Genomic DNA, 130,230 nt, shown 5'->3' with positions numbered 1-130,230 from the left:
GTGATCATCACATGGAGGACGTAGTATAAGAGATAGAAGAAAACTTATGACATGTTATGAAAGCAGAAAAACAGAAGACAGATTCCCTGTATATTTTCCTGAGTACCACCCCCCACATTAATGAAGGTGATACCCAGATGTAGGTGTTACCACACAGCAACAAACAATGGCTTAAAACCAAACTAGCATAATAGGCTGTATAACATAAGATAGATAAGGTAATACAACTTGAAGATTAAACAAACTAACCCTAACATGATACTGAAAATTGAAAAGAAACGTAAATTGTCTACATTTATACAAGAAGAAAACAAAAATTCTAGACATAAAAAAATGGTAAGGTGCAACATCCAGTTCCAGACCACTATCACAATCATAATACATAGCATAAGAAACAAACATAAAAGTTAAGATTATAAAACAAGATACCAGGAATCAAGGAGGACAAAAGCATATACATAAGTATACGGAACAATCAGTTCCAGATATCTTCATCAGTTCATTTGAAGAATGTCACATCAACTCAAAATCCAGTCTACCTAAATACAGAACAGGATTGGTGAACAAACCTCAAGGTTCATCAATCGCACACAATGTGTTTGAAATTTCAAGAGCTTCCCGCACCAAAGCCAGAAACAGAGAGAAATTCAAGCAAGACAAAAATACCACCAAATAAAAGAAAACAAGAAAGAGCCAAGTATATATAAGTGTTCAGTTCAATAGTGTTAAACATCATATATAATGGAGCAAGTTCATAGAGTCATGGGTGATTACTAATAAAGAAAGTCAGCAAAGAATGAAACGTAATACAATTAGGTAAATTATCAAATTATCTGTTGTCACACAAGGACAAAACAGAAGGCAATTAGGTAAATTATCTGTTGTCACACTAGGTCAAAACAGAAAGTTGCAAAGCATAAAGGTCAAGTTAGAGAATATTTAGGTAAATTTCTGTTGCCACACTAGGAGCCTACAGAAAGCAGTTAAGTAAATTTTTCTGTTGTCGCCCTAGGACAATACAGAAGGCTGAAAAGCATAAAGGCCAAATGAAAGAACACACTACCAAACACTCAGCAGAGTGATGGAGTCGATCATAGAAACAGAACCGTTAACTTCATATCCTCATCATAAGACTTCAATAGAATTACAGAATCCCATTAATTACTTCATAGAGTCAGACCACAATTGCGTCAGAATCTACAGAATAATACACACATCAACAAAAGTTTTGCATCACCTTGGTTCTGAGAGTTCCAGAACCTGTGCAGACAATTGGAAGAGAGATCAACATACAGCGAGACCTTCAGAGTTGGTAGTTCAGACTGCTGTTCACACCGGTACATCCTCTTGCATTGATGCATGCCTGGATTCATCATAGCATACTATCCACAAAATCATCAAGGCATTGTTCTGGAAACCAGGATGATGCAAAACTTTTTTTGATGTGTACATTACCTCCTTATCAAAGCATCATCCCATAAGTATAAGGTGTAAGACATTCTGTATGAAAGTGTGTAAGTGTGTAATGACTGTCACCATAAGCATCATAATAGTCATTCAAAACATCATAAACATCATATTTTGGTGTGTGTAAAGCATAAAGCCATATTAGCAAAAAAAACATAATAAGCATGTGTCAATCATAAGCAGTATCAAAGCACAAGTCTCATATATAGTTATAGTTTATTTTTTGTGCATTGATCATTTTTACAACACTGGGGACCATGTGTTTGCTGCACAAATGATGTACAAAGAGTGTGCATCCCCCTGAGGGTGCAAGTTAATGATTATTGAAATTTTTTTTTATTTTTTTTGAGCTTTTCCTCATTACAGAGGGTTATCTCAAACATAATAATTTACTTGGAAAATACAATACAAACAATAAATGTTCTTAAACTATACTCTCAGAATATTTCTCCAGGTGTTTCGATCTTGCGTGTCCTCTTCCTCTGTGCCCATTCTCCTCATTGTGTGCTGTACATTTTGGAGCCAGGTGGTCACAGGTCGTCCTCTTCTTCTTCTCCCCTCCGGTTCCCACTCCAGTATCAGTTTTGATATTCTGGCTTCCTCCATTTGTCGTACATGCCCGTACCACTGTAATTTCTTCCTATCCATTACGTCATATATTCTTTCTTTTATTTCCATTCTCCTTATTACTTCGGTGTTCCGTATCTTTTCTTTCCTGGAGATTCTTGCCGATCTTTTCCAAAAGTCCATCTCTAGAGCTTGTAATTTTTTAATGTGCTTCATGTTAATTGTCCAGGTCTCCGTTCCATACAGAACCACACTCTCTAATATGGATTTGTATATTAATTTTTTAGTTCTGCTCATTACATTCCTGCTCCATAAGACTGAGTTAAGCATCCCAATGACCCTCCGTCCGCTACTAATTCTTTTATTGATTTCTGACTCTGATTTTCCCTCGATTTCTAAAATGGATCCCAAATAACAGAAAGTGTTTACCTTTTTGATTTTCTTTCCTTCAATGTATAGCTCATCTGAATCATTAGTCAAGTATTCTGTTTTTTGGTAATTAATCTTCAAACCCCAAGTTTTGTATGCTACTGCTAGTTGATTGCACATATAGTTAGCATCCTCCCCATCTTGTGCTATGACTACTTGATCATCAGCAAATAATAAATGATGTAGGTAAACTCCATCTCTTATTTCTAATCCCATACTATTACATTTATGACACCATGTTCTAAGGCTAATATCTATATAGATTTTAAATAATGATGGTGACATGGGACAGCCCTGTAAAAGGCCTTTGCTTGTTCTAAATTTCTGTGAAAGTTTATTACCAACTTTCACTTGGCAAATGTTATCTTTATACATCTGTTGTATTATTTTAATCAAGGAAGGGTTTATGTTTGCCATATGTAGTGCTCTCCAAAGTAATTTTCTTGGAACAGTATCATACGCTTTTTCTAGATCTATGAAAATTAATCCTATACTTTTTGATTTTTCCCTCTGTTTTTCCAAAATCTGTCGTAATGTGAAAATATGGTCTACACATGATCTCCCAGCTGTGAATCCACATTGTTCTTCTTGGGTTCTAAAATTTTTTTCCAGTTTGTTTTTAATTACTTTCGCAAAAATTCTCATTAACGTGTTTGTAACATAAATTCCTCAATAGTTTGAACAAATTTTGCGATCCCCTTTCTTAAATATTGTATTAATGTAACCTAGCTTCATCTCGTTGGGTATTGAATCTCCATGTATCATTTTGTTGAAGAGCTGTGTTATCAGTTTCACAATTTTGTCACCACCATATTTCAGACACTCCAGATTGATATTGCCTGGTCCTGGTGATTTACCATTCTTTCCTGTTCTCAACGCCTGAAGTACTTCACTTTCTAAAATATGGATCTCATCATCTTCATGTCCTTTATCTTCCCCTGTTCCTTCTTCTAGATATTCTTCTCTGTCTTCATTTAATAATTTTTGGAAATACTCTTCTCATTCTTTTTGTGTTATCAGTTGGAGATTAGTTTTGCTTTTTGTATCCTGTCGAAGCCCTTTCAATACTGACCATGCTTCTTTTGCTCTCCCAAATCCTAATTTGCTATTCACCTTGGCACATGTTCTTTCCCATGCTTCATTTTTTGCCATCCTTATTTTTTTCATCACTTCATTCTTCTTTTCCTTGTATATTGACCTTGTTTCTTCTGATTTATCATTCAACCACTGAAGGAACGCATTTCGTTTTTCTCTAACGAGGACCGTGCAGCAGAGTGGTGGTCATGATTATTGAAATGCCACCATTAAATGTGAGAGAGGAAAGAAGCATTTTAATTAACACTGACGCTGAGTGAGAAAAAATATACAGTTCCTCCAGTTCTGTCTGTAGTGCATTCTCAACCATAGCAACAGAGCAACTTAATAGTTTGGGCCTCCACCATTCACAAGTATGAAAATGGTGAAAACTAGAAAATTTCAGTAACAGTTAATGAAAGGTCACATAATAACTTAGCTGCTCCATATGATGAGATACTCAACTTTGTTATCCTCGGGTGCTGTTGCTTCAGAAAGTCCCAGAATTTGGCATTGCTGATGTACCAATTTAAAAAAAAAACAGTTTTCTTGTCTTATATTGTGACTGATTAACATGTACATTGGTGAAATAAGATTGGGCGTCTGATAGCCTCTGAAAGATTCTCACACAAACAGCTTTTGAAAGACAATAATGCAGACTTCCTTTTATATAAAACTAAACAGTCGAATACGTTTTTAAATGTAAGATTTACAAAACAACAATTAAAAGTCACGAGATGATTTTAGCTACTTACGCCGCCACCGGCAGTGGCGGCAGCGTGGAAGGGGGGTGCTAAGGTGTGTGACGTGCACCTGAACCCATTCAACCAGAGCAGAAAGATCCACAGTATTGGCTGATTGTGAACCCTCCACAAATTCTGCGGAAAGAGGAGGGCTTCGCCGTATAGAATCTCGGCAAGTGATGCACTCAAGTCGTCTTTATGGGCCGAGCGAATGCCCAACAGGACCCAAGGGAGGTCCTCAGACCATAAGCCACCGTGACACATAAGGGAAGCCTTGAGAGTGCGGTGCCACTGTTTGACCAGGCCGTTTGTCTGTGGGTGGTAAGCCGTGGTACTGGAATTTGGCAACACCGCAGAGTTTACACAGTCGTGCAAAGAGGATGGATTTGAACTGTCATCCCTGATCGGTCATGAGAGACTGGGGACAGCCGAAATAAGCAGTCCACACTGAGACAAAAGAATGAGCAATGGTCTCGGCCACAATTTCAATAAGAAGGACAGCCTCGACCCAGCGGATCATGCGATCGATGATCGATATGATGCATCTATAACCCTTGGAAGGGGGAGAGGGCCAATGATGTCGATGTGGACATGCTGAAGGCATTCCTTTTGGAATGTCAGACTTGCCGAATGGAGGTTGAGTGTGCCTGCCAACCTTGCTGCACTGGCACGGGACGCACATGCGGGTCCAAGTGCAGCAGTCGTGCTTCACACCATTCCAGACAAAGTGCTTCAGCAACCAGCCATGTCGTTGCTCACTTTCTAGGATGGACCAAGCCAGTAAAGACCCCGTAGCGAAGGGCGGTAGGAACCAGGGGGTGGAGAGTGCCCATTGAGGTGCCGCAAAGGACAGGGATCGTTGACCCGTGTAGGATATGGTGTTGGACAGAAAGCGATGACTCGTTGTCCGATATTATTCACTGTATATCATCTTCTTTGGCCTGAAGTTGTGTGAGTTCTTCCAGATTTAGCAATGCAGTTACCATGCAGATGTGGAAAAGATAGTCTGCCACAACATTCTTAACGCTGCAAATATAGCACGCATCAGAAGAGTGCTGACAGATGAAGTCCATAAGGCGGAAACGCCTCAGCAGAAGGTCCTTAGCGAGGGCCAAATGGACTGCATTGAGGTGAACTTGGTGTTCCTCAGCGGAGGAGGAAAAGATCAGTATATCATCTAAGTAAGCATAATTAAATGGCAGAGGGAGCAAACTGGAATCAATGAACCGCTGCCATGTCCGCGCAGAATTTTTCAATCCATAAGGCATGTAACAGTATTCAAATAAGCCAAAGGGTGTGATGATGGCCATCTTTGGAACATCCAGTGGATGCATAGGGATTTAATGGTACACCTTGGAAAAATCTAAAATAGAGAAAAGCTTAGAACCATATAGTAATTGCGTGATGTCCTGGATATGAGGAATGGGGTAGTTATCGATAATGGTGTGAGCATTAAGGGACCTGTAGTCCCTGTACATGTGTAAGGTGCCATCCTTTTTAGGAACAAGGTGAACAGGGTAAGACCAGTTGCTATTGGAAGGGCAGATGACACCTGAACCCAACAGATCCTGAACGAACTCCTTCGCGCACAGAATGTGCAATGTGGAAGATCCAAGGGTAGGTGTGAACTGGTGATAGGTGAAGCGACATCTTGATGGAGCCATGGACTGCGATAGGAGAAAGATTGGTGGCAGTCAAGATGAGGGTAGAAAGTGATAGTGCATCGGCAGCGTGCTTGGCCAGGATTATGCTAATGTCAGTGCCGGTGTTGACAAGAAAGCGGGTACCCACTGATATGTCTGTGGCATAGAGGTATCATGGTGCTGAAGTGAGTGGTGCCGTGTCAGAAGATAGGCCTGCGAAGGAACATGATGGGAAGTGGTGCCTAAACGTGGCCCGTCGGCCTCGTTTGGGCAGATGGAACACACATGGCAGTTGTGGGCAGCATCCCTGTAGGTATCATGGAACCATCACAGTGGGTAGGCTCGTTGGTGAGTCAATGTGGTGTGGAAGGGGGCCACAGCTGACTGTGTCGGGGCTGGTAGCTGATCGGGTTGCCACTAGGGCTATGTCAGCGGCTATAGGGAACCTGCTGGCAGTACCTCCTGCAGGACGGTAGGTGGCAGCTCCTGATTAGTAGCTGAGGCACCAAAGCAAGCATGCTGGCCTCTGCCAGCAGGACATGTAACTGGAGGCACAGGTGTGGCAGCTGAGGGTGATGTAGATTTTGTTTGTGATAGCGGTGTCGGTGACAAATGATAGCGTAAGACTGATCCGCCATATGTAAAAGAACCTCTAGTGGGTCAGCAATGTGAGACAGTAGATAATGTTGTAGATCTGAAGGCATTTTGACCATCCAAAACGTCCAGAGTGCGGTGTCAGGTGATGCTTGATGATCGATTAATGCACACAGGTGCTGCCAAAGTTGCTAAGGGGTGCAGTCATCAAGATGCTCCTCATGAATAATTTGACAGATAGCCTCTGCCAGAGAGCAGGAAAGGTGCTTGGTAAGCAGTGATTTGGCCGTCAAATATTTGTGCAAGGCAGGCGGTGAGAGGAACAAGTCACTGATGAGGTCTGTATATGCATGGAGATGACTCGTCAGACAGACAAAACAAATGCCATCATCAGAAATGCCGTGGATGTCCAGGAGATGATCCACTAAGGCAAACTAAGTCCTTGTGTTATGTTTTTGCAAAGCAGGTAGCTTAGGAAACCTGCCGGGTAACACATATTGAGGCAGTACCAGCAGATGGAGATCAGTGTGAGCAGAGCAGAACACCTCTGGCACAGGAATGCGGTAGTTTCTATTTTAAGCCTTATGTACTGACCAAAGTACATGGCAGTTTAAGACTGAGTATCAATACAAGTTTCAGCAACATGCATACAGTATATTATTTTTCACTTCATAGGTCTGTCACTTGCATTTCTGCGAAGACAACATATTGTGAGGAACACAAGCAATAGACTGGAAAACTGGAGCTACATTAATTGTACTGCTAAGCAAGCCACAACTCAGGGAAAATGCAATTTTGAGCCAATTTCCTAACTGCTCTTTGTATATTTCTAAAGTGATGCCAAGGATCAGAGAATCTTCTCCTGAAGAACAGGAGACGAGGGAAGCTGCTGCACTGAAAGCATCATTAGGAGTAGCATTAAATCATTAGAAGAATACAATAAGAAGCTTTCCTTCAGTTCTTTTCATGACTAACACGAAAGCTTGACTGTATTACTGGTAGTGAAAAGTGATATATTCATATACACTCTTTTTTTTATTATTTAGATACAGATTGAACACCACATGTTCTTTTGTGCATATTGCACGTAATTAGTAATTAGGAACTCAGTGTAAGCATTTATGTCAAAGGTTGCTGAAATCACTTCTAGGAAAGTTCAAAAACTGTTGATAATATCCACAATCTGGATAATATTATAGAATTTTCTGGTAGTTTAGTGTGTAAACAGGAAGAAAAGCATCTTCAAGGCATCACTGTTGATTTTTTGTACAACTGAGAATGTGAAGGTAAAACTAATTCTGATGCTACATTCATAAGAAGCCAGCTTCAGCTAAGCTTTTCATCGCCTGAAAGACATAGGTTTTCTCCCAATCTTTTAGTATTTATTTTAAGCCATGCTTACAGAGTCATATGTAGTACTTTAAATATTATTCTGCATCGTCCTAATACTATTAGAAGTACCTGTGCAAATGTTGTTGTTTGTCCTGACAGTCCAAACTTTCTGGCTTATGTTAGGGGGAAAGTATAAAATCTGAATCATCATGATTGTTTTTTACACTCATGTTAGATGATATACACATTAAATCAGTCATAGACAACAAAGGAGGAAACTTAGTTCATGTGGCACATGACACCATTACTCTTGGAACACCACTACACGTATTTATGGTGCAAGGTGCAATGTCATCATTTAAAGATGTTTATTTATTTATTTTTTCTGTTTATATCATCTATGGGCATTTTTCATGCTATTGATGTAAATAGTTTGTGCAAATTGAATAATACATAATAATACATACAATAATAAATAAAACATTAAGCCATGTAGATTTGCATACAGACATATGATGAGTATAAATTAAAATTTTAAATCTTCCCTTCCACAACCAAAAAATTCCTCTATGCCACGGAAATCCTTCTTTTTAAATCAATTTTATAAAAATTTCTGAAGGTTTTTAATGAGGTAGTGTGTGGTTTTGGCAGCAGTGCATTGAACAGTTTTACTCCAAGGTACATATAGCTATCGTGAGTTTTGTAAAGAACTGGTAAATCTTTCCTTTGTGACATGTATTATGACAATAAAATGATTGCCTTACATGTAGCTCTCTAGATTTTCTTTGGTTAGACTATGCAACTAAGTATAAATAACGGTGGGACTGTCATGAGACAAAGTTTCTTGAAAAGTGGCCTACAAGATACATCGCCTTTGAAAATATCTGCTACATTTATGATAGCATTTTTCTGCCACATAAACTCTCTTTTTGCCCCAGTGGATCTGTACTAAAGCTGTATGTTATGTGGCTATGAAAACATGTTCTAACTAGTTCACGTAATAGTTAAATGACTCTTGATAAGTTAGTGCATATTGAATCTGTGAGGAGGTTCCAGGTTAATTTGGAATTAAAATGTACACCAAGAAGTTCAACTGACATACAATGATTGTTGGTACAGCATACATTAAAAGTTACATTTTCAGTTTTATTTCAGTTTACAGTTAATTCATTGTTCATTGTCTTTAGATAAGTTACTGCAAATTCTTAGGTTGGCTTTGTTTTGTTCCTTTAGATCCTCTATGTCATTTCGAGTTGCAATGAAAGTGGTATCATCAGCACATAGAACAGATTTACATCGCATAATACTAGGTGGGTCATTAATATAGGTTATAAACAATAAGGATCCCAGTACAGAACCTTGAGTCATTCCTCTTAAAACATCTAGGAATCCTAAGCTCATACCATTAAAGTGTACCTCCTGCTTCCTATTGTCAAGATATGATTCTGTAAGGGCAAGTTCTGCACCTCAAATGCCACAGCATCTCAGTTTATCTATTAGAATCTGATGACTTACAGTCAAATGCCTTGCTTGAGTCAATCACTAGAGCATCAACAGATGATTTTACCTCAAAGATACTGACTATTGTCAAAGCAGCATTTGTAACAGATTTCAGTGTAAATGAATTTTTGCTGAAGTCATGCTGAGTGTTTGTCAGTGTTCCTTTGCAGGTGAGATGTTTGTAAATTTGTTGGTACATGCAATGTTCTACTATTTTCAGAAGTATTGGTACAAGGGAAATAGGGGGGTGCCATCAACACATGCCTTGTCTGCTTTTATATGTAGAGTGATAACTACTGTTATTTTTAAGCAGGCTGGTAAAGAACAACTCATAAAAATCCAATTTATTAGTACACAGAGTGCTATCTTTTTAATAACAAAATTTGACATATCTTACAATTCTCCTGATTTTGAACTGCTGAATTTTGCTATAGATACTGCAAAATCAGCCACAGTAATTTGTGCCCACTTGAATGAGAATGTTGCAGGTTTGTTGTGTGTTGTGAAGATCTTTGTGTTTTTTTCTGAATTTTTATTAATGCCTAATTTATAGTTGTCACTTTGTTGAGCTGGATGTCCATTGTTACCAGAATTAGTAAAGAAGTTGTTTGTCTCATTGGGTGTGATATTGGCAGTATCACACGTGGCTTTATTAGTATTACCCAGTTCTGCTTTGATATTTCTCCAAGTAGACTTGCATTTGTTTTGTGATTACTGGATACAGTTATCATTTGCCATTCATTTGTGTTTTATAATTTCTGACCTGTATCTTTTCTTTAGTTGAAGGTACTGAAGTTTATCTTCTTCATTGTTCTTTGGTATGTCATAGAGACTGATGATCTATGTTCTTAATTTTTTGAGGTCAGATGTGAATCATTGATGTAAACTTCTGATTACTTTTACTTAGTTTCCCCTTGCATCTTTTTAATAGCTTAGTGCAGTGCTTACTAAATAAATTGGAAACAACATTGACAACACTGTCAAAAGCTTCATCAACATTTGTAAACTGGACCGCTCTATCATACACACCCCTGTGATCTAAAAGCATTCATAAGAGCCTCATTAACAATTGTAACATACTTGGATTGTTAACATTGCTCTGTGGGATTTTTTCTCAGCGATTTTAACCATATCCCTTAATGACCTAATAGATACATGGTATTAAAAAGTGCTGTTTCACAGATATTTCTTTCTACATTTGTTATAACATTGTCCAGACATGACAGCTGTCTTGTTGGCTTCTTACTTGTGCAAAACATTTTGTATGATATGAGGACATTAAGTAAGTGCCTGTCAATACAATAACAGCTGACCAGCTGTTCAGTGTAATAAAAAAGTGTGGATTGGACTGAAGACTTTGGTTTAAAAGTTATTTGTATTTCTTCTGACAATAACTCAATCAATAGGAAAGCTGTAATTTTGCAATTCCATCACAACTTAATATTGCTTACTCACATCCTTCAGATCGTTCCAGACCCTTGTTTTGTGCTACAGACACTATGCATATTTAAAGTGCATCAGAAATAACTGTCTGAATTTGAAAGATGGATCTCTGATATTTTACTTTGCCAGCTTTGACAAGACATCTGTAAGGAAACAAGCTTCATTTTCTGCAGTCAGGTCCATATTTGATGTTGAAAGCAACAAATTATTAAATTTTTCTGCAGTCAGGTCCATATTTGACGTTGAAAGCAACAAATTATTAAATTTCGTATGGTTTAAGTATGAAATCTGTATGGCCCTAATCTGAAGGAAAACAAAATGTAAAGCTTATTTGTCAAATTTTGAATGACAACATCAGGTGTATTTTACTGGAATCAGGACCTGTAAGTAAACTGAAAATTATGAAGCAACCGTTGAGTTTATTAAAATAATAAGCACATGGTGGAACACTTTGAATGTGAAGTCCCATTTGGAAGGCCTTGGACTTAGGATGGAGATGCAAAGGCTTCTAACAAGGTTGATGAAAAGTGTAAATTTCTAGAAAAGTTTCTATTGGCTTGACAATTGGAGCTCCAGGACTTTTTAAACTGGTAAGCTCAGTAAAGAAACAAATCCTGCACTTGAGAATATAACAAGCACATTATTAGAACTGAGAACTTATTGTCTGTCAAAAATTAAAATGTCATACATGCTACATGGAAATTTTCAGACTGGTGCCTTGAAAGCCAGATTTGGACTGGATCAATGGCTGTCTGGATCCCAGTACCATGTGTCAATAAGGCAAAGAAAAAGCTGAGATTATCAGCTTTGTTAGCACTCTCTTTACGCTGTGATTCAGTTAAAAAAATTGTAATTAGATCTCTACAAAGTTGTAATCTGTTTCTAGATGTAGTCTTGGACATCTCAGCATCAAATATTTTTAAGTTAAGTGTCAGTGAATGTGATTTGGAACTTATCAATCCAGTGTTACCAGTGCTTGCATTCATTGCTGGATAGTGCTTCTATTGTAGAATGAAGAAGTTAAAGTGTGGCAACTGCACTCAATTTCTAACAGTACATAAGCAGTTGGTATGTGATGCTGAGCACAAGCTCATTAAGACCTTACAGAAGTGGCCTATGATATCCAGAGAAAATGCTATTGCTGATCATAATGTATTCTTTCTGTTGGGTGCAACAACTATTACCTGATGAGCACTGTGAGTCCTTCATATGGCATAAGTTTTTGGGGAAAAACCAGGTCAAGACTAAATGACATTTTTATTATGCAAAAAAGAGCTATTCGTATCATGACACACAGCCCACCACAAACTCATTGTAGACCCTTATTCAGACAACTAAAGATACTGATAATACCATCTATGTATGTTTTCAAATGCCTGGATATGATCAGTAAAAATAACTGTGATATCCAAACCAACTCAAGCTACCATGATCACAATTCAAGGCATTGTAAAGACTTCCACATTCCCTATGTAGCAAAAACTAGAAGTCAGAAACATGTTAGCCACTTAGGAATAAAGCTTTTAAATTCACTTCCATCTCAAATTAAAGAATTGAAAGGCAAAAATAATTTCAAGAGTGAAGTAAAAAAATACTTGATGGAAAAATGCTACTACAGTATAAATGAATACCTGTCTCAGATTGTGGATTGAAACCTGTACTTATTTTTTAAAAATTTAAACTAATTTAATTATCTTTTCAACTTCATAATTATGGTACTTATGAAAAATCTGTTAAATATCCGTAATACATTTTGTGTATAAGTTCATTATCTACAACTGTTTATCATGAGCACGTACTTTTGTTTTTGTGTAATAAGTTCTTATACACTACTTATGTACTATGTGTATGTAATTTGTTTTGCTGTTTGTATATGTTTTTCCATTTATTATGTGTATGTGTTGTTATGTGTTACGTGTAATCAAATGACACATCCTATATCACATGTGTGATCTATTGGATGCTAAATAAATAAATAAACTAGCGGTAACCAGCAGGTAAATTAATTCTTGACTGCATCATGGCCAATGATGATTTTGCAGTAGATATCTGTGACAAACATTCAGCACTGGAACTGTGGAAATCTGTTGTACAGACAAATGTTAATATTTTGCTTAATAGTTATTGTAGAATGGAAAATGGCAAGATGCATAGGTTATTAAACAAAAGAAAACTGGAAACTCTTGCAGAAGGACGTATTTAAAACAAAGAAACTAAAAAGAAGTCTACCCAATTTTCATAACTAGTTATCTGTTTTTGCTAACTGTATTAAGCAAGCTTTTGCTGCTAACTACAGAAAGTGTAAGCTTTTGCTGATAACTACAAGAGGTTTATACATTTATTTCCTCAGAGCTGATGTCACAAAGATTTTAATATTTCCAGTATAGATAACACACATATACTTCTTGTCTGTTCTATTACTATCACACATCTGACTTAATATGGATGTGGGAGGGTGTGAGAGACCTGTTAGGTGGTAAGAGGAAGGGCAAGTAAGTCTGTCTAGTCATAACTGTTTGCCTTGTTCCTCCTATTATTCTCACGGTGTTTCAAATATATTTGGTTTCTAATATACACAGGTCATTGAAGAGATGTATATTTTGTATTATCACTCTTTGGATGTTGCTTTCCAGCAGGATGAAGTGTATACTAATGCTGACACCTGTTATTCCCTTACCTGTGACTATTTTCTCTGATGTGAGATATTACGGTTGTAGATACTATGCAAATGTCAAATGAGTTGTTTCACACTTCTGTGTCCTGACTTGTTATTTAGATTTTTGTTAAATATTCTTCTGGTCATATGCACCACTTTTGGCACTGATATCTAAACTAGTAAAGTCTTCGATTCCTAATGTTTAATAGGCACTTTTTCTCAATTGTGGAGCCTTTCTGCTATATAAAATCATTCATTAAATTCAAAATGGCTGAAATGTGGTACATTTATATTGACAGCATAGACTGTGTCAATAGGGATCTGAACAATGAGTATTATATTTTTACTGAACAACAGTTAGTTAATTCCATGCAGTGAATGGGTTCACTTTGTAAAAACAGGTGTGTTTATATGTACCTTTTCCTAAATAAATATTCTTAATATGGTAGCAGTCTGCAGTCGTAAACTAAAAAAGAAAAGTGTTATTCGGAGAAGTACTGATCAGTTATTAAATAAAAAGAAGGTTGTTATTCAAAAAGTGTACTTTGTGAAATTGGAAACAGCTAACATTAAGATACCAGTTTTTGATGGAGAAGACCATTGTAACTGGAAATGGAGAATGGAATTGTATCTGAAAATGAAGAAGTGTTATACAGATGTAGTAACACTGTTCACGTTACGTCGCACTTCACTTAGCGTAGACCGGGACTCTGTCCTAGGCATGCCCGATGTTGACTGACTGCGCTCTGCCTGTCCTGCCGGAGTTGTTGTTGTTGTTGTTACGCCGGCAGAGGGCGCGTCCGAATTCTCGTGTGCCCTCTGGTGGACGGGACTCTACTTGCGGCAACTACTGTCCATGACGCGCCGTGCCAATGTGCGCCTCCCGCGATCTTTCTGGTGGCTACTACACTCCTCCTCCTTCGGGGGGTGAAGCCACTGTGATCCACTGCGTTGAAAGGTGGAGCGTCGGGCAGGAGCTATGACCTCCACATCCATGGGATGGCCGGAGTCGAGGGAATCTGCCAACCCTCGAGCCGGAACCTTCGAATACGGCTGGAAGTGACCCACACGAAGAGGCCCCCGTCGTCCCTCAACCGGAGCCCGGGACAGAACGGGCGACAAGCTGTCGAACTCTGGATCCTGTTCCACCTCAGGAGGGGCAAGACCCAGTGGCGGGGACGAAGGGGAAGGGACGACCACAGGGGAACTAGCCCCCTGCGAAACCGGGCCAGCTAGGGGGGCCGGCTCTCGCTGGGGCAGCTCGAATGACGGCGATGCCGGTGCTGGAGCCACTGGAGGCTGCCAAGGCTGAGAACCATCACAGTGTGGCAGAGTCACAGCGGGGAGAGGAGGTAACGTCCCCTGTGAAACCAATACAGGTGCCGGCAATGGGGAAGCCGGTGTCCGAGAGGTCGGAGGGTGGGTGCCCGAACGTGGACGTAGCTGATTTTGGTGACGACGTACCACCCAGTCCCCCACCTGCAAGGTATAGAGCCGGCGGCCATGTCGGTGCAGGACCGGTATCCAACGTGGATTGCGACCAAACCCACGGGCCCAGACTGACATACCCAGTGGAAAGCCAGGTACTCCGTTTTGGGAAGACTGGCGAGGACCAGGCTGGAGGAGGTGCAGCAGAGTCCTAGGTTGACGCCCATGGAGGAGCTCTGCGGGGCTGCGGTCTCCCATTGGTGTGGTCCGGTATGCCGTCAAGAAAAACGTCAATGCTTCCTCTGCAGGAAATTCGTGCACATACTTTTTCATCTGCGTCTTAAAGGTGCGCACCATGCGCTCAGCTTCCCCATTCGATTGTGGATGGAAGGGGGGAGAGCAAACGTGCCGAATACCGAAGCGCCTACAAAAATCCTGGAAGGTCTGCGAAAGAAACTGCGGTCCATTGTCCGAGACCAGGGTGATTGGCAGACCTTCCACAGAAAAGATTTTTGCTAGTGCCTGGATTGCAACGTCTGAAGTGGTTGAGGAGCAGCGAACCACATATGGGAATCGGGAATAAGCATCAATGACAATGAGCCAAAAGCCATTGAGAAACAGCCCCGCAAAATCGATGTGAACACGTTCCCACGCCTGGGTTGCCGGCGGCCATGAAGAGAACGCTGCCCTGGGAGATGCTTGTTGGCTCGCACACTGGGAACAGGCGGCCACCAAGTGCTCAATTTCTCTGTCAATACCGGGCCAGTACACATGTCTGCGAGCCAAGGTTTTAGTACGGGAAACACCCCAGTGCCCCGCATGTAATAACTTGAGGACCTCCCGTCGTAAACTTGCAGGAACAACCACGCGAGGAGCGGTATCATCGGTAGCCAGAAGGAGAACTCCTTCCAAGACCGAGAGATGGTCTCGTAGAAGAAAATAATTACGAAGAGGGTCCGAGGCCCGGCCCGGAGGGCGGGACGACCACCCCTGCTGAATGAGGCGAACTACTTGCCGGAGAACCGGGTCAGCCGCTGTTTCCCTGGCGACTCGAGAACTAGTGATTGGGAAGCCATCAACCGTCTGTCGGGACGCCACATCCAAGTGAAAACACATAATCTCCTCTCGATCAAATGTAGGGTCCGGGCCCACCGGAAGACGGGAAAGAGCGTCGGCGTTGGCATGCTGGCCTGTAGGGCGAAAACGAATGTCATAATGGTACTTAGAGAGGAACAAGGCCCAGCGCTGTAGTCTGTGGGCCGCCCTATCCGGAATCTGAGAGGCGGGGCCAAATAACGATATTAACGGCTTATGGTCAGTGATTAACTGAAACTTCGTGCCATACAAGAAAGGGTGAAACTTGGTAACAGTGTAGACAATGGCCAAAGCCTCTTTTTCCACCTGGGAGTAATGGGCCTGCGAGGGACTAAGCGTTTTCGACGCAAACGCCAGTGGTTGCTCGGAACCATCTGCGTTGCGATGGGCCAGGACCGCCCCCACCCCATACTGTGAAGCATCCATAGCCAGGACTAACGGCTTATGGGGATCAAAAGTAGCCAAACAAGGGGCTGACGTGAGGAGGCCCTTCAACGAGGTGAACGCTCGCTCGCATGCCGGCGACCAATCAAAAGGAACACCCTTGTGCAGAAGGCAGTACAGGGGGTGGGCTATAGTGGAAGCCCTGGGAATGAACCGGTGGTAATAGGCTATCTTGCCTAAAAAAGCTTGTAACTCCTTCAGCGATGTGGGCCGAGGAAGGTTGCCGATACCTTGGACCAAACTTCCTAGTGGCTGGATGCCATGCCGAGAGATGGTGTAGCCCACATACTCAATGGACGGTTGGAAGAATGTTGACTTCTGCAGGTTGCAACGCAAGCCCACAGACCTGAATTTGAGAAAGAGGGTGCGAAGGTTGTGCAAGTGGTCCGTCGTGCTGCGGCCCGTGACAATTATGTCATCCAGGTAATTAATACAATGAGGGATTGTCGACGTGACATGCTCAAGATAACGCTGGAATATCGCCGGGGCACTGGATATTCCAAAAGCCAACCGCTGGTATTGGTAAAGGCCAAACGGGGTGTTGACGACTGCCAGCCGTTTGGAGTCCTCATCAAGTGGTATCTGATGATAAGCCTCTGACAGATCGATTTTCGAAAAATAGTGGCCTCCCGCCACGGCGGAGAACAATTCATCAGCACGAGGCAAAGGATAGGTGTCCACCACCAATTGGGAATTAATGGTGGCCTTAAAATCGCCACAAAGACGTAATTTTCCAGAGGGCTTCTTGACAATAACGAGGGGCGAAGCCCACTCACTGGAAGAAATGGGAAGCACGACCCCTAGGGCTGTCAGCCGGTCTAGCTCTTCCTTTACCTGAGGGCGGAGAGCCAAGGGGATCTGCCGCGCGCGTAGAAAACGCGGGCGAGCCGACGCCTTCAACGTTAAGTGAGCTTCAAAATCTGAAACACGCCCCAGGCCCTCCTCAAAAATGTCAGGAAAGTCTGAGATCAAAGATTCTAATGAGTGATAGGGAACGTCTTCAGAGACCAACTGTATGGTGTCAGCGATAGAAAAACCGAAAGCTTGAAAGGCATCCAGGCCAAAAAGGTTAGCGGAGCTCGCATCACTGACAACAATAAAAGTAATAGGCCGAGTGACGGATTTGTAAGTCACGTCGGTAGTGAATTGACCCAGTAGGGGAATGAACTGTTTACCATAACCGCGTAGACGCCGGTAAACTGGCGCCAACGGGGGCGATCCAAGGTCGGAATACGTTTGTGCATTCAACAACGAAACTGCCGCGCCTGTATCGACTTGCAGTTGTAACCGGCGCGACCGAACTGACACCTCGATAAAGAGTTTGCGTGCCGATGCGTCGGGAGCCTGGCCCGATGAAACTTCCTGAATGTCAACGTCCATGTCCTCTGTACTTGCTTCCTTCGATTCCTTTGAGGCTGAGCGGCAAACTTTAGCAATGTGACCGTTTTTATGACATTTGCGACAAACGGCCCAACGCTGGGGGCACTTTGACCGATCGTGATGTATATAGCACGACGCACAGGACGGCAACAGGGGCCGGTGGCCGGAAATCTGTTTACGCGCCGCGCGGGAGCGGCCGTAACGGCCGGAGTGTACTGCTCGCACGTCGTCCACCCCGGACACAGTGGACGCAGCCGCGCCGCCCTGAACCTCCGCGACGTCGCACCACGCTTCCAGCTGTTGACCTGCTGCGTGAGAGACTTCATACGATTGAGCAATGGACAGGACTTCTTCGAGGGAAGGGTCTTCTAACTGCAGGGCCCGTTGCCGGACCTCTCTATCAGGGGCCGAACGAACATTGACGTCGCGTACCATAACATGGGCATACGACTCCCGCGACTGCTCCGTGACAAAATGACACTTGCGACTAAGACCGTGCAGGGTTGCGGCCCACGCCCGGTAAGACTGATGGGGCTGTTTCTTGCATTGATAGAACTCGACCCTAGCCGCCACAACATGCGTGCGGCGGCGATAATATGAAGACAGCAATGAACACAATGCGTCAAAAGACAAGGACGAGGGTTCCTGCAACGGCGCCAGCTGCCGCAAAACTTGATACAGCGAGGGAGATATCCAAGACAAGAAGAGAGCACGACATACCTCCGCATCGGCAACATGAAACGCCTGGAAATGCTGCCGAAGGCGATGTTCATATGCGTCCCAATCCTCCGCCGTCTCGTCATACGGGGGAAAGGGAGGAGGGAACGGCGCCGGAGCAGACGGCGGTGAGAGCAACGCCGGAAGCACTTGTTTCATGGTGGCCATGAGCTCCGTCTGCTGCGCAACCAAAACCCGCACCAAATCCTCCATGCCGTGGAGAAACTGCGAAACCGGAACAACGACGCAACACGCGAAAGAACGACCCTACTCGTCGCCAATTGTGTAGTAACACTGTTCACGTTACGTCGCACTTCACTTAGCGTAGACCGGGGCTCTGTCCTAGGCATGCCCGATGTTGACTGACTGCGCTCTGCCTGTCCTGCCGGAGTTGTTGTTGTTGTTACGCCGGCAGAGGGCGCGTCCGAATTCTCGCGTGCCCTTTGGTGGACGGGACTCTACTTGCGGCAACTACTGTCCATGACGCGCCGTGCCAATGTGCGCCTCCCGCGATCTTTCTGGTGGCTACTACAACAGAGGCTTCAAGAGTGAAAACAAGCATGGTCATGGTGGATACATGGGATGAAGAAAATCTGACTTCAATGAACTACAATGAATCTCAAACAAGCGCTTAGAATACATGAGTGATAAGGAAACTGCATTTGAGATAGTGAAAAATTTCGATAAATGAACCAAAGTTTAATAAATTGTGTGCAGAAACAAGTGACGTTGAAATACTATAGTTATATGGCATTGTTCTTCAATATTTTTGAAAAAAAAAACAGTGAATGAATTAAAATTAGCAGGTGTGAAAGTGATGGAAAAGGAGAAGCTAAACTATATGTTGAGAATCTTGCCAGAATCCTTGAGCTTTATCAGGGACTTGATATAAAATGACTGGCAAAATTTACAAGAAAGAGATTGATGTAAATAGTGTCAGTCAGTGTCAATAAAGGAGAAATGGCACTGTACATTTGGACATGTAAATTTTAACAATTTGAATACATTGTGCAAACTTATGTTAGCAGATGGAATGCCGACAAATTTAGAATCAGAATTTATAAAGTGTAAAGCTTGTACTGAAAACAAAATGCACAGTTTACCTTTTGAAAACAATAGAAGCAAAGGGGAAGAAACATTAGTGATTATTGATATTGATATGAATGGGCTCACTGAATTTATGGTTGCCATGGAGAAAGATATTTTGTCACTTTTTTTGATGATTATAGTAAAGCAGCTGGCGTCTACAATATCAAATATAAAAATCAAGTTTATGATTGTTTAGTGAAACATGTTAATAAAATTGAAAGTATCTAGTAAAACTGTTAACAAATTGAAATGTGATACTGGGAAATAATATTTAAATTCAAATGTATATCAATTTATAATACAGGCAGGAATCATTTTAAATGCATGTCCTCCCCATGTACATGAATTAAGTGGTACATCCGAAAGATGCAACAGGTCAGTTACAGATATGTCAACTCCTGTTTGCTGAAGAAAGAGTAGATACGAGTTTGCAGTTTGTGCAGCTGCATACCTTAAAAACAGAACTTTAGCTAATACTATTGAAAGGAAAACTCCTTGTGAGATATTGTTTGGGAATAAATCTAATGCTAAATATTTAAGGTTGTATGGAAGTAGGGTTTCTGTGTGTGTGCCATAACAACTGAGAAAGTCTGAGTGGGACTGTAAAGAAGACTTGTGTCCAATTTTAATAGGATACAGTGAAGTTGGATAAAGACTATTGATTAACAACAAAGTTATCATTGCCAGACAGGTTGGTATTGTGGAAGATGATATCAGATGTAATGATATTAAGGATGCTGATTCAGGGAGTGAATGTTTTAGTGATTTTGAGAGCAAAAGCATAGATAATGAATTGGTAAATGAGCAAATGGAAGGAAGGGGTATTGAAGGGTGGCCAAGCAATCATACACAAAAATGAGAACAAGAGCTGAGAAAGGTCAACTAGAGAATGTAGAATGCCTGATAGATTTAATGGTCATGTCACGAGTAACTTCATTTATGTAAACTTCTGTGGTGTTGATACTCTAGAAAATTTTGAGGAGGAAATGAAAAGTAATGAGTCAGATTTAGAATGAGCTGTGGATAAGGAGGTCTAGGGTTTAAATGAAAAGAAAACCTGGAAACTAGTAACTGTAACAGTGAACATAAATGTTCTTGATGTAAAGTGGGCTTTTACAAGAAAATCAGATAATACTTGTCAAGCAAGATCTGTTGTAACGAGCTTTCAACAAAAAGAAATTGTAGATGATTTCTATTTGCCATTTGCTGTGATGCAAACATTGAAAATTTTGTTGTCATTCTGTTGTCAAAAGGTTTTAATTGTAGAACAAATGGATCTACAGACTGCATTTCTTAATGATAAAGTTTTCTCAGAAATTCATGTGATGCAACCTCCTAGATGGAACATACAGAGCTTGTAAGTTAGTTAAGACATTATATGGCTTGAGGGACAGCCCTAAAGTGTGGTATGGTTGTTTGGATAAGTTTTTAAAGGCCAAGATTTTAAAAGAAGTAAATATGATTACTGCTTTTCTGTACTGATGACTAGAAATTAAGTGATCTATATAATTGTTTTTTGATGATTTGTTAATTTGTTGTAAAAGTAGAGGGGAAATACAAGAAAATCAGTTATCCAAGGCCATTTCAGATGAATAACTTAGGCGAAGTGAAGAATTATCTTGGGATAAGTGTCAATTATAATTATGCAAAGACTGTAATGACTCTGAGTCAGGAAAGTTATTTTGAACATCCAGCTAAGAAATATTAGATTGCAAATTCAAAGTTGTACAGTACTCCAATGGGAGTAAATTTGAAGTTAGAAGTGGCACAAGAGGGGGGGGGTGGGGGGGGGGGGGGGGTTATGGGCGCTCAACATCGAGGTCATCAGCGAGTGGCACAAGATGAAGATGTTTGGTTTGTGGGGCACTCAACTGCGCAGTCATCAGTGCCCGATGACACAAGATGAAAGTCCTGATGTTAAGTACAGGAACTTGATAGGTGTTCTCCTGTACATTAGCTCAGGAACACAGCCAGATGTAAGTTACAGTGTAAACTATTTGAGCAGATTTCAAAATGGCTACAATGATACTCACTTTAAGTGTGCTTTGAAAGTACTGAAATATTTGTATCAAACGAAAGATTCAAAGTTAACATATGAAAGGGGTGAATATACTGATTTCTTAGATTGTTTTATAGATGCAGATTGGGCAGGTGATTCTGTAGATCAAAAGTTCACATCAGGCTATGTAATTAGATTATATGGAAATGTAATTTTTTGGAAATCTAAGACACAAGGAAGTGTTACAAAATCATCTACTTTTGCTGCGTATGTAGCATTGTCAGAAGCTGTTGTCACTGACATTAAGTTAATTCTAGATATTTGGAATATTTTTGATGCAAAATCTGACAAGCCTGTTAAAGTATATGAAGACAGCTCAGGGCAGTCAATATTGCCAGATACTGCAACTTGATTAAAAGTGATAGGTATATTGAAGTTCAATACCATTTTGTGAATAAATGCTTTATGAATGGAATCATAGACACCTGTAAAACAGATTCAGAAAGCAATATAGCAGACAATTTAACAGATCTTTGACTAAGGATAAATTTGTAAAATTTTGAGAAATGCCGAATATGAGTTGATTGCAATATAAATGTAAGAAAGTGTGTTGGAATGTGGTACATTTATATCAATAGCACTGGCTACATCAACAGGGATCTCAACAATGACTATTATATTTTTACTGCACAATAGTTAGACAGTTACTTCTATGCCATGACTGTATTCCTGTGTAAAGACAGATAAGTATACTGAACAAAAATAAATGTGTTTTGTCCTTCCCATAATCTGCTGATAGTTTGTCCATGTGAGCTGGTTAAAGTTTTGTTTCCATGGAGATAAGTGCACACATTTAGCATGAAATAACATCAATTTTATTGTGTCTAAGATGATTCTCATTCATGTGACTTATCTGTGTGGCATTCTTTCCCACATTGTCATCTTGTAGTGTTGGGTGAGCAACTCCAAGGCATTCTTTTCAAGAGAAAGTTGAAAAATTGGTAAATAGAAAGGTGTTTATACTCATTAAAAGAATTCTGAGCTGCAGTACTGTTAGTTTATTCTTTTACATACTGCGGTATATTAGTGGTGGTATTGTTATAATTGGCTAATTGACGTATATAATCATTATATGTATGGAGTGATATATAATGTGCTAATGTGTTTATAACATTATTGCATGGAATGATATACAATGTGCTACTTAATGTATATATTCATTCTTGGAATGAAATGATATTGATATAATTGTACAAAAAATGATGATGTCCAAGGCTGTAAAGTTAATATGGACAAATAAACATTATTATTATTATTATTATTACTATTATTATTATTATTATTATTATTAAGTATTTGCATGTCTTTGGCCAGGTACCATGAAGATGCTTCTTTGAAAGTAACTTGCGGTCTGACAAAGATGTCATGTTTATGATTTTGTTGTCATATCATGCATTTGTCTGAAAAAATTATTTTTATGTATTTCATTGAGTATTTGAAATCTAGTAGTCGGATGTGATTTCACCTTTGACAAATGAAATCTATCATTTTCTCTACATATTGTGGTTTGTCCATTAGCACAATTTAGTACCACACTGTTAATGTTTAAGACAATTTATAGAAGAAACTTTGCTACCTTTCCCACATGTGAGATACAGTCTCAGTAATTAGTATTTTCTATTTATACAGTAATTATTAAGATGCTTTGGGATCAGTCATTATGTCTGTGAAATAAACATAGGAAACAAAAATGAGATTTCTTAATTTTAGATCTATACATTTTTTATGAGTTTTGTTACTGTGTGACTCTGTGCAATGTTTCCGCAAACATAATACAGAATGAATGCTTTCATTGTTAGAGTAATGCTGGGCTGTTTCATGCACTGACCCTTGTGTATATTTTGATTGTGCTCATAGGTTTAGTAAGAGAGTTATTGGTAATCTTTTTTCACTTTTATTGTTTATAATTTACTTCACATCATATGTTTGAAATACGTAATGGTTGTCTATTATTATGCCACAGGTTTTCAGTTCGGACATATATGTATGCAGCTTTTTTAACTGTGTAATTATGAAGCCTCATACTACCACAATGTAATACTTTTCCAAGTTTTTGTTGAATTTTCGCCATTATTTAGAAGTACAAACTGTATGTTCCACCATTTTATTTGTGTCAACATTATGACAATACAGTTGTATCAACATAAACAAAAACTTTGGTATAATTGACAAGGTTGGCAGAAGAAAATGCTAGCCCTCAGTTTAGTAAGAATTAGACTGAAAATGTTATTTGTTGTTTATGAATAGACCATATACTGAGATCCTACTATATAAAGTCTTCTATCTTTCTCAATTTATGTTCTAGTCTTTAAATTTAAGGAAAAATATAGCAAACAATAACTCAAAATATGATCTTGTTAGTTAGCACTTGCTTCCGATATCTCCTTCAGTACCATATCTGTTATTCTCCACTTGATATAACAACTCATTCCATCTGAACAGGTCTTGGAAGGCCCAATGGGACCGACCAGCCACCATGTCATCCTCAGCCCACAGGCAGTCACTGGATGCGAAAATGGAGGGACATGTGGTCGGCACACCGCTCTCCCAGCCGTATGTCAGTTTACAGGACCGGAGCTGCTGCTTCTCAATCAAGGAGCTACTCAGTTTGCCTCACAAGGGTACCTTGCCTGGAATGCATGATGTCACAGTTGAGCTGTGAGGCAATGCTGTTTAGGTGACACTGCACGTATTCTGTATAGGGCTGCTTCATTTAAAAAAATCAAATCTTGAGGCTTTTTCACTAATTTGCAGTCACCTTATAAAGACTGCCTGAGTTTGCAACTGGATTGTGGGTACCTAGTTTAAATGAAACTTGCACTAGTACAAACCAAAACCCTCCAAAAGTAGTTGCAGAAAAATGTGTAAAACAAGATAGTAAGTGCTCGGGCACAGAAGAACGAACATCTCTGACAACATGTAGCATTGTTTCTGCTAGTGGCAACACAATTCCACCTGTGGTGACTTTCCCTAGGGTTTACTTCAAACCCCACATAACTGATCGTGCTCCTTCCTGAACTCTAGGGCCAGCTAACAGTTCTGGCTGGATTACAGCTGAGCTTTTCGTACAGGTGATGAAGCACTTTATTAAACATTCTAGATGTCTGAAACAGAAACCAACTTCAATTCTCTGTGATAACAACAATAGTGTTTTATCACATGAAGTGTTAGAAATAGCGAAGAATGTGTCTCACAGAAGTAGACTTCATAGGTCGTTATATCACTGACCACCCTTTTGAAGCTTCAGTGAAAAAGGAGTCATTGTTGATGGAAAATGATCTCCAACAAGAGGCTTCATGCACAAATGAATTCCACACATCAAAGGAAAATTCACAAGTCTTCAAATATTCTCTTGGAAACATCTGTGGTTACCCCAAAGCTAGTAACAGGAAAAATGAAAGACATGGTCGCAGGAAGGGCAAAAGAGTCATTGCTTCCAGCACACCAGAAATGAAAGCATGGTAAGAAAATTTAATGCACAAAAAGGTAACATCATAAATGAAGAGGTCACTTTTTGCAAAGAGAAAATGGGATGACTCAGAATCTAACAATGACACCACTGATGGTATTATCTTAGACAATTCTGACAAAAATAAAGAAATGCTTGAAGAACTAATGTCATCATTAAAGCCAGATGAGTTTGGGATCTGGGGAGGGATGCATACGCAGATTGTTTATGGTGCAATTTGAAACTTCCAGCAGGAAGAAATTTTGTATTGGTGTTGCAACCAAAGAAAAAAATCTATGAAGTAAGCTTTTTTATGTCCTGCACAAAAAAGGAAAATTCATTTCTAAAACCAAAGTTGCACCATAGCCAAATAAAAATGGTTCTCTTGAAACCTATTCAGTATGGGCAAACAAAAAGACTCAAGTGTTACTTGTCAATTGGAGCTGACTTTTCTTCTATAAATATGGGATAAATCTCACTGAGTAGTTTCTCAAAGTTATTAAAATTTTGTGTTTATTTGGTAGGTGCAGACATTTTTATTCTACTACCATGAATCATTCAAGTTCTCATATTTAAGCCTAAGTAGCCTGTAGCATTTCAGGGTTAAGAGTGCAGTTTTTTGAGTGATAATTCCCAATAATTTTCATGCTAATGTGTTTTTGGGTAAAACCAAATAAATGATACAAGTTGAAATGTTAGAAATGTTTGTATCACTGTACCCCATCAACCATTTGAGTGTTTCCTATACATGTGCCCCATCAACCATTTGAGTGTTCCCTATACATGGGGCACAGTGAAGCAAATGTAAGGTTGATTTAAAATTATAATTACAGACAGCAGAAAAATTTATTGACTCTAACAGTTGTGTTCTACAATATTCCAACAAGTACCTATTTCTCCTGTGTCTTACAATGTTATTGTCATAAATATAAGTAGATTTACAACTCAATTTATATTATTTGTTTAACTCTGCTCCATGTTCCCCTACTTATTTTCTTCAATGAGAAGGTTACAAGACTGAACACAAAAAGCTTTGCTCATGTGTGGGCATACCTCTTTGGAGCAAGGTTATTAAACACTTCTGAGTCACCAGAAGAAAAACTCCTGGTCAGTTGAAACTAGTTGCAACCATCCACTGAAAGCTGCTCGAATAGCTTTTGCCCAGTCATAAATCATGAGACCTGGGAAAAGCTCACATCAAAACATTTGCATGATTCCTATAATTTGATCAGTACATGCAAATCTGTAGTGTTCTCTCAGGAATTAACAAGTGAATAGAAGGCAGCATACACACAATGGCAAAACAATTATGTAAAAGCAGTTAGTTCGATAGAAAGTGTACTAAGCAAACCAGTTGCTAAACTTGTGATGATGTGCAGTGCTAAAGAAATACGACAAAAACTCTGTGTGCAATTTGAATGTAGAAGCATGTGATGTTTAAATATGTTAACTGGAACCTTTTTTGGGTCAAATGTGATGAAACAAAAGATATTAGCTAATATTTAACGAAGCTGCAAAATTTATTTGTAGATCTAAATGATGAATTAATGAGACATGAAGTGAATGTATTGTATGAGAGAACATTAAATGGTCAAATTTTATCTATGCTGAGAAAGAAGTATAATTTTAAAAATCTCTGGGACACAATACCAGTCAAGAACCAGAGTTTGAACTTATTTATTGAAAAATTTTGTGCCACTGAATTGCATGAACAAAATACAACAGACGTAACTGTTTTGTCGTTTCTAACATATGGAAAAAGAAGATGCCGAAAGAGTGGAAAGAACAAAAATTTGCGTGTGGTGAATGTAAACAACTAGGTCACTGGCGTAGCCTACATTACTCAAGCTGGAGTCATGAAAACTGGCAATGCTGTGACGACTGCCTATTGAACTTATGCAGTTCTGTATTATGAGATGTACAGACTGTGAATGTTTGGCTTTGTTTGCTGTGAGATCTGCTACTTTTGTTAAACTTTTTCCCATGACATCTAAAGGTCACTGGTCTGTCTATAAGAGTGAGTTTTCTGATTGATATGTTTAAGCAATACGTAAATATAATGTACAGTGGGAAGCCACATGGTGAGCATGTTACTGACAAGTAGTTTGTTATCTATAGTAAATGCGTATTACCATTAATTTAATGATATTTCTTCAGGTGCCAGACAAATGTTGTATCTCAGGGTGCTCAAGCAATTACTGCTCCAGTGGCAATAAAAACTATATGACAGTATTCCTGTTCCAAACAGATAAGGATGTGCACCATGAATGGTTAAAAGCCGTCCCAAGAAAATACTGGTTACCTACCAAGAGATATGTGGTCTGCACTAAGCATTTCAAAGAGGAGGATGTAATAAAATTTGATACATTTAAAGACATGCTAGGAAATGATGATAAATACTCAAGAGCTTGACTAAAATTAACAGATGGCTCAAATGCCAAGAATTTTCACCAACCTACCGCATTATTTAAGCAAACCACCAAAGTCTGACTCTAGAAAAGATTCAAATGAAAGAAGATGAAACAAAGAGAGAGAGAGATCTACATAAGAGTGGCTTGCAGAAAATGGTATCAAAAGTTTTACAGACCTGTGTGAAAACTAAGTATAATTGTGCAAGGTGACAAGTGGTGCTATACTGCAATTAAAGATTGTATATGTTTCTATAGGACATCAGTGGAAGGCATTCCAAAAATTCAATTTACTCTAAAGATTTGGCAGTTGTATGTGGGTTCAAGTACATGTTGGCAATAATATTGTAAGAAGTGCCCATGATCTGCAATAGGTAGTGCCTCTAAACTTGAAAATAACTCAGTGGTCACACCTAGACAACATTCTGCAGAAGTATGTAACTATTGAAACATCCAGGGAAAGTTGTGAGCATGATTGTGTCACAAAACTAAGAAACTGGCTTGCATATTTGGAGCAAAATTTGACTGAAGACAATGGAAGCAGCCTTTGTGTCAAATTCTTGTCAGAACAAATTATGTTATGTGGCAAAAAAAGAAAAGGTAACTACTCTATAAATACATTACTATACTCTTTCTTTACATTTGAACAGCAAATGGAAAAACTTACTGCTTCCTTAAACATTTTGGCAGAAAATAAGTCAAGTGATTATCATTTTCTTAAGAATGTAGCAGTCAGATTGCCCGAAGAGGAAAGAATACATATTTTACAGTTGGATGAATTTATATTAATCCAAAGTTTCAGTTCAAGGGAGGTGTTATAACTGGCATTCCTGAGAATTTGTAAGAACTGAAGCTACAACACTTCTAGCTTTTCTAGTGTCATCTGATTTGGCAGTATGAGGGAGAGTGTTTCATTGCACCCAATGGAAAACATGTCTGGGCATGAATTATATGAAAAACACTAGCAATTTTACAATCTGCAATGTCTTGTAGACTTAAGGTCATAATAATGTAATAACAATACTTCAAATAAAAACTTGTTCATGAAATAACAGAAAACTATGAAAGCAATTATTACGTCCATTTTTCTTTTGATAGTAAAGATAATATGCCGGTATAAGTCATGCATGACACTGTGCAACTATTTAAGAACATAAGAAAATACTGGACAACTTAGCTGGTGCAGACAAGATATTTATCTTCCCCTTATTTGAACAGAAATGTGATCAAGTTTTAGAAGCTATGTGTTTTGGTGTGGTAAACTTATATGGGGCAGAATGTAGAGACAATCCTATTATAAAAGCAGCTCCAAAGCTCAATTACAAAAATTTGTATCCCAATGACACTGAATGTCAAAATGTAAGCTTGGCCAATAATGTTTTTCATGACACAACTGTTACTGCTGTGAGTGTTTTGAAGTGCAGAGTGAAGTGTACAGTTTGTATGAGTAATTACAGATTGATGGAAGACAGTGAAAGTGAGAAACTCCGTACAGTTGTTTGCAAATACAATGTATTTAAAGCAAAACTTACATACAAAAAGACCATTCATCACTCAAAATCACACAATACACAGCTATGATACGAGACAAAAATTGGATGTACATGTTCAAAGCACCAACACAAAGTTATTTCAAAACAGCCTTATCCATCCTAGTATCAAACTACACAATGACTTACCAGATACCACTAAACACATACAAAACATTGGTTACTTCAAATCTAAACTGAAGTTGTACTTGGTTGATCACTGCTTTTACACAGTAAATGAATACCTACAAAACTAAATTTTTGTGTGTTTACCCAATGTAGTCTCATTCAGAAGAACATTTGTATTTTATCTCTCTGTATATAGCGTAACAACATTTATTTAAGTATTCACCATTAATTGATATATTAATGTGTGTTATTGTGTACAAAGGTGTATTATATGTAAAACTGTTAATATTAACAAAAAAATCCAAATATCTCTTGCACATTGTGCAGCTGTAGATGAAATGGATCAATAAATCAATGCCACAGTTTTCAGAAAGTTTCAAATTTTGATTAAGCAGGTGGCAGTCATTAAATGTAAAGGGCTCAACACTTTTAAGAGGATCACACAAAGCTTTGTGCCACACTAATGAAGTTCTTTGCATTACTCGGTTATGTTTCAATAATTTCAAAAAGTGGAATTTTCTGACTGGAAACTTTCAGACTGATAATTTAGAAGCAAGATTTGGATTGTACAAACAACTATCTGGGGCAAACTATGACATGTCATACACCAAGACTTGGGAATCTGAAAAAAAAGAAATTGTGTGAAGAGTTTAATTGGTTTATGGTGTGAATGATGATTTTGGAATGTTCCAGTCTGACTGTGCTGATAGGGATGACTGCATTTCTCTAGAAAACCCATAATTTGAAGGGTAATGTGCATAAATAGCCAGAAATTATATGGCCAATAATAATACTGCTTTTGTTTATGTTTGTGGGTATGTAGCACAGAAGGCTTTATAAAAAGAAGGATCATTTGAAGCTTGTGTTACAGTTCTAAAATCAAGTAACTGCTGCAGCCTCTATTCTGACGTTCCTAAACACAGTGGCTTAACTTTGCTATCCTCAACAGTTATAAAATTATGCCACCTGGCTATGAGTATTGTGTGTACTGATATCAGATTCCTATGAATAAAACATTTTAAAAATATGTAAGCAAAAACAGGTTCTAAATTTAATTTTGAAAATAATAGTGTTGTCAAGCACCAGTTTCTTCATGATACATGGTAGTGTGGTGATGTGTAGTATGTGACATGTGTAGTGATGTGGCACGTACGAATATATAGCCAATAAAAATCTGTTTCCAATATTCTGCTGAATAATAATGCAAAACGAAAAAAAAAATGATACCATAGTTGCAAACACATGTAACAGGGAGCTTCATGTATTTTAAGGAAAATAAAAATTTGGTTACATAGTGATGCTTTATTTATGCTGGAAACCTATATCAAAGTAACTACACGCTTTGCACTATTGTATCTAATTCTGGATTTTGCCTGTTGATTCTCCTGATTTAGAATGTGTGGTATAAGAAAAGCATAAAGTTTACAGTAATGTCAAATATCAATGTGAAATCTCTTCTACCACAAAGCTTTGAAAACGGTTGCTTAAAAGCAACATTTTCCCTCGAATTCTCAAAATTGTGAGCCTTTGGAGTAATCACAAATGGATTTAAAGACGCCAGGAAATAGATAAAAAGTTTGCTGCTTTTTTTCGACATCGAATTAGAAATGTTACTGCTTCCTCCAGTAAATAGACTCAAATGAAATTCTAATGAAGAAAACGATTGCATAATGACGTTACAAACCAACTGATACACTTCTCATTACGTAATACCAATGTAGTATCATATTTTACGTTTATTGGCTTGGAAAAGGTTTTGTTTTTAATGTGCAGTTGATCGTGCTGTTCTATGCGGTTGAACAATATCTTTGTTTTCGTGAAGAGTATGTGTAAAAACTTCACTCTTGGAAATAGAAATTCGCAGCGTAACAGTGATTTGTTCGTGCACACTTTTATCAATCGTAGAATTGCGCTAATTAATGTGCCCTCCACACGTCTTACTGCATAATTGACTTCTGCGCTATGTTCTGGTTTCGTGTATTACAGTTTATGGCTCTTCATAAAATTGCATTCGTGGCTATTTAAATCGTAAGAATATACGTGTTTCATTCTTGTGTGCATGCTACAATCCCAGCTACAATTATACTATTGCACTTATTACAAAGTAAAACTGTTTTGGTTTTAAAGTACAACACGTGCGTTCTGTCTAACCGGACGTCTATTTGATACATCCGCGACGTTGCCATGATGAAGATTCCGGCTTGTGTGAACTTGGCAGACTCACGGGGCACCGGTGTGTCAATTGACGGCTCTTGACTGCTACAGCGCGTGGCAAAACCAGAAGGTGAGTGGAGAGGCAGTATTTGCTTCAAGCGCCATGGGTACATGTAATAGAAATTATATTGACGTAAATAGAGCCGTGCCACGAGGCATATCATTCCGAATAAATGGTACTCCGTTTTGTAAAGTGAATTTGATGTTCCTGACGTTGTTTCATTAGAAAGACGAGGTACTAATATGCGAAGGAGAGGAGATTAGTGTTTAACGTCCCCCCGACAATGTGGTCATTAGAGACAGAGTTAAAGCTCGGATTAGTGAAGGATATCGGCCGTGCCCTTTCAAAGAAACCATCCCGCCATTTGCCTGAAGCAGCTTAGGGAACTGAACGGAAAACCTAAATCAGGATGGCCGGACGCGGGTTTGAACCATCGTCCTCCCGAATGCGCTACCTCACTCTGTGAACAGCCGCGTGAAATGGCTACAATATAACGTTCTACTGCAAAGGTGTTTAGGAATGAGGATGTCTCCTGTCGCCGCGTATCAGCCCATTGATTTGAGAGCTGGAGCTCTGCAACACCTATCTGTTGACCTACATCTTCGTCCATACTCTGGAAACCACTGCGAAGTACATGGGGGTCGGTTCTTTCCACTATACCAGTTATGATGGCTGCTTCCCGTTCCATTCACGAATGGAGTACGGGTAGAATAAGTTCGTAAAGAGTTTCTGTGCGTGCTGTAAGTAGCCCAATCTTATTTTCGTGATCCGTATGGTTGTAGTATATTCCTGGAATTCTCATTTAAAGTTGGTTCTAGAAGATTACTGAGGAAGCTTTCAAGGCATGGTTTGCGTCTTATCTTCAGGCATTTGTCATTCATTTTTCACCATTTGTGAAGTTCTCCCACAGATGAAGTTAACACGCTGCGTCCTCCCTTACCAAGAAATCCTTAATGCATTTATAAATTTCTTTTCCTACCCCATACGATCGTATTTTCGACTATAAGCGTAGATACGGTACTGAGCCAAATTTCGGAAGGAACCTGCCGCCCTTGGATTTACTATTCTCGACCATTTGTGCACTCCTATTACCACAGTCTAACATAGACTGTGCTACTACTACTCTAGCATTATTTCCAAAATTCAACATTACAAACAACGACTTGAAAGCATATGTGCATGTCAATAAGCTCTATGTACAATGCGGTAAGCAAATAGCGAATGAATGGTTTGGTTACTCCCGAGCGAATGCTGCTACTTTTCTGTTTGCTGAGCACAGTCGAAGATATTTGTCAGTTTCGGGCATCAAGTCTGTCAAAAATCTTCTTTATGAATGTAAATCATCTTGGATTTTGTTCCTTTTCCCTGGCTTCAGAACCGAATTTTATTATTGCGGTTTATAGTTAGCAATATTATCAGTATTATGAAAGAAGATAAGCTCAGATACAATTTATCGAATCACACGAAGAGTTTACATATTCACATATTCTCTTATCTTTCACACTGCAATATGATCTCGCAACAAATCTCACTCAAGTGGCCCCTAGCCGGTCAATATTACTGTACAATAATGTTGTGCAATAACGGTATTATTTAAGTTCTCTCTAGACTGCTCGAAAATAATGTGCAGTACAAAGTCTGGTTCGAAATTTTGGACGCTCAAGACATTGTTGCTATAGTAATTGCTCTACCTTCTTCTTTCAACCTGAAGGAAGAAGATGGACGAGAAACTGATATAATGGGAGTATGATATTCACTTAAGATATATTATTAAGAAAATTGTGGTTCTACAAGATAAATGATTAGCGTATTTTATTGTGTGTTTAAGGGCCAACGTTTCATAAGTTACTGGAAATGGCTACCCTTACGTTTATTCTTAAAGATTTTTTTCCAGAAAGCTTCTCTCGTAATTGTAGGATACAGTACTTCCCTGCGTATTTAGTGAGCACCAGCTTTTCAGAATTATTCTTGATTTTCCGGGTTTTTTAATTCATCTTCCATCCCATAATATCGACAATAATTTGTACCTTTAGATGCACTCAAATATGAGTGACTGTAGTGTATTCGTACAGTAATCATTTAAAGCCAGTCCTTGAAACTTTAACAAAAGTTGTCGGGATAGTTTACTTCCGCCTTCAAGAGTCCAGTTCAGCTCCTTTAGTATCCCTGTGACACTAACCACGGATTAAACAAACCTGTGATCATTCGTGCTGTTCTTCTCTGTATACGTTCAATATCCCTCGTTAGTCCCACATACTTGAACAACATTCTAGGACGGGTCACACGAGTGATTTGTAAGCAGTCTCCTTTGTAAATATATTGCACTTCCCCAGTATTCTACCAACAAACCAAAGTCTACCACTTGCTTTACCCGCGACTATGCCTATGTGATAATTCCATTTCATGTACCTTCGATGTGTTACACCCAGTATTTGTATGAGTTGGCCGAATCCAACAATGACTCACTGATATTATAGTCATAGGATACTAAGTTTTTTCGGGTTTTGAAGTGCACAATCTTAAATTTCTCGACATTTAAAGTAAGTTGCCAATCTTTGCACCACATTGAAATCTTATCAAGAGCTGACTGAATATTTATCAAGCTTCTTTCAGATAATACTTCATTATAGATAACTGCATCATCTGCAAAGAGCCTGACATTGCTATTAATATTGTCTGCAAGATCATTAATATACATCGTGAACAGAAATTGTCCCAACACACTTCCCTGGGGCACATCCGAAGTTACTTCTACATTTGATGATAGCTCTCCATCCAAGATAACATGCTGTGTCCTCCTTACCAAAAAAATTCTCAATCCAGTCACAAATTTCACATATAATCGTACTTTTGACAATAAACGTGGTGTGGTACTGAGTCAAATCAAAAAATACTGCATCTACCTGATTGCCTTGATCCAAAACTTTAAGTATGTCAAGTAGAAAAGTACAAGTAGGGTTTCACATGATCGATGTTTTCGGAATCCGTGCTGGTTGGCATTGAGGAGGGCATTCTCTTCAAGGTACCCCATTATGTTTGAGCTCAGAATATGTTGTAAGATTCTACAACAAGTCGATGGCAAGGATACTGGAGGGTAGTTTTGTGGATCGCTTCTACTGCCCTTCTTGTAGAAGGGTGTGACCTGTGCTTTTTTCCAAGAATTGGACATGGTTTTTAGTTCGACGGATCTACGATAGATTGTAGTTAAAAAGAGGAGCTAACTCAGCCGCAAATTCATTATGCAATCTGATAGGCTTTCCATTGGGCTCTGGAGCTTTTTTCAGTTTTGACGGTTTCATCTGTTTCTCAGCACCACTGACAGTAATACATATTTCATTCATCTTTTCAGTGGTATGAGAATTAAATTGAGGCAATTCTCCTGGATTTTCCATTGTAAAGGGACATTTCAGCTTTGCTTTGCTACCCTCAATTTTAGTTCCTGTCTCATTCGCTAGGGAGTGGACCCTAACATTGTTGCCACTAACAGCCTTTACATACGACCAGAATTTCTTTGGGTTTTGTGAAAGATCACTGGACAATATTCTGCTACGGTGGTCATTGAAGGCATCACGCATTGCTCTCCTGACAGCCAAACTCGTTTCATTCAGCATCTATCTATCTATAGTCCTACGTTTTGTTTTACACCTATTACACAGTAATCTCTGTTTCTTTAAAAGTTTCTTTAGAGTGACTGTATACCATGGAGGCCCTCCTATTAGGGACTGTTGTACTAGGTACATATCTATCCAGTGTGTGGTCAACTATTCTTTTAAACTTGTGCCATAGTTCCTCTACGTGTCCCTGCACTGTACCGAAAGTTTCAAGTTACTCATTGAGCAATGGCATTACTGATTTTTTATCTACATTAATGAATATGTGTATCTTTCTGCTTGTTTTGGTTGTTCTTTGTACTTTGATAATCATTGTTACCACAACCGCATCATGGTCACTGATGCTGGTTTCGATGGAGACAGCCTCAGAGAGGCCAGGTCTATTCGTTGCCATCATGTCCAACTTATTTTCAACATAAGTGGGGTTCCTAACTATCTGTACTAGGTAGTTTTTAGAGAAGGCAGTTAGTAATGTTTCACATGATGTCTTATCACGCCCACCACTAACAAAATACTGATTTTCCCAATTAATTGTTGGATGATTAGTCTCCACCAATGATTACAGTATGGTTGCTCAATTTACGTTCAAGCGAACAGAGGTTTCCTCTAGATTACGTCAGGAGATAAGTCTGGAGGGCGATAGGAGGATCCAGTTATCATACTATGTCACCCCTGATGCTGAGTTGTGCCCAAACAATCTCATGTGCAGTTTTAGTTTCTATCTCAGTGAATTTAAGTTTCTTGTCTACTGCAACAAATATACCTCCTCCATTTCCCATTTGCCTATCCTTTCGATACACACTTAAATTTTCCCTAAAAATCTTACTATCAATTTCAGGTTTCAACCACTTTTCTGTACACAGTATTATGTGAGCATCACCGCTTTTCGCCAGTGCTTCAAACTCTGGCACTTTGTTGCGAATGCTTTGGCAGCTTACCATTAGGACTTTAATACTCTCACCTGTGAGAGGCGTTCCTTTCGATCTTACACTGATGCTTCTGGGTTTCCTATAGCTATCTGGATTGGTTGGAGAGAGTCCCGAAACCATTTAGGGGGTCACTACGGTTCTCAACCCTATGGTGCAATCCAGGAAGTCGCAGCCTAGCTTGTCAGAGAAATTTCGAAATATCTGATTCAGCCCCTCCACTCGATTCAGAACCAAAGAGCCACAACCAGTTCTGGAGGCAATGCTGCAAATTGTGGGCTTCGTTGGAAGTACATGAGCAAGGCTGGTCTTCTCAACCTTCTCTGCCAGTCGCTGGAATGACCCAAGAATGACCTCAGAGCTCAGACGATAGGCATCATTTGTTACAACGTGTGCCACAATCTGCAGTGGGTTGCACCTTGTTCCCTCAATGACTGCTGGAATAGCGTCTTCAACATGCTCAATGAGGCCTCCAGGAATACACACTGAGTGCACGTGGTGCCCTTTCCTGTCCCTTGGCGCCATTTCCCTATGAGGTATCATCATTCGCCGTACGTTTGAACTATCGACGATTAATAGACCGCTACCCTTTTGCGTTTGCCTCCTCTCGACACCTGACCAAAAAAAAAAAAAAAAAAAAAAAAAAAAAAAAAAAAAAAAAAAAAAACAGGTTTCCGTGTTTCCCAGAACTGGTGAAGTGAGTACCACAGGCTCAATTTCAGTTTCGGTGAGAGACAGCACCTCAGAATTGTTGGTTAGGGGGATCGGTACAACACCGTGAATTCTCCACCGTCCCCATCCACCCTGTTCTTGTACATATTGTATATTACCTATCTTTCGCTATAGCTTACCCCTATTTTTCTCAGAATTTTGAACATCTTGCACCAATTTACACTAGTGAAAGTTTTTCCTAGATCGACGAATCCTGTGAGCTTGTCTTGATTTTTTCCCCTGCCTTGCTTCCATTATCAAGTGCAACGTGAGGACTGCCTGTCTGGCGCCTTTACCTTTCCTAAAGCCAAAAAGATCGTCACCTAACAGATACAGATCTTCAATTTTCTTTTCGATTCCTCTGTGTATTGTTCCTGCATGCAGCGTGGATGCATGAGTTGTTAAGCTGATTATACGATAGTTCTCAGACTTATCTGCCCTTGCCATCTTTGGAATTGGGTGGATATCTTTCCTAAAATCGGATAGTACGGCGCCAGTCTCATAGATTCTACACACCAACTTGAATACCGACTTGCCCCAACGATTTTAGAAATTCCAATAGAATTTAATTTACTTATTCTGCCTTATTGAATTTCTTATTTCAGAGAGCTCTGAAATTCTGACCCTAATATAGTATCCCCTATTGAATTTCTTATTTCAGAGAGCTCTGAAATTCTGACCCTAATATAGTATCCCCTATTGAATTTCTTATTTCAGAGAGCTCTGAAATTCTGACCCTAATATAGTATCCCCTATGTCATCCATATCGGCTCGAATTTCTTCTTCCGTTACATTATCAGGTAAGTCCTCCCTCTCAAATGGTTCAAATGGCTCTGAGCACTATGGGACTTAACATCTGAGGTCATCAGTCGCCTAGAACTTAGAACTACTTAAACCTAACTAACCTGAGGACATCGCACACATCCATGCCCGAGGCAGGATTCGAACCTGCGACCGTAGCGGTCGCGCGGTTCCAGACTGTAGCGCCTAGAACCGCTCGGCCACTTCGGCCGGCCCTCCCTTTCATAGAGGCCTTCAATGTACACCTTCCACTTGTCCGCCTTCTCTTTTGAGTTTAACAGTGGGATTCCCATTGCACTCTTTAATGTTACCTTTTTTGCTTTGAATTTCGCGGGAGGTTGTTTTGGATTTTCTGTATACTGAGTCAGTCCTCCCGACGATAATTTCTTTTCTGCATCCACTTCGCGTTGGCTGCATTCCACGTACAATTTATTTCATTCTTAAGATTTGTATTGGTGTATTCCTGTCTTTCCCTGAACATTTTGTACTTTTTTCTTTCGTAGATCAATTGAAGTATTTCGTCTGTTACCCAATGTCTCTTCGCAGTTATCTTCCTTGTACCTATGTTTATGTGTCAAACGTCTGTGATTGCCATTTTGAGAAATATCCACTCCTTTTCAACTGAAATACTTCTCTGGAACTCCTTATCACAGTATCCGCATCCTTAGCGAACTTCAGATGCATCTCGTCATTCCTCATTACCTCAGTAGCCCACTTCCTTCCACACTGAGTCTTTCGGACGATTCTCTTAAACTTCATTCTGTTCTTCATCATTACTAAGTTGTGGTCTGAGTCTGTATCTGCACCTGCGCCTTACTGTCCAATACCTGATATCGAAATCTCTGACCTTGATCTAATCTAGCTTGCGCTGAACCGCCGATCCTGTCGCAGCAACTCAGCAACGATGTCTGCAGCAGGGGAAAGAAAGGCAATCTGCAAACGAAGAGGCTTCACAACAGCCTAAGCGTGTACCCAATATCGACGGTCCGCCGCAGATCAAATTAAAGTTCTTTTCTCAGTTTCTTGAAAAATACATAAAGAAAAACATTAAGCTGTAGCAGATTCAACCTAGAAGATAAGGATAGAAGCTACAAAATTCACCAGTTCCTGTTGTAGAATAGTTTTATCGCAAAAATATTTTTAACAGTTCAACAAAGTCACACAGAGTTTTTGTATGTTTATTGTGCGGTCTGACACTCCTTGATATCTTTGCCAGAATAAATTGAAATTCTCCTAATTTTTTCCTTAAATAATTAATTAATGTCACTAAAGAATCAATCTTGTTCTCATTTAACGAAATATTCCACTTTAAAACCGATCTTCTTGACCACAATCGCCGATAAAGTTTTAAAACAGAAATTTAATACACTTCACAGTACCGATTATTTTCAAAACGTCAATACGTGTCGACTTCTCATTAATAAAACTTTAAACTAGTTAATTATTGAAGATCGTCCACACTCCTGATAAAATTCTGCCAGAACCTCTTCAAGAAGTCTGAAGTTTAAAAAAATTTGCAAATTTCACACATAAGTATTATTTATGATGTACGTCGAAACAAGAGTCAACTGACTGTTTTAACTTCCAATTCGAAGTTTATTTTAACAATTGATAACCAATTGACATCCAATTACAAACTTTATAATTCCACATTCAACATTGAACTCCTTTTCATTTTATAAAAAAAACATAAAACATATTTTAATAATGGTCAGTATGATGTTTCAACGGTTCTTCCAGCCGCCGGGAGTCGACTACGATGCAATAATAAGTGGTTAGCTCTCGTCGTCCGCCGCGTCTGGAGTCCCCCACTGGATCATTTTGCTGCGACGATCCACATGAAAGAAAAGAAACAAAATCTTTTTAAATAACAAGTCTCCACTTTACATACTACAAACAAATAAATACATATATTAACATTTCTTACCTGGCGTCGCTCAAGCGGTAAAGAAACGCGATGTTTTCTGATTAGACTTTTGAAACTCCACAAGCTGGAACCTTCCAATGTTTCCGAGTCTTTTCCTAGTATACCTCCTTCTCTTGTGATTCCTGAACGGATTATTCGCTATTACCGTCTGAAATTTATCGCAGAATTCAATTAGTCTTTCTCCTGTCATTCCTACTGCCAAGCCCATATTCTCTCGTAACGCTTTCTTCAATTCCTTCCCCAATAATTGTGTTCCAGTGCCCCATGATTATTAAATTTTCATCTGAATTACCTGTTCAGTATTGTAATATACTTGCTCTTTGTCTTCATCTGCTGCTTGCGACGTTGGCATGTATACCTGAACTATCGTTCTCGGAGTTGGTTTGTTGTCGAATCTGATGAGAACAATGAATTTTTCACAGCAGCTCACTCACTTCCCTATTCATAACGAATCCTGCTCCAGGTATATCATTATCTGCCGCTGTTGACATTACCCTATATTCATCTGACAAGAAATCCTTATCTTTTTTCCATTTCACTTCATTGGCTCTCACTACATGTAGAGTGAGCCTTTGCATTTTCCTTTTTAGATTTTCTAGCTTTCCTACTACGTTGATACTTCTGACATCCCATGGCCCGACTCGTCACACGTAATCCCATGGTGGGTTATTCTATCTTTTTCTCATGGCCGCCTCCCTCTTGGCAGTCCCCCTTCCGGAGATCCAAATGGGTGACTAATATCAAATATTTTGCTTCAGAATACAAACAGAAGATTAAAACAATGTAACCCAGCTGTCGCTGGGAGGCGCTAGGTCAACGAAGAGAGGGAGAGAGAGAGGGGGGAGAGAGAGAGAGAGAGGGAGGGTGAGGGAGGGGGGGGGGGAGAGAGAAAGAGAGAGAGAGAGAGAGAGAGAGAGAAACTTGCCACGGTAGTGAGTGCTTTTCATGGCCTGTGGTCGGCGTGTAACGGTCTAGGTATACTGGGCGAGCCAGTATACTGTCCCGCTACTGTTAAATATTTCTCTCTTTTTACTTTTTAAAGTAAATCTTTATGTGCTACGTATATGGCTGTACGTGGTAGAGAGAAGTACAAGCAATAGCAAAAAATGGAAAAATTATTTAATTATCCCTTCTGTTAATTGAGATCATGTTCTCTGAATTTAAATTTTTGCTGTCTTAATTTTAATGCTTTAGAGAGCCTCGAATAAGGTTGATGAACATCATTCTTAGTGAAAATATTTCTATCGGTACGTAAGAACATGCCACAGCCTGTTGCGAAAATACTCATTAAGAAACTGCAAACTGACTTTAAATTATGTTGCTCCCATTCATTAATATGCCGAAAATCAGAATGTATAATTTACTTTCCTGTCTCACAATTTAAAGAAAATTAAGTCTGCCGCATAATGGCGGCGTATTGTTGCGCGCCAACTATGTTATTTCTCGAAGCTGCAGTCTTACGTAAAACATGACAAATGCTTAAATATTTGAGATGGAGGGTGCCATTACTACATAAATAACCGCAACGTATTGCCTAATACATATATTATTGTTATTTCTCACAATACAGACCGTATACAACAGCGTAAGTAATATGCGTCTACATTCGGCTACTCCAGAGAACAAGGTTCATTAATGTCCGATCTTGTGCATCCTTTTAAGAAGAAGACCTCAGAGTTTATTACATAATATGCTATTCACAGACGTTACGGCACTCTGTTAATTCTTTGCGTAGGTAAATAAAATTCTTTCACACTTTTTCTCACATCAACAGTGTTTATCACATTTTCATCGTAACACGTGTGAAAATTAATAATCAGATGCCACATGGGATGTTCTTCACGGTGATGCGTGTAAAATTTTACATTATTTAAAATGGTTCTTCCATATGGGGACGCTGTACCAGAACTTTCTTTCAAAGATTGTTCAGGGATACCTTCTAAGTATTTTAATACGAAGGTCCCAAACTCTCCTGCAGCTCGTTACGTGATTATTGCATTTCCATTGGTTTCTTTCTCCAATTAGCTTTGTATCTGTATTGCACTGAAAATCGTGCACAAAATTTCAAATGTCGGTGATATTCGTTGAGTATAATTTTTTTTTCACGCTCTAACTTTGCACTCGATGTTAGGAACCCAATCGATGTACAGTAGTTACAATATTGTTTTGGTCGTGGCGGTCCTCTTCCTTGGCCAGCTTGGTCGCCTGACATGACGCAAATGGACTCCTTCTTCTGGATGCAAGTGCAGAGCCGAATTTACGAGATTCCGGGTGATATTCGCACGGATCTGGTTGTTTGGATTATCGCAGACGCCGAAGTAGTACGCCAAAACGCCTGGAATTCTTGAGCGTGTAAGACAGTCGATGGTGCGTCGCTGAAACACACTGCCATGCACATGGTGGTCGACGGTTTGAACGAAATTTGTCAGGGAACAGTCCTGCATTTATTACGCGCTGTACTGTACTGTACATCAGCGGCGGCTCGTGACCAGAGAAGAAAGTGGTGCACTTTGCTCACGAAGGAAAACATCAACAAAAGAGAGAATGCTCATGTTTTTGTAATGCCTGATATAAAGACTGCTCGCTCGTGTCACTCCTGCATCTACTCATAATAAAACCAAAAGGTGTACACAGAAAAAAGTATTACTTTTGCAGAATAAAAGGTATTAAAATCAACTGCAGCTCTATGTACTCAAAAAGGCATGCCTTACTAACCTTTTCAGCAGGACTGATGTTAACGCCGTTCGATTTTATCTCTAAATTTGAATGTGGTGGTGATCACTTGTACAGGAACTCCAATCTTCTTTCCTTCATATTTGCAAATCTTTCAATCACTCTTTGATTGATGTCTGCAATTCCTAAGACGAGGTCTCGCTCAATAGAGAGCATCGCAAGTGCTGATAGTCTTTCTTGGTCCATAGTATTCCGCAAGTAGGTTCTGATGCGTTTCAGCGAAGAAAAACAACGTTCTGCTTCTGGTGTGGTCATTGGAATTGTAATTATCGCTTTCAGGAGCTTCACAGATTCGCTCAGTGTATCACAAAGATTATTGTCTCTTATGTAATCCAGAAAGCTCAAAGCTCCACACAAGCTTTTGAACTCCTCTCTTCCATAAATAACAGAGAGTTCTGTTCGAAGTTTCTTTGCTTCCAAAAAAAGAGCAGCATTCTATAGCAGCTCTGAAAGAAGTTTCTGGAAAACAGGAAGAGTAAGTAGCGAATTTCTCTGGTAGAAAGAGAGAGGCTGCAACTAGGTGTCCAGGGAACTTGAATGTTTCTTTTTCCTCGCAACTTATGACATCACATACTTCTTTTGCCTCCCGCAGTAGATTACACATCGCTGCGCCATCTTCATTCAGTTCTCCCTCTTTTATGGAACTCGTGTAAACCTGTTGAATTTTCACTCACTCCTTCCCTAATGTTCGCAATTTCACGCTTAAAAGCTGTCAGCTGATTTTGTGCGTAAGTTGGGTCAATATCCCTTTTTTGTAGCTGGTTGTACAAAATATCCACATGGATCAAGATTTTATGAAAAAATGAAACCCAAAAAATGAACTTTCCATCCTTCAAAATTGTTACCAAGCCACAGGCTTGCAGGATCGTGTTCTCATTACACAGTTTTCCCCCCTGGCTCATATTACTCATGCACGTGATAATATCTTCACTATATTCGAAAACAGTATTGACGCTCCTTGAGTGAAAATTCCAACGAGTAGGCACTGAACGTCGTTTCGTACTATTTCGTCGAGAACTGCTGTTCTTTGAGGAGATGCTGAAAAGAAGCTGCAAAGTCCCTGAAGTTTAGTGAAGAATATTCGCACATTTTTATTATTGGAAGCGGCTTTGAGCATAATGAGATTCAACTGGTGGGCATAACAATGAATGTATGAAGCATTGGAAAACTTTTCCTTGACAAGAGCCTGCACCCCAATGTGACGAACCACTCATGACTGCTGCACTATCATATGTTTGCGCTATTAGCTTATGTGGGCAATTCCCCAAATGATTACCCTTAGGGGGCTCAGCATTTAGTTGCTGGGTACGGGCTTGGTGACCCCGGGGTCCCTGAGCTGGGGACTGGGAAGCGCCACCAGTCCTCAGTACCGTAAGCTCTGAGCGTGCTTCAACGACCACCGTAAGGCGCGACTGTGGAACGTTGGACGGTACAGAGCCTGGGGATCTTGGCTTAACTGCCTGGGTCGCGAGAATCACTATAAAAAAACCTCAATCTAAAGGTGTGCTGCGCGCCGAGGAGACGCATGGCTGTTGATGTAGAACAGCTGCTAGCGGGCGACCTCTGGGGAACCTGCCGCCCCCTGGTTGTATTAGGCTTACCCAGGGAAGCAGGGCTCTGTCTGGGTGGACATTCCTTTCCCTAGCTGCTCGTGGGCCCACCATGAAAAGACATACGAATAGTGTGCAAGCACAAGTCTCTAAGAAAGGATAGTTCAATGCTTTACAGTATGACCCCCAATTGTTCCCTTCCCTGCCCACACCAGGAGAGGAACGGCAGTCTAAATTACCTGGTGAGACGTATTCTCCTCGATTTCTGGTTTGCAGCTGAACAGGTGGGGACTCATTTCTGACCACAAAGCCTCAGTATTTTGTGGAAAATTTAGAGGACAAGTTTGGAGAAGTTGAGGGCATGTCTAAAATGAGGTCTGGAGCAGTCCTCATACAGACAACATCCCCAGCACAGTCATGGGCATTGCTTGCTTGTGACAAGCTCGGTGCTGTTGCAGGCTCCATTACGCCTCATAAGAGCCCCAATATGGTTCAGGGACTTATTTTTCATTGTGACCTGTTGTTGCAGTCTGACAACGAGCTCCGTGCAAATCTGGAACACCGCGGTATCCACTTTGTACGACGTGTATTCAGGGGACCTAAAGATAGTAGGGTCGCCACCGGCGCCTCCATCTTGGCTTTTGAGGGTGACACCCTGCCCGAGAAGGGCAAGGTGATGACATGTCGATGTGATGTTAAGCCTTACATCCCTCCTCCCATGCGCTGGTTTGAACTCCCATGTTTGCCGCCCCCTGTTTGTGTCAACTGTGGACAGAAACATTCACCTTGCTCATCAGACTGCGCGGTTTATCAAAAAGAACGGAAGATTATGGAGTATGAGACCTTGGACAGGCTCACTTACACAGAGGCTAAATGCAAGTACGACCGACTTCACCCTGTGAGCCTTTCATCGACGTATGCTGCAGCAGCTTTGATGTCTCCATCCCTGGCATTGAGCCCCCAAGCTCAGCCACTTTTTGTGGACCCTCCAACCCGGCCGTCTATTCCTGCCCCTCTGGTAGATGGGGGAACACCCTCTTCCGTTACTCCCCTGTTTTCAACATTAGGAGTAACAACCCCTCCTTCTATGGGGACATCAATCCCCACCTCTGACCTGGAGAAGTTCCCGCCTCCTCCGGCTCCCGTCGCGTGGAAGTGATCGCTTGGTGCCCTCCATTCCACAGTTACTGCCTCTCCAGATGTCAGCCAGTAGCTGAAAAAGCCACCACCTGAGGGTCGTAGAGCTTCCAGGTCTTCCTCGGTCCATGAGACTGGGTCGGAAAAGCCCACACAGCCTGATAAACCAAAGGACAAATGGGACCCTACCAAAAAGAAGAAAAAGCAAAAGGAGAAGGACATAGAGACATAAAAGGAGTTCACCACTGCACCTGAAGATGATGTGGAGCACCTAGTGTCCACTCAGGAGCTAGATGTTGCTCGACCCAAAGCTCCTATGGAAGTTGATTAGGCTACTTCGCAATTGGTGGCGGCGAGTGCTTCTAAGGCATGACCTATCCCCACCCCCCCAGGTTCTTTCATGTCTTCACAGTCAGATACCATTATCCTTCAATGGAATTGCCGTGGTTTTTTCCACCACCTTGCTGAGTTGAAACAGCTTTTGTGCTACTTCCCTGCCACTTGTCTGGCCCTACAGGAAACCTGGTTTCCTATTCAGCGGACCCCCTCCCTCTGTGGCTACCGAAGTTACTATAAGAACCGCGTAGAATACGATTGGGTGTCTGGTGGTGTCTGTGTTTATGTTCCTGTCACTGTTCCTAGTGCCCCAGTGCCACGTCACGTGGCTCTCGAGGCTGTGGCTGTTAGAATCCAGGCAGGAATGGAGCTTACAATCTGTCCCCTCTACCTTCCCCCAGATGAGATTGTCCCTCTTGGCCGACCTAGCTGCCTTGTTTGCCCAGCTCCCCTCGCCATTCCTCCTTTTTGGGGACTTTAATGCCCACCACCCTTTATGGGTTGGGGCCCAGATCTTGGGCCAGGGTAGGAATGTTGGGGCTCTCTTGGCACAGCAGGACATTTGCCTCCTTAACACTGGTGCTCCCACATATTTTAGCTTGACTCATGGCACATACTCGGCCATTGACCTCTCTCTTAGTAGCCCAGGTCTTCTTCCATAGCTCAGTTGGAGGGTCCACGACGACCCCTGTGGTAGTGAGCACTTTACTGTCCTGGTTTCTCTTCCTCTATCCCAACCCCCTGACCAGCTGCCACGATGGTCTCTTTGTGGAGGTGATTGGGCAGCCTACACGTCAGCTACTATGGCCATTGCCCCACTTCCTGGTGACATTGATTTGGCAGTGGATGAGGTCACTATGGCCATTGTTTCTGTTGCCGAGGCAACTGTCCCCCGCTCTTCAAGCACCCTAAGGCGTAAGTCAGTCCCTTGGTGGACACCAGAGATTGCAGAAGCTATCTGGGACCGCTGGCGAGCCCTACCACGACATCGGCGTCATCCTTCCCTAGAGAATCTGGTTGCCTTTAAATGGCTGTGGGCCAGGACTCCGGTTAATCCAGAGGAGAAAACAGGACTGCTGGGAACGATATGTTGCCACCATAGGTTCTCGCACCTCCCCATCTCAGGTGTGGTCGCGGGTTCGGCGCATTTATGGCTTTCGCCCTCATGCGTCTGTCCCTTGCCTTTCTCTTCGGGGTACACTTTGTACTGACCCAATCGCCATCGCCGAACATCTGGCATAGTACTTCGCTCGTAATACTGCGACAGCAGGATACAGCGCAGAATTCCGCGCCATTAAAGTGCAGGCTGAGCATACACAGTTGTTGTTTCGCACGCACCGTTGGGAACGATACAATGCCCCGTTTAGTGAATGGGAGTTCCAAAGTGCCCTTACAGCTTGCCCCAATACATCTCCAGGTCCAGACCGAATTCACAACCAGTTACTTCTCCATCTGTCGGTGCACTGTCAGAGAGAACTACTCGCCCTGTTTAATCGCATCTGGATGGAGGGCGTTTTCCCAACTCGGCAGGATAGCGTTACCATCCCAGTGCTGAAACCTGGTGCAGATCTGCTGGTGGTTGATAGCTATCACCCTATCAGTCTCACCAACGTTATGTGCAAACTCCTGGAACAGATGGTGAGTCGGCGGCTCGTGTGGATACTCGAAGCTCGGGGCCTCCTAGCCCAGCAACAGGGGTGTTCCCGTCAGGGCCGCTCAGCGATCGAAAATTTAGTCTCGCTAGAGTCGGCTATTCGTACAGCTTTTACCCGGCGAGAACATCTAGTTGTTGTTTTCTTTGATCTTCGGAAGGTGTACGATACCACCTGGCGCCATCATATCCTTGCTACGCTGCACGAATGGGGCTTACGGGGTCCACTTCCGATTTTTCTACGGAATTTTCTCTCCAATCGCTCCTTTCGGGTTAGAGTTGGCACTTATTTTAGCTCTGCTCATATTCAGGAGAACGGTGTCGTGCAGGGCTCAGTTCTCAGTGTTCCCCTCTTTTTGGTGGCAATTAATGGTCTTGCGGCTGTGGTGGGCCCATCAGTCTGTTCCTCTCTATATGTCGATGACTTTTGTCTTTATTACAGTTCCCCAAGCATCAGTGTCGCTGAACGGCGGTTGCAGGGAGCTATTCGTAAGGCACATTTTTGGGCATCCAACCATGATTTTCAGTTATCAGCCTCTAAGACCCGAGTGATGCATTTCTGTCCTTGTCGAACGGTCCACCTCCATCCAGAGCTCTATCTTGCCAATGAACTCCATATTGAGGAGACGCATCGCTTTCTTGGCATGCTGTTTGATGCTCAGATCACTTTCACACCTCATCTTCACGGGCTTAAACAACGGTGCTGGCGGCACCTCAACATCCTTCGCTGCCTCAGCCACACTGTTTGGGAGGCTGCACGAACAACCCTCCTACAGCTCCATAAGGCCTTAGTCCAGTCCCATCTCGACTATGGGAGTGTGGTGTACGACTCAGCAGCACCTTCAACATTGCAGATCCTCGACCCGATTCTCCATTGTGGCGTCAGCCTAGCGACAGGTGCCTTCCGCACTAGTCCGGTGACTAGCCTCTTGTAGAAGCTGGAATCCCTCCCCTACGATACCGCCGACAACAGTTGCTTGCGTCATACATCGCCCGCGTCCATGCCTCGCCCGACCACCCAAACCGCAGGCTCCTGTTTCCATCTTCTACACTCCCCTCCCCACGATGGTCGCCTAGGTCGGGTCTCCCGATTGCGGTCCGCATTTGTTCCCTTCTCTCTTCACTCGAGTCCTTTCCCCTTCCTCCATCCTTCCGGCCCTCTTCCTCTACCCCTCCTTGGTCGCTCCCTCGCTTGCGGCTTTGCTTGGATTTGTCCTGCGACTCCAAGTCCTCCGTTTCACCTGCCACTCTTCGTCAAGAATTCGTGGCTCTTCTTGCCTTGTTTCGCGACGCAGATGTAGTCTACACCGATGGTTCTGTGGTCGGTGGACGCACTGGGTGTGCTTTCCTCCACGGCGACTACATTGAGCAGCATTCCCTGCCTTGTGGGAGCAGTGTTTTCACTGCGGAGCTGGTTGCTCTTTTCGTGCACTCGCTCACCTTTCCTCCTGCTCTGGGGAGTCATTTGTCATATGCAGTGACTCCCTGAGTGGATTGCAAGCACTCGACCAGTGTTTTTCTCGGGATCCTTTGGTGCGCGGTATTCAGGATGCTGTTTTTGCTCTCGCCGAGTGTGTTCGTTCAGCGACGTTTGTGTGGACCCCGGGCCATCAAATAGAGCGAGCCGTAGATTATAGTGGTTTCAAGGGAAGCAGTGGATGGTTGCATGACTTCAAACAATGCTGTTTAGTTAAACCACGTAAGATAACGAAATGTCAAACAATTTCCAGGGTATATATGATAGTGATCTACCACGTTATGCACATGAAATTGCGCGCGACATAGATTATAGTAGTATCAAGGATAGCAATGGATGATTTCATGACTTAAAACAATGCTATAAAATTGGAAGAGATAAGATAAAGAAACGTCAAACAACGCGCCAACTTGACGATGCGCAGCAAACCGCAGAATCGGCCCGAAAATTTTTAGATGAGGTAAACAAACTTATCCCATCGTTCAGTAAAGAATTTGTGTTCAGCTCTGAACAATCGAAATTTGAAGCGGAAATGTATATGGAAGGAACCCTGGAAACAGAGGTACCAAGGGAGTTGTATCAAGATTAGCTAACATCAGTGCCTTAACGTATTCGTATGCAATTATTTCGAGTGTTAATCTGGATGGTAAGTTTGGCTGGAAAGTGATTTAGTGTGCTGCGAGAAGTTGGGAAGGCCCTGCCCCCTACGATTCCTTCTCGTGTACGCGCTCTTCCAAGGACAGTAGGGAATATTTACGTCACAGCAATCAACAGTGGGAAAATAGGCGTAACAGATTAAAACTATCGTATGAGCATTGCTTTTGGCCAATAGCTGGTCAAAAGAACTTGCTTTTGCTTGATTCTTGGTCTGCGTATAAAAATTATACTCCTTTAGAGCAAACATTCCCTCCTGCATAGTATGTGACGTTGCACTTTATACCACCTGGAACCACTGGACAAATTTACAACCTATGGGTGTTTGTGTTTTCCGTGCCTATGAAACATATTATCGTACTATCTGCAATTACGCCTTAGAGGATAGCCAGTTTTACGATAACCTCCAGGCTGTTTCGCATTCGGTTGCATGCCATAACATTCCATCAATTCTCATCACCACGTTACAGTAAAATGTTTCTATATACATTCTCCAAGACTGGATTACCTAGCTGAACGTATGATTTGTAACTTCCTAGGAGTTCGCCTTTCAGCTTGATGGTGTGAACCTTTGTGGTCACTGTGCCGTGCCATTTTTCATTCGGTGTTCGTGGTGCAAGTTAATGGTTTGTTTTGAATATGTCCTGAATGTCGACGATATCCACCTTGTGACGTGTAATGCATACATCGCACAGAAAGTTGATCTCTGCACCTCCCAAACACTCATTTTCTGTCGCCCTCCTGATGCACTCTTTGAATTTTTTTTTTTTTCCTTCAGTCTTCTGACTGGTTTGATGCGACCCGCCACGAATTCCTCTCCTGCACTAACCTCTTCATCTCAGAGTAACAATTGAAATCAACGTCCTCAATTATTTGCTGAATGTATTCCAAGTTCCGTCTTCCTCTACAGTTTTTGCCCTCTGCAGCTCCCTCTAGTACCATGGAGGTCATTCCCTGATGTTTTAATAGATGTCCTATAAACCTGTCCTTCTCCTTGTCAGTGTTGTCCACATATTCCTCTACTCTCCGATTCTGCGCAGAACCTCCTCATTCCTTACCTTATCAATTCACCTAATTTTCAACATTCGTCTATACGACCACATCTCAAATGCTTCGATTCACTTCTGTTCCGGTTTTCCCACAGTCCATGTTTCACTACCATACATTACTGTACTCCAGACGTACATTCACAGGAATTTCTTCCTCAGATTAAAGCCTATGTTAGATATTAGTAGATTTCTCTCGGTTAGGAATGCCCTGTTTTGCTAGTGCTATTCTGCTTTTGATGTCCTCCTTGCTCCGTCCCTCATTGGTTATTTTGCTGCGTAGGTAGTAGAATTCCTTAACTTCATCTACTTCGTGACCATCAGTCGTGATGTTAAGTTTCTCGCTGTTCTCATTTCTGCTACTTATCATTCCTTTCGTCTTTCTTCGACTTACTCTCAATCCATATACTATACTCATTAGACTGTACATTCTATTCAGCAGATCATGTAATTCTTCTTCACTTTCACTCAGCGAATCTTATCATTGACATCCTTTCACCTTGAACTTTAATTCCACTCCTGAACCTTTCTTCTATTTCCGTCATAAGTTCTTCGATGCACAGATTGAAAAGTAGGGGCGAAAGGCCACATCCCTGTATTCTACCCTTCTTAATCCGAGCACTTAGTTGTTGGTCGTCCACTCTTATTATTCCCTCTTGGCCCTTGTACATATTGTATGTTTCCCATCTCTCCCTATAAAAATGTGAGTGAAATCTTATGGGACTTAAGGTCATCAGTCCCTAAGCTTACATACTACTTAACCTAAATTATCTTAAGGACAAACACACACACACACACACACACACACACACACACGCCCGAGGGAGGACTCGAACCTACGCCGGGACGAGCCCCACAGTCCGACTGCAGCGCCTAAGACCGCTCGGCTAATCCCGCGCGGCTCTCTCCCTATAGTTTACCCATATTTTTCTCAGGATTTCGAGCGTAGTGCACCATTTTACACTGTCGAATGCTTTTTTCAGGTCGACAAATCCTGTGAATGTGTCTTGATTTTTGTTTATTCTTGCTTACATTATCAACCGCAACGTCAGAATTCTCTCTCTGAGGCCTTTTCCTTTCCTAAAGCCAAATAGATCGTCATCCAACAGATCTTCAATTTTGTTTTCCATTCTTGTGTATATTATTCTTCTCAGCAACTTGGTTGCATGAGGTGTTAAGCTGATTATGCGATAGTTCTCGCACTTGTCAGCTCTTGCAGTCTTCGGAATTGTGTGGATGATATTTTTCGGAGAGTCAGATAGTCTGTTGCCAGATTCATACATTCTACACACCAGCGTGAATAGTCGTTTTGTTGCCACTTCCTCCAATGATTTTAGAAATTCTGATGAATGTTGTCTCTCCCTTCTGCCTTCTCTTAAATTCTAATACTGAATCCTCTATATCTTTTAAATCCACTTCTGATTCTTCTTCTATATCATCAGACAAATCTTTCCCCTCATACAGGCCTTCAATGTACTCTTTCCACGTATCCGCTCTTTCTTCTCTGCATTTAATAGTGGACTCCCAGTTACGCTCTTAATGTTACCTCCCTTGCTTTTAATTTCACGGAAAGTCGTTTTGACTTTCGTATATGCTAAGTCAGTCCTCCCGACAAGCATTTCTTTTCCAATTTCTTCACATTTTTCACGCAGCCATTTCGTGTTAGCTTCCCTGCACTCCGAATTTATTTCATTCGTCAGCGACTTTTATTTCTGTATTCCTGAATTACCCTGAACATTTTTATACTTCCGTCTTTCACTGATCAACTGAAGTATTTCTTCTGTTACCACTGGTTTCTTCGCACTTACATTCTTTGTACCTATGTTTTTCTTTAAAAATTCTTTGACTGCCCTTTTTAGAGATGTCCATTCCTCTTCAACTGTATTCCCTACTCAGCTATTCCTCATTGCTGTATCTATAGCCGTAGAGAACTACAAGCGTATCTCGTCATTCCTTAATACTTCGTATCCCACTTTTTTGCGTATTGATTCTTCCTGCCTAATCTCTTGAACTTCAGCCCACTCTTCATCACTACTGTATTGTGAACTGACTATATCTGCTCTTGGGCATGCCTTACAATCCAGTATCTGATTTCGGTATCTCTGCCTGACCATGATGAAACCTAACTGAAATCTTCCCGTATCACCCGGCCTTTCCCAAGTATACCTCCTCCTCTTGTGATTAGAGATGGGCAAAACTGTTCTTTTTAGAGATTGGATCAGAACTGTTCACTCCCTGAAATGAATTAGCTCTTTTTCATGACTCACCACTCATTTACTATAGAAAATAAATGGAAGGCACATTGCCCTTTAAACTTGGTTTATTCCAGTACTATACCTGTATTTTGATCTTATTTGATCCTATTTTGAAGTAACACAGATAATGAGTAAGAATTTTGTATTGTTTATTGAAATTTCCACGATATGACAAAGTTTTTGATTATTGATTTATTTTGCACTATCGTGGTTTTCTGGGTGATCGGAAAATGTTGTAACTTGAGATTTACATTAACAATATATTTGGCTATAATGTATTAAAATTTCATTAACCTCATACAAACACATCGCAAGCCATATATTTTTAAAGTGAACGTTTCCTTCCGAAGACGCCTAAAATCGCAAAATCCGTACCAGAATAAGAAAAAAAAATATAAATTTGACTGTAAAACGAAAGTGCTGCATATAGCCTTACACAGAATAAAACAAGGAAAATATTGGTGTATCACATTTTGCGATACGTTTATCGGTTCGCTCGTAATTAAAGCGTAAATTTGAGTGTCCATAATAAAAATCCTATAGTAAGAGGAGTCATCAGGAACCTAATCTAATCGGTTTAAACAAATAAAAATAAAATAAAATCAATTGATGTATACATAACATAATAATGTAATATACATAACGGTATTACTACGAAGAACAATATCCAGTAGGGACGAACTCCGATGCAGAGGCGCTGAGTCGAGCAGGTCGAGCCGCGAGCTGTATTACTGCGTGAGCTGAGACCGCAGAGACCAGAGTGACACCTGAGTCGCTTTGCTCAACGCTCTTGCTAGAGTCGAGACGGTGGGGTGAGCGTTGAGCGGGCGAGTTCCGAGGGTGGGGTGAGCGTTGAGCGGGCGAGTTCCGAGGGTGGGGGGAGCGGTGAACTCACCCACTCCGAGACAAATCGTCCGTTCCCTTGCGAGCAGGTTGTTGCAAGTAGTTCCTATGTTATCCGCTAGGTGGCTCTCTGTCCTGTTGCTCGCATCAACTGCCCAGAGGGCAGGACGTGCGACTGAAACGATCGCCGACAGAGTGCGATGCGAAGTTAAGCTGCGCCAGACACTGCAAGCGGCAGACGACGCACAGAGACGGCACGGCGTATGTGAAACACAAAATCCAATGGGGCACTGCACAATGCAGGCAGCCAAGGTAGAAGCAGGGCAGAGGCCGGCGCTGGCTGTGTTGTGTGGCATGCACTGTGCTCTGACCAGCAGAGGCGCTGCTGATATGCTCCATCTCTCTCTCTCTCTCTCTCTCTCTCTCTCTCTCTCTCTCTCTCTGCCGTGGGAAACGTTTGGAGCTACCGTTCTTTTTTTCTGAATCACTGATTGTTCACTCCTTTGAAAGATTCAACTCTATGAATTAGTTCAAGAGCGGATCCCCCATCTCTACTTGTGATTCTTGAACAGAGTATTCGCTATTGCCTGCTGAAATTTATTACAGATCTCAATTTTTCTCCTCTCTCATTCACTGTCCCAAGCTCATATTCTCCTGAACTTTTTCTTCTATTCCTTCCCCTATAACTGCACTCCAGTCCCTCATAATTATTAGATTTTCATCTCCGTTTATGTACTGTATGACCCTTTCAATATCCTCATGTACTTTCTATCTCTTCATCGTCAGCATGTATACCTGAACTATCGTTGTCGGTGTTGGTTTGCTGTCGATCCTGTTCAGAACAACCCTATCACTGAACTGTTCACAGTAACACACTCTCTGCCGTACCTTCCTATTCATAATGAATCTTACTGCCGTTATACCATTTTGTGCAGTTGTTGATGTTTACCCTAAATTCATTCGACCAGAAACCCTTGTCTTCTTTCTATTTCACTTCATTGACCTCTACTATATCTAGATAGAGCCGTTGCGTTTCCCTTTTCAGATTTTCTAATTTCCCTACCACGTTTAAGCTTCTGACACTCCACGCCCCTACTCTTAGAACGTTATCCTTTCGTCGATTATTCAGTCTTTCTCTCATGGTCGCCTCCCTCTTGGCAGTCCCCTCCCAGAGATCCGAATGGGGGACTATTCCGGAATCTTTTGGCAACGGAGAGATCATTATGACACTTTTTCAATTACAGGCCACGTGTCCTGTGGATACACGTTATGTGTCTGTAATGCAGTGGTTTTCCGTTGCCTTCTGCATCCTCTGACCGTTGATCATTGCTCATTCTCCTGCCTCTACGGGCAGTTTCCCACCCCTAGGGCAAGAGTGTGTGCCCTGAATATCTGTCTGCTCATCTGCCCTCTTTGACAAGGCCGTTGGCAGAATGAGGGTGACTTCTCATGCAGGAAGTCTTCGGCCGCCAATGCTGCTATTAATGAAAATTTAAGCGGTGGCGAATTTTGAACCAGGGACCAATGACTCTACTCCCCCTTTTTTTTTTTTGCAGTTTGTTCGTTATTGTTCGTTGTATTTGGGCGTAGCGGACGTCACATGACGTCCGTTGAAGTTCGTTGTTGATCCCTTAACTCAGTTGTCGTTTTTTTGTTTATATGCCGGTCAGGACACTCAAGGTATGCCTCGGAAAGAAGAGGCTCGTAGAGCAGGTGTATGGTCGATAAGGCCTTAGCCACGTGTAAAGTATATATATATATATATATATATATATATATATATATATATATATATATATATATATTACAGAGACCACCCAGCTCTCTCACTGAACATGCTGAGCTACCGTGCCCGCAACCCCTAGACCATCCGTCGGTGGCAGCTTAGTTTTTTTTTTCCTGTCGTAATTGTTAATAGAACACTTTCACTAAATACTGAACATGCGACCTCGCACTCAAGGGGTTCCTCCTTAGTTCCGAAATTTTAATTCGATCACACGGAACCGCAATATCGACGACTGTTTCGCTGCTTGAAGTCAATTCTTCCTTTAAAACTGAAGTAACATCTGCCAGCACAAGCGCTAATAATATTGTGAAACGTTGCTACCTGACACAGCCCACTGACTCAAAAGCAAAGTTTCAAAATAATTAACCATTACATGCCTACCGTTATTAATGAGTTTAAATAAACCTTACTCCCGAAAATCCTAACAAAAGAACGAGTAACCCTTTCGGAAGTACTTCAACACGATTTATCTCTGCTTACCTGTTCAGTGCTTCACGTTTATTCTGAACGGTAGTGCTCAGGATTCTAGTCTATCTGGTTACATTCACATAGAAGCCTAGTTTGTTTTTTTTTTTACAAAAAGTAAAAAAAAGAAACCACGATAAGCCGAAAGGAACTGAACAATATTACTCAAGTACAAATGATTTATCCTTGTGCACGTTAGTTTTTGCGTATATGAAATAGGATAAGGCGTGTGTTGCTCGGCGTAGATATCTATCTCAGGCAATGGCGTCCACATTTGGTAGCCTCATGCCCGCTTCTTGATAGCGCAGGGCTGTAGTCGATAAGATAGTAGCTTTAACTGGGGAGCTGGCAGCCTCGCTGGAGTGTTTCGATAAGGCAACCGTAGACCGAGCAGACATGCAACGTGGACGGTCAGCACCTGTGGTTATTTCAATAGCTACCACGCCTCCGGTAAGTACTGCTCATCCCATGGAAGTTTGTCACTGTGTATGCCTTTGGCAACTGGACGGATCATAATTTCTGCACTCAATCTGGGATTGCTACAGGCAATATATGTAGTGTAGATCGTTCGGTACCACTTCTGCAATCTCGTAAGCAGTATCTGAAGGGCCACACACACGAGCCACCGTTCCAAGCGATCAGTTGCATGGGAAACCGATCGCTTCGTAGACGGCACATTTGTGGGCAAATCGAAGCGATCGGCCGCTAATTGCTTGAAGTCCCAGGCAATCTGGTGGATCACATGCGATTCGTGTACGCAATATGGCTGCCTGGCTGGTTAGCAGCGGTGTGTGGCAATATGGCTGCGATCCGTTTCTCTGGTTATCAAGCGTGGTTGTGCAGTTTTGTTTCGTTTCGCTGTGCCCACCTTGAGTAGGAAATTTACATTAGAATTTATACTTATCCAGCGATCACGAACTACTCTGAGAAGTGAAATGGAAGCCGGAGTTGCCATTTACATTAAAACGTAGTACAAAAAACCCTTCTGATTTTGCAGTGATTAGCATTTTGAAGATTGTGCTATAGAAGTGGAACTGATGGGAAATTCATTGTAAGTCGTGATACAGTGCGCACCCTATTAGGATTTTTAGTTTTTATGAAATAATTATACGCAATATTAAGTTTTTAACATTTAAACAGAATTACATCATACCTTCTGTAGTGTTAAGAAGACTTTTAATTTAAATGTTCAGGGTAAATCCATTATACAGTTATACTTAAGTCTTTTGCCATTTCATATAATCTCACTCTCCTTTATACAATTTATAAGAAGAGTTACGATAGTAGTGTTACTATTGACAACATCTCTATATTTGGCACATGAAGTAAATTGTGTAAATACTTACAGTTTAAAACACAAGACTAATGAATAAAAAGGAATTGAGAACTAAGAAGTGTAAAACGAATTCTATTGGCACACAAGAAAAATGAAAATGGCCAATTTGATGTCTGTGAGAAATGTAATATATTCTATAAAGCAACCAAAGTTTCCCAAGAAAAGCGTTTCAAATGGAGTTTAATAAATTATAATTCTTGTTTATTTTAATTTTTGTTTTGCAAGTATTGGTGGGGATATGGAAATCAACTGCAATTACTGCTAGACATGGCAGTTCATTTTCCATACCAGAACTTCTTGACACCAGGAAAAATTTTCAGTTTTGGGAAATCTGACGGAGCCATATCAGTTGAATAAGGCAGATGTGGCAGCAATTCGTGTAATTTTGCCATGGCGACGGCACATGCGTGCGGGCGCGCATTGGCTTGATAGAAGATGACTTTCTTCCTTGCTAAACCTGGCCTTTTTCGCGTCTCCTTGGTTGCAATTTGTCCAGGAGGTTAGCATAGTACTCTCCAGTAATTGTTTGCCCAGTGGGGAGGTAATCTACAAACAGAATCCCCTTCGCATCCTAGAACACTGATGCCATGACCTTTCCCGTAAGGAATTGTATTTGTTTTCTTTGGGGGCGGAGAATCAGCATGTTTGCACTGCTTTCACTGCTGTTTTGTCTCTGGGGTATAGCAGTGCACCCAAGTTTCATCTGAGGTCACAAACCGGCACAAAAAATCTTGTTCCTTTCTCCTAAAACGGGCCAAACCTTGTTCTCATATGTTCATTCTCATGCGTTTTTGATCCAGTGTCAAGAGCTGCGGCATCCAACTTGCAGATAATTTTTTTCATTTCTAATTCTGCAGTTAAAATGTGATATACCCTTTCAGATGACATCTGGCAAGCGTGAACAATTTCACGCACTTTCAATCGGCGATCCTGCATGACCATATTGTGCACTTACGCAATGATTTCTGGAGTAGTGACACATCTTGGCCGACCATTGCGCGGATCATCGTCTTAGCTCTCCCAACCAAATTTAAATTCACTTGTCCACTTCGCAACAGTTGCTTATGAAGGAGCAGAGTCCCCCAGAGTATTCTGGGAAATCAGCATGAATGTACTTTGCTTTCATACCTTTCTTTACGAAGTACTAATCCACTGCTCGAATCTCGATTTTTTCCATCCTCGCAAATCACTATGCGGGAACAGCAACAGAGCCACGTCACCGCCACAGCTCTCTTCCAAGGGCACTGACGTGGCACGTTTTTACAGGCAACGGTCCAATGAATATCACGTGAACAACTCGTTGCGCTAGCGCTGACCTCTCGTGGTGATTCTGAGAACTTTTCAAACCACCATCGTAATTCATTTCATGTACTAATATACTTTAAATTTGATCTCTTTTGTTTAGAAGTCTGACGAGATCTGTGTGGCACTCCTAAGTTATTCACATACTCAGTCGGACTCATTCCCAACTCAGGCCTAGTCTTTCGTGAAAATGTCGAATTCTGCCTCCGATTCACATGGCTGTGACATATTGTCCTTAATTTATATTCACGGTGCACAAGAAATGTGACCTTGGAACACTGTATAGCTATTAACATTTTCCAGTAGCTATAATATATGAATATTGACGTGTTGGAAATCTTGTATCTATTGCGGATGCTTCTTACCAGTTTCGAAAGAAAGTTATAGATCGAATATAAGTTGTATTTGTCTATGCACATTCAGTGACATTTCAGTTGTTTCAGTCGTTGGTTTTATCGCTTTCTCTAGCAGACCAATGGAAGAAGCGACAAGAGAGTATTAAGGTCGGATGCACATCAGCTGACCGCGCAGAAAGCCATTAGAAAAATAACTTTGTTTTTACTTTAAATTCATGTCAACACTGAAATTGTTAAAAGTTGACTACCAGCGAAGAAGCAAACTATGTTTCGACATAACGATTCGGACTGTTAACTTGTTAGTTCTTACTTAAGTGCCCGAGAATTTCATTTGGTTATACCGTGAAGCAGCTTGGTTTTATTTCCAGAAAGGAAGATCGCATGTAACGGATTTGGTACACCTAGCTGAGGCAATAAATATTTTAAGCTCAATTGTCTCTACTTCTTCATTTTTTTCCTTTTCGACCACTAGTCTATTAACAGATGAACTAATCAATTGAAGGACAATGACAGCTCAGAATTTTCAGTTAACACCTACAAAACAGTAACACTTTGAGTGTTATCGTCACATAACTAAAGAGACACAATATCGAAATGGTCTGTTTTTTTCCAACGTACAGTGGTGAGTGGTTACCTTGGATTTATGTAGAAATATAGCCTGAATGAAACGTACGAAGCAATAGAACAAACAAGTTTCTGCTCGGTGACGCAAGTTAAAGTACAACGCGATGGAAGGAAGAGCCAAGAAATATTCTACAAGTAAGTACAGTAAAAACAGGCAATCGGCTGTGTGGAAAATGAAACACAACATGCAGACAATAAACGCGAAAAAGTAGAATACATTAGATTAGATTAGTACTTGTTCCATAGATCATGAATACGACACTTCGTAATGATGTGGAACGTGTCAGGTTAATAAAAAATGTCTATACAAGATATTACATTACACAAAATATTATACATGACACTTAATATTTTTAATTTTTTTGTGGGGGTTGCGGAAATTACCCACTTACTATATCAAAAAATTCATCTAATGAGTAGAAGGAGTTGCCACTAAGAAATTCTTTTAATTTCCTTTTAAATGCTATAAGGCTATCTGTTAGACTTTTGATGCTATTAGTTAAGTGACCAAAGACTTTTGTGGCAGCATAATTTACCCCCTTCTGAGCCAAAGTTAGATTTAACCTTGAGTAGTGAAGATCATCCTTTCTCCTAGTGTTGTAGCCATGTACACTGCTATTACTTTTGAATTCGTTCGGATTGTTAATAACAAATTTCATAAGTGAATATATATATTGTGAGACTACAGCGAAGATCTCTAGCTCTTGAAATAAGTGTCTGTAGGATGATCTTGGATGAGCTCCAGCAATTATTCTGATTACACTCTTTTGCGCAACGAACACTCTTTTACTCAGTGATGAGTTACCCCAGAATATGATGCCACACGAAAACAGAGAATGAAAATAGGAGTGGTAAGCTAATTTACTGAAATGTATATCGCCAAAATTTGCAATGACCCTAATAGCATAAGTAGCTGAACTCAAACGTTTCAGCAGATCTTCAGTGTGTTTTATCCAGTTCAGCCCCTCATCAATGCATACACCTAGAAATTTTGAATATTCTACCTTAGCTACCGATTTCTGATCGAAGTCTGTATTTATTAATTGTGTCATTCCGTTTACTGTATGGAACTGTATGTACTGTGTTTTGTCGAAGTTTAGTGAGAACCCATTTGCAGAGAACCACTTAATGATTTTCTGAAAAACATCTTTTACAATTTCACCAGTTAATTCTTGTCTGCTGGTGTGATAGCTATACTTGTATCATCGGCAAAAAGTACCAGCTTGTCAAATAACGCCCAAAAAGTATGTTAAAAAAGCTGTTCTGTATCTAAACTTGTATGAGAAGTGCCTTGACGCATCTAACATAGGCTAGTAATTCGTGGGTATTAATTCGTGTGACCAATAGTTGGTCAGCAGTGTTCACTTCAGGTAACAGTTAGCTTCAAAGACTGTTAACGCAAGGTTATAAAGGTGGAACACTCCCATTGGAGAATTACAGGGTCTGATAGATTGTGGTACTCGTGGATCGTACACATTGAGTTTTACAGATAAGCTGATAATAAAGAGTGAGTCAACAAGTGTCGCAATACGAAATGGAGATAACTTGGAGCACGTACTGTACACGTGACACCGCGTGGTCGTTTGGACTTACAAATCCCCTTACGAAAAAAATGCGCAACACCAAAAAATAATAAGAGTAGAGTAATGAAATTTCGGGAATACGTTTATCCAGGCAACATATTTAAATAATTACCTTGCAAGATCGCAGGTTAATGTACCCGCAAAATAAGCCATTGCAATGTGAAATGGTGGTACATTACTAATCGGTGCAAAACGTGCATGCATTACGTCTTACAGGTGCCGGGTGTCAGTTTGTGGGATGGAGTTGTATGCCTGTTGGACTTGGTCGGGCAATATAGTGACGGTTAATGCTGTTCGTGGATGACGCTGAAGTTGTAGTCCGATGATATCTTATAAGTGCTCGATTGGAGACAGATCTTGTGATCGAGCAGGCCAATGCAACATGTCGACACTCGGTAGAGCATGTTAGGTTACGAGCGTTATCTTGTTGGAAAACGCCCTCTGGAATGCTTTCGCGAAAGACAGCACAGCAGGTCGAATTACCAGATTAACGTACAAATTTGCAGTCAGGGTGCGTGGGATAGCCATGAGAGTACCCCTGCTGTCATACGAATGCGCACCATACACCATAACTCCAGATCTAGGTCTTGCACGCAGACAGGATTGCCAGCATACGACCATCACCGGCACCGAGGCAGGACCAGCTTTCATCAGGAAATACAACTGCCCTCTAAAGAACTCTCACTTGACACCACTGAAGACGGAAATAGCGGTGGTGTGGGGTCAGTGGAAGGCACGATGCAGGGAGTCCGGCTCGTAGCTGTCCTTGAAGTAACCGATTTGTAACAGTTCATTACATCACTGTGGTGTCAACTGCTGCTGAAGAAGCAGTCCGATGCGCCAGAGCAACAGACCGAACACGATGGTCTTCACTCTCGGTAGTGCCACGTTATCTTGCGACCGTCCCTCTCTTGACTACCGCTGCCAGCAGTTATGTATAGTGGCTACATTTCTACTAAGTCTTTCTGCAGTATCGCAAAAGGAACATGCGGCTTGTCTCAGCCGGTACTAGCGCCACTCTTATGCAACTGGCGCGAAATTTGAATAGACAAGGAAGGAGACAAAAATTGCCCATCTAGCTATCGTCCAATATCTCTGACACCTATTTTATCTAAAGTCTTGGAATCCATGAACAACTCCCAGTTGTGTGATTATCTGACAGGTAATAACATTATTACTGCAGTACAATTTGGCTTTAGGAAGGGCAAATCCACAGTCCATGCCATTGACTCCCTGATTAAAAAAGTGATTTATGCTTATGAAGGAAAAAGGGAAAAATTTTGCTCAGGCTACCTTTTGTGATCTTAGCAAAGCCTTCGATTGTGTGGAGCATATTTCACTCCTCAACAAACTAGTTTATTATGGAATCACAAACAGTGAAGTTGACAACATATTCGAGTCTTTCCTCAGCAACCGTAAACAAATTGTTTGTATTGGTTAACAGAGATCACACTTAGCTGAAGTTAAGTGCAGTGTGCCACAAGGCTCAGTATTAGGACCTCTGCTATTTATCCTCATGACAAACGATCTACCATCTTACATAAATACTCACTCCATTCTCTATGCAGATGATACCACTTTTTTCAGTATCAGCTCAGACGTGGATATGCTCCAAACTGTGGCAAATGACACAATATCACAAGCATCAGTCTGGTTTCGGGCTAATAGGTTCCTGCTTAATGAGAGTAAAACTCAAAAGATTGTATTTAGTTTAAGATATCTGCCAGGAGCAGACTTCATGGATAGTGTTTAGTTCTTACGTATTGTTATCGATAGTAAATTGACTTGGGAGCCACATATTAAATACATTAGTGCAAGGCTGTCTAGAGTGGTGTATTTGTTAAGGAATTTAAAAAAAAACCATGTACCTGGGGCCTGTGTGAGATCGGCCTACTTTGCTTTTTTTCAAAGCATCATATCTTATGGGCTTTTAATATGGGGCAGTAGCTCTCACCATAAGGACATTTTGGTACTTCAGAAGAAAGTAATTCGAATTATCAAAAACAGTGATTAACTAGCCCACTGCAAACCACTGTTTATCAACTTAAAAATATTAACTGTTATAAAATTGTATATTTACACTGCCCTACTGCATATAAAGAGCAATTTATCAGAATACCAGCGTAGAAGAGATGTACACTCTCATGGAACCAGAAATAGTAGCCATCTTGACATACCTTACTGCAGATTATCCAAGTCACTGAACAGCTACGAAGTGGTGGGGATGAAGATGTTTAACAAACTGCCACTAGAGTGGGTAGAAGCTCCATTTGATTTATTTAAAGACAAATTATTCAGTTGGTTAGCTGCAAATCCTTGCTACTCACTTCAGGAATTTTATGACTGTAAAATATCATAGTGGTACCGGTTTGGAGAGTACAGCATAATTTCCTTAACTGAGTAATTTAGGATGCAATGTTTTCAAATTATTTGATGTTAAATATTGTATTTTATGGAAAACCAATAGTGACAGAATGATCTTCATGTATATATGCTGTATAACTTGTATATATGTAACTTGACTTTGTCAATTGCTGTAGTAGCTAAACGACAATAAAATTTCATTTAATTCAATTCAATTCATCGTCTTTCAGATACAGAAACACGTCTGCCAACTTAATAAATGTAGTAACACTACAGGTGGTCTTCTAACACAAGTTGCAACTAGAATGTCATCAGATGCTTTCTTTCGTTGATTATCTGACTGTTCTTCACTATACAGGCTCCACATGTTCGTAGGGAGCGATCTGTCATTGATGAATATGGAAATCTTCTGCAGCCAAGATCACTTGGTATTTTTACTATATTTCACAGTGACCAGTTAAGACATAATCTTGCTGTCATCATCGGATCTTCGGAAAATTCTTATTAACGTGCACACATGGCACCAATACAATGAAGACACGTTCCGCCCATAGGACCCGACACAACGTTGGTCTGTCAAACACATAAAAAGAATTTATAAAATATTCATTGCACCGTCTGTGAGCTCAGAAGTGAAGGTGAACAAAACGGAAAGTACAGTCCTAGCCCAAGCGCATCGCAGAGTTTCTGTGTGTTTGCTTCATACAGTGTTTTGAGAGCACATTTAATCATTGTTGGGAAACTGATTGATGAAATGGTGAGATGCAAGCATTTACAAACTCGGATTCAGACGTAGCACAGCCACACGAAACACTGTCCTGCTTACCGTGGACAACACGTTAACCCTTTGGCAACAGCCTGTGACTACCTGTTGTGTCGGACGTGTATCTGGGCCATACGCACACGTTTCCTCAATATTTGGGTGTATTGGAGCAACATAAATGTAAAGAATGGCCCGTTTGGTTCACATTAGGGAGCGGTAGTGCAACTGTTGGGCTGTATGCGTCTAAATGACATAGGTTATTTGTTTGCGAAACCATTGGAATGCTATATCTCGTTTCTCTGAAAGAGATCGTACTCCCTTGCGCTTCGATGTTTTTCTGTCAAGAAGTGGATCTTGCAGTCGACTGTTTCACCGGCTCGCGTAAAGTAAAAACCGACGCATATTCGCTTAGCATATCACAGTTTGCGTGTGTGTCTGTCTGTCTGTGTGTGTGTGTGTGTGTGTGTGTGTGTGTGTGTGTGTTTTAGTCGAACTTCGACTTTCTGTCAAGTACTACCACTTATAGCTTCACTGTGGCATATAAAATTTAAAAAAATTATCACCCGATGGATATCCCCTTAGGCTCATTCTCTAACGGTCCTAATTAACCCTAACGGCTATTACTCTGCAGAACTGAATTAGCTAAGACTGTTTTACAAGATCTGATTAAATTTATAAATCGTTGAGATAAGCCAGAGCACTTCCTTCTGTAATGGAATGTGATATCCAAATCCATACTTTCATCCCAATGTCCATAATGCTCTGATAGCAAGTGTTCAATGTACTGTCGCAAACACTTAGCACATTAAGAGTACAGCGTGGTCACATCTGAACCTTCTTGACCAACGTTTATTTCAAAGTGCCATGCCCCTTTAGGCAGATTCTGCTTAACGCAATATGCTCCAGTTCGGAATGAATGGACCTATAAAATGGTATTGGATCTATTGTAACGATAATTGCTGAAAAGTTAGCTGTTTATTATCGAAAACGGCTACGTGGTGAAGTAAATAAATTGTGTTTGCTGTGGTGTTACACAGAAAAAAAGTGAATACATGCGCAGTAATTATGCATATTGCTGTTCTGTATTTCGGAAGATTTTCAGTTCTAAATTGATAACAGATATTGAATACTGTAATATCAGTTTTGTATGAAAGTGAAAAGTTTAACGAGAGAGAGCCATAAACTGAAAAAGGGCTTCTGAATAAAATCTGAGATTCAAGATAAACGTTCTATTTTTCTTTTGTGTCACGACAGGTCCTATCCTTAATCTTCTTCTTGTTAAAAAAATATTTTCGTCAGTCTATTCCTTTTATCACTCTCGAACGTATTTAGTGAAATTATTTCAGTTATGACAAGATTATTCGAGTGCCAAACGTAGAAGCATAATATGATACTCCGTACACAAGTTGCAATGCTTACACAGTTCCGGTTATACAGTACCTACCCCGTGTTGTGGCACAACTTGACCAGAAGAAGGGATCGGTTGGTAGGACATGTTCTGAGGCATCAAGGGATCACCAATTTAGTATTGGAGGACAGCGTGGAGGGTAAAAATCGTAGGGGGAGACCAAGAGATGAATACACTAAGCAGATTCAGAAGGATGTAGGTTGCAGTAGGTACTGGGAGATGAAGAAGCTTGCACTGGATAGAGTAGCATGGAGAGCTGCATCAAACCAGTCTCAGGACTGAAGACCACAACAACAACCCCGTGTAAGAACCGTGCTGCATTGGCTGGTTGGTACAGATGAGGGCCGTAATTGGAGGTATACTTCATCAGGTAATTCCACAGTTTTTTCTGTAGAGAACTCACCTCACGTCTTCTAAAGATGTCCCTCCCACTGCAGAAGATAACGCTCAGTCGTGACTTCATATATGAAGTGCTGCTGCAATTTTGATGATCATAGCAATGCCTATCAAGTAAATTCTTTAATGAAAACTAGCCGATTACCTGTCACTTACATTATTCAATATTTTTTACATCCCCTCCACTAATCTGGGCTGTCTGCTCCAGCTGGTTTTCTATTATATTCCATGACTTACCTTTCTTGACTTTGTTAACCCAAACATAGATCTTTTTATTCGTAATGTTACTCACTTACCTTTGGTTGTTCTCTTAACTTGTACAACCTATAATCATCACGTCTACCATGCATATGTTTGTGTGCGCAGACAGGTTTGGTTTATATTACGTCTGTATGCGTAATAATGAATTCTTTGTTTTTGTCTCGTTTGTAAGCAAGTTATACGTTTTTATGGTACATCCTATCGTACCATCAAATATTATTTTTGTGTATCTCTCTGCACCTGTTAAGTTATATGTTATCTTGTCTCTTGATTTATGACATATTCATTACTTCCACTACTTCCTCGTGTGTCTCAGTCATGACTTGTCTTTTAGAGACAGCTACAGAGAAAGTAGCTTTGCGCTTTGAAAGATTTATAGAATAACAGAAGATTCTCTGCAGATACATGCAACGAAACAGAAGCAATATCGTCAGTAACTTGGGATCTTGTAGTCGCAACCACATAGTTTGCAAAGTACGAACTCTCTGAGGTTGTACTGTAGACTACTACACTCAGATTTTACCATATAAATACTGAACTGCTCATGGCTTTCCAGTAACTCCATTTCCAGTTCCTCACCTTCGGCACTGCTTTAACTTTCCACATTTTCTATTTGCAGTCTCATTTGGTGGATCAATTCGTAAAAAGGGGTCCATACTCTCGTCGCAAACCAGTTGTTATAACTTTGGCTGTTGTTTCTCGTTTGTAATTTCTTTATACTGTAACTTATAATCCTCCCTTCCACTCATAATCAATGTTTCCTAAAGCACAAATGTTCAACGAGTCATCGTTCCATGGATTTACAAATGGATTAACAAAACAATCAAATTATATGGAGTGTACCTCTTGTAGCACAAGGTAGATTGTTTGCAGATGACGCTGTAATTTACTGTCTAGTAAAGTCATCAGACGATCAATTCCAATTACAAAATGATCTAGAGAGAATTTCTGTTTGGTGCGAAAAGTGGCAATCAGCACTAAACAAAGAAAAGTGTGAGGTCATCCACATGGGTACTAAAAAAATCCGATAAATTGTGGGTGTACGATAAATCGCACAAATCTAAGGGTTGTCAATTCGACTAAATACCTGTTGTTGTTGTTGTTGTTGTTGTGGTCTTCAGTCCTGAGACTGGTTTGATGTAGCTCTCCATGGTACTCTATCCTGTGCAAGCTTCTTCATTTCCCAGTACCTACTGCAGCCTACATCATTCTGAATCTGCTTAGTGTATTCATCTCTTGGTCTCCCTCCACGATTTTTACCCTCCACGCTGCCTTCCAATACTACACTGGTGATCCCTTGATGCCTCAGAACATGTCCTACCAACCGATCCCTTCTTCTAGTCAAGTTGTGCCACAAGCTCCTCTTCTCCCCAATTCTATTCAATACCTCCTCATTAGTTATGTGAGCTACCCATCTAATCTTCAGCATTCTTCTGTAGCACCACATCTCGAAAGCTTCTACTCTCTTCTTGTCTAAACTATTTATCGTCCACGTTTCACTTCCATATATGGCTACACTCCATTAGGAATTACAATTACGAGCAACTTAAATTGGAAAGACCACACAGATAATATTGTGGGGAAGGCGAAACAAAGACTGCGCTTTGTTGGCAAAACACTTAGAAGATGCGACAAGCCCATTAAAGAGACAGCCTACATTACACTTGTCCGTCCTCTGCTGGAATATTGCTGCGCGGTGTGGGATCCTTACCATGTAGGATTGACGGAGGACATCGAAAAAGTGCAAAGAAGGGCAGCTCGTTTTGTGTTATCGCGCAAAAGGGGTGAGAGTGTCATTGATATGTTATGTGAGTTGGGGTTGCAGTCACTGAAACAAAGGCGGTTTTCTTTGAGGCGAGATCTATTTACGAAATTTCAATCACCAACTTTCTCTTCCGAATGCGAAAATATTTTGTTGACACCCGCCTACGTAGGGAGAAATCATCATCATCATCATCATAACAAAATAAGAGAAATCAGAGCTCGAACGGAAAGATTTAGATGTTCCTTTTTCCCACGCGCCATTCGAGAGTGGAATGGTAGAGAAGTAGTATGAAAATGGTTCGATGAACCCTCTGCCAGGCACTTAAGTGTGAATTGCAGAGTAACCATGCAGATGTAGATGTAGAATATAACTTATGTCAGAGTCTGAAACTACATGCATGCTTTCTGCACAGTCAGATGATGCTTTTACTTGTGTGTACCGTCTATATATTATCTTTGCATATATTATCCACCTCCTTTCCACGTGAATCTTACTTTCTTGAACTATTGTCGTCTTACTTTTTTTGCTAAACTCAATTTTGTTTTATGCGGTCCTATAGATCTGTGATCGGACAACAATGAATATGAAAACATATACATGAATGTAAACCGCCTGAAGATGGGCACAAGCCCGAAATCGGTCGTGTGCTAAATAAAATCACCTTATATTGTGATTGGTAGCGGTTATTACTCTGTGTAGAAATATTACATATACAGATACGTTACAGATATTACAAATTAGGCAAATGAAATTGTTACATTATTGTGGAATCACACTGTCATTTATAATGAATAGAATGGTTGCTGGCGAATAGAATCAGTTTAAATAGACGTGGTCTTTTTTTTTTGTTGCATAATTTTAACCCAGAAAAAGAAATTGTCAAAGTCATGTTCACAGTTTGTAAGCAATGTTCTCCCGTTCAGAAAATGTGTGGTCTTTACTGCAATGATTAAAAGTCACTGTTCTGTCGTAAAGATAAAGCCACTGTTATTACAGGTTCACTGTTCGATTTTCCTACAATTATTCACCGTCACAGTCAATTCAAATCAACCGTGCAACGGATGCCATATACAACATCCCCACTCTGTAAAAACCGTGCGTGGGTGGCTGGATATAACAGCCTAACTGTACACGTGTGGGCTGAAGGCTGTAGTCCGAGATATGCTGCATCAGTTACATCTGCAGTTTATCTAAACGAAGGGACAGTTTGACAGGACAAGTCCTGAGGCATCAAGATATACTCAGTTTGGTAATGCAGGAAAGCGTGAGAGAAATAAACTGCAGAGGGCGACCAAAAATTGATTAATGTAGGCAGATGAAAGTGGATGAAGGTTTTAGTAATTACGCAGAGTTGTAGAGGCTTGCACAGAATAGACTAGCGTGGAGAACTGCATCAAACCAGTCCTTGGACTGACGACCACATCAACAACACAGAAAAATATGTTCTTGTACATAGGTGCCATTCCACTTATAAACTGAAGAGCCACAGAAACTGGTACACCTGCCTAATATCGTGTAGGGCCCCCGCGAGCACGCAGAAGTACCTCAACACGACATGGCATGCACTCGACTAATGTATGAAGTAGTGATGGAGGGAATTGACACGAGTCCAGCAGGGCTGTCCATAAATCGGTAAGAGTACGAGGGGGTGGAGATCTCTTCTGAACAACAGGTTGCAAAGCATCCCAGATATGCTCAATAACGTTCATGTCTCGGGCGTTTGATGGCCATCGGAAGTGTTTAAACTCGAAAGAGTGTTCCTAGAGCCACTCTGTAGCAATTCTGAATGTATGGGGTGTCGCATCGTCCTGCTGGAATTGCCCGAGTCCATCGGAATGAACAATGGACTTGAATGGATGCAGGTGATCAGACAGAATGCTTACGTACGTGTCACCTGTCAGATTCGTATCTAGACATATGAGAGGTCCCATATCAGTCCAACTGCACGCGCCCCACACCATTACAGAGCCTCCACCAGCTTGAACAGTCCTCTGTTGACATGCAGGGTCCACGGACTCATGAAGTTGTCTCCATGCCCCTCCTACACGTCCATCCTTTCGATACAATTTGAAACGAGACTCGTCCGACCAGACAACATGTTTCTAGCCATCAACAGTCCAATGTCGGTGTCTACGGGCCCAGGCGACGCTTAAAGCTTTGTGCAGTGCGGTCATCAAGTGTGCCCAAGTTGGGCTTCGGCTCCAAAAGCCCATGACGGTGATGTTTCGTTGAATGGTTCGCACGCTGACACTTGTTGATGGCCCGGCACTGAAATCTGCAGCAATTTGCGGAAGGGTTGCATTTCTGTCACGCTGAACGATTCTCTTCAGTCTTCGTTGGTCCCGTTCCTGCAGGATATTTTTCTGGTCGCAGCGATGTCGGAAATTTGATGTTTTATTGGGTTTCTGATAACCACGGTACACTCGTGAAATGGGCGTACGGGAAAATCCCCCCTTCATCGCTACCTCGGAGTTGCTGTGTCTCATCGCTCGTGCGCCGACTATAAGATCACCTTCAAACTCACTTAAATCTTTATAACCTGCCATTGTAGCAGCAGTAACCGATCTAACAACTACACCAGACACTTGCTGTATTGCATAGGCGTTGCCGACCGCAGCGGCATATCTGCCTGTTTACACTTCTCTGTATTTGAATACGCATACCTCTACCAATTTCTTTAGCGCTTCAGTTTAGTATATACGTTCTTGCGATATTACTCCATTCAAACGTCCATGGGGTGTGGTAAAGCTAAGTTGGTACTAACAACCATCCATGAACAAAATTAGGAACGGTGAGCAACTATTAAGACAGGATAGCTTAGGTTTTCTTCTGATGACTTCCATCCCCATGGAAAGCTGTTACAGTCCTTCAAGGTTCTGGAGTGTTCGTCTAATGTCGGATGCTGCTGAATCGCTTTTGTGCTATCATCGTGTTCTAAGCTTTTAGCTTTACACCAGATATGGGACACAAGGCAGTGTTTTCAGTGACTTCTTCGTCTGCTCAGGTACAAGACCACCATGTCTCCGTTGGCGGTGGTCCTGCTGGCTCTGGCAGTGGGTGTTCCGTCGGAGGCGGCGAACATCTTGGCGCCCGTGTGGTTCTCTGGCGCCAGCCACTTCGCCATGTTCGGGCGACTCTTCAGGGAGCTGGCGGCTAGAGGGCACAACGTCACTGTCATCAGCCAGTTCCCGCTGAAGACTCCTCTCAAGAACTACCGCGACGTGAGCATAGCACCAAACGAGAAGAAGCCAGAGGTTAGTTATCGCCGCACATTCACCTTTCTTTACTCATCAATCTGGAAGTCGATAATTTGCTTCACGTGTCGCTAATCAGTTGGATCGTTTATTGATTAGTACGATTTTAGTCCTCCCCCCATGAACCATGGACCTTGCCGTTGGTGGGGAGGCTTGCGTGCCTCAGCGATACAGATAGCCGTACCATAGGTGCAACCACAACGGAGGGGTATCTGTTGAGAGGCCAGACAAACGTGTGGTTCCTGAAGAGGGGCAGCAGCCTTTTCAGTAGTTGCAAGAGCAACAGTCTGGATGATTGACTGACCTGGCCTTGTAACAATAACCAAAACGGCCTTGCTGTGCTGGTACTGCTAACGGCTGAAAGCAAGGGGAAACTACGGCCGTAATTTTTCCCGAGGGCATGCAGTTTTACTGTATGATTAAATGACGATGGCGTCCTCTTGGGTAAAATATTCCGGAGGTAAAATAGTCCCCCAATTGGATCTCCGGGCGGGGACTACTCAAGAGGATGCCGTTATCAGGAGAAAGAAAACTGGCGTTTTACGGATCGGAGCGTGGAATGTCAGATCACTTAATCGGGCAGGTAGGTTAGAAAATTTAAAAAGGGAAATAGATAGGTTAAAGTTCGATATAGTGGGAATTAGTGAAGTTCCGTGGCAGGAGGAACAAGACTTCTGGTCAGGTGACTACAGGGTTATAAACACAAAATCAAATAGGGGTAATGCAGGAGTAGGTTTAATAATGAATAGGAAAATAGGAATGCGGGTAAGTTACTACAAACAGCATAGTGAACGCATTATTGCGGCCAAGATAGATACGAAGCCCACACCTACTACAGTAGTTCAAGTTTATATGCCAATTAGCTCTGCAGATGACGAAGAAATTGAAGAAATGTATGATGAGATAAAAGAAATTATTCAGATAGTGAAGGGAGACGAAAATTTAATAGTCATGGGTGACTGGAATTCGAGTGTAGGAAAAGAGAGAGAAGGAAACATAGTGGGTGAATATGGATTGGGGGAGAGAAATGAAAGAGGAAGCCGTCTGGTAGAATTTTGCACAGAGCATAACTTAATCATAGCTAACACTTGGTTTAAGGATCATGAAAGAAGGTTGTATACATGGAAGAACTCTGGAGATACTAAAAGGTATCAGATAGATTATATAATGGTAAGACAGAGATTTAGGAACCAGGTTTTAAATTGTAAGACATTTCCAGGGGCAGATGTGGACTCTGACCACAATCTGATGGTTATGACCTGTAGATTAAAACTGAAGAAACTGCAAAAAGGTGGGAACTTCAGGAGATGGGACCTGGATAAACTGAAAGAACCAGAGGTTGTACAGAGTTTCAGGGAGAGCATAAGGGAACAGTTGACAGGAATGGGGGAAAGAAATACAGTAGAAGAAGAATGGGTAGCTTTGAGGGATGAAGCAGTGAAGGCAGCAGAGGATCAAGTAGGTAAAAAGACGAGGGCTAGTAGAAATCCTTGGGTAACAGAAGAAATATTGAATTTAATCGATGAAAGGAGAAAATATAAAAATGCAGTAAATGAAGCAGGCAAAAAGGAATACAAACGTCTCAAAAATGAGATCGACAGGAAGTGCAAAATGGCTAAGCAGAATTGGCTAGAGGACAAATGTAAGGATGTAGAGGCTTATCTCACTAGGGGTAAGATAGATACTGCCTACACGAAACTTAAAGAGACCTTTGGAGATAAGAGAACCACTTGTATGAACATCAAGAGCTCAGATGGAAACCCAGTTCTAAGCAAAGAAGGGAAAGCAGAAAGGTGGAAGGAGTATATAGAGGGTCTATACAAGGGCGATGTACTTGAGGACAACATTATGGAAATGGAAGAGGATGTAGATGAAGATGAAATGGGAGATACGATACTGCGTGAGGAGTTTGACAGAGCACTGAAAGACCTGAGTCGAAACAAGGCTCCCGGAGTAGACAACATTCCATTGGAACTACTGACGGCCTTGGGAGAGCCAGTCCTGACAAAACTCTACCATCTGGTGAGCAAGATGTATGAAACAGGCGAAATACCCTCAGACTTCAAGAAGAATATAATAATTCCAATCCCAAAGAAAGCAGATGTTGACAGATTTGAAAATTACCGAACAGTCAGTTTAATAAGCCACAGCTGCAAAATACTAACACGAATTCTTTACAGACGAATGGAAAAACTAGTAGACACCGACCTCGGGGAAGATCAGTTTGGATTCCGTAGAAATACTGGAACACGTGAGGCAATACTGACCCTACGACTTATCTTAGAAGAAATATTAAGGAAAGGCAAACGTACGTTTCTAGCATTTGTAGACTTAGAGAAAGCTTTTGACAATGTTGACTGGAATACTCTCTTTCAAATTCTGAAGGTGGCAGGGGTAAAATACAGGGAGCGAAATGCTATTTACAATTTGTACAGAAACCAGATGGCAGTTATAAGAGTCGAGGGACATGAAAGGGAAGCAGTGGTTGGGAAGGGAGTAAGACAAGGTTGTAGCCTCTCCCCGATGTTATTCAATCTGTATATTGAGCAAGCAGTAAAGGAAACAAAAGAAAAATTCGGAGTAGGTATTAAAATCCATGGAGAAGAAACAAAAACATTGAGGTTCGCCGATAACATTGTAATTCTGTCAGAGACACCAAAGGACGTGGAAGAGCAGTTGAACGGAATGGATAGCGTCTTGAAAGGAGGATATAAGATGAACATCAACAAAAGCAAAACGAGGATTATGGAATGTAGTCGAATTAAGTCGGGTGATGTTGAGGGTATTAGATTAGCAAATGAGACACTTAAAGTAGTAAAGGAGTTTTGTTATTTGGAGAGCAAAATAACTGATGATGGTCGAAGTAGAGAGGATATAAAATGTAGACTGGCAATGGCAAGGAAAGCGTTTCTGAAGAAGAGAAATTTGTTAACATCGAGTATAGATTTAAGTGTCAGGAAGTCATTTCTGAAAGTATTTGTATGGAGTTTAGCCATGTATGGAAGTGAAACATGGACGATAAATAGTTTGGACAAGAAGAGAATAGAAGCTTTCGAAATGTGGTGCTACAAAGAATGCTGAAGATTAGATGGGTAGATCACATAACTAATGAGGAAGTGTTGAATAGGATTGGGGAGAAGAGAAGTTTGTGGCACAACTTGACCAGAAGAAGGGATTGGTTGGTAGGACATGTTCTGAGGCATCAAGGGATCACCAATTTAGTACTGGAGGGCAGCGTGGAGGGTAAAAATCGTAGAGGGAGACCAAGAGATGAATACACTAAGCAGATTCAGAAGGATGTAGGTTGCAGTAGGTACTGGGAGATGAAGAAGCTTGCACAGGATAGAGTAGCATGGAGAGCTGCATCAAACCAGTCTCAGGACTGAAGACCACAACAACAACAACGATTTTAGTAACCCGCTACTCAATACAGCACTGAACAATAATTAACAGACATACAACAGCAATGAAACTTCTTGTAGTTACACATTAAACACAGGCGTGTGCATTTCGCTCCAACACATCATCGGCGGGAAATTAGGAACGTTCCGGAACTTTTTGAACAGACCTCGTATATTGAGTTAGACAGCGCCCGTTTCATTATTGTTTGAAGTATACAGTAGGCAATCGCTACGCCGCTGCGCCGTGTCGCAGCTGTTTAAAGAAGTGTTGTTACATGGTTGTAGATGCGTGAGATTTGATTGAAAGGAAGACTTTGAACAAAGTCTGGAACATAATACCATAACAAGAGCACGAAAATTCAATAACCGATACGGATGATTCCGTTTTGGAGGATGTAAATGAGATATCGACAAACATGCAGATATGCTAGGAATGTGATGCCGATGATATGAAAGAGTAGCTCACTTGTGACTGTAATGATCAGATTATGTGGGATGACGAAATTATTGAAACATATTGCAGGTAAACGAACACCAGGAAATGCAAGAACATAAAACAAAAGAAGCCGTAAATGTAGAAAATGATGCAGGATCACGTCATGCGGAAGTATTTCATGCCCTGGGAACAGTTTTCAAATGGTTCGAAAATAAAGCGTGTGATATCGTGAGTTTACTACAATTAAAACGAATTCGTGATGTGGCAGCAATGAAGAGAAAAAATGTTTACATCAGGTGACAATTACTAAATGTTTTAAACAAAAACTAGTGTGACTTTTGTTAGGTATTTCATGATTAAGCTTGCAGTATTTTAGTAATTTTATTAAAATATGTAGCTATGTACGAAAATGTCTCTATTTTCTTAATAAACATTGTTTTTATTGAGTTTAATAAGTTTAATTTATTTTTGTTATTCTGAATAAACACCTAACATTATTTATTAATCTTAGAAAGATAACAATATGACACTGTACCTAAAAGACAACCAAACACAGGCAATCTAGATGATCTTTCTATAGTTAATAACACAAAAATCGCTTTTCTTCAGCCATTCAATTATTCGGATTTTCTATAATCCTAAAGACGTACGGCAACAATTAGTCCTGTTAATCGAGTCTCCACTGTAGCAGGAAGAATGCATGATAGAATTTGTAGGCGAATTGTGGTATACAGGATGCAAAATTTAGTATATAGAGATGCCACCTATGGGAGCAAGAGTGGCTCTAATCCGGCTGAGCACGACTGAAGTGAGGTAGGTTGACAGAAACGCTGCTTCAGATCTGTGCCAGAGTTCACCAGTCGTTGCAGCTGGTGAATGGAGGCATAGCAGTGTCTTGGCAACCGGTGACCAGATGTTTTCAGTGGGTGTGAGATCTGGAGTACATGCTGGCCGGGACAGCACGGACACCATATGGTTTTGCGTTATCTTGTTGAAAAATAACGACTCGGCAACCTCGGCCATAGTGCACAGCCAATTGCGTTAATGTGTCAGAAGTGTAATGGCTGTTGTCCAAATTATTGACTACATGATCCAGAAGTGATTGTATTGTGTACGTAATAGCATCCCATACCATGATGCTTGGTCCTGCGACCATATGGGAATAATGAATGCAATCGAGCAACATTCGTACTTCTTGGAGCCTCCTACATGGGTACGTATACCATAATGCTTTACACAGAACCAAGACTTGTCTGAGAGGTGCCACGGTGCCACTTCCATTGTCCAGTGTTGCAGCTGGACGAACCACTCTTGGCATACCTCTCACTGCTGCCATGACAAGGGAAGCCACAACACTGGTTGCCGTGCTGGCAGTCTGTTGTACTCCACATCTGGAGCACTGTTATTGTGGATACGTGTTTTGCTACAAACAAACCCAATTCCTGAGTCAAGATTCTTAACCAATGCAGCATGATGGTGCACGGCCAGGTGAGCAGTGTACAGGGATCAGACAAAAATATAGAAACACCGCGTGAAATGCATATTTGAACATAAATGCAGATGCTAGCCAAGTTTGCAAGTTTTGCTGTTGTGCTTGACCACGAATAACGTCTGTACAGTGTCCTCAATATGTTGCAAGTATTAGTCGTGGCCAGAACAATGTGTTATGTAGTTGTGTATGCATCACATGGTAGCTAATTGTGTTCGAACGTGGGGAAATTGTTGTTGCTCGTATGGTGAGTGCTTCCATAATCAAGGGAGCCAAAATTTTTGATGTTTCAAAAGGCACCACATCGAAGATCTGTGGGGAAAGCGGAAAAACATCATCTGCTAAGTCACAATGGGGACGAAACTGTGTGTTGAGCGATACTGACAGACAGTCATTGAAAAGGATTGTGACAAAAAGTAAGAGGGCGATAGCAGCAAAGGTCGGAGCGGAACTGAATGGCGCCTTCACAAACCCTGTCAGCACCAAAACTACAAGAAGAGAGCTCCATAAGCAGGGAACTGCAGAGCGTGCAGGAATTCCAAAGCTAGTCTTCAGTGATGCAAATACCCATAGCAGGTAAAATTGGTGTAGGATCCATAAGACGTGGACTATGCGGCAATGAAAGAAAGTCATTTGACTGGAGTCTTGTTGCACACTGTTTCCGACTCCTGGTCGAGTTTACATCTGAAGAATGAAACACAGCGGGGGTTCTCCGATGATATGGGCAGCTGTATCGTGGTGGTCCATGGGCCCTCATGAGCACTCTACAAAGTCACGTTACTGCCAAGGGTTACATGGACGTTTTGACTGTCCATCCCATCGCACAATGTTTGCTCCCCAATGGTGATAGTATGTTCCGAGACGATGGGGCCTATTCACACAGCTAGCATGGTCCAGGAGTGGTTTTGCAAGTGCAAGAATGAATTATCACATCTCTCCTGGCCACCACAATCACCATATCTCAATATTATCAAGCCTTTGTGGTCTACTTTGGAGAGAAGACTGTGTGATCACTACCCAATTAGATGATTGTTACCAGTTTTTGCCACTATTTTGCAGGGGGAATGGCATAAGATTCCCTTCAAAATCATAGAGGACCTGTGTATACATGATGTCTGTTTTTCGGAACTGTCCTAAAGAACAGGCATCATTTTGATCAAACAGCCTCTATCAATTAAGACACATAGGAATTACAGACATTGGCTGGGAGTGAGTATTGCTGTAAATCAATGGAGTAACTTCAAAATTTATGCTAGATCAGGATTCGAACCTGGGCTTGCTACTTACTAGGCTATCCAGACACAGTGGTCTACTTGAAGTCTGAACGAACAGATACCTCACATACACTGCAGCGCTATGCGTGGACTGTTGATGACTGGAAACGTTGCCTGGTCGGACGAGTCTCGTTTCAAATTGTACCGAGTGGATGGACGAGTACGAAAATGGAGACAACCTCATGAATCCATTGACGCTACACGTCAGCAGGGGACGGGTCAAGCTGGTGGAGGCTCTGCGATGGTGTGGGACGTGTGCAGTTGGAGTGATACGGGACACCTGATACATCTAGATACGACTCTAACAGGGACACCTATGTAAGCATCCTGTCTGATCATCTGCATCCATTGAAGTCCATTGTGCATTCTGACGGACTTGGGCAATTCCAGCAGGACAATGTAACACTCCACACATCCAGAATTGCTACAGAGTGGATCCAGGAACACTCTTTTGTTTTTATACACTTCCACAGGCCACCAAACTTCCCAGTCATGAACATTATTGAGCATGTCTGGGGCTCCTTGCAACGTGCTGTCCAGAAAAGATCTCCACCTCGTCGTACTCTTACGGATTTATAGACTGCCCTGCAGGATTCACGGTGTCAACTCCCTCTAGCGCTGCATTAGTCAACTGCATGCCATGTCGTACTGTGGCACTTCTGTGTGCTCACGGGGGCCTTACACGATATTGGTCAGGTGTACCAGTTTCTTTGGCTCTACAATGTACAATTAAAGCGAGGCTGGCCAATGATTACTTCAGTGCAGATGGACACCACACTTGAACTCTAGCAGGAACTGGCGGAATTCTGTGAGTAATGAGAATAATGGGCAATGGGTAGTATGTTAGTAGTCTGTGGATAAGTTGCGAATTTGGGTATGACAGGAGGCGTCTGTGCAGTTGCTGTTGCGATGACCACTGTGTCTGGATGGTGCAGTGGTCAATACATCTGCGTAGCAAGCAGGAGACCCGGTTTTGAGTCCTGACCTGGCACAAATTCTCAACTTACCCCACTGATTTAAATCAGTGTCCACTCGGGCCAATGTCTGTAATTCCTTTGTGTCTTAATAAAGGACCTGTATTTATCCATTCCGAGACAACTAGAAGTTGTTTTGAATGCCAAAGGGTTTCCTACACCATATTAGGCATGGCAATGTATTGTGTTTCTGGGATTTCCATGCTTTTGTCCACCCCCTGTATGTCCTCCCGGGCACTAGTCGCATAGAGTTGTTGACAGTATGGCCTTGAGTATAGCCCTCCAGATCTCATCGATTCCTTATGGCGTTGCAATTTCAATATCCAGCAGTTTTTTTGTGCTGATCCAAGTGGAACAGGAAACGAGTAAATAGCGAGCTTGCAAACAGCGCGCTACTGCCTGACGAACTGGTCCCATAAACTGTACAGTGTGTGTGTGTTTGTTCCGACTGCAGCTGACCTGGGACCTGATAGAGCGGGCCCGCTCCCCGCCGGTGAGCGCCATCATCATGAAGTACATCGCCAGGCAGCAGTGCACCGACGCCCTGGCGCTGCCACAGGTGCGGCACGTGCTCTCCTCCGGCGACCACTACGACCTCGTCATCACCGAGTTCTTCCACGCCGACTGCATGGCCGCGTTTGCCGCCAAATTCGGAGTCCCGCTGGTCGGCATCACTTCCAGCATGGCTCTGCCTAGGGTGTATGATAGGGTGAGTATATCACCTCCAGCACGGCTGTGTTGCATGTGTCAAAAGCCGCGTGTGCTGCCAACGTGACCTCTTGCTCATCAGGTTCTCCGCCGGTATGCAGAGTAGAATGATGCAGAATCACCCCAGATCATATAAAATGATACATTCTGTCCAGAAAAAAAAAAAAACGCCTTGAACGACTAAAGATTGGACGTTCATGTTCACAGCACATGTACATTAGTATGTTCTGCAGTAATGATTGGCATTCGTACCATGTCGACCCGCGGGTTCAAGGCCAACAACGACATCGCGACACAACACCACCTACCGGTAAAATGTGCCTGCGGCTCTCGTTGTTGCTATAAACCGAAGGTAATGCATCGGTGTGACTTGAGCAGACGTGCAGGATGCCTCGGAGACGTATGAGCGAACCGCACTATGCGGCGGCGCGGTTCTTTCCGTCCCTTTACGACGAACCCGCCCCTACCTGTGAACATTGTCTCAGCATATCATCAGCAAGGAAGCCGAGCGAAACCTATTGTACTTAGAGGTGAACCAGGCTGCAATTAAAGTCACTAATCTACGTTTCGGGAGAAAGTTTTCACACGAAATGAAAGGTTGGAAATTTTGTCCTCAATTAATATATTCTGAAACTTAGGTGAACAAGTATCACTGCTAAGCCCGTGCTAGTCTTAACACAGTCACTCACAATTCCTTTCACTCACGTTATCAAGTTTATGGTGTTGCATTTCCCGAAAACGTAATAGCTACAAAAATACTTATTGTTTTTGATTGAGAATGCTCGCCAAATATTAAGTCTGTCGGTACCAAATGCAGTCACAGTTTTTAGCCACTGACCTGCTCAATATACGTCTTTTCTCGTCACAAAATTCACTTAAAAATTCCAAAAATTTCTACACACCCATCGGAATAATTATGCCGTCACTTTACCACACTTTTGATGTATGAAACACTGCTAGATCCGGCAACTTATCATGTCCATCGGAACTACTACTACACGCGTCCAAACTGTTTCATGGCTAGGCTCCGACTCTTCTCTAGAATACTCTTAAGTCTTCTTTACCAGCAGAGAATGGCGCGCGAAGAATATTGCGTTACCATTTGTCAGTTTACTTAAGAGCCAATAGCAAAACAACATTCTCCCGCGTCAGTCCGCGTTTTTCATCAATAACCAATCGCAAAATAGTAAACCTAACGACTGCACGTAATTATCTAATATGCTGAAGTTTTGTTTATGCATACAGTTATTTACTATTGTTATTTATACCTGAATTAACTTTCCCTTTACCATAAACTTACTTTACAAATCTATTCTACGAAAATCCCCTTTGTGCACATCCACGCTTCTTCGAAATGTTCCCACACTAAATCCCACTACATAACTCGTTAAACAATTATCTTTATATTAACCTTAAACCACACTCACGCATCATTCATACTGCTAAAACACATTTATAACATTTTACCTACACAAAAAGACATAATAACACTTTATGAAAATACTGGAACGGTTTATGAAAAACATTCTATTACTTTAGTGCACTCTAGTGGGCACAATCGCAACTAAATCAGTCCCCTATCCAATACTGTCCTCTATCGGCTGATTCATTAACTACGTGCGCGTCCAGTCTCGCACCACCATCTAGCTCTGACACACATCTCTCACTTAACCGCCTCCAAGGCAGGATCGGTATATGGCGCTAAGCCTCAACTATCCAATCAGTGAATTTGAATGAGGGCACATTATTGGCACGATGGAATGTGACACATGAATCTGAGAAACTTCTGCTCGCGCGGGACGAAGTGTTTCTCCAGTGCAACGGGTGTGTGCAGAATGGTTCACTGAAGGCCGTAGAACACGGTGAGATCGGACAGGTCGCACCACCCAGACCACCCGCCGAGAAGATCGACACCTCATCCGAGTGGAATTTCAGGACAGAACTGCGTCCTCCTCGACTCTGACGCAACAGTGGAACAGTGCAACCCATCGTACACTGTCAGTGGTGACAGTGCATCGCCGTTTGTTATGGGTTACGTGCGCGTCGTCCACTTCTCCGCGTACCTTTACGAATGTGCAGAAACATGGAAGAGGCAATGGTGTATGGACGACGTCACTTGGGACAGTCATGGGGTCAGATAGTGTTTTCGGGCGAATCCGGGTCCTGTTTGTTTGAAAATGATGTCTGCACATTGATTCGCAGCAGACAGGGGGAGCGGCATCACAGTGGCCGCAAATACACAAGACATACAGTGCCAACTCAAGGCCTTATGGTGTGTGGTGCTGTTGGGTACAACCACAAACCACAGCTGGTGCGTGTCCAGGGCACTGTGACCAGTGTTACCCACGTGAATGACATCCTTCGACCTGTAGGCTTACCCTTTCTGCACAACACCCCAGACACCATTTTCCAACAAGACAATGCACGACCACGTGCTGCTGCACAAACACGTGCGTTCTTGGTGTCACAGGATGTCAACCTTCTGCCCTGGCCCGCCAAATCAACAGACTTGTTGCCACTCGAAAATGTGTCGTATATGGTGAAACGACAGGTACAGCGCTGTGACCCAATGCCAGCCACCACAGTTGGACTTTGGAACTAGCTGAATGCAGCATGGATGGCTATACCAGAGGACGCCGTTCGTGCCTTATACGCGTCGATGCCATCACGCATGGAACAATTTGTCAGGGTCGATGGCGGACCCTGTGCTTACTAGGGAACATAACACATGCTGAACACAGGTGACTGAAATGCTTATCATTTCTGCAGACTGCAGAACGTACTAATGTACGTCTCCTGTGAATATTAATGCCGTGTCTCTAGTCGTTCAAGGTGCTCTGTTTTTTTTTTTCTGAACATCAATGTAAATTACCAACCATACAGCTAATAGGCTACCTGAAAAAATCAACTGCCACCCACACGTCGGAAAATATTTGGTAAGTTCCTGAACTCGACAGGGGCCGCGCCTATTGCTAATGATTGGAGGACGTGGGCACATCAATTGAATATTTTACTTTAATGGTTGCTGAATGATACAGTTTGATCTGGTAAAAATATATGGAAAACACGTGTCGCTCCATTCCCACATACAGACTTTTTTGTCGGAAATTGTGGAAACGTTGGGCTTCACACAGCATTCCCATGGGAAGAGCAAAATTTGGAAATTTGCAGACGCACGATGGCGGGAGACCATACACAGTGGGATAACAGCAAGTGGACAGTTGAGGACTCCATCAAAAGGTTACTAAAAACCAGAGTTCTCACCCCCTTCTTCCAATGGTTTCCTGTTCTACTATAGACGACACCAGTTTTCCATTCTGCTGCTCATTGTCTCCTCAGGCTCAACCACGAGGATAATCCCTGAAAGGCTCGATTGTCTATCTGTGCAGTCTTCTCGTGTCGGAGCTGCCTTCTTAAGTGGCTGACAGATCTTCCAGAGAGTATGAAATTTCCTCCTCTTTTCCTGTGGTCAACACCAGATTCATTTAATGGGAAAAACTGTTTTGAGAATGAAATGTTAGTTTAGGTACAGAGAGGTGGCTACCCCACGTTGCTACAAGCTACTCCTAACCACTCATGTAATCAGCGCGGGATACCGGTGAAAAGTTGAAAAGCAAAAACTGAATCGGAAAGTAAATGAAGCAAGAGAGTCGCTTATGCAAATTCAGTATATTAATAGGATAAAATGTGAACAGAAAAGCCTGAAACAGCCGCTGCCTCACGCTAGGGCTGTTGTTAAAATATCGACATAAGGGTGTATCGATATATTTCCCAAAAGATATCGCTATTCATATGCTGTATTTATTTGACCCACATATAGATAACGAAACAGCAATATCGTATGCCGATATTTTTATTTTATATTACACTTCTTTCGCAAATTTCGCTAAATGTTTGAAATTGTTCTTCTGAAATTGTAGTAGAACGTAATTTTATTTTCACTATGTGAAAGAGTCGTATTACTTTTTGAGCTCTCATCACGTCCAGTCTTTCTCTTTGTCTGTGTGAAGCAAGTATAGACGGTACAAAAAAGAACTATTGCACTGGGGAGGGGGATATCTAATAATAAATCAGTATTTAAATACACAGTTCTAAAACAGGCAGTATATTTACAATGCGCAGCCGAATTTTTTGTGGCCTGTACGTCGATATACCTTACATCGATATATCGATAATATTTCTCGGTATGTTGACTGGCGGCAGTACTAGCAGTCTACATAACAGTCGCGACACTCACTGCTGTAAAAGTTGTTGCCGTTTGACAGATGGAGCGACACTAGCGCTCCAAGCGGCAGGTAAGGTGAACGTCAGACGCGTCGTAAGCATAAAGTTAGTTTGAATCCATTTCCTACGTAATTTCCGAATTATTCGGGTTATTTTCTTGCATCCAAGAGTTTGTATAGTATCAGAAGGCATATATGTTTCTAAAAATGATTCTAAAATAAGCGCAAGTATGGACAAAAACCATGAATAGAATGGCAAGCTACAACACATTCGCGAAGAAACACTTGTGACATTGGACAGAATTGCAGCTTACCACGTTGATATCAAAAGAATATAAATACTCAGATTCACATGTAAGAAACACAAACATGTACCTTTACATGCAAAAGCGATCGACAGCTCGTTTATCGTTCTGTAGGCCTACTGTTTGTGTCATTGTCGCCTGTTGCCACAAGTACGACCTTCATCTTTATATTATTCTAAGTGGGACAAGCAACTGCCAAATAGTGGGTGAAATATGCTGAAAACATTATAATGAGCTGATTACTTTACATTTGATGAAAAACCAAATATTTGAATAATTTTCAAACAATCTGTCCGTAGGCACTTTCCTTGTCCTGTAATAGTTTCGTTCGATCTGCACATTCTGACACTTCACACGCTTTGTAAGACACGAACAGCTGCACTTAATCGCCAAAGCAGGTCTGTGTTGATAATTCACACGAATCTGGCACTGATACATGGAGAGTTGAACTGGCTGCTTCTGTGTCATAGGACTGTTTTACAACTTTAGATAGACTGTCTAATCTTTGTGGCAGTTTCCTCTTCATCGTCAGTTGAGGTGGCTTATTTGGAATGTCAAACAGTGTGGTTACTGCATTCCACACGAGTTTGTTATTGTCTGCGTTCATGAACTGATTTTGTTCGAAATGTAGGGGACAAAACCTAATATTATTATACAGGTAAACTGGGTCTTTCTTCATAAGGTCTTCTCGTCTGCTATTAACTAGCCATTTTCTGCTCCTAAAACGAAACATTCATCATTTCACACGTTTGCAAGTGAATCCTGACGATACAGTTTAGTAACATGATGGTATATACCTCTCAGGATCCTTAGGAAGCCTAAAAAAAAGACAGCTGTGGTGTCTTCTTCCTGTTGTTGCTGCAATTTATTGCGCTACAAACGTTCCCGATGGTAAAAACCATTGTATAAATCAAAATAAACAATCACTATTCGCTTTCACGATCGCGCCGAACTCACAGTTCAACCTACCGGCCGCTTGGGGGCGCTGCTGGCGTTGTAGGCAACAAAATCGAGGCGAAGCGTCGCGAATGTTGTTAGACTGGCTTAGTAGAATATTAGATATCGATATATCGGACTTCCGATATTTTTAAAATATCGTCAATCCTATCTCACGCATGTACTTAACATAAGTATTGCATAACTCCTTTATTCTGAAAGTCATGACACAGAGAACAAAAGTTGCTTCTGAGGCATGCGAATAAATTCATTAGCAGCGTATAAAATAAAAATTTGTGTAACGGCAAAATTGTCTGTTTCCCATGTTCTCCATTTTTACACAGCACTCCTCAACAATGCCATTATGTAGTGGAAATCTCTTGCTCAGATACATGCTTGAATATGTCGTTGCTACCGTCGATGAATACCATCGATGAGATCAGCAAGCAAGCCGTTGTCTAAACTGCCCCACTCTTCTATGGCGATTCTGCGTAAAGCCGGGTTCACACACGCAACGAAAGTATCGCCACAAGTCAAGTCATTCTGGAGTGGCGTTGTGAGCTACCGTTCACACAGGACGCCACAAATTCTTCGTAATTGCGCAGTTTGCAAAATGGCGTCACCTGTCTCAGCTGATTAAACGGCTGTACATATTACTAAATAAGATGTTTTGGAAACGTAATAAATGTAAAATATTACTTACCAAAGTGTTTCTCGTCTCTCTTGTCTCGACTACATGTTTTAAGAACCGGTCTGCAGCTCCAAACCAAACAAGGCTGGATTTATAAATACCGTCTGTAGACGCACCACTCTTAAGTGATTTCAGTACTTTTTTATGTTCATTCATGTAAGCATTTCGAATGCTTCGAATGTTTAATTTCGTTGTAGGTACATCAATTCCAGGTACATATTCACGCATACTGTTTACTATTTCAATTAATGCAGCATCTCTCAAATTTCTGTCTTTGTATGATTCGCTTTTGTGGTTCCAAAGGCATTCTCGTTCTTGATACACCTCCAAGAATCTCATAATTATCGTTGTTGACCACTTTTTCGACATATTAATAGCAAACGCACAAACAAAAGCACTATCTGCGAACGAATACGCACTAGAAAGGTTTGAATCCAGCCGCGAGGTAGCAATCGAATAACGTTATTCGATTGTGGAGAAGGAAAAATGGCGCAACAAAGTAGAACCAAGTTCAACTTTTTGTGGCGTGACAAAAGTCGCGCTTCTTAAATGGCGCCACCGAAAACTAGGCGTTCACACATGCAACTACATAGCAACTGCAGTTCGCCATTAGCAATGGCGATACTTTTGTTGCCTGTGTGAACCCGGCAAGTCGAGCAGAGTATGTGGACGTTGTCTTCGTCATCTAAAAACAGCTTGTTTCAATCGATCCCACACATGTTCCATTGGGCTCATTTCCCGGGAGATAGCAGGCCACACCATTCTGGAGATCCTAGCATGCTGAAAGAACTTGTTCATCAGAATAGCACAATGAGAAAGCTCCTACATGAGCATCAAGATGAAAGTGTCACCAAATTGTTGTCGATACCGTTCCGCTAATGGTTGCAGCATCTCGTCCACACACCATTGAGCAGTGAGATTACCCTCAACAGTTAAGAGAGATATATGGTGGCTCCTTGTAATGCTGGCCCAGAACATCACTCCACCACCACACATTTGCATATGTGAGACACAGTGCTGGAGAGGTTCAATATCCCCAGGTTTTCTCCAATCACGTCGTCTGCGGCTGTCAGCGTACAAACACATCCGAGTTTCCAGAATGAGATTTTCACTCTGCAGCGGAGTGTGCGCTAATATGAAACATCCTGGCAGATTAAAACTGTGTGCCAGACTGAGACTCGAACTCGGGACCTTTGCCTTTCGGGGGCAAGTGCTCTACCAACTGAGTTACCCAAGCACAACTCAAGACTTGTCCTCGCAGCTTTAATTCCACCAGTCCCTCGTCTCCTACCTTCCAAACTTTACAGAAGCTCTCCTGCGGAGCTGTCCTGTAAAGTTTGGAAGGTAGGAGACGAGGTACTGGCGGAATTAAAGCTGCGAGGACGGGGCGTGAGTCGTGCTTGGGTATCTCAGTTGGTAGAGCACTTGCCCGCGAAAGGCAAAGGTCCCGAGTTCGAGTCTCGGTCCGGCACACAGTTTTAATCTGCCAGGAAGTTTCACATCCGAATTTCGTCCGTAAACGACATTAGATGCCAATCCTGCGCGTCCATTTTCTTGCCCGTTTGTAACGGAGTCAGTTGTGTTGTGGTGTACGGTGTGGTGCTTGCCAAAACCGTCGGCAATGGAGATTCGCATCATGCAATCGCCACCGAACAGTTTTATCGATACGTGAGGTCCTGTAAGTTTCTTTGGACGCCGAATTCATTTCGGGATCACTAAGCACATATTTCCTTTGACTCGAAAGTCGTAGGTATGGATCATCCTGTGCACCTGTCTAGCGTGTACGGCTTGTGCGGTGTAAATCCTAAACACTACCTATCAATTGGAATCGATCCCATGTCAGCATCACATCACTTTAACTCCGATGCACGTAATATGATGGTGTAGATCCGATCGTTGCTCGCGATTGTTGTTCGTAGCGTGATGGATGCTGACTCTATAGTTTACAGACGTCTCTAATGCATCCTTACTGGTGCTTTGCTTTCAAGTAAAATGCTGCAAGCCATTCGAGTGCGGCGTTGTACCCTTAGGTAGCGCTCATTGTAACTGTGTGTACGTGTACATACAACATCTGTGGTCAACGTTTCGGTACATGAACAGTCACAATGCATCACACTTGCGCCACATACTAGGTTGATGTGTGTAGTTGGAGGCAGGTATAACGTACAGCAGAACCCTGATTATCTGTCCTAATGCAGACCAAAGAGTGCACGGATGCTCGAAAACATGGGTAACCTCAAATACACACCTCGTTACTGGAAACTACTTTTTAATGTATTTACAAAATATGCCCCACGGGGGATTCTTGTGGCAGGCAAAGTTACTTCTGTTGAATGCTGCACTTCACATCAAAGTGACACAGATACATAGCACTGTTTTTCAACGTTGTGACGAAGTCTTTGTAAACAACGTTCTACCAATCGTGCGCAGTTCATCGACGATAAAAGTCGCTCCCTGGTCACAGAATTATTTGAGAACCATTCTGTGAACATCCTCATCGTCGGAAAATTTGCTACTGCCACGACTCATCTACGTCTACAGCTATTTGGAGACTCTGCATATCACACTTCAGTGCCTGGCAGGGGGTTCATCGAACCACCTTCACAACAATCCGCTATTATTCCACTCTCGAACAGCGCGCGGAAGAAACGAACACCTATATCATTCAGTGCGAGCTCTGATTTCCCTTATTTTATTATCACTTCTGTTTTACTCGATGACTTTCCATCAACTATTACGAATTGCGACCTCTCTGTCAGGAAATCACGATTCCAGTCACATGACTGAGACGATATTCCATAAGAGCGCAATTTCACTACAAGTCGCTTGTGTGGTACAGTGCCAAAAGCCTTCTGGAAATCTAGACATTCGGAATCAATCTGAACTCCCTTGTCAAAAACACTCAACACTTCGTGTGTGTAAAGAGCTGGTCATGTTTGACAAGAACGATGTTTTCTAAATCCGCGTTGACTGTGTGTCAATAGACCGTTCTCTTCGAGGTAATCTATAATGGACGAACACAGTATATGTTCCAAAATCGTGCTGCATATTGAGGTTAATGATATGGGCATGCAATTTATTCGATTACTCTTACTACCTTTTTTCAAAATTGGTGTGACCTGTGCAGCTTTCCAGTCTTTGGGTACAGACTCAGTTCGTCGATTACCTCCACACTGTCGTTTGTGGTCGATGTGGATAACCTTCCTCCCCATGAGTATCACCGTCGTCTATGTGGCCTCGGTCAAATTATTGAAACCACTTCATTACGGGCCGCGCGGGATTAACGGAGCGGTCTTAGGCGCTGCAGTCATGGACTGTGCGGCTGGTCCCGGCGGAGGTTCGAGTCCTCCCTCGGGCATGGGTGTGTGTGTTTGTCCTTAGGATAATTAAGGTTAATTAGTGTGTAAGCTTAGGGCCTGATGACCTTAGCAGTTAAGTCCCATAAGATTTCACACACATTTGAACATTTTGAACTTCATTAAGGCTGGACGCAACACAGCATTTTGCACATATACCGCTAGAATTCCACCGTGAATCTGTGTCCGGTTCAGCTTTTTTACGCCAAGAATCTTTCTGCCCTTCTTACTTTGGAGTGCGTCTGCATTTACCGCACCCTGTGAAGCGCCTGCTGTCGGTACCGCAGCAGAACCGTGCTTGCAGTAAACCTAGAAAATTTCCTCTAGGCTACTTTTCCGGCTCCATATTGTTTAAAGATCAACACCTATTTCTTTCAGGCACTGTTTATAATGTATATGTTTCAAAGATTTTTTGTTGATATCAGGTAATCCAGCACACTTTCTAAAGAAATTATTTTGAACATTTTTGAACCTGCTTATGGTTATTAAAAAAATTACAAAGAAATTGATGCAATTTTTTTTTCGAAAATGAAGAAATTGATGCAATTTTTTTTCGAAAATGAAATTGATGCATTTTTTTTTTTTTCGAAAGTGCTTCCTCAGATTGAGGTACCATTTAATTCAATGTTATACATTTGAAGGAGACCAAAGTTTTAGCAGATATGCATGACATGATGACAGAGGTACTAGACCTATTTAATTCCACCTATTATGTATATTACAAAGATAAAAAATATCGCATCTTACATTTTAATTTTTATAATTTTTTTCTAATAAAAATGTTATTTTTTCTATAATTTAGTTGATTCTGCACTAAAGCATAGGTGTGCTGCATAAGTATGGACTGTTGCAAGTAACAGAAAAAAATTAGAGCAATGCTTTACGAACTTTAGAAAATATTTGTACCTGAATTGTGAAAAATACAACTTGCGGGAAGTTGCGATTGAAGATATGAGTCCAATTAAACTGTGCCTCAGAACACTGCTGAAGCATAGTCTTCAGCCTGCAACATTTCTTCATCTTCAAGCTTTCTCTTGGCATTCCTTTTTAGCACCTCTTGCTTATTTGGTAACTTGAAAAGCGAATCTTTCAGCTTCATGCACCTGTTGTCTGTCACACGCAAGCAGTTGATCTTCCACATTAGAGCCACGTTTTATGCCTAAATTTCTCGAGACTTCCAACCTTCCTATCACTCCATCATTGAAACGTATCACTGCATCTAGTACACCAACTTTTAATGTATGTAGTCCTACAAAAAACATTCTTGGGTAATCTTTCCCATATGCAATTATTGAAACTTTCATTTGTATTCTGGGTGCCCCCACGAAGACATTTACTAAGCAAAATAAAAGTACTCAGGTCTCTAAAAATTGGTTTTATTTCATTCATAACAGGCTCAGGAAGAGAATGCTTATGATGGTATATATGATCAATTTCTTTTGCTTTTTGGTAACCACACCAATAATCTGCTCCTTTAGGACAAAGTCCGTGAACAGGGTGGTCCATACAGCTTTTCTCATTGCTGTAACATCATGCAGAGGTGCAGTTCGTGTAATGGCTCTGAAGATCTATTTCAGTTTCTGTCAGTTGGCCTCGGCCAGACAGAGATTTTCCATCAGATAGTAACTTTCCTTTCATTTCTCTTCGTAGTTTCCTCAATCTAGCACCCATCCTCTTTTGCACATGTCCACAAGACTCCAGTTTTGTTACCAAGTTATCACCACAAACATTGAACTCACTAATTTTATTGAAAGCTTTAAGAGTCCCTATCGCCTAGGTACTTCGTATATCTAACGTTATAAACGGGCACCTACCTCTGAAATGTTTGTAGAGCTCCTCCACTGTAACCATCATAATTCTTAGAACACTGATGTTCAATATGACCTTCAGTGTTACCATGGCAGGTGTGGCAATACTCAGATAAGCACTCAACATCAACAAATTTTCCATTCTCCAGAGAAGTAGCGCTTAAAACACCATTCAAGGAACGATGTCCTCGACGTTGCCATGTCCCATCAAGTGCAACAGCAATGTCCCTGGCTGCACTAATATTTACAGTTTCTTCTACTGCACGTTTCATAGATGCTTTAGACACAACCGTCAAGGCACCTAAAAGTATTTTTATGTACTTGCTGAAGCTACTGGGAGGAGGAGGGAGGTCCATCAAACCACAAAACGTTTGAACAGCCTGTTTTCCTTTTCATATTGCAAGAATTGCATACACTAACTTCAAATTCACATCATATGAATTATGCACAATGTTCGAAGTCATTTTCGAAGCAGATTTATTGCAGGATCTACACAGAACAACTAATTTTGACTCTAAACCCATCCCGCTACTTTGTTGTTCACTTATTTCCAGACAGCCTACACCATCACATTGCGCCGGCCGGAGTGGCCGAGCGGTTAAAGGCGCTACAGTCTGGAACCGCACGACCGCTACGGTCGCAGGTTCGAATCCTGCCTCGGGCATGGATGTGTGCGATGTCCTTAGGTTAGTTAGGTTTAAGTAGTTCTAAGTTCTAGGGGACTTATGACCACAGCAGTTGAGTCCCATAGTGCTCAGAGCTATTTGAACCATCACATTGTTTACATTTCGCCACTTCCTTTTGTCAAAGAAGATAAGATGCCCACATCAACAACAACAAATCCACTACAGACTGCACCATTGTTAACACAAAAATTTGAATCACCAGGAGGCGTGCCATGTGGGAGTTTCTTCCCTGAAGAACTGATACTTGGGTTACTTTCAACAATGCGGCTTGCTTTGTTTGTGAGCTGGTTGCCACAGAATTTCCTTTTATTGAATTTCATGATGCGTGGCATAATTCATATTTATTGCACGCTAAAGGATATGTCTTCCACAAATATATGTAGCACTTGGGCATAAACATTCAGTAACACGTGAACAAAATGCTTCAGCGAAACGAAAGTAAATGCTAGCAAAGATAATCGTTTACAGACACTAAAAACATGCACTGTTACAAACACATTCAATGTATTATACGTATAATCGCTGGAAACAGAAATTCAGAGTTTTTTTTCGTAATGATACTGGTTTCTGTAACAGAAATAAAGGGGATGTGGTGGCATACAAGACTGTAACTTTAAAATTTGGCATACATAGGTCATTTTTCATTTGAAACCCTATAATGTGTATATCAATGTAATCAGGAAAGACTATAGAATTTAATAAAGTCACAAAAAAATTCGATTTTTCTACCATTTATAAGTACCCTGTATCCTTAACAGCGCGCCACTCTCGTTGCACAGTGATGTTAACGTGGAACAACGCGTGCAGCTTACTTTTTTGCAGTCCCTTCGTTTTCAGGGTGTTAGGGATACGAGTGCAGATATTATGGGTGGCGAAGTGGTTACACTACAATAACATCACTTTAATGGACTTGCCTCCACACTATACTGACCTGAGTTCTATAGAATACCTCTGGGATGTTTTGGAACGCCGACTTCGTGCCAGGCCTCACCGACCAACATTGATACCTCTCCTCAGTGCAGCACTCCGCGAAGAATAGGCTGCCCTTCCCCAAGAAACCTACCATCACCTGATTGAACGTATGCCTGCGAGAGTGGAAGCTGTCATCAAGGCTAAGGGTGGGTCAATTCCATATTGAAGTCCAGCGTTGGAGGGTGTCACGAACTCGTAAGCCATTTTCAGCCAGGTGTCTGGATACTTTTGACCACATAGTGTAGCTATATTTAACGGTAGATAGACGAAACCGTTTGATTTCATTCGATAAAGTGTTAGGCATATTCTAAACAAGTCCAAACACTTTGAGGCTATTGTAAAGAAGAATACCGCATTCGAGATAGGTCCTGGGAACATCAGCCTATCTCCTCAAACAATTACTCTTCAGCTCTTGCTTAACTGAAAAGTTGCGGGTGGCCATATATAACATAATGGAATTAAAAACAGATACTGCGACTAGCAGCGCCACAGCTGAAATCGGCATGGAAGAACTTGATAAAGTCATTAAGAAGTTGAAAAATGCTGAGGCAGTCGTTTTAAATAGTGTAAGAATGAGGCAGATTAAACATTCAGACACCACGTGGAGTTCGTTGTGTATATTAGTTAATTTGTCCCTAAGTGACGAGCAAACGACTAATAAACGCCATTGACGTTTTCTTACTTTCGCAGCTTATGGTCGAGGTGACAAGCGTCAACGCAGTGCCAGTGCGATAAGGTGTGCAATCTCAGTACATGAGGCAATTAAGCTATCAAGCAAAAAATTTATCAGCGGACACGGTTCAATTTCCATCGAAGTAGTTCAGACAATGATTACCAGCCTAACCTTGATCCACGAAACGAGGCTAAGAACGATACCATCTACATACCACTATCAGCTCTGTAGCAACCTGATTACATTACGTTTAGTTCCAAATTTCGACCACTGAACCGGAATATACATCGCTATCGGGTCTCTGCTTATTTGCCTCCATTTCACTCCAAGCTATAACAACACAATGCCTTTAAAAAAAAAAAACTAAATAAAAAAAAATGAGAAGACAAATGTTCAGAGCAAGTAAGATCCAAAAGTCATAGGAAACCAATCACATTAGATCTCATGGGAAAAATGTCGTTCATTCCCCTTTTAAAGAGCCCTCGACCGCTAGATTTTCACGAAGTGCTGTCTTTGATGACAACACCAGCTTCTTCTACGTACCCACTTTCCACGTTTCTGAAAAGGTACACGAGCGAAATGTCAGCTGAAGAAACTGAGGAATATGCGTGAGTTCGTGCATATGTGTACATTATCTGTTTTACAGTAGCCGAAAATTGGCAGCAAGGTTACTGCCAGCACAACCCCTCTAAACAGTGAGGGGGGGGGGGGATTGTTGTAAATAACTGATATTAAAAAATGAAAAAGTTGTAAACAGAGCTCAAATGCTGGAGATTCTAAGGCAACAAGTTTGCAACAGTTTCCAAGAAAACTGCAATCTCGGATCATTTTTGAAGCAGACTGGTGTCTGGCGCATGGGTGGCTGGGAAGGGCGTGGCGGGAGGGGGGGGGGGTCACTTGCATGGGGCGAAATAAAAACTCGTAACTTACGAATTGTTTACACAGTGAGTGACCTGAAGTAATAAGATGAATAAAAATAAAAACACTGCTGTCAAAGGGAGACGCGTGTTTGATAATTACGAGTAATAGCACATAATAAGTCAGTATTTGCAACAAGGGCAGGCGATCTAGCATGTGGTGGGAATCTGGCGAACGCTGATTGGCTCGATGACAAAGTCTTGCACCGAGCGAGGTGGCGCAGTGGTTAGATACTGGACTCGCATTCGGGAGGACGACGGTTCAATCCCGCGTCCGGCCATCCTGATTTAGGTTTTCCGTGATTTCCCTAAATCGCTCCAGGCAAATGCCGGGATTGTTCCTTTGAAAGGGCACGGCCGACTTCCTTCCCCATCCTTCCCCATCCTTCCCTAATCCGATGAGACCGATGACCTCGCTGTCTGGTCTCCTTCCCCAAACAACCCAACCCAACAAAGTCGTGCAGTTAAGTCCAAGGAGACGCCAGCCCGGTAAACCTACTGGGCAGGAACGTGCTCCATGTGATTGGCTGTCTATAAGCTCTATGGAAGTATGCTATCACACATGAATGAGTCTCTAGAATTAGCTGTATAGACGATTTGTTGTTTATTTATTTATTGCATTATTTCTTAATCTTTTTTGTCAGTGTTTGGTAATAAATTAATTTAAATTAAATGTCGATGAATGTTTACTGTGCTTCATGGTACGAAAATGTCCTCATAATTTGTAAGTTCCACCAGTAATATACAGTACGAGGCACCTAAGACAGGCTACCTGAATAACTCAGCCACTTTTAGTGCAGGAGAAAATCTTTCAAACTAAAGCTGCTTAGATTAAAAGGGCATATTGTGTGATATTCATCATTTTTTCGTAGGTGGAAGGGCAGAAAAGTTGTTATAGTCAACTTTGTGATTTGAAATTGATTGGCATGTTATATTATTAATCTTTTAATAAGATGTCTGAAGACGCGTGCAGTTCATTAGGTTGTACAGTAATGGTCTTTCATCAGATCACAGTGTTGAACTTTTACAAGTCCCTTTGCAAACGTATACAGTGGAATTAGGATGAAATGTACAATATGTGATTTAATGGCATCAGATAATGTTGTTACAATATCTGTTCAAAATGGTGACAATTAGCAGTCATGCATGCTGTAAAACGATTCGATTTGTACCATACTGCACGCTGAATTTCAGACGAGCTGAGAGCAGAACAAGCTTCGTGTACTACGATATTTCATGTCTTCGCGACTGTTTGGTACTTCTCGGTAAGTAGTTCTTTCAATTTACTCCACAAGTAAAAGCTCATAGGCTTTAGGTCGCGCAAACGCGTAGGCCATTTTGGATTGCAAGACTGACCAATCCAACTATATTCAAGACCGTTGTTCAGAACCCCTGCAATTTTTTGTGCAGAATGTGCAGGGCATCTTTCGTGTTGGTGCCACATGACTTGTCGTATGTCCAGCGGGATGTCTTCTAGTAATAGTGGCAGTACTTCTGTTAAGAAGTCAAAATAACTCTCACTATTTTAGTTCCCATCAATAAAACAGGGACCAATAATTCGGTTATTTAGAAGACCGCACCACACTACACGTTGACTGACCAAGATCTTCGTCCGCTCCTCTCAGCTACTGTGGGTGTTCAGAGGACCAGTAGTTCATGGAGCGAAGGTTAACATGCCCGTGGGTTGTAAATGATGGTTCATCTGTAAATAACATCTCCATCAAGAATACGTCGTATGTTTGTAGTTTCCGTATCGCCTTTTCGCATAATTGTACCCTTTAACAAAAGTCATTACCGAGGAGTCGCCCCCGGTAGTTGAGTGGACAGCCGGCATGGTAGCTGAGAGTGTTCGGTCAGAGAGTTAGCTACCCTCGGTAATAAAAAAAAGTGAGTGAACGGATAAACGAAAAACCTGAACGGGTGTCATGAGACGTCCGCCCCGAACATATACAACGAACAAAATAGAACAAAATGAGATCAACTAAAAAAAGTGGTCAGCGCGATAGACTGTCAATTCTGAGGGCTCGAGTTCGATTCCCGGCTGGATCGGGGATTTTCTCCACTCAGGGACTGGGTGTTATGTTGTCCTAATCATCATCATTTCATCCCCATCGACGCGCAAGTCGCCGAAGTGACGTCAAATCTAAAGACTTGAACCCGGCGAACGGTCTACCCGATGGGAGGCCTAGTCACGTGACATTTATTTATCAGGGAGGAGCTCCTGATGAAGTAATATGCGGTATGGATGAAATCTGTTGCAGTGTAGTATTTGCAGAACACTTCTTGACTGATTCCACCGGGACATTCGAGCTGTCTTGTGTGCTACAGTTGCCAAGATGGCAACTGCATATCGCTTGTCGGTTTCTTATTTGATCTGCTTACTTTTTTTATTTTTGTTGACGTTTACCTGGTTCCTGAAATGTTTGTATTATCTTCGGAAAAGTAGATCGCGATGGTGTTGAACGCTTAGGATATCTCTCAATATAAAATCACACTGCTGCTCTCATATTTTGACGTCATTCGCCGTAAATAAAAATCTTATCCACTTCCTCGGCTTTTGCATAGAACATTGTGAAGATCTGATAACTTTATGTAGACCTCGTCTACCCGCTACAACAGCAAACCACAGAGTAATGGTCTCCATGCAACAGATAAACACTTGAAACCTGCAGTGAGTGGAATATTGTTTACATTCGATGTAACCTGTACACTAAAGCAGCCACTTGGCTTACTCATTCTGTGTCGCTGATGCTGCATTATTAACGGAACCTCATACATACCCAAACAGGCCGTAATGCATTGTACATGTCTTTAAAAGTATTGTTAAAGGGCGAATAATATGACATGCAAATTCATTTAAAGTAACACAGTTGACTATCATAATCTCCTCTAGCCTTCCACCACAAAAAATGATGAACACCACGCTATGTTCCGCTTCAAACTAAGCAGGTTTTTCTCCTGTAGCCTTCCACTCACAAAAAATGATGAACACCACACTATGTTCTGCTTCAAACTAAGCAGGTTTTGTTTGAAAATTTTCTTCTATGAATAAAATTGTTGGGTTATTCAGGTGTCCTGTCTTTAAGTGCCTCACCCTGTACGGTTATGAAAGTTGAGTCACTGCTATGTCGTAGACATGAAGAGCAGCAGAACTGGCTTCTTTCTTTTATATGTAGTAAAGCTTAGCGGCTACCCTGTTATTCAGTATTTAATTTATTTTTGTCATATTCCAGAACTACCAGTTCGCATGTAACAGGGTCTTATTAACCAGTAACAACAAGCCGTTAGACAATGGATGTGCTAAACTGATAAAGGAGCTAATACTGTAAAGGACAATACATAATACATCAGTAACAAAATCTATGCAATCCCTCAAGATACAACTGAGACTTTGATTAACAGTAACAACACTCAATAACCGTTATATTATCGTAAAAATTACAACAATTAAAAAGTCAAAATTGATGAGGAGTTTTCAAAGGCCGCATAGCTGTATGAAAGTGCTTTATTCGGAACTACCAGTTTCATGCCAGTATAGACGCATCTTCAGGTTTACGTGTCAGAAATACAAATCACTGTTTGGAATTTTTAAAACTGCAGAAATACGGAACCATAGTGTTGACATTCAACAAGAAGCAATGACGAGCAAGCATTGTGGCATGACTTTTAACGTGGGTAACTTTCTGAAAGCTAGGACTCCGTAGTTGTCCATATAAATTTTGGAAATATAACCATTGTGAGTACTCGTTATTGTTTCTTGATTAATTTCAACATTATGGTTCTATATTGGTATTGTTGTTGTTGCTGTGGTCTTCAGTCCAGAGACTGGTTTGATGCAGCTCTCCATGCTAGTCTATCCTGTGCAAGATTCTTCATCTCCCAGTACCAAATGGTTCAAATGGCTCTGAGCACTATGGGACTTAACATCTATGGTCATCAGTCCCCTAGAACTTAGAACTACATAAACCTAACTAACCTAAGGACATCACACACATCCATGCCCGAAGCAGGATTCGAACCTGCGACCGTAGCGGTCACGCGGTTCCAGACTGAAGCGCCTACAAGCGCACGGCAACACCGACCGGCTCTCCCAGTACCTACTGCAAGCTACATCCTTCTGAATCTGTTTAATGTATTTATCTCTTAGTCTCCCTCTACGATTTTTACCCTCCATGCTGCCCTCCAATACTAAATTGGTGATCCCTTGATGCCTCAGAATATGTCCTACAAACCTATCTCTTCTTCTCGTGAAGTTGTGCCACAAATTTCTCTTCTCCCCAATTCTATTCAATACCTCCTTATTAGTTATGTGATCTATCCATCTAATCTTCAGCATTCTTCTGTAGCACCACATTTCGAAAGCTTCTATTCTCTTCTTGTCTAAACTATTTATCGTCCACGTTTCACCTCCATACAAATACTTTCAGAAACTACTTCCTGACACTTAAATCTACACTCGATGTGAACAAATTTCTCTTCTTCAGAAACGCTTTCCTTGCCATTGCCAGTCTACATTTTATATCCTCTCTACTTCGACCATCATCAGTTATTTTGCTCCCAAAATAGCAAAACTCATTTACTACTCTAAGCGTCTCATTTCCTAATCTAATTTCCTCAGCATCACCAGAATTAATTGGACTACATTCCATTATCCTAGTCCTGCTTTTGTTTATGTTCATCTCATATCCTTCTTTCAAGAGTCTGCCCATTCCGTTCAGCTGCTCTTCCAGGTCCTTTGCTGTCTCTGACAGAATTACAATGTCATCGTCGAACCTCAAAGTTTTTATTTCTTCTCCGTGGATTTAAAGTCCTACTCCGAATTTTTCTTTTGTTTCCTTTACTGCTTGTTCAATATACAGATTGAATAACATCGGGGATAGGTTACAACCCTGTCTCACTCCCTTCCCAACCAGAGCTTCCCTTTCGTGACAATCGACTCTTATAATTGCCATCTGGTTTCTGTACAAATTGTAAATAGCCTTTCGCTCCCTGTTTTTTACCCCTGCCACACTCAGAATTTGAAAGAGAGTATTCCAGTCAACATTGTCAAAAGCCTTCTCCAAGTCATTTCAAAAATTTCACACAATAATTCATATTTTTGACAGATAAATCTGATGATGCGTCTATACTGAGATGAAGCTGGCAGCTGCGAATAAAGCACGTTCATACAGCTATGCGCCTTTTGGAAACACCTCATCATTCTTGACTTTTTAATTTTTGTAACCTTTATGATAATTTGAAGCGTTATTGAGTATTGAGTGTTGTTATTATTATTCATAATGTGTCTGAGCTGTGGTTGGCCTCCTGAGAAAGTTGTCTGTAACAACTAAAAATATTATTGTGACGAACGCATGGTACTGCTACTGATGTAGCACAGCATTCAGCGATATAATTGAGTTTCAGTTGATCCCTGCGATGGCCAGCTGTTCCACACTCCATACGAGTGCTAAGTCTCGTGGTTGCAAATCCTTCTGCTGTATTTTCCAGATTGGGAATCCGTATAACCCGGCATACATGGAGCAGTACGACCTGCATCTGAAGGCGCCCTTCAGCTTCTGGGGCAGAGTGCAGAGCACCCTGGTGCACCTCTTGATTCGCGCCGCTGACTGGTGGATTACTGAAGCCTTCCTCGAGGAGAAGGTGCGTGCGGTATTGGGCGGAGACACACCCAGACTGCAGGACGTGCTGCGCAACACCAGCCTGGTGCTGGTCAACAGCCACTGGAGCTGGGACCAGCCGCTGCCAGCGGTGCCGGCTCTGGTGCAGGTGGGCGGCCTCCACGTCGAGGAGCCCCGGGCCCTGCCACAGGTACAGTGCTCCAGTTTCCCTCCCATGTCACTTTTGCATTGACCTGAGCAGGAGACGAGTGGGAGAAGTGGGCCTATTGCATGCGGTGCACGCTGATGGGCCAAAACGTGATGACCATTGTCACGCAGGAAACAGCTGTTTCAGAATGGAAATGGTGTGAAAAAAATTATCAAGACATGTATGCTTAAATTTTTTTTATTTTAGAAGTGTTTAAAATTGTTTTATTTTAAAATTTAATTATTCTGAAGCCCCTCCGGCCCCAGCGCACAGACCAGAGCAGGATCAAATATCGCTGACTTCTGCCGGTACAATGATCCTGTAAAAGGTAAAAGAAAATGTTAGCCATACCTAAACATAAAAAAAATGTCATTACTATTTGTATTCGCAAAGAAACTTTTCACACTTCACGATTATTCATTCATGGTGTGACACACGCGAGTACTTACAAGTAAACAAATGTAATAGGGCGATATATATAAAAAGGCGAAATTTTTAAAAAGGTAAAATAACATTAAGTTTTAATTTATTGGTGCCACGTACTAGAGAGCTAGTTTAAAATGACCTCTTTTTCCTGAACAACTTGTAATATGTATTCTTAGCTGGTAATCCATTTCACTTTCATCCAGGCTCAATTTTTCTACGTAAAAGAATATTATATTGTTTTACGTTACGTAATAATATTTAACATTTGTAATATTAATGTACCACTCGAGAAAAATGCACCAACGTACCTGTAATACACTATATATCGTCTTCAGACCCGGTGTAGCAGTAAGGCAGGAGACGCCACACACTTACCGAACTGACAAACTGCCTATTGGCTTCTGTCTCGGGTTCTTCGGCCGACGTTCATCTAATGATTTTTCTGACGTTTCGCCAGCACGAGTGGCTGGCGAAACGTCAGAAAAATCATTAGATGAATGTCGGCTGAAGAACCCGAGACAGAAGCCAATAGGCAGTTTGTCAACAAGTGGCCACGAAAGCCTTAACAATTTTGCACTTACCGAACTGTTTTCCAGTATAAAACAAACTTCACAACAGTTAACAATCATTAACGCGCGTCACAAAGGTAAAATGGCCGTAAACCTAGCAGTCAGTGCAAGGCTTATAAACGCTTGTGGCGCTTCCTGTGGACGTCTATGGAAGCTATGCTGCGGGCGCATCTGCTGTACAGCCTTCCAGGGAAATTGCAGTTTATTTCAGGCTTGGGAAAATTATTTTAATTCAAGCTAAATTTTTACAGCTTGATGTAAACTGTGTAACAGGTTGATTTTTCAATCTTGAATTTTCAGCTGAACCTAAACTCAATATCCACCTTGAAATAAGCTTAATTAATTAGTGGGGATGGAAAGTGGCTGGGGCAGGGGGATTGTATTGACGTAAACACCTAGCAAATTTTATCCGCGAGGCGTATGTATTCCAAAACTAAAGTCCGTTTGCTCACAAAAAAAAGCTCATGAGAAAAGCTTTTATTCACAGCAATATTTTACTGCATATCTACTTCACTATTCCACGTAATCACCGTTCACACCTATAAACTTTCTGTTGAACACTGTTGCAGAAACAACAAAAAAAGCAGGCCAAATTTAAAAGAACGCAAAATCCTCAAGATTGGCGATCTTTTACAGGAGCTCGAAATTTAGCGCGGACTTCAGAGCGAGATGCTTATAATACTTTGCACAACGAAACTTTGTTTCGAAACCCGGCAGGAAATCCAGAGACTCTGGTCATATGTTAAGTATACCAGAGGCAAGACACAATCAATGCCTTCTCTGCGCTATTACAATGGAAATACTATCGATGACAGTCTGCGAAAGTAGAGTTACTAAACACAAAAAGCACTCCGTCTTCAGGCCACGAGTGGCCTACCGGGACCATCCGACCGCCGTGTCATCCTCAAGGAGGATGCGGATAGGAGGGGCGTGGGGTCAGCACACCTACCTCCCGGTCGTTATGATGGTATTCTTAACCAAAGCCGCTACTATTCGGTCGAGTAGATTAGATGGGTAGATCACATAACTAATGAGGAGGTATTGAATAGAATTGGGGAGAAGAGGAGCTTGTGGCACAACTTGACTAGAAGAAGGGATCAGTTGGTAGGACATGTTTTGAGACATCGAGGGACCACCAATTTAGTATTGGAGGGGCAGGGTGGAGGGTAAAAATCGTAGAGGGAGACAAAGAGATGAATACACTAAGCAGATTCAGAAGGGTGTAGGCTGCAGTAGGTACTGGGAGATGAAGAAGCTTGCACAGGATAGAGTAGCATGGAGAGTTGCATCAAACCAGTCTCGGGAGGAAGACCACAACAACAACAACAACAGCTCCTCAATTGGCATCACGAGGCTGAGTGCACCCCGAAAAATGGCAACAGCGCATGGCGGCCTGGATGGTTACCCATCCAAGTGCCGACCACGCCCGACAGCGCATAACTTCGGCGATCTCACGGGAACCGGTGCATCCACTGTGGCAAGGCCGTTGCCGTACTAAACACGGCCTTCCGAAATTCCTTCACCAAAGAAGACAAAGTAAATAATCCAGAATTCGAATCAAGAACAGCTGCCAACATGAAAACGTAGAAGTTGATATCCTCAGAGTAGTGAAGCAACTTAATCACTTAACAAAAGCAAGTCTTCCGGTCCAGACTGTATACCAATTAAGTTCCTGTCAGAGTATGCTTGGTGCAATAGCTCCGTACTTGACAATCACTCGACGGAAGATCGGTACCCAAAGACTGGGAAGTTGTACAGGTTAAACCGATATTCAAGAAAGACTGTGGGAGTAATCCACTAAATTACAGGCCAACATCATTAACGTCGATTTGCAGCAGGATTTTGGAACATACATTGAGTTCGAAAATTATGACACCGTGGACCTCGTAAAACCGAATTCTCTCACAATTTCCATAATGGAATACCCCATTCGCCTAGAAGCAACTGCCGTCGGCGGTGGCCGTGTGGTTCTAGGCGCTACAGTCCAGAACCGCGGGACTGCTACGGTCGCAGGTTCGAATCCTGCCTCGGGCATGGATGTGTGTGATGTCCTTAGGTTAGTTAGGTTTAAGTAGTTCTAAGTTATAGGGAACTGATGACCTAAGATGTTAAGTCCCATAGTGCGCAGAGCCATTTGAACCATTTAGAACCAACTACCATTCCGTGTTCAAAGTCTGTTAATTTCCGTCGTACGGCCACAATCACGGCGGAAGTCTTTTCACGTGAATCACCTGAGTACTAATGACAGCTCCACCAATGCACTGCCCTGTTTTATACCTCGTGTGCGCTGTACGACCATCATCTACACTCCTGAAAATTGAAATAAGAACACCGTGAATTCATTGTCCCAGGAAGGGGAAACTTTATTGACACATTCCTGGGGTCAGATACATCACATGATCACACTGACAGAACCACAGGCACATAGACACAGGCAACAGAGCATGCACAATGTCGGCACTAGTACAGTGTATATCCACCTTTCGCAGCAATGCAGGCTGCTATTCTCCCATGGAGACGATCGTAGAGATGCTGGATGTAGTCCTGTGGAACGGCTTGCCATGCCATTTCCACCTGGCGCCTCAGTTGGACCAGCGTTCATGCTGGACGTGCAGACCGCGTGAGACGACGCTTCATCCAGTCCCAAACATGCTCAATGGGGGACAGATCCGGAGATCTTGCTGGCCAGGGTAGTTGACTTACACCTTCTAGAGCACGTTGGGTGGCACGGGATACATGCGGACGTGCATTGTCCTGTTGGAACAGCAAGTTCCCTTGCCGGTCTGGGAATGGTAGAACGATGGGTTCGATGACGGTTTGGATGTACTGTGCACTATTCAGTGTCCCCTCGACGATCACCAGTGGTGTACGGCCAGTGTAGGAGATCGCTCCCCACACCATGATGCCGGGTGTTGGCCCTGTGTGCCTCGGTCGTATGCAGTCCTGATTGTGGCGCTCACCTGCACGGCGCCAAACACGCATACGACCATCATTGGCACCAAGGCAGAAGCGACTCTCATCGCTGAAGACGACACGTCTCCATTCGTCCCTCCATTCACGCCTGTCGCGACACCACTGGAGGCGGGCTGCACGATGTTGGGGCGTGAGCGGAAGACGGCCTAACGGTGTGCGGGACCGTAGCCCAGCTTCATGGAGACGGTTGCGAATGGTCCTCGCCGATACCCCAGGAGCAACAGTGTCCCTAATTTGCCGGGAAGTGGCGGTGCGGTCCCCTACGGCACTGCGTAGGATCCTACGGTCTTGGCGTGCATCCGTTCGTCGCTGCGGTCCGGTCCCAGGTCGACGGGCACGTGCACCTTCCGCCGACCACTGGCGACAACATCGATGTACTGTGGAGACCTCACGCCCCACGTGTTGAGCAATTCGGCGGTACGTCCACCCGGCCTCCCGCATGCCCACTATACGCCCTCGCTCAAAGTCCGTCAACTGCACATACGGTTCACGTCCACGCTGTCGTGGCATGCTACCAGTGTTAAAGACTGCGATGGAGCTCCGTATGCCACGGCAAACTGGCTGACACTGACGGCGGCGGTGCACAAGTGCTGCGCAGCTAGCGCCATTCGACGGCCAACACCGCGGTTCCTGGTGTGTCCGCTGTGCCGTGCGTGTGATCATTGCTTGTACAGCCCTCTCGCAGTGTCCGGAGCAAGTATGGTGGGTCTGACACACCGGTGTCAATGTGTTCTTTTTTCCATTTCCAGGAGTGTATATATGCGCATATCGATATCCCGTGACTTTTGTCACCTCAGTGTAAATTACACTGGCAAAGAGCACAAAATTATGGCCTGGTGTCTGGGAACGAGCATCTCGAAAATGGTGAAGCTGCTCCGATTTTCACGTGCCGCTGTCATGAGCATCTATCGAAAGTGGTTGAAAGATGGTGAAATTACGAGCAGGCGACAAGATTTTGGATGTCTACGTGACATCACATAACTTGGAGGTGGAAAGTTTTCCCTCTCTGTAAAGGAAGATATACAGCGATATGCGGCTGACGTGATGTGACCAAGCGCCCAGACGAACTTTCGCGGATTGAGTTACGAATGCGGGGACTCAACAAATGAACACCATGAACTGTTTAGTAACAGGCATGTGAGTCTCGACCTGCTTGTTGTTAACTAATGGGCACGTCACTGTTCGATTTTAATTTCCTGGCGGTATTGCAGACTGAGGTAATCAAGCAATACTGAGGGCACTCTTGTCCTCCCCTTGGCCGACGTGTACGGATACTTGCCGTCGGCGGAGAGCTTTCTGATGGAGTTCTACTGGACATCAAGCAGGAGAGCGACATTCCACAACGATTGTGACTACGTTGGTGTGCGGGGCACTCACTGAGTTGAAACTATGGACTTCCACGTGTCGTCGTTGCAGCCAAGGAATGTTTTTGGGTTCCTCCCGTGGCAGTTAGATGTACCGGGTGATCAGAAAGTCAGTATAAATTTGAAAACTTAATAAACCATGGAATAATGTAGATAGAGAGGTAAAAATTGACACATGCTTGCAACGACATGGGGTTTTATTAGAACAAAAAAAAAAAAAATTGCTAGACGCGTGAAAGATCTCTTGCGCGTGTCGTTTGATGATGATCGTTTGCTCAGCCGCCACTTTCGTCATGCTTGGCCTCCCAGGTCCCCAGACCTCAGTCCGTGCGATTATTGGCTTTGGGGTTACCTGAAGTCGCAAGTGTATCATGATCGACCGACGTCTCTAGGGATGCTGAAAGACAACATCCGACGCCAATACCTCACTATGCCTCCGGACATGCTTTACAGTGCTGTTCACTACATTATTCCTCGACTACAGTATTGTTGATGGTGGCCATATTGAGCATTTCCTGTAAAGAACATCACCTTTGCTTTGTCTTACTTTGTTATGCTAATTATTGTTATTCTGATAAGATGAAGCGCCATCTGTATGACATTTTTTGAACTTTTGTATTTTTTTGGTTCTAATAAAACCCCATGTTATTCCAAGCATGTGTGTCAATTTGTACCTCTCTATCTTCATTATTCCGTGATATATTCAGTTTTCAAATTTATACTGACTTTTTGATCACCCGGTGTTTTAGGTCGGTTGTTTTTCGAAGTAATCTTATTGATTAAGTCATTTATGCCGCGTCACCAACTCACCAGTTACCGTGTTCCTTGCTTTAATATTCTGTTGGTGGAGTCTTGTTCGTGTTTGCTGATTTTTTTACAACATCTGTTGCTCTATTGTCGGGAGATCGCAGTGCTACACGAAAGTCAGCAACACACATCGATACCACAGACGTTAGAGAGGTTTCGCTGCAAACCGCAATGACAAATCGGAGGCGCTCCTGAAGACCAGTGTCTCGCAGCCCTATTACCCGACCTCGTTGAAACTCAGTGAGGTGTTGACAATGGCGTCTGTGTCGCCTTAAAGGCCTTTTTGACTAACGTCAACTCACCACGTCCAGTCTCAAAGGTAACTAACGTTCACGACCGTTACAGCGTGTATTTAAACCAAACCTGAATTTCATCCTCATAATAGCGCTACTAGCGCCACTCTTACGCTACTGACGCGAAATTTGAATAGACGCCACTGTTCAGATGTAGGAACACGCTTACCAACTTTAGTTCTTTTCCCACAACTTTTTTTTGGTGCTGCGTTTCTTTTTCCGTCAGTGTACATGATCCAATCACATTAATGTGACCACTGCCTATGTTTGACGTCAACGTGAAATAATCACTCACAGACGGAAGGTGGCAGTAGTTGTGTTGGCTACTAGAGGAGGCCGAAGTGCACGCTTTTTAGCTCACGCAGGCTGGCGTGAGGAGGTAAGAACTATACTGACGTGAGGTCTGGAACATGACAAGGAATTAGAATTCAGAAAGCGGACGTAATTAGTTTCATACTTAACTTTAATCCATTAATGATGAACGTCGCTCTTGACGGTACATGAGTCACAATATTATCTGTTCAGAATAGTAACTGAATATGGCGCCTTGCTAGGTCGCAGCAAATGACGTAGCTGAAGGGTATGCTAAACTGTCGTCTCGGCAAATGAGAGCGTCTGTAAACAGTGAACCATCGCTAGCAAAGTCGGCTGTACAACTGGGGCGAGTGCTAGGGAGTCTCTCTTTACTAGACCTGCCGTGTGGCGGCGCTCGGTCTGCAATCATTGATAGTGGCGACACGAGGGTCCGACGTATACTAACGGACCGCGGCCGATTTAAAGGCTACAACCTAGCAAGTGTGGTGTCTGGCGGTGACACCACAGCAGTACTGGCATTTGTGTGCATATAAAAATTGGGGGGGAGGGGGAGGTACGGGGGTGCGAGTAACAGTGCAGTCATTGTGATGCGGAAACGGGGAGATTCACCTCAAGTCCAAAAGAGCATGATCATTAGCTTCCCAGCCAAGGGTGGAAACATTTACAAAACAGCAAAATCTGTAGCCTGTTCAAGTGCCGCCGCATGGCAAAATGGTGCTATCCAAAACAGGCGCCGGTGTAGCTGTAGTGCATCACGCGCCATTGATGTCAAGGCTGAATGGCAGCTGCAGAGATGTGTACGGGCGGCGGCTCAACGACTGTTCAGCAAATCTTGCTGCGTATGGGCCTCCGCGACAGGCTCGTGGTTCATACACCCGTGCTGACTGCTGTTCATCGGCGATGAAGGCTGGAATTTGCACACCAGTACCACAACTGGACGTCCACTGAGATGGTCTTTTTATGCTTCACCGGAGCAGACATCCTGCTCAATTGTTGAAAGGTTCCAAGCCAGTGGAGGGATCATTATGGTCTGGGGAATGTTTTCGCGGCATTCCCTGGATGACCTCGTTATTCTAGAAGGCACAGCGAATCAACACAAATATGCATCTACCCTCGAGGACCATGTCCACCCATACGTGCAGTTTCTTTTTGCTCGGCATGATGGAATTTAGCCACAGCACAATGCAACGTGTCACACAGCTTGCCGTATATGCGTGTGATTCGAAGAGCACCAGCATGCATTTACCGTACTCTCCTGGACACCAAACTCCCTGGATTTAAACCCAATCGAGAATTTGTGGGACCATCTCAATTGGGCTGTACACGCCACGGATTCTCAACCGAGGAGCCTAGGGCAGCTAGCGCTGGAGTCGTCATGGCTCGACATCCCTGTCAGTACCTTCCAGAACGTCAACAGCTCTCTCCCTACATGTCTCGCAACGGTCCACACTGTAAAAGGTGGTTATTCACGCTTTTGACAGGTGGTCACATTAATGTGACAAAAAAAAAAGAAAAAACTCTGCCCGAACAGGCCATGAGGGTCCAACGGCACTAACTGGCTGCCGTGTCATCCACAGCCCACAGGCGCCGCTGGATGCAGATATGGAGGGGGATGTGGTCACTACACCACTCTCCAGGCCGTATGTCAGTTAACGAGACTGGGGCTGCTACTTCACAATGAAGTAGCTCCTCAGTTTGTCTCACAAGGGCTGAGTGCACCCACTTGCCAACGGCGCTCGGCAGACTGGATGGCCACCCATCCAAGCCTCCCTCAGAAGGACATCCTCCCTCAGAAGGACATCCAAGAACTCTATCAGTCAATGCAAAGCCGAATAACTTAGTGCATAAGGGCCAGAGGTGGACCAACACGTTATCCACTGCACTGTTTGTGAAGCTCGTTCTCTTGACCAAATTATTCATTTTTTCTGAAAATGTTATCGTTTGTTTATCTGTACATGTACCGATTTCCATCCCATTCGGATAATTCCTTTATGGTGCATATTTTCTTTTTTCTTAGAGTGAATTTCATGCATTTTAAGACGTGCAACTCAACTTACATTGTCTGCAGTAGGGGCAGATGATGTAAGTTGGTTTGCCTGTCTTAAGGTACACGAAATTCTTTCTGGTCCCATTTTTTATTTTTTGCGCCCTGCTAATGTGTTAGCCAGTTATGAGTTTGTGTTTTCTCCTTAAGTCTACTCAGACTCCTTCATGGTACAGGAGTTCATAAGCAGAAACAACTTTAACTTATACAGGGTGCTACAAAAAGGTACGGCCAAACTTTCAGGTAACATTCCTCACACACAAAGAAAGAAAATATGTTATGTGGACATGTGTCCAGAAACGCTTACTTTCCATGTTAGAGCTCATTTTATTACTTCTCTTCAAATCACATTAATCATGGAATGGAAACACACAGCAACAGAACGTACCAGCGTGACTTCAAACACTTTGTTACAGGAAATGTTCAAAATGTCCTCCGTTAGCGAGGATACGTGCATCCACCCTTCATCGCATGGAATCCCTGATGCGCTGATGCAGCCCTGGAGAATGGCGTATTGTATCACAGCCGTCCACAATACGAGCACGAAGAGTCTCTACATTTGGTACCGGGGTTGCATAGACAAGAGCTTTCAAATGCCCCCATAAATGAAAGTCAAGAGGGTTGAGGTCAGGAGAGCGTGGAGACCATGGAATTGGTCCGCCTCTACAAATCCATCGGTCACCGAATCTGTTGTTGAGAAGCGTACGAACACTTCGACTAAAATGTGCAGGAGCTCCCTCACGCATAAACCACATGTTGTGTCGTACTTGTAAAGGCAGATGTTCTAGCAGCACAGGTAGAGTATCCCGTATGAAATCATGATAACGTGCTCCATTGAGCGTAGGTGGACGAAAGTAAAATGAGCTCTAACATGGAAATTAAGCGTTTCTGGACACATGTCCACATAACATCTTTTCTTTCTTTGTGTGTGAGGAACGTTTCCTGAAAGTTTGGCCGTACCTTTTTGTAACACCCTGTATTTGAAAATATTTCTGCTGTCTCTCAGACATTTTACTTCCACGTCTTTATACACAGGGTGAACACATTCTTTTTACATTCAAGTACTGCTTCTGTTTAGGACTTGCGTTCGTACATCGACAAGAGCCGTCACGGAGTGATCTACTTCAGCCTGGGCTCCATGGTGAAGACCAGCTCGTTACCAGCGGAGAAGCTGCGCTCCATCATTGATGCCTTTGCTGCAGTGCCGCAGAACGTCCTGTGGAGGGTGGACCCCTCCTCTCTGCCACCGCTGCCACCCAACGTCAGGGCAGAGACGTGGATGCCGCAGAATGACATACTCAGTAAGAGTTCCCAGCAAGGCAGCCAGTCCATAAATACTGTTTTATTCCAGTGGCAGGCATTCTCCTCACAGGGAATTCTGTTTAATTCTGGGAATTAATTAGGTGAAACAGACAAATTTACAACAATTATTACACCTAACATTATCCACCAAGAAGTGTGTGTGATGTATGCATCTGGTCAGATTTGAGCCCAAAAAAGACTTAAATACGTGGCTGTTTCAAATTGTCGCTTGCAGTTCTCACGCTCGAAACCATCTTGTAAGCTCCCGAGAAAACACTACTGTCTGTGAATGAAGGTTACATTAGTAGTTCATTGGGATAATGCAGCCAGTCTACAAAGGAAATTGCTTACAAAATCCTGATACTACCCATCCTAAGATATTGCTTAAGTGATTGGGATCCCTACCAAATAGGATATTAAACTATACAGAAAAGTGCAGCACATATCGTTACATGTTTGTTTGTTCCATGCGAAATTGTGCTAATGCTGGCTAATGTCTGAAGATGAAACTCTCGCAAAACACTGCTTACAAAGCTTTAAGAACCAGTATTTAGTAAGAAATCTAAGAATGTACTACAGCCCCTATGTCCTGCCCTTGTAGGGTTCACAAAGATGAGATTAAACTAATTACAACTTATGCAGATGCATTTAAGCAGTCATTTATCCCACACTCTGTACGCAAACAGATCAGAAAGAAAGCCTATCATGAACAATAGGAATGGACTTCACAGCCATTTGCAGATTGTGAATGTATGGTGTCTGACATCTGCTCTAAACAATGGCAAAGCTTGATTGATGTTTAAGCAGCCAATCACAGCTCAACTTTCAGGACATATGGCGATGGTCACAGCTCTAAACACAAACCAGCTTCATATCCTCATCTGGCGAGGGTCACAGCGAGAAGCATGGTGAGCAGCGATGCTGTAGGCTAAAGCACCAGCAAGACTCAGCGACAAGCAAAGGTCCCGAGTTCGACTCTCGGTCCCGCACACAGTTTTACTCTGGCAAGAAGTTTCATGTCACTGACAGATTAGTTACTCAGGTGGATCCAATGAGAAGTCAGCAAGGAAGTCATTTAGCTCTTCTCACGGATTTATGCTGCTGTCACTGCCTCTCTGCAAACAACACAATAGTCCCTGCCTTCTTTCATAGTAGCGAGTCCACCTCTCGTGACATTTTGGGGCAATTCTGAATTATTATGTGTGTATCCGGATACATTTGACCAGATAGTCTACGGGATGGTTATCATGAAACTTTCGCTACTGAGCCAATGTAGACGAAAACTATTTACCATATGTGTAACAAACTTTATAGGAATCATGTTCAGACTATGCACCGCAGGATTTATGTTGTTAGTAGTGTTAGTGTCATGACTTGCCTTTAAGCAGTGGTACTGGTATGGCAATGTGGAGTGGAAACATGTGCATCAGTGTGAATTACGGTTGGAGACAGTCAACATGAGTCTGGACAAGATGAGAAGGGCCTTAGTTGTGAAGCTGTTTTATCAAAACAACATCAGTAGTGCTGCTGCTCTTCATGAGTATCGACGCCACAAAGGAATACAGAGAGGTCTTCTTTCTGCACCAGGGTTGAAGAACATGTTTCGGAAGTTTGAATTAAATGGCGATTTGGGAATTGCTCGTGGGAGAGGCCAACAGCCAATTGCACCACAAATTCTTCTATATCTATATCTAAATACATCTACTTATATACTCCACTATCCACCAAGCAGTGTGTGGCGGAGGGCACAATTCGTGCCAAAGTCATATTTCCCCCCCTCTGTTCCACTAGTGGAGGGAGAAACGACTGTCTGAATGCCTCAGTACGAGCTCTTATTTCCCTTATCTTTGAATGGTGATCACTGCGTGATTTGAAAGTTAGTGGTAATAATATATGCTCTACATCCTCGGCGAAGACCAGACTTCAGAATTTAGTGAGCAACCCCTTCTGTTTAGCGCGTCGTCTAGCTGCAAGTGTGTCCCACTTCAAACTTTCTATGAGATTTGTAATGCTCTCATGATGGCTAAATTTACCTGTCTCGAGTCTTGCTGCTGTTCTTTGGTTCTTTGGACCTTCTCAATCCTGGATCAGACCCAACTGGTAAGGATCCCATACAGATGAACAATACTCTAATACTGGATGAACTAACATATTGTAAGCAATTTCCTTTCTTGAATGACTGCATCGATTCAGGATTCTGCCAAATAAACTGCAATCTAGAGCTTGCCTTGCCCGTTACTTGTGTAATCTGATCCTTCCATTTGAGATCATTTCGAACAGTCACACCTAGATAGTTGATGGATGTTACCGCTTCCAAAGGCTGGGCATTTATTTTGTACTTGTACATTAATGGGGATCTTCATCTTGTTAGACTCAGTAGGTTACATTTACTAATATTGAGAGATAATTGCCAGTCATTAGACCACTCATTTATTTTCTGCAAATCCTCATTGATTCATTCACAACTTTCATGTGATACTACTTTCCTGTAGACTACAGCATCATAGTCAAACAGTCTAATGCCACTGTCAATACCATCAACCAGATTGTTTATGTAAATCGTAAAAAGCAGCGGACATATTACGCTGCCCTGGGGCACACCTGAAGTTACGCTTGTTTCTGTTGAAGTCACCCCATTCAGGATGACATACTGCTCTCTGTCTGTTAGAAAACTTTCTATCCAATCACATATGTCATCATATAGACCGTAAGCGCTCAGTTTTTGGAGCAAGCGATAGTGCAGAACTGAGTCGAACACCTTTTGAAAGTCGAGAAATATGGCATCAACCTGGAAGCCGGTATCTAGAGCCTGTTGTATATCATGCACAAAGAGAGCCAGCTGTGTCTTGCATGACCGCTGCTTCCTAAAACCTTCTTTCCGAAAAACTTCTTGAAGAATTTCCTGTTGCCATGGCTGAGAATGCTGGATGTTGAAGATGAGAATAGAGAGGGAGGTAGCCAAAACCCCACCTGAAATGTTATGGTCAACAACAGAGCAATCTCTAATGCGGTTCCAGGATGACATGGATGCAGATGGTCGTCACAGTGAGCAACGTTTGTATTATGGAATGTTAACATGCTATTAAAAAATGATACCCTATCATGTGGAAATTAAAACTTGTTTCGTTCAGTGTTTCATTCGTAATTTCTTTTCTGCATGAACTTACAAATGTTTCCAGGAAGTTCCGTTGTCCTGTGACCTCTCGTTTTTCACAGGGGCCTTTTCAAGTAGCCAAAGTTCAATTAGAACAACCCTATATGTATCCATGTGCACCCTGATGTTCCTTACGGCATTCTGTGCCCTGAGTGGTGTTTGCAGAGACTTAGGCATGCGTTCCTTTCCTCCTCTTGGCACTTTTTGTGATATATATGTGTGGCGGTATGGAACTGTTTGTGTTTTAGTTGGGGTGGGACAAATTTGCTGTCAGGATATCTATTCTATTCAGAAATGTGTCACTACATTGTAGAAGATGTGGAGTGGTCAGAGTACTTCCCATTCAAGGGGGGAGTGGTCACAAAAATGAGTCACTCTCGGTTTCAGACCACCCAAACCTGCATGTCCTCATAACGCACGGTGGACTGATGGGCATCCAGGAGGCTGTGATGGCAGGTGTACCAATGCTGGTGGTGCCTCTGTTTGCCGACCAGTACCTCAACGCAGAGAGGGTCGCTGCCTCGGGCGGCGGAATCTGCCTGCAGTTTGAGGACCTCACCACACAGACGCTGAGGGCCGCGCTCGATGCTCTCATCAACGACACCAGGTAAAGCCGCCAGCCCGTTCTGCATCTGAAACATCCACTGTGTCCTACACTCTCACCGACCTTCATCACACAGTGTTGGCCTATCTCAAATATTCTTCAAACTTTTGAGAATTTTTGTATGGTGGAAGCCCTTTCCTATTACACTAAATTACCTCACCTTGATGTTAGCACTATCTCAGAGGTGATCTCACAAGACTGGAAAGGGAACTTCTCTTAATTCACAAATGGATGAGATCATGCAACTGTGATTCAGGTAAGCTGTTCACTTCAACTATTTCTGGAACCAGTTAAGATGTCGAGAGTCTGTTTTCACCTAAAAAACTGTGAAAAAATCCTTACCAAATGACTTTTAACGTGAGACTTCCTGGCAGATTAAAACTGTGTGCCAGACTGAGGAGTTTCAAAGGAATGAGACAAGGTACTGGCAGAATTAAAGCTGTGAGGATGGGCTGTGAGTTGTGCTTGGATATCTCACATTGTAGAGCACTTGCCCAGGAAAGGCAGAGGTCTGAAGTTCGAGTCTCGGTCCAGTGCACAGTTTTAATCTGCCAGGAGGTTTCGTATCAGTTCCGTGTAGAGTGAAAATTTCATTCTGACATGCACTGTCATTTCATAGTTATATAAATTACAGAGATATTGGTATCAACTTTACTTTCACAAAAGAAACTACAGTAATTTCTGCTGCCACTATCGTAGTTGTAAAATGTACAAATTCCAAGGTGTTTTACTCTTCAGAATCAGATTACCAGTTTCAGAGTAATTATATTATTTAGAACTAAGGTTTTATTTGTTTTGAAAATGAAACCGATTGCTGTCTCCAGTGAAAATTAGAATTGTTGTACCAATATGGAACTTCCTCAAACAGTACTCTAAGCTAGGTAACGTTGGCTGCAGGCACAAACAAATGAATATCAGCTGAAGCCTTTCAATTTTTGCCCCTTCTACCAATTCAGTACTATAGTCTGATTACAGTTATTACCTGTTAGTTGATGCCTGTCGCTTGCCGCTGCAATGTTGCCACATCAGCTGCAACTGGGCAATAGGCGACACACCAACAAGGTATGTCATTTGACAAGTGCAGTTATGTGTTGGTTGGTTGGTTTGGGGGAAGACCAAACAGCGAGGTCATCGGTCTCATCAAGGACGGAGAAGGAAGTTGGCCGTGCCCTTTCAAAGGAACCATCCCGGCATTTGCCTGGAGTGATTTAGGGAAATCACGGAAAACCTAAATCAGGATGGCCGGACGCGGGATTGAACCGTCGTCCTCCCGAATGCGAGTCCAGAGTTATGTGTAATGTGGAGTAATGTTGCAACCAGCCACCATGAGGCATGGAGGGAATGCCATATGCTCTGTTGACAGCTGACCAATGAGTGAACTGCGGCAAATAACACATTTTGTTGCACGAATTTAAATTCGTATCCTAACCTAAACACAACCTCATGATGTGCAATGTATCTTGAGAAAACAGCAGTTAGCACCTTGCGGCAGAGCTATTAATCATACTCACTTTGTTCATAGAAATTAAAGCTAACTTCTACAAGCAAACTCAAGACAGATAAAATAAAACTGTAATTTCTCAGTTTCATTGGTTATCTGACACTGTCCTCACAATAGCTACATGATCTAACATGTTAACAACTAATGAGTAGTGGTGGTTGATGCTGTTGTATGTTACACACGTCACAGGAAATGTTTTATGGACTGAAGTATTTTTCTATTTAAAACCGAGGCTCTGCAGAACCACTTGCAATGATGATTAGCTGCCTTTAAAAGTTCAGTGTCACATAGTGTCATGCAAAGCTTATATAATGTAGGCCGATCTCTACGATGAAAATGATTTATTGTGTATGTTAAGCTTAAGCGCATCTTACATTAGAAGATCCACATTTGTTATGTGTTTCTGAATAATTCTGCCCTGCTTCACTTCTATCCTTCTCGTATACTTCTTCACTGGTACAAAATATGGCCATTTCACTAAAGTTAACCACGGCTGCGGTTTGCATGAATACTTTGGGAACTGATAACACACTGTCCTGTGTGAACAAACTGTTGCGAATGAGGTGCGGCATGACGACCACACAGAATTATCAGTGGCCAATGGTTGAGTTGTCTCCCATGTGAGCGCAAACGCATGGGGCATCGGGCAAAGCGCTGTAATCTACCCCCTCCTTCTTAGTTGCAGCTGTTGTCCACAGTGTGCAAAGTCATTTCTGAAGATTTGAGAAGAGTAAGATTACAATAAACTTTTTAGTTTAGTCTTCTTTTCTTGTAGAGTTTGCTACAGCTCTTCTTGCCTAGGGGTCTGATTCTTGAAGCTGAAATTATCGTATTTCAGGTCCTCATGGTTGAATTGATCTAAATAATTTTGAAGATGGTTGCAGCAAAATTTTTGTTTTTACGTTAATTTATTTTGTCACATTTTAGTATACCACACAGTCTTTTGATTTTTCCCATTAACAAAGCCAAAATTCCATTGTTTTCCTTAAATACAAAAATACATCCAATCACATCAGAAGCATGTTTACTACTACAGTGAAACCCCTATATAACGTTTTTCAAGGAACCACAAATTCTGAGCTCTGTATAGAGGAAAACACTATAAAGAGGAAGGCTTCCAAATAATAATTATAGGGCATTACTGAAGATTGGGATACCACTAATCAGCTTTGACGAATAGTGCCATAGATGACATTTTAAATTTTCACAACACTGTAATATGATATTCATTGCAAATGATCAATGTATCAAATGATTAGCTTTTTGTAATTAAAACATGGGGCCCGGTAGGTGGATGGGTGAAAGGAAATGGATCAGTTTGTACTGTAAAAAGTTATAACAGGTTCTTAAGATATGACATCATTGTCCAAAGCTGACAGGTGGTATCCCGTTCTTCAGTTGACCCAATTATAGAATATGAGCCAAATTTTGTTTATGATATACTGAACATATTACATAAAAACACAGTAAATGGTACAGATTAAAAAAGAATTAGTTACAAAAAAATTACTTTAATAATTAAATTATGAAATGGAACTTAAATTTAAACAAAACTCTAGGAATCTAGGTAATCTGAAAATCACATACCTATGATTTTTAGAATATTCAAGTAAGCATGTTTGTTTTCTATTTCTCCTAGACTCTATGGCCAAATGAGCAAGTTGAACTACTGTTCCGTCTTCAAGTCTGTGGGCCATCATGTATCTCCTGAATGTTTCAAAGCCTTCAGCTGCCTTAGTATATGAGGGCACAGGGTCATCTTCCTTGTCACTGTCACTTTCACTACACTATTATTCTCCAAGCTTCTCTCTGCAGTCAGCTCCTCAATACTTTGTACTCCTGTGGTTGCCACCTTGTCATCCACAACCACAAAGTCCTCAAAAGTGACAGAATCACAGCCTATTAATTCCAGAAACTCTTGCAACATCTTTCACAGGAGCTGCCATCTCATTTTCACAGAATCCTGCTTTTGTGAAACAGTTCCCTCCACAAGTACATAATTAAATTCATTGCCTGTAAAATACTTTCACATTTCTCAGAAAGGATACGTCTGGTGAATGAATGTGCCACACATCTGTCCACAAACAGCAGCACAAGCAGAATGTGCATCACGTATCACATGACCAGGTTCTGCCGCTGACATATGAAACACTCTGAGTGCGGGCTTTCCAAGCTGGTGCCAACTGTGAATCCACAGAACGGAAAATGATGCGACTACATTCAGTCACTTAAATGTTATAAAGAGGTAAATAATTGACCAGGGTGCCAAAAATATGAGCATTACATGGAGGAAATTGTAATATAGAGGAAATGCAGTAAAGAGGAAAATTTAACATAGTTTATATGGGCTGTTAGTCGGGACCGAATAAAATGGATGTAACGTAGAGGAAAACGTTATATGGAGGAACGTTATAAAGAGGTTTCACTGTACTTCACTTTGTAGTAATAACAATATTCCAAATGGTTTACAGTTTTTCTTGACAAATGAATTTATATTAGTTTTGATTATTATTTTATAAATGAATCCAGAAATAAACATAATAAACGGTACTAGATTGTGTAATTAATAACAAAAATTTTAAGTGTGCCAAATAATTCATAATTTCAAATATTTCTAAAAAAAAAATAATAATTTTAACTGTATATTCAGAACCAGTATTTATCAATTATAAGCCGGCTGCGGTGGTCTCGCGGTTAAGGCGCTCAGTCCGGAACCGCGCGACTGCTACGGTCGCAGGTTCGAATCCTACCTCAGGCATGGATGTGTGTGATGTCCTTAGGTTAGTTAGGTTTAAGTAGTTCTAAGTTCTAGGGGACTGTTGACCACAGATGTTAAGTCCCATAGTGCTCAGAGCCATTTGAACCATCAATTATAACATCCAAAAAACAATTCCTATTCATAAATTTTAGTTTGAAATATAACATATTGTGTATAAAATTATATGATATTTTTCAGAAAAACAGCTGAGATAATACTGACTTGTCCAAAATTAGAAAAATATTACTAGTATCGACTACTACTGTTGAGGAAATGTGATGCTAGAGGAGGACATCCCATTACAGTGCGATGCAACGAAGCAGATGCAATCCTTCAGTTTGATACTTCCACGTGAAGTGGACACATTTTGCAGCCTTTTGTTCAAGTGTCTGAAATTCTAGTCACAGCTATTCAAGAACGTTTATATTGCGGACCAAGAGAAATAAAATTGGCACTTAATTAAATGTGGAAAGTCTTGGTAGCAATTTAATTTATTGACGTATTTTGGTACATCATCATTGGAACATAGCCATGTTAAAAAAAAGTAAGAATTACAATATGAAATCCCACAAAACAATTAATGCACAATGGTCAGTACTTACAAAGAAATACAAGATTGAGCCGAGAGTGGGCAAATAAGGTAATGAAAACAGTCCATATGAGTGCAAAGCATAGTGCCAGACTGTACATAGAGACCAGTAGGGGTGAGTAAAACAAGTGCCATCATCAGATGGTGTTGGCAACTTATACGGCACATCAATGACTAACAAACAATATAACCAACAAGAGATACATACACTAAACATCGATTACGTACTACACAATTTGTAAACCACACAAGAATCATGCAGACATACTGTTTTAAAAAATTGTGTGGAGCACAGGATCGCAATAAATACCACAATTCAACAAAATATACAGATTTCATACGAAATCATAGTTGCTACAATTACTTAACACAGGGAAAGTATCAATAAGATGATTTGTATGAAGCTCTGTTGCATTCTACACTCACAGTGTAGTCATTTATGAACATAAATTGTATTGCTTATGTATTTCATGTCTTTCACGTTGTTATAATTTAATCTTATTGATACTTGCTCTATGTTTAGTAACTGCAGCAGCTAACATTCCATATGAAATCTGCATATTTTATTATATTACTTATAGTTATTCTCTCTATCACATAGATTTTTAAAATACTATGCCTGTATGATTCTTACATGGTTTTCAAATCAATCCTCAGTGGATGATCTCCTGTTGGTTATATTTTTTGATAATCATTTATGCACTGTATTAGTTGCCAATGCCATCTGCTGATGGCAGTTGTTTTCCATGCCACTGCTTATCTGTATGTACAGTTTGGCACTAGACTTCATACATGTATTGGCTGTTTTCAATAACTTATGTGCAAGAGTGCCCATAAAAAAATTTGTAAGGGTGACTGACACCTAGGGGCATGGAATATTTTTAATATTGACACTCCTCGGCCATCATGGTACTTTGCTCGAGCTCCACTGGAACCGTGCATGTCCATGTGAATGTTCCCCAGAGCGTAATGGAGCTGCCACGTGCTTGTCTCCATCCTGTAGTACAGGTGTCAAGGAGCTATTCTTCTGGAAGACAACGGATTCACGCCCTCCTTTAGGCATCGTGAAGAAAGTATCAGAATTCATCAGATTGTGTAGCACTCTGCCATTGCACCAACATCTTTTGCCTTTGGTCAGGTGCCCATTTCAGTGTAGTTACTGATGCCGTGGTGTTAACATTGACATGTGCATTGGTCGTGGGCTATGGAAGTCAATCATTAGGAGTGTTTGGTGCACTTTAGTTCAGACATGTTTGTGCTATGCCTAGCAATAAAGTGTGATGTTAGTTCCACCACAGTTCGCCCCTGTCCTGTCTTACCAGTCTGTGACATCCACCATCTATAATGAGTGGTGGCTGTCCAACCGCACAATGTCTTGTTGTGGTTTCAGCTCGGTTTTGCCATGTGTTTAATTCACTCACCACAGCACTCCTCAAGCACCCAACAAGTCGTGCAGCTTCCCAGATGCTCATGCCAAGCCTCCACGCCATCACAGTCTGCCCTTGGTCAGTCTCAGATAGATCATTCGCCTTCCCCATTCTACACACTGATACCGCATGCACCATGTGTGTGTCTGAGTAGCAGTCATTCCTCGCCAGGTGACTTGCTATCGCCTGTACATGTTTATATCAGTAGTAGGTCGGTAGTCTTAATGTTCTGGCTGATCAGTGTAATAGCTCTGCGGCTTTTCATATTGTAACTCTTCCTTTCCGTTTTAACACAGCTAAGCTATGATGATGATGATGATGATGATGATGATGATGATGTATCAAAGCACATCAATAAATTAAACTGCGACCAAGACTTTCTACAATTCATAAAGTGCCAATTCCACATGGTCGCCCATCTCATACACAGAAGCACATATCTATGAAGTAAAGACAAGAGAAATAAAAATTATAATACCTTTTAATATCATATGAGAAAGCGTGCGAGTTTCCAAAGTACACACAACAGATTTATTAATAATCACATTTTGCAATCTTTGTATAGTATTTGGTTCAGAATACAATTTAAAATTTTTCCCTCACCTTCAAGACTGCTCACGATGAAACATTATATCTGTTTTGTAAATTGTTGTGCAGTTTTTGATATATTTTGGTATAAATCCTGGAAAAAATTGCAGTGTTGGTCTCATTTATTGATTAGCAAAATTTCAATTTTAGATGTTATAAAGGATGATACCGTGATGATGTCACAAGCTTTCAGGCATGACAGAGAAGGGTATACGTCTCAGTTTGAGGTAAGAGACCCTGGACCAGGAATGACTGAGTCAAAAGTTACAAGTGAAAATTGTGCTCATACTTCTGACTGTGGACCTCTTCTACTTCCATATTTTGCAAGGTGTTAGTGTGGGCCAAAAGAAGAAAAATATGTCTAGTAAACATTGGGTCTGAGATGCATGTCCTAAGACCTATGACCGCTTGTTCACCTTCACGGCTGTGAAACCTCTTCTACTGAATAAGTTCTCATAGCTCCTAAGGTAAGCATTTTAGAGCCCTTGTTTACTGGGAATGGTTTTGTTGTTTCAGTCAATAGTACCTCCTCCCAAAATAGGAAAGCAAGGACCTTGGATAGAAGAAGTCCACTGTCAGAGTTGCCAGAACGATTTTCTCTTATAACTTTTGACTCAGTCGTTTCTCGACCAGGGTCTATTGCCTCAAATAGATACAGTTACTCTTTCCCACTATTCTTGAAAGTTTGTAGCATCATCACAGAACCACTATGTAGACTCAAAAGCACATTCTACCACTATTTTTTTCCAAGATAATTGGTTGCTGCATGTGTCTTTAGCATCATCTACAATCACTAACATTTCAGGAAAGGCCTCATGAGATATTTCTTTAGAGAAAATGCTGAATCTCCTAGGAAATCATACGGCCACATTTACGCAGTGTCGACACCTATCCGTCTGCGGCATCGCTGGGCCTGAGGGTAACATTACACGGTGCCACACTTTTGCACCATTGCAGAGGAAGATTGTAGACACTTTTGAGCCAAATTTCAAACTTATGTGTCACAACAAGAAGCAATTGCAGCATTTCTAAATTGTGATCCTTCAATGGTGTTTCACAGTGTACATTTCTATGTTACACAAGAAACGTGTAAAAAAATCGATACAAAAATATATTAAACAATACAAATAATGCAGATATTCTGTATTACTGTCTCATACATTTTTCATTTACATTTCTGGTACCATATTATTATAGTACCTTACCTTCATGTGTTATGTGGAAGTAAAACAACACACTTAAAAATATGAATATGTATTTGTGAATAGGAGTCACTTAGTTCATCAGTGATGTTAAGTAAGCTCCATTTCATGCCACATCAGTTGCTCACTGTGTGCAGGTATCAGGAGCAGGCGAAGCACCTGTCCCTGCTGTTCCGCGACCGCCCTCGGCCGCCACTGGAGGAGGCGGTCTACTGGGTGGAGTACGTGCTGAGCCACCAGGGGGCACCACATCTCAGGTCCGCCGCCCTTGACCTCACCTGGTACCAGCTCCTGCTTCTAGATGTTGCCACCTTCCTGGTGGCAGTGGCACTGACTCTGTGCCTTATCTTCTGCCAACTCACATCATGCCTTAAACGCAATTTCAGCCAAAAACAGAAAGTTAAAACTAACTGATCAGTGAAATTTGTCTCGACACTTTCAGCAGATCGCTATCTTCTTTACCAAGGAATATGGGAACAGCCTTCCCAACATCTCCAAAAGCATTTTCTATTTAATGAAAGGCATCTTAGTAAATAAAACTTTCAGCATCAGTTACTCCTCTGGTGGAAACTCTGGAAAGGTTTCATCTGGCATTGAGTGTAGCATCAATGTCAGGTATTCGATATCCATTGAAATGTGATGCAAGAGCTGTGTACTGAGACTACTGTGATGACCAACCCAGCTTTGAATGGAACTGGTTGTACCAAGCCTCACCCTGTGTTATGATGATTTGCAGGAAAGACGATTCTACAGATACATGAGGCAATGAAATCTCTAGCAGTTACCAGTTGTGATGTCTTCTACTTGTCACATCCTCCACTTACCCTATCCTTGTGAATGATGGCATGAGCACTAGCCTTGTTAATGCCAAATTCATCAGATACCTATCTCACTGGCCATTCCAATACCATATGGGGTGTAGGAGGGTTGAATGCTTAAATGCTTCTGTGAATGCTGTGATTAGTGAAATCTTGTCTTGTCAGAGTCAACATGGGAGATACATAGGGAGCTAAAGTCTATTCCTAAATTCATACTGGTTCTCGAAACTTTGTAAATAGACTTTCATGGGATAACTGGCATCTATCGTCAAGTTTATACCAGTTCAGATGTTTCAGCATTTCTGTGGAATTCTCTTAGGAGTCAAACATACCTTTGACTATTTGTGCTGCTCTTTTTTATATAATTTTAATATCCTCTGTTATTCCTCTTTCTTACGGGTCCCACACATGAGAAATATTCTAACAACTCCTTGAGTGCAAGGTCGCAAGTTCAGTGTTTAGTAAGGTTCATTTAAAAGTGTTGTGTTGACAATTATGACAGGAAAAATATTAGTTCCTAACGACTCGATGTGAGCATCAGGACGGCGAAGGAAAATGAGTGTCTGGGAGATGCAGAGATCAACCATCTGTGAGATGTATGTATTACACTTCACAAAATGGACATTACCGTCATTCAAGAAATGTTCAAAATAAACTATTAACTTGCACCATGAACACTGAATGAAAAATGGCACATCACAGTGATCACAAAGGTTCACACCATCAAGATCAAAGGTGAACTACTTGGGAGGCGCAAACAGTGCAAGATGTTCAGCTACGTATCCACCCTTAAAGAATGCATATATTGGTGTAACAGGGTGAAGACAACTGATGGCATCAGACAGAATGCGACACAGTCTGTCATGGAGCATAAGCTCCAACTGGTGTAGCTGCAGATAGTGTGGTAATATATTTTACACACATGGAAAAAAACAAAGATCCAGAGAGTGTATTTGGCCAGTTGTTCCAAGTGGTGTGGATTGCAGTGTCACACATTTTTCAGAAGGGATAGTTTGCTCTAAAGGAGAATGATTTTTGTACACAGACCAGGAATCGAGGAATCAAGCAAAAGCAAATTATTTTGACTAGCTCTTGGCGAAAAGCAGTGTTCATACCATAGTTGTAGTTCTCCTACACCCATTTTCCCAGTCTTGTTTGCTGTGACATAAATATTCCCTTCTGCCTTTGCAATATCACATACACAAGAAACAATCATAGGAGGCAAGGCATCTCCAACTACTTGCAGCACAATAAATAACTTTCCAGCCAATTTAGCATCCAGATGAACAGTTACCATAATTGTATTTAAATTTGTTAAGGCTTTGATGTTAGTTCAACTTGATACAACTCTCTCAGTACCTCTAATTCCCAGGGTTTATTATCTCATGCATTTCCACTTCAAATCCCAATTGGTCAGAGCTGAAAACAAACTCTTTACTGAACAATTGGTTAAGTTTGTTTATCTCATCTAAAAAATTTTCAGGCCAATTCCACAGTCTGCTGTGCATTGTCAAATTGGTGCTTTGTTTGACATTTTGTTATCTTCTGTCTTCTGATTCTGTAGCGCTGTTTCAATTTATGCAAACACCCACTGCTTCCCTTGAAATCACTGTAATATATATCATGTGCAGTTTGATGTGCATAATGTTATATGTGCATAATGTTATAGGTCTGCCCATCCTGTAAATTGTATCTATCATCCTTGAAATGCCAAACACCAGTTTTTGTAACAAGTGCACTTTCTTCTCCCTTGAAAATCCATAGTTTTTCTTAAGCACTATGTGGTCATATTGCTGTGCACTTATTCAAAATCAGTTCATAATTTTTTTTTACTATGCTGTGGGTAATTATGTTTAGTAACCACTCCTTGTACAAGAATTGTCCTTTACTATATTTCATGGGAGACAGGATTTGTGGCTCCCTGCCTGACAAGGGTGATAAACTACTTGGCACAACACCTGTTTCAGTATCACATTCACTTTTTAAGCATATGTCATCATCATCATTGTACTCCTCATCTACATTGTCTGCACAGTCAAGCGTATATGACATAGCACATTCCACTGACTCATCTTGCAGAAAGACTAACCTTTGATCTGCTAATTCTTTCTCACTCTGCAAAATTCCTTGGGTTCTTTTCTGATGAAACGTTAACTTTGGCAACTGTTGTTGTAGATATAATGCAAAGTTTGGTCTGTTTAGTGTTGCCATTGCTCTGCTTTGTATGAACACTACTAACACTGTAGCACCTCATCAGCTACACAGTTCAACTATGCTCCACAGCCTTATCTGAACTCATTGTATGCCTTCAGTCCTGCCCTCTGTTGCCATTAGAAGCTGATATTGTGGTTAGATGGTAGATAATATGTGCAGTTTCAAATGACGTAAATATCATTAGCCTTTTGTGAGCTTCCACTCAAGGGGTTCACTGTAAGATGTGATGCACAAGTGTTTTGTAAGCAGTGTCCTTTATAGACTTATTGTAAAAACTCAAAGAATGGGACCACTTAAAGCACACACATGGAATAGTTCTTAAAGCATGACATCTGTATTTAGGAAATAACAAAGGGCATTGTATAGACAGAAAAGATAGACATTTCACTTCAGCACATCCCCCAAATGATGATATTGCTAAAAATAGTACCACATTGCAGTTAATGATTTTAAATATTCAAGCTGAACATGTGGCATTATGTTGGTGAGAATATCTGCAATTTGTTTATTGCCAGGTACAAGTCCAACAGCTAACTGGCCTTCTTGAATTTTCTCACAGACGTAGATCATATGTATGTCAATGTGCTTTGATCTCTTTTGCAATTCAGAGTTTTTGGCCAGTTTTATGGCACTTGCTTTGGGGGGGAGGGGGAGGGGGAGATTAGTGTTTAACGTCCCATCGACAGCGAGGTCATTAGAGACGGAGCGCAAGCTTGGATGAGGGAAGAATGGGGAAGGAAATCGGCCATGCCCTTTCAAAGGAACCATCCCGGCATTTGCCTGAAGCAATTTAGGGAAATCATGGAAAACCTAAATCAGGACGGCCGGAGACGGGATTGAACCGTCATCCTCCCGAATGCGAGTCCAGTGTGCTAACCACTGCGCCACCTCGCTTGGTCGGCACTTGCTTTATCAACAAAAACAAAAGGAACACTCTCCAGTTGGGAAATTTTTTCATAGAGTTTTCATAGCCATATTGCTTCTCTTGCCCCTTCACTGTCTAACATATCTACCACAACAAAGGTCAAAATTTAATAATGAGTGTGGTGTTGTTCATGCTGCTAAATACTGCATTTTCAGGCAACAACAAAGTTATTATGTGGCAGGTGTCATTAGAGCACAGTTAATAAAGTCATTTCATGTAATAATGAATAAACTAGGCATTCATCTTTTCGTGTTTCCCACGCTGATCTCATTGTAAAGTCATGGCTCAATCGTCGAAAATCTAGGTGGTGGTGATTCCAAGCTCGGATGCAAAGATGCCTAGGTTTTATTCTGCTATATTCAAAAGTTTTGTAGATGTGTTTCACAAACCATTTTTGAAGATTACACTTTTGCAGGACAATGTTGATGTAAAAAAAAAAAAAAGTAATCAGCACTCCGAATTTAAGTTACACTTCCTTTTAATTGCTTTTATTGCAATATCACGTAACAGACAAAACATCACTTCACAATACAAAACATACTTGAAAACATCTTCCTCACTGTTAAAGTTCACATTTTATAAGCTGACTATGTTATGCGTCTTTCCAACATGACGTCCAAGACTTGACTTTCTCAAGGTCCGACTCTCTAACAAACTAATAATCACTTACGCGCCCAAAAATCAGAGTTACAAGTACGACAAAGATCATAGTGACAAAAGAAAGAATACACATAAGAATAACATCATTGCAACATAAACATATCGACGTATCAAAGTACCTCTACATTAACGAAATCAAATCTGAATGTTGTCTCAGAAATATGTCAGCTACTTTACAGAAACACAGTAGAATATTGATGGTATCGAGAGGTTGAGTTGAGGTGCCATAATGGTTACGTAATTCAAGTACCTACAACTGGCAGCCACATATCCTGACTTTGTTTTCAACAATAATATGTATTGTTGCTATTCACTTGCACATGTAGTTGCTTTCCTATTCATTTGTGCAGGTAGCTGCTCCTCCACTAAATTCTGTAATTACTCCACTAACTGAGCAGTGAGTTGCTGGATCAGTGGCATAACCAGCATCAGTATATATCTCAAGTCTTCCATCTGTGGTGAGTCATGTGTCAAAATTTTTAGAGAATCCTCAAGAGAATCACTGGTCTTTGGTAAAAAATATATCAAAGGTTCAGTGTCATTGGGTATGAAGTACATAACTAGCCATGCAAATGGATGGCAGTGCATTGGTTGGCAAGGAGGGGAGAAGGCGGAGATTGCGTCGCTCGAGGCAGGGCCAACAGCAGCTGACAGGAATACTCTCATGAAGCTTGCAGCCCAATGTACATCTGTGGAGTAAAGCTGAAATAGTTTTTTATATATTTTTTGATATTTTTATGTGAAGAAACTCTTTCAACTTTATTCCACAGATGTATGTTGGGCTGCAAGTTTTAGGACGTCATCTCTATCAGCTGCTAGTGGTTTTTGTGCCAGATGAGGTCCAAGGAGGTGCCCTGCTGTTAGTTCTGGCCAACCTGTTGGCCCCTGTCCCAAGCAGGACAGTTGCCACCTCTGCATGGCCTCCCCCTGCCATCCAATGCAAGGCATCCATCTGTCCACATTCCTAGTGCCAATGTCAGCAGAACATGCTGTCAGCAGCCAAACCAGAGATACAAGAGTGGCAAAATGCTGCAGTGTGTTCTGCCGTCTGTTCCTGTGTCCACCACTGCTCTGCCCTCTACCAGGCACCTCACTGCCTTCACGTGTTCCATGGCTGCTGCCCAGTGCAAGCAGTCCTGCTGTGTAAGGCCTCCTCTCTTGCCCCAAGTCTGCCCTTGCCACTAGCAGCAACTTAAACTCCTCCACTGCCCCATCCTGAGATGGCTGGATCAGCCTCTTGCCCTCCTCCTGTCCAGAAGAGCTCCTGGTGCCTCAATGAGCAGCCGACTCACTCCAGTCACATTTTGAGGCTGTCTGCACACCATATCAGTCCAGCCCTTCATGGCCATTACTTTATAGGCGTGGGCCTTTATGAAAGTGATGGCAGTATGCCTAAGGCAGGTAGGTGAGTGCCTCACTGTGAGAACAGCTGTGGCAACCGCAGTCTCCACGTTCAGCTGCGCGGCCACCTCCTACTCACACTCTGCCTTCCAGGGCAGGGGGTGGGGAGGGAGAGGGGGGGGGGGGGGGGTCTGGAGGATGTACAGGTAGGCCAGCAGCTGGCGCAGTACTGGACCCTCGATGTTTATGATAGTAATTTGCACAGTGCCAGCCTCCAGATGCCAGCCTGCCTAAGGGTGGTGCCCGCCCACAGATCCTCCACTGCCTCCTCTTGTGGTACCTAGATAAGCTTCTTGTTCTTTTGGTGTCCAACAAGGCTCAAGAGCACCTCAGTCAGCAGTTGACTCACTGTGATCACATCCTGAGGCTGTGTGTGCATCTTGTCAGCCCAGCCCTTCGCAGCCATCACCTCATGGGTACAGGTCTTCACGAATGTGATTGGCAGACTGTCTGACGCTGGTGCGAACACCTACCCCACTGCCCCCTCTGAAATGCCTGGCTCAGCCACATGCACTTCTCCTGTCCAGAAAGGCCCGTGAACACCTCTGTGAGCAGCTGATTCATTTTGATCAGATCCTCATGCTGTGTGTGCATCATACATCCCAGCCCTTCGTGGCCAAAACCTTGTGGGTGCAGGTCCTCGTGAATGTGATGGCAGTCTGCCTGAGACTGTTGCAGGAGTGCCTCAGTGTGAGAACAGCTGGAGGAGCTGTGTTATCTACAGGCAGCTGTGTGGCCACATTTTGTCCACACTCTGCCTTCAGAACCAAAATGCTACATTTATCTGTGGCAGTTGGAGGACTGGAAGATGTACAGGTGGAGCAATAGCCCTGTCAATACCAGGACCTTGATGTCTGTGATAGTGACCTCACCACTGATGATCTCCAGCATATCATAGCGGAACATGGCCTCGAAGACCAGACTTCTACCAGCCAGAATGACCCTGTGTGCCACCAGTTGAGTGTCCTCCCTCAACAAGGTCATCACAGCATCACCTCTGGCATTCAGTAGGATACCTAGTCTATAGTGGCATTCTGCTGAAATTCCTTATTAGGTTCCATCCTTACTGACACTGTGAGTGCAGCAATGCAGCAAAAGAAATTGTCTGTGCAGCAGCAGCAGCAGCAGCAGCTGGGGGGACGGGGGGGGGGGGGGGGGGGCAAGACTGGACCATGTACAGATATGATAGCAGCTGTCACAATTGACGTCGAAGTCTGTAGTAGTGACCTCACAACTTCTGGCCTCCAGTATGACATGGTGGAACGTGGCCTCAAAGACTGGGCTTCTAGTAGCCAGGATGGCCTTATGTGCAGCCAGATGCATGTCCGTCACCACCAAAGTCACCACAGTGCATCTGTGGTATCTAGTAGGGTGCCTGGCTCTACAGTGGCAGTCTGCTGAACTTGCTCATTAGATGCCATGGTAGTTGATCCTTACTGACACTGTGGGTGCAGCAGAAGAACGTTTCTCTGTGCTGCAGTGTGTGTGTGGGTGTGGGAGATGGGGGGGGGGGGGTAATACTGGAGAATGTACAGGTAGGATACCAGCTGCCACAGCACCAGGACCTGGATATCTCTGATAGTGACCTCACCACTGCTGGCCTCTAGCACTCCATGGTGGTACATGACCTCAAAGACCGGGCTTCTAGCTGGCAGAGTGGCTCTGTGTGCCACAAGTTGCCTGTCCCCTGCCACCAAAGTCATCAAACTGCCGTCTTTGGCACCCAGTAGGGTATCTGTCTCAGTACCAGGACCCTGGATGTCTGTGACATTGTGGGTGCAGCAGAAGAACATTTCTCTGTGCTGCAGTGTGTGTGTGTGTGTGTGTGTGTGTGTGTGTGTGTGTGTGTGTGTGTGTGTGTGTGTGTGAGAGACGAGGGGGGGGGGAGGGGGAGGTAATACTGGGCTGTAGTGCATCATGGCGGAACACAGCCTTGCAGACCGCACTTCCAGCAGGCAGGATGGCCCTGTGTGGAGCCAGTTGCATGACCCCTCACCATCAAAGTCACTACAGTGCCGTCTCTGGCATTCAGTAGGCTCCTGGGCTTTAAAGTGGCAGTTTGCTGATGTTCTCTATTAGGAGCCACTATGGCACTGTGTGTGATGGGCAAAAGAACTTGTCTGTGCAGCAGTTAGGAGGGAAGGCAGGTTTTGGAGGACTGGAGGATGTAGAAGTAGGCCAGCAGCTGTCTCAGTACTGGGACATGGATATCTGTGATACCATGCCACTTGCCACTGCCGGCCTGTAGCAAGACATGGCGGAACGTGGCCTCGAAGACTGGGCTGCTAAAAGCAATGATGCCCTTGTATGCAGCCAGTTGCATGTCCCCTGCAACCAAACCTCAGTGGCATCTCTGGTATCCAGTAAGTGACCTGAGTTTACGGGGGCACTCTGCTGAGCATCCCTGTTAGGTGATTCAGTAGTTGATCCTTACTGACTCTGTGGCAAAAGTACTTCGTTGTGCAGCAATGTGGGGGAAGAGGGGGAGGGGGGTGGTTGGACATCTGGATTATACACAGGTACGCTAGTAACTGTCTCAGTACCCGGTCCTGGAGGTCTGTGATAGTGACCTCGGCATTGTTGGCCTGTAGTATGTTATGGTGGAATTTAGCCTGGAAGATAGGGCTTCCAGCAGCTAGGGTGGCTCAGTGAGCCATCAGTTGTGTGTCCCCACCACCCCCAAAGTCACCACAAAAAATTTGTCTATTGCAGTACTGTGGGGTGAGGGGTGGTTTTGGAGAACTGGATGATGTACAAGTAGCCCAATAGCTGTCTCAATACTGCAACCACGATTTCTATGATAGTGGGTGCAGCAAAAGAACTGGTCTGTGCAGCAGCAGCATGGGGGTGGGGGCTGGAGGACTGGAGGACTGAAGGATGTACAAGTAAGACAGTAGCTGCCTCAGGACGGGGACCATGATGTATGTGATAG

General features: G+C 42.0%; 1 protein-coding gene across 1 annotated transcript; it reads left to right on the top strand.

Annotated features, from left to right (window-relative positions):
• The first annotated feature begins 31,381 nt into the window (after nt 1-31,381).
• LOC126191416 (UDP-glycosyltransferase UGT5-like) lies at nt 31,382-122,256 on the top strand. The gene is made up of 7 exons (XM_049932288.1): nt 31,382-31,458; nt 70,461-70,710; nt 78,739-78,993; nt 99,047-99,367; nt 109,234-109,456; nt 112,999-113,218; nt 121,418-122,256. The coding sequence occupies exons 2-7, from the start codon at nt 70,474-70,476 to the stop codon at nt 121,692-121,694; spliced, it is 1,533 nt and encodes a 510-aa protein (XP_049788245.1). The 5' UTR covers nt 31,382-31,458; nt 70,461-70,473; the 3' UTR covers nt 121,695-122,256.
• Nucleotides 122,257-130,230: the final 7,974 nt, after the last annotated feature.

This window comes from Schistocerca cancellata, chromosome 6 (genome assembly GCF_023864275.1).
Source record: "Schistocerca cancellata isolate TAMUIC-IGC-003103 chromosome 6, iqSchCanc2.1, whole genome shotgun sequence".
Taxonomy (NCBI): domain Eukaryota; kingdom Metazoa; phylum Arthropoda; class Insecta; order Orthoptera; family Acrididae; genus Schistocerca; species Schistocerca cancellata.
The sequence above is the reverse complement of the archived record's forward strand: the minus strand, read 5'-3'. Positions and strand labels throughout refer to the sequence as shown.

Excerpts from the sequence above, each read along its gene's own strand:
- LOC126191416 (XM_049932288.1), top strand. The coding sequence starts at position 70,474 with ATGTCTCCGTTGGCGGTGGTCCTGCTGGCTCTGGCAGTGGGTGTTCCG. Across the intron at positions 70,711-78,738 it reads CAAACGAGAAGAAGCCAGAG|CTGACCTGGGACCTGATAGA; the intron begins GTTAGTTATCGC and ends TTCCGACTGCAG. Across the intron at positions 78,994-99,046 it reads TGCCTAGGGTGTATGATAGG|ATTGGGAATCCGTATAACCC; the intron begins GTGAGTATATCA and ends TGTATTTTCCAG.